Genomic DNA, 121,169 nt, shown 5'->3' with positions numbered 1-121,169 from the left:
CTAATTTCCCAATGACCTCCCGCCCGGATCCGGCCCGCGGGCCGTACAATGCCCAGGTCTGGTCTAGACGTATCACAATGCACATAACCCCCCCTGTAAGAGGCTTACTTGACTTGTTTGTGGTTGACTGATGCAAGATCAAGGGCCTCGCTCCACCTTCCTGCTCTCTTGAGGATATTTTGACTTTCCTGCAGGTTGTCGTTGACAGTGGTCGTGCTGTATCCACCTTGGGGGTGTTTGCTGCAGGAATTACAGTTTGTGTTCTATATTCGGTCAAATTTTGCAGCATGCAAGCCAGCATGCTTTCCTGACTATTCTGACCCACAATCCTTTGCACAGCAGATATTTGAGCAAGAGGGTCAAAGTTCAAGGTGCCATGTTATAAGGAAGCAGTATGTCCCAGTTGAATGCAGACTGCATGCATCAGTATGTACTTTGTAAGGAAGCTGCAGTATGTCCTAAAAGTAAAAAGAAAAAGTAAATGATTTAGAACGCAGCTTGAGACTGATACGTGGGTAAGTTGTCCCGCCCCAACAGGTTCAACCAGATCCACAAAGTGGAGTGAAGAATAAAAACACTCTCAGGTCAGACTCTGTTGTCTTAGTGAATGTATTTATTCAAGATAAACTCTACACAACATTTGCTGCAAAGGTTTCTGCTTGATCATCTGTTCCCTACTAGTCTACATACAAGAAGACAAGGTGACAAAGAGGGGCGTGCATGGATCCTCTAAACTATCTGGTCTAAACAACAGAATCCAGTCTGATGTCAAAGCAACTCTTTACAAGTTGAAATGATTTTTCTACAGATGCTGAGTTTGATCCTGAAAGACTCTTGTTTGAGCTGTGAGGAGGTTTCTGTTCACAATGACATTTGATCCTGTGAACGCAGCTCAGACTGAGACTCAGTCCAACCAGTCAGACTGCATACTGTGATGGTGACGTGAGGACACACACTCTCTCTGATGAAGGATAACAAGCTGCGTCACTTCACTTCGTCTGATGGAAGTTGAAGTTGAAGTGAAGCACGGAGCTCCTTTTCTACACAGACCTGCTGAGGACAGAAGAGAGCTGCACACTGATGAAGTTCATGCTAAAAGTTCAGTAAGTGGAGCTGTGATTGGTTGAAATGACGTCATTGATTGTTGTGAACGTGTGATTGTTTAAAGCTGCTTTCAAACACAAACGTCAGCTGGGAAACAAGATGTGTGAGCATGTAGAGAGAAGCTGCTGTTAGTTTGAATGTTGAAGTCCAGATGAAGTGTTGCTTTGAATGATGACACTGTGATGAAGAAGATGAGTTCAGTCTGATCTGGGGTCTGTCAGGACTGTTACTGATATGGAGCACTAGGACCCAGCAGGGACCAGAGAGCTCACCTGGGCCTTTGTTCCTGCACTGAAACACACCTGAGAGAATAGGCTCGTTCGAGTTGAACTGCGCCTCGCCTGGAAAGCAGACGAGAGCAGGCGGACGTAGAAAGGGGCGTTGACAAAAAACTGCGTTCAAGTCGGACCGTTTTCAGCCGCCTGCTTCTTCTTCTTATTTCTTTTGCTTTTTTTGGCGGTTGGCAAACAGCTTTCGGGTGCATTACCGCCTCCCACTAATCTGGAGTGTGGACTAAGGACTCTAATACGACAACCAAACGAAAAGAAATACATATACATATATACACACACATACATATACATATGTGTGTAAATGAATAAAGATATGTATATAAATAAATAAATATATATATATATATATATATATATATACATATAGAAAAAATTAAATAATAAAATAGAACAAATAAATAATAATACATTTCTTTCTCAAATTCTATTCATTAGTGTTGTTGACTCTAAATATTCCAGAAAAAGTTTCCAACATTTGTCACTAAAGCTTTCCTCTCCAATCTCTCTTAGACCTTTTTTTCAAAACTTCTCTCTCTGACTCGTACCTCTGACAGGACAATAAAACATGGTCCACGGTTTCTTCTTCTCCACAAAATTTACACTTTCCATTATTATGCTTTCTAATAACATAGAGGGAACTGTTCAGACCAGTATGGCCATTCCTTAGTCTTGTCATAATCAATCCACTAGATCCTGCACTCCCAACCAATGGTTTATTTTAAAGATATCTTCCTTTACTCCCTTTATTACATTCGTTCTGACATATATTTTTAATTTGTTCCTTAATCACCACTTTAGCTTCTGACTTACTTATATTTACATTAACGTTATTTTTCCCACTCTTCAAAGCCCTTGTTGCTGCTTTATCCGCCTTCTCATTGCCATCGACTCCAACATGGACCCACACTAAATCAACCGCTATCCGCATTTGATGGATTCTTAAAAATGATTGTAGAATTTCAAACAGTAAATCCTCTCTGTTTCTGGAGTGGCACAATGTCAAACTCATTAGCACTGCACATGAGTCTGATGCAATCACCACTCTCTCTGGCCTGACATCCTCTATCCACTGTAACGCAATAACTATCTGGCCATCATCTCACATGTAAACACAAATAAATCATCACTGAGTCTCTTCACACTCCAAATGGAATTCTGGGATTACTGCTGCTGCTGCTGTTCTACCAGTTTTAGGGTCTTTAGATCCATAAATCTGTATTTAATTGTGTTAACTGATGTATGACTTGAAGATCTTACAGTTTCCCCCACGTTCATGTCTCATCAGTTCAAGGAGGCCAAGATCTATTCCAGGCTGTGGCAGTAACCAAAGAGGAACAGCTAACCACAGCTGGAGAATAACTCCTATAACCTAATTCACTAGCCTTCTTCTTAACAACCCAACCAGAGCTCTTTGTTGGCCTTTTTGTCATGTTCCCAGCATGGCTCAATTGCACTTGTTGTTGGATAGTTGTTATGTCCTTGTAAACTGACCCAATATGTCATCATTATCTGTATTCTTCTCAATTCCAACGGCATTTCCCCCATTTCTACCTGCAATGCCGGCACAGATGTTGTTTTAAAGACCCCACTACATATTCTTGATGCTTGTATTACATCCAGTTTTCCCAACAATGTTTTAGACGCCGACCTTTAAGCCACACAGCCATAGTCTAGAACTGATCTTGGGCGACTGTGGCTAAGTGGAGTGCAGGGCTGTCCTTCAATCAGAGGAGCGGCGGTTCGATCCCCGGTTCCGCTGGGAGCATGTCGATGTGTCCTTGAGTAAGACACTTAACCCCAAAATTGCTGGTCTTTAAGTTTGGATGTCTTTTTATATATTTAACTATGTTATTATTATAATTGAGGATATAAGATTGGGCATATTTTAGTTCTTGGATGTCATATTTATTTAAACATTTATATAAATAAATTAGTGCTGGGCAACGATTAAAATATTTAACCGCGATTTATCGCATTGTTATGGCAAAGTTCAATAATGAATTCAAAAGTAGTGTATTGCGCACTTTTATTTTAAAAGTACTGCTATATGAACAAAAGGGCAATAACATTTAGTTCACGAGATGCAGGTAGCATGTTTTATACTTAATGTGAATATAATTCATACTTTGTTGGCATCTTATTCTGAAAACCGGATGTTCGTCTGAAGAAACCGGATGTTGTCTCACGTCAATCTTTCCGCTAACTTTCAAAGTCCTTCGCTCGCTCCCGATCTGTGCCGTTTAAATGTGTTTACCGTGAATTTCAGCATATAGGTGCACTAACATGTAAGTGTCTGCTGAGTTGACCACGGATATCTGTTTTTTTCCCATCTTAAAAAAGGCTCAAGGACATACACACACGTTCACACACACACACACGTTCACACACACACACACACACACACACACACACACACACATACACAACTGACTATAGGATGTTTGCTGCCTTTTATGCCACTGTTCTTGTCATCCTCTTGTTGTTATGTCTATGTATTGTCTCTTGTCTTTCAATTATAATAAATTAAAAGAATGCGTTAACAAGCGATAAAATAATTGTCGGCGTTAATTGATGAATGCGTTAACGCGAAATTAACGCGTTAACTTGCCCAGCACTAAAATAAATATATGTGAAGATAGCGTCATTTCTAAATCATACAACCGTAAATTTAAGAAATTTAAAAACTGAACCAACTGTCCAAACATCACAGCTACATAAACAGGCTACACACGGAGGAAAAGCAACGCTGCAAGTTTCTATCAGTGACAATTGTGCTTTTCTTTTAATACGTTTTGTGATGCTTCACAATCATTAATCGATGGACACATTCCAGAGCTCTGACTGAAAAAATGTTGACATCAAGTAGGATGTAGGCTTTCTCAATAAATATCTTTATTTACAGATGCTAAATAAATAACCTTATATATTATTATTGTTGTTGCACAAAATGAGACTAATAGCCAACAATCTAGCGTTAAGTATTACAATTAGACAGAAAATTAGGATTTACATTTTTTTATACTATATTTATCCTGTTAATTAAGGATAAATTTGTCTCTGCATTTGACCCATCCCTATATATGGGGAGCAGGGGGCTGTCTTTGACAGGAGACAGGTCAAAGGCCAAGGCTTGAACAGCCGACGTTGTGGGCACCAGACAACCCTCTTAACCCAGTGAGCCACGATCTCCCACCTTTTCCACTAAAGAAAATCTAAGAGCCAATCAGCTCTTTGATCCGAAGACAGAAAGAAGTTTCCCATCATGCACTGGGGTCACGCAGTCAGTGGAGAGCAACTGCAGCGCCTGGCTCTAAAATCTGCGCCACCCCGCTCTCGTGAGGTTATCGTTGCCCACGTTTTCATGACGTCAGAGCAAGTCGGACGCAAATCTACCCAGCATGCATTGTGCGCCGATCGCCGGTGATCGATTCTGCGCACGCCTGGTTTATGTCGAACGAGCCTACTCTCTGTTTGCTCTCACCTGCTGCTTTCAATCCTTTAAGTCCACAAAGCTTCATGTTCATTTCTTCATCTGCTTCTCAACACATTTACTCCATTTTTGATAGTGTTTGAATGTGTTTTCTTTAGTGTTCAGCTTTTCTCTCATTGATCACCAGGTTGTAGTCGACCTTTTACTAACTGATCAAATGGTGAAGTGAACAATCCATCAAATGAAAGCTTCCACATGTTCCCACAGTGCCCACAGTGTTTTCTATGAGGACACTTACATGTCATTTTACTGTTCTGTGTTTTACTGACTTCTGGACTCTGAAGGGAGATCATGAGGAGAAACAGCTCAGCTCCATTTGTTGGAGGTTGATGAACAATATTTAACTTGTAAAACACTGTAAATTTATAGGATGAGCATTTAAAATGACGTCTTTTGTCATGTTGATAAAACATTAAGTTAGTTTTATCTCCAGAAATCTAAACATTAACAGACAGATGGACATAACCAAAACATTTGGTTAAAACATAACCAAAGTTCAATTAGCTCAATTCAATTAGCAGTATTCTCTTATACCTTTAACATATTTTCTCATATCTACTTACTGGCTGTACAATTACAGAGTATGTATCCATAGCTAATATCTGTATTTAATGTTATTTTATTGCAGTAGAATATATTTATATTTTACTGTAATTTAATGGGAACTTCTGCTGCCAGACTTTTTACCATTTTATAAAGATTTGCTTTTTAAAGTGTGCACATTAATCAGCAGGTTGTAGTCGACCTTTTCTTAACTCAACTGTCTGAGACACTTTTTCGATCTAACTTTTCTCTTCAGACTTTTCTGAGTTAAAGAGGAGCTGAGCAGCAGAGAAATAATGTTTCCTCGTGTGCTTTGAGTTTTCACTGTAAAAACAACTGAAGTCACGATTAACTAAAGGTTTGTTCACTTCAGTCTTTAATGTGAGCAACAAGAAGCCAAAGGGATTCAGCTGACACTGATATGAAACAGAGAGAAGCAGCTGATACAGGAGAGATGATGTGAAGGATGAATGAGAGCTGATGTGCTGATCGATGATTGGACTGATGCTTTCAGCTCTGCTCTCATTGGTTCCTCTACACATGAAGGTACAAAGTGATGTGAATTCAGCAGCAGCTAACAAGGTCACATGACTGATTTTGGATTATTGGACGAGCTGCTTCATGCTCTGACTGGATGTAGTAGACGTGGAAACAGAGGAACATTTCAAACATTGAAGAGCTTTTCAAAGACAGTCAAAGAAAGTGAAGAGTGACGTCATCCCCAAAGAACATGAAGTGTCTTCCTCTAGTCTTCAAACAAGCCAACAGACTAAAGAACATTGTGAACGTCATTTCTTAGAGATGACTCTGCAGCTCAAAGTGACAACATGGAAACTGTCCCATGAGTGTATTTAGTATTGAGGTGAATGAGCTGTGTGTGTTTGTCATGATGAAGAGAAATAATGTTGTTGTGTTTGTGTGAAGGTGTGGACTCTGCTATGAATCAGTGTGAGGACAGAGAGGAGGGAGTCCCTCCCTCTAAAACCAGCCAGACCAAAGCTCAGAGGTGAGATGACCATCTCTAACTGTTCACACATAGTGTTCACTTTTTACTGACACCGTCACAGAGGAGTTCACTCAGTTCATTATGTTTTATCACTGAGGTCAAAGTTACTGATGGTGTTGTACCGGACTTCTTTATATTCAGAGGGGTTCCTAATATTCTGACCCTCAAACACAGCTCTCAGTATCATGTAGTCCAGTACAACAACACCTTTAACTGAGTTATTATAATGTAGTCCAGTACAACACCACCTTTAACTGTTACTTCAGTAATACACATAGAACTGATTTAACACGCTTCTGAAACAAAAACTGAACATTATCATCTTTGTAAAGGTAGAATTTAGTGCAGCACTGTTTTATTGAATTGTTTTAGACTTCACAGATGTACCTAATAAAGTGGACACATGACATGTTTTTCTTCATTTAGGACAAGGACAAAGTTTCCTCAACTTGTATCGATACTGTTTTTGTTTCAGGATCCATCAGAGACCAGAATCTCCAGAACCTGGACCTGAACCCAGCTGTGTGTCCTTGAAGAGAGATGCGTCCATGGAGAGTCCTCTTGATTTTAGAAAATCTTCTGATGGAAGGTAAGAATTTATAACTGACGATAAGGCATTTCTAACTTCTAACCATTCTAGTTATTGTCTGTGTTTAAAGATTTAACAATTATCTTCAGTTTTTCTACAACGTCCATATTTTTCTGTGCTGTTTTTGTTTCAGGGTCCATCAGCAGAGACCAGACTGTCCCGAGGCCAGCTGTCTGTCCTTCAAGAGCAACCAGTCAAAGCAACATTTAATTGACTTTAAAGGACAACCTCCATGTGCTGATCAGATGTAAGCTGTAACTGACAGTAAGAGTCGGGTTATGCTAAAAAATAAATCTAAATTGTTTCTATTTCTTGTAAAAAGCCATCCGTCTTAGAGAGCTGTGAGACAAGTTCAAACTCTGCCTACTTTCTCACCTAAAATCAGCTGACCAATCACTGAGTGAGGTGGGTGTGATGATTCATGTTTGAACTGTTGTTAACTCAGAGAAACTTTACTGGTTTAGTGTCATTTTTTTCGTACTGGGAGCTGCCCAGTACAACCAGTCTGACACTGAGACGCTCTGCTTTTACATCACATGGTTCCTCTCTTCAACCTGATTGGACAGCATTACTCTTCAGCCATCATGGTCACCTCACTGTATCATTTCCTGCCTTTGCTGCACTGAATACAGCTTCAACATCAACATTGAAACATTTCTAAATAAAACATTGATTTTATACTCAATGTCTCCTAAAACTACCAGGATACAAATACAATGAGTACAGTAGGTTTAATAAATGACTCAGATGAAGTTAACTCTTCTTCATTGAAACACATTCACACTGGGAGCTGCCCAGTACAACCAGTCTGACACTGAGACGCTCCACTGGAACAGCTGGAGGTTCTGGGTGCCTTGCTCCAGGGCACTTCAGCAGTGTACAGTGAGGGAGGGAGAGCTACATGGAGGGCTTGGTGAGAGCTGTTGGGACTAAACTAAACTGACGTTTGAAGAAAACAGTGAGCTGAAAGACTGAGCTGTTGATTCTCAGTGGGATCAGCAGGACTAGTAAACCTTTACCACTACAGGGACTCATCTGATCCACATCCACATATTACTTCATGGACCTTTACCTTATGTTTGTCTCTGTGTGGACAGACACAATGTGAGCGGATTCTTCATGATTCCTCCTTTTCTGCCTGGTCGCTATGATAAAGTCTGTTGTCAGCTGGGTCATTGAGTGATCTGTCACAAAGTCTGGAAGAACACGTCAGATCCACATGGTTCCTCTCTACATCCTGATTGGACAGCATTACTCTTCAGCCATCATGGTCACCTCACTGTATCATTTCTTGCCTTTGCTGCACTGAATACAGCTTCAACATCAACATTGAAACATTTCTAAATAAAACATTGATTTTATACTCAATGTCTCCTAAAACTACCAGGATACAAATACAATGAGTACAGTAGGTTTAATAAATGACTCAGATGAAGTTAACTCTTCTTCATTGAAACACATTCACACTTGGAGCTTTACCACTACAGGGACTCATCTGATCCACATCCAGATATCACTTCATGGACCTTTACCTTGTGTTTGTCTCTGTGTGGACAGACACAATGTGAGCTGATTCTTCATGATTGAATGATGATGATAAAATGGCAGTGTTTCTATCAGTTCACAGCAGCAGAGAGAAAAGTCTCCTATACCCAGCTGTGTGTCCATGAAGAGTGATCGGTCTAAAGGGTCTCCAATTAACTTCAAAGATGGATGCCGTTCTTATGACCCAGAGTAAGTTCTTAAAACAGATGAAACAGATGACTAGCTGTTACACAGATACCAATTTGGTCGTCTATCATTTATAGTCTTTGATCTATCATTATGATCTCATTTCTCATTATGATCATGACATGACGCAATATCTTTAACTACTTGTTGTAAATTTTACATCAGGCAGGAAGTAGCATTCTAGATATAATCCTAAATCTAGTTGCAGAGGTCTGGAGACCAGAAAGACTGACTAGGAGGAAGTCTCCCCAATGGTGCTGTGGCCAAACCAAATACCAGTGGTGGGCCATCAGGGCCTGCAAAGCCTTCTCTGCTGGCCTAAACAGAATCACAAAGCTATATCTATTTTATACTTTAATATTTTTTCTTAAATACACTACATATATTATAATTTCTAAAAATATTTTTCCATTATCTTATTTTCTCATTGCACAGCTACTGTCTTCCTCAGTTGCTCTGCTTCCAGTGCAGCTTGTTTTAAGTAGAGCTTTTATCCAATCAGATTTCACCTCTGTGTCTCTAGGTAAGAAGAGAGGCCCGAGGCCTGCAGACTCACAAGTGCATCCATGTGCAGTTTAAGTGAATGGGGACGATATTGTTGATTGTCATAGTCTTCAACCAATCAGATCTTTAGTTTGACATGTTGGGCGTATTCTTTGACGTGTCAGAGCCTTCTAGCTGGCCTACAAGTACGTCAGCATTACCTGCAGCTCAGTTTCCATGTGCAGCTCTGCAGTGAGGTACAGCGTGTGCTGTGATTGGTCAGTGGGCGAGCACGTGACTATCGTGAAACGAAACTTAACAGCAGAGGCTTAATCGGCGTTGTGGATCACATCACGTGATGCAGCTCAGCCAATTAAATATGGGCATTCTGACCTGTTTCCTGACTCGAGTGAGATGTACCACACACCGTGACACAGGGGGCTGAGACAAGGAAAAACATTGCAGAGCAGTACGTTCAATGTTCTAATTGTGAAAGTAAAATCATAAGACAATCTCTTTGAGCCGCGGCTTGTCGTTAAGGTTTGATGGTGGGTTCCACAGCCAGACCAGCTGAGATACACTGTCCTACATGAGCGTAGAAAACATATTTTCCTGAATTTAAGTTTCTGCATCGTCCAAATGCTCTAGTATTATTTAAATATATTGTAAGCCTCGTACCGTACGGTTTAATACGAATACGTACATAGTTACAGCCTTAGAAACGAATAATAGCTGTGGCGCCATCATGTGGTTATAAGGTGGTATTTCAGCCGCACGACAGCAGTGAAGGCCTAGGTATAAAATGCACGGCCTGCCACTGCCAAATACAGACCCTTTGTTTCAAGTGATGTGGCAGATCAACAGTATTAAGTCTTGGTACATCTGACTAACAACACAACGGTAGAATAGAAACTACACCAAATGTGAAAAAGTATCACATCAGATGTGATTATAGTTGTTTCTAGTTGTAGTATCTCGTGGTGGAAGGTACTGAAGGAATAGAAAGTACATCGGTATGAATTTGCCATGCGATATACATTACATTACAGTCATTTAGCAGACACTTTTATCCAAAGCGACTTACAATAAGTGTATTCAACATCGGACATCATTTTTGACTATACCTATACTATAAAATAACGTTTACTGTCCAATAAAAGCAGTAAAAGCAGAGATAACAATCTGTTTTGCATCTGGTTTTCATTATGATTAATCATGACAGAACACAACATCTTTAACTAACTGTTGTATTTGTGTTAATGGTACAAACATAATGTGAGATGATTGTTCATGATTCCTCCACAGAGAGGACCAGGAGAGCTCGGAGGTTCCCAGAGGTCAGTCTGCCCAGCAGCATCAAACACACCTGGACTTCATATTTATGGTCTGTACATGTACAACTACTTTTACATATATTCTGTTCACAATAATCTCCATGCTACACTTTGTAGACCAGTGGATTGTCAGTCTGTCCAACATGGATCTGATGTTTGGTTCCATGGTTTTAGCTTGTGTCATTCATAGAATATTCTGTTCCAGCTGCTGAAGGAGAACATCGTCACTTTTGTGAAGAATGAGCTGAAGAAGATCCAGAAGGTTGTGAGTTCAGATTACCCAGAATGCTTAGAGAGTCAGAGGGAGGATGAGGAGGTGCTGGACGGTGAAGATGAAGAGCAGAGGAGGAGCAGCAGAGAGGCATTTGTGAAGATCACACTGCACTTCCTGAGGAGAATGAAGCAGGAGGAGCTGGCTGACTGTCTGCAGAGCAGTAAGAGGATTTCTCTAAAGATTTAACATGCTGGATGAATGGGACATTTACAAATGTCTCAAGATATGGACCAAAATATATTCATAGACTCATTGATCTTCTTTGCTGTGTGTTCATTCAGGACTTCTTGCTGCAGTTTGTCAGCGTGAACTCAAATCTAACCTGAAGAAGAAGTTCCAGTGTGTGTGTGAGGGGATCGCTAAAGCAGGAAACCCAACACTTCTGAATCAGATCTACACAGAGCTCTACATCACAGAGGGAGGGACTGCAGAGGTCAATGATGAACATGAGGTCAGACACATTGAAACAGCATCCAGGAAACCACACAGACCAGAAACAACCATCAGACAAGAAGACATCTTTAAAGCCTCACCTGGAAGAGAGGAACCAATCAGAACAGTGATGACAAAGGGAGTGGCTGGCATTGGGAAAACACTCTTAACACAGAAGTTCACTCTGGACTGGGCTGAAGACAAATACAACCAGGACATACAGTTCACATTTCCATTCACTTTCAGAGAGCTGAATGTGCTGAAAGAGAAACAGTACAGCTTGGTGGAACTTGTTCATCACTTCTTCAGTGAAACCAAAAAAGCAGGAATCTGCAGGTTTGAAGAGTTCCTGGTTGTGTTCATCTTTGACGGTCTGGATGAGTGTCGACTTCCTCTGGACTTCCACAACAATGAGATCCTGACTGATGTTACCGAGTCCACCTCAGTGGGTGTACTGCTGACAAACCTCATCAGGGGGGAACTGCTTCCCTCTGCTCGCCTCTGGATAACCACACGACCTGCAGCAGCCAATCAGATCCCTCCTGAGTGTGTTGGCATGGTGACAGAGGTCAGAGGCTTCACTGACCCACAGAAGGAGGAGTACTTCAGGAAGAGATTCAGAGATGAGGAGCAGGCCAGCAGGATCATCTCCCACATCAAGACCTCACGAAGCCTCCACATCATGTGCCACATCCCAGTCTTCTGCTGGATCACTGCTACAGTTCTGGAGGATGTGTTGAAGACCAGAGAGGGAGGAGAGATGCCCAAGACCCTGACTGAGATGTACATCCACTTCCTGGTGGTTCAGTCCAAACTGAAGAAGGTCAAGTATGATGGAGGAGCTGAGACAGATCCACACTGGAGTCCAGAGAGCAGGAAGATGACTGAGTCTTTGGGAGAACTGGCTTTTGATCAGCTGCAGAAAGGCAACCTGATCTTCTATGAATCCGACCTGACAGAGTGTGGCATCGATATCAGAGCAGCCTCAGTGTACTCAGGAGTGTTCACACAGATCTTTAGAGAGGAGAGAGGACTGTACCAGGACAAGGTGTTCTGCTTTGTCCATCTGAGTGTTCAGGAGTTTTTGGCTGCTCTTCATGTCCATCTGACCTTCATCAACTCTGGAGTCAATCTGCTGTCAGAAGAACAAACAACATCCAGTTTGTCTAAAGTCATTAGAGACAAACCTAAACCAAAACATTTCTACCAGAGTGCTGTGGACAAGGCCTTACAGAGTCCGAATGGACACCTGGACTTGTTCCTCCGCTTCCTCCTGGGTCTTTCACTACAGACCAATCAGACTCTCCTACGAGGTCTGCTAACACAGACAGGAAGTAGCTCACAGACCAATCAGAGAACAGTCCAGTACATCAAGAAGAAGATCAGTGAGGATGTGTCTCCAGAGAAAAGCATCAATCTGTTCCACTGTCTGAATGAACTGAATCATTGTTCTCTAGTGGAGGAGATCCAACAGTCCCTGAGTTCAGGATGTCTCTCCACAGATAAACTGTCTCCTGCTCAGTGGTCAGCTCTGGTCTTCATCTTACTGTCATCAGAAAAAGATCTGGACGTGTTTGACCTGAAGAAATACTCTGCTTCAGAGGAGGCTCTTCTGAGGCTGCTGCCAGTGGTCAAAGCCTCCAACAAAGCTCTGTAAGTACAGAGAGAGTTAGATTCATATATCATAATGTCGTATCTTGCATGCGACAGGTCTGTTGAAGTGATGATGAAGGATGCTCCGTGGACACTGTTCTTGCTGGTATAATAAAGTTTATTACAAACAAGCAACACATGCCATTACGGACGTCTAGATCGTCCGGAGGTCTCAAGTCGAATCCGCAAGTCCCCCCTTCTAGGGCGCTCGCTTCATCTTTATATAGGGTACATGTCATGCAACATACAGGGCGGAACAATGAGAGAATGTATGTGGCCCCCCCTCATTCTGCACGTCCACCCTTCTGCCCCTGGTCTCCTGCACATCTGGTTTTCATCTAAGACAACTGCACTTGGGGTCTTCGCTGTATCGTGCAAGACCTGAAAATATACCACATATTCCCCCCTTCGAGACTTACACAAAGTCTCGAAAAAATAACAGAAGAGACATACAAGTGTATGATCATGACAAAATTAACAACCCTTTCTTAACATTAAATCAACGATACGCCTACGGAGTATATAAAAAAGTGAGAGTGAAAAACCTGTTAGGCAGCTAATTTTTCTTGAAATCCATTAAACAATGTAAACAGGAAAATTCTCTCACGGTCCCTCTGCCAAGGCAACCATAAGTAATACTCCAAAACACTGAAATGAGGAATTTAGCAATTTGTGTAAGGAAATGACTTAAGCAAATACATATGGAATACTCAGCAAATCAAAACAAAACAATGTCCAAAGTCAGGCTGGTCGACCCATCGCACCTTTCTATGGACCTTTTCCTGCCTACCCCACTGTCCCTAAACATCGAGAAAAAGAAAACATCCGAGGTCCCATTATATTTAGAAACCATCATTTCCCAAGCATTTAATATACAAAGACGAAAATTCATTTTTAATAATACTAATGTAACATTTCAGTGAAGACATAAGACTGTATAACGCTGCAGTTTTCTCAGCAGCCGTGACTCAGGTGTAGTATCGAAGATGTCTTGAATCTGGATGTTGTATCGCCAGTCCACGTTCAGAGTCCTTCAGATTTTCATGTTTTCATGTTTGAAGTGTCTGAATCCATTCAGCCCATCGGAGTCCCTGACAATCCTCCACCCTCACAGTGGTCTTCCCCCAATATGTTCTAGAATGAAAGAAAAGAAGGCCAGTATCTTTTGCATACAGAACAGATACACATTAAAACATCAAACACTGAATAATAACACTTCTATAAGTAAAATGTGAGATTATAACTCATAATGTCCATTAATCATTTTGTTCATTTGTTTCCATACCCCCCCCTTCGAGACTAAACAAAGTCTCGAAAGAGCAAAACAAAATCAACACTACAAACTACGCAAGCAATAACATAGGTAAATAATAGGATTATAATCATGAGATATTCAAAATGGATATTCCTCCACCACTTCGATCTTTATTGCGTCATCCTCATCCATGTCCGTGTCATATTAGATGTCCGCGTTATGTTTACAAATGTCGTAGGTGCCACAGATGTCGTCACTGTTGTATCATTCATCAGAACACCATTCATTCTTTCGCACATCCCTTGACTTTGCGGATGATAGACTGCACCAAGACGCTGTTTAATTCCAAGTTTTTGCTAAATCAATTTCACCGTCTTATCCACAAACTCTTTCCCATTGTCTGAGGATATTCGATCTGGAAGTCCCCACCTGCTTATGACTTCTCTTCATAAGAACTTGGCTTTTCTTTTTTTTTTTTTTTCGTTTCAAATGCCCAAAAGGCCATCGTGTAAAGGACAGATTACAGTGTAGCTTAGCATTCCCAGTATCTTTAATCTTAGCTCTCAAAGGCCCTGTCAAGCTAGCATAATCCTCAACCCATGCTGAAGAATATCCTGCAATACCAAGAAATGTCCTCCTCTCTCGAACTGTTCTGGGTTTTGGAGCCTTGCGAATAGCCTCCACATGACTCTCAGAGATGCTTCTGTGTCCCTGCGTTATTGTTTGACCCAAATAAGTTACCTTCTCCTTACAATACTGCAGTTTCTTCAGAGAGGCCTTGTGACCCTTCTCTGCCAGTATTTGTAGCAATTTAGTTGAGTCCTTATGACATGTCTCCTCGTCCGGTGAACAAATGATGATGTTGTCCACATATTGAATTACATTACTTGTCAATACCTGCTCTATTCCCTCCAAATCGTCTTTCACTATTTTATTGAAAATGTGCGGGCTATGTTTGAACCCTTGTGGCAGTCTCTCATACTCATAAGATTGTCCATTGTACGTGAACCCGAATAAGCTTTGGCTTTCCCTACTAAGTGGAACACTGAAAAACGCACCACATAAATCTAACACTGTGAAATGTGTCGCATTTGGCGGAAGTTGGGCTAACAAAGTATGTGGATCCGGTACTTCTGCTTGAAAATCAACCACCACTTCATTGACCGCTCTTAAGTCATGTGTCAGGCGATATGACTTATCTGGCTTCTTTATTGGCAACAAAGGCGTGTTGCTCTGCGGGTCCTGTGTTATTCTTAAAACACCTGCCTTCAAAAGTCCTTCAATCTGTGGTTCAATTCCTTGGATTGCCTCTTCACTCAGTGGATACTGGTTCTTCCAAGGTGGTTTGACTCCTGGTCGGAGTTCAACTCTTACTGGTTGAGCTGACTTCACAAGTCCAATATCAGTACTATGCCGAGCCCACAAACCTTCTGGAACTTGTTTTAGCATCTCTTCTCTCATTGGGTCTGAGTCCATCTTAGTACTGCAGATTGGCTCATGTGTCATTCGCACAGCATGTGGCTGTCCTTGTCCTTGAGCAGAGATCATGATCTTAATGAACCTCTGATCCTCGCTCTTCCAGATGGCAAGATTCTCTGTTACAGGTGTAAAAACAGCTTCTTCTGCCTCCGCCATCATTTCTCCCACTTGCTTCGGCGTATGTTCTTCACACACCCACAAGGTCACATGTGGCACACTCTTCTCGATATCAAACTCTTTGTCCAAATAGTCATTTCTGTGTATCTTCATAGCTGCTCCTTGTGGTCCCAAAATTATACAGCCCGAATTTAGTTGAACTTGTTTTGGTTGTTGACTCAACTTCTGCGTATCCTTGAGCATCTTTTTTGAAATACTTGAGCGTGCAGTGAAATGGATACTCTGGAAGCTTCGCGTCGGGCATCTTTACGATGATAAACTTTTCCCACAACTTAACTGGCTCAAGAAAATCTTCATTAAGATTTCCGATCCAACATACTGTAGAAGCTTCAGCCTCTGTTGTCCTCAATAATTGGTGAACACTCTCGTTTGGCATTTCATCCTTTTCCTATACACTCCCTTTCTCTCTTTTCTCTCTCTTTATCTGTTCTCTCCTTCTCCCTCTTTTTCACTTTGCTCTCTCTCCTGTATCTCTTTTTCACTTTGCTCTCTCTATCCTGTTTCTCCTTCTCTCTCTGCTCCCTCTCTTTTCTCTCTTTCTCATACTCTCTTCTCTCCCTGTCTTTTGTGCTTTCTCTCTCTTCGACTTTTCTTTCTGCTCCTTCTCTGTACGTTCCCTGCTCTCTATCCTCTCTTTTTCAAACAACTGGAGAATGCCAAGCTCCACTTGCCTCTTCTCCTTGCGTTTTCTCCTCTTTTTTTTTTTTCCTTCTTTTGCTCTGCCTTGTATGTTGATACAAGTCTAAATCAATTTTAATTACATCTGGGTTAAGAGTCCCCTCCACTGGCCATGGTTGGTCAATTTCAGGCCAGCGTTTATGCCATTTTTCCGATATCTTTGCAATGTTTGCAATGCCTCTAATTAGAGGATTATTCTTCTGTACCACTTCAACAGGAGTGATTACCTTTGGAATTTTAGTATTCTTTTTCCCCATTATGATGACTTCCTCTTATTTTCCGTTATTTGTACTTTAAGAATTAATTGCTACAAGTAAAACTACTCAAGGCTATTTAGATTACTTCCCCCTTTCAATTATCAATTAACCAATTATCCAATTATCCAATTATCCAATTATCAATGAACCAATTAACAAATGAATCAATTAACGAATTAACAAACCAATCTGTCAATCAATCAACAAATCAATAAATTATCCAATCAATCAATCAATCAGTCAATCAATTATCCAATCAATCAATCAATATTCAGCTCAAATCATCAGACAGTCACCATATTGATGTACACCACAGCACAGATGTGTAAGGACATCTGCAATTGTCATCTGCAATTGTGGACATCTGCAATTGTCAGCAGAGGTTAGACCAAACAACCATATGCCATTAATTAATTAAATGCATTAACTGGTCAATCAGTTGCCAAGTTTTCTATTTATTTATTTATTTATTTATTTATTTCTCCTATCTGCCTAGAGCATGTATTCTTTCATGTGTATAGGATCAGGTCAGTATCCTCTTAGGCTTATAAATGAAAGCAGGTTTATATGTGTACCATCAATATTACCTACGACTGAGAACACATACCACTATGGAAAATGCATAAAGAGTCTGTAGATAAATTTGTACCGGCCTTTAGTAGATTGAAACGTAAGCCTCCCCTTCTCAATTCTTATTCACCATAAATGACATAACAGACAAGAAACAGGCAATGATTTAGTCTCTTATGAAATCCTTCGGTCCCGTTAACAGCATACATAAATATTATTCCTAAGTCGACCCCTTTATCTAAACATTGTAGCATTTAGTGAACTCCCACTGAACCCAAACAGTTCAAATGGCAAAGAGGGAATTTTGAGGCGAGTGAGGGGGGGGGGAGGGGGGTGTCAAATTCTACCCTTCTTAAACGAAGTTCATTGTGCATTTAACAGCTCATTTGTTATTTTACGTCCCTTTTAAGAAGAGCTCATGTTTTATTTACTGACTCGTTCAATTCATTAGTCTTCTCAAACGAAGCTCATTGTTTTATAAAATACATGATTCAATTCAATTCATTACGTCTCCTTAAACGAAGCTCATTGTTTTATAAAATACATCGGGCCACATATCTGTCCTTTCAAATTATTAAATGTCCCGTTCTAAAATCACCACCTATGTACGTTTATTCAATCATAATATGTTTTTCTTTCTTTCAACGCATCCATTCTCATCCTATGCATTTTTATGGCCCACATCTGGAACACATCAGCAGCTAAGTTCCACACACCCATACTTTCAGCACTCAACGCACACCCATTCTCCCCTCTGCTCAATCCCCAAGTAAACCCAAAGTAAACACACACACACACATTTTTTAGCCTTCATTCACACAGCATGCTTTTTGCCGCTATATTTCCTTTTCCTTATAAAATTTATGCTACCTCTGAGGTGTAAATATTCGATGAGAGGCTGCATCAGACACCGTTCGTCAACCAATGTCAGAGTGGTAACAGTCAATCGAATTTGTGAATTTACACTCTCCAGTTCTTAAACTGACCATAAGATGTTGTTTCAGGTTTTATGCGGCCCGTACTAATGCACCTACACTTGAGGGCTCTACCTATCTGATTTGCGGCTCAATCATATGATCATTTTCTTTATTTCCTTATCACTCTTTCCTTTAACCTTTTACATTTATTTATTCAAATTACCTGGATCCAGGTTTCTCCCAATTTTGTTTTTCTACCTTAATTCCGGACTATGTCAGAGCCATCGTTACGCGGTGACTAATATGCATATGTCTTACCGTTAAGAAGTTGAGGGCCCCTCTTCATTAATCTTGCACGATACTATTTAGCACACCTTATTCGTTACCATGAAGCTATTCTAAACTATTCCTTTTCCTTTTTCCTTTTTCATCTTCCCCCCTTTTTTTTTTTTTTTTCATTAAATTTAGCACGGAGCCTCACTTTAAACAACAAATCAACAGAACATGTCCATAACAAGAAGGTTCTTAATTTACGGTGTGTCCAAGCAACTTCACCCAACAATTCCACATAACAGCCTCAATTAATGACCAGCATTCAATCGAGAGATCTCACCGTATGTGAAGTCGTCGGAAAGCTGCCAGATCACTTCCGTTCTGTTCGTGACGCCATCTATGTCGTATCTTGCATGCGACAGGTCTGTTGAAGTGATGATGAAGGATGCTCCGTGGACACTGTTCTTGCTGGTATAATAAAGTTTATTACAAACAAGCAACACATGCCATTACGGACGTCTACATCGTCCGGAGGTCTCAAGTCGAATCCGCAAGTCCCCCCTTCTAGGGCGCTCACTTCATCTTTATATAGGGTACATGTCATGCAACATACAGGGCGGAACAATGAGAGAATGTATGTGGCCCCCCCTCATTCTGCACGTCCACCCTTCTGCCCCTGGTCTCCTGCACATCTGGTTTTCATCTAAGACAACTGCACTTGGGGTCTTCGCTGTATCGTGCAAGGCCTGAAAATATACCACAATAACTTAAATACTTTATCTTTTCTACATATTGCTTATTTTTTCTTCATCATTGTCTCTTCAGACTGAGTGGCTGTAACCTCTCAGAGAGAAGCTGTGGAGCTCTGTCCTCAGTTCTCAGCCCCCAGTCCTCTAGTCTGAGAGAGCTGGACCTGAGTAACAACGACCTGCAGGATTCAGGAGTGAAGCAGCTGTCTGCTGGACTAGAGAGTCCACACTGTGAACTGGAAACTCTCAGGTCAGAATTCATCAACGTTTTCAATTAATGTCCTCTCAAGTCCTGACTTAGATTCATAGATAAACTCGTAACCTGTATAAGATGCTGCTTGTATTTTTTCAATGAATATTTTAGTCTCAGTATATTTTCATGAACATTTATATTACTGTTTTTTGTTTTTGTTTGTTGTTGATGGATATTAGTGGGTGTTTGGTTGTGACTAGAAAATAATCAATAGCAATGTTAATGTAACCCCACAGTAGCCAACATTATCTCAGTACTGCAGTAACCTTACAGCCCTCACAGTTTCCTCAGATTATGTGACATGTCTGTTGTTTTGTGTGTTTGCAGCCTGTCAAGATGTCTGATCACAGAGGAAGGCTGTGCTTCTCTGGCCACAGCTCTGAGCTCCAACCCCACCCATCTGAGAGAGCTGGACCTGAGCTACAATCATCCAGGAGACTCAGGAGTGACGCTGCTGTCTGCTGGACTGGATGATCCACAATGGAGACTGGAAACTCTCAGGTATGAAGAGGCCTGCTGCAGCCACAGAAAATCAGTCTGATAGAGGAGGTAGAGCTGGAAACGTTTTCTCTGTCTTTTCTACCTATTGCTAATTTTTTCTTTATCGTTGTCTTTTCAGACTGAGTGACTGTAACCTCTCAGAGAAAAGTTGTGAAGCTCTGTCGTCAGTTCTCTGCTCCCAGTCCTCTAGTCTGAGAGAGCTGGACCTGAGTAACAACGACCTGCAGGATTCAGGAGTGAAGCAGCTGTCTGCTGGACTGGCGAGTCCAATCTGTGAACTGGAAACTCTCAGGTCAGGATTCAATTAATGTCCTTATTTATATGAATGGATAAACTTGTAACTTTCATAAGATTGTGTCTGCTTTCATGATTTCAATCAAATATTTAATTTGAATATATTTCTGTAAACATATCTAATATTGTTTTTTTTCTCACTCTGCTTTTATAGCTTGAAATTTCAGAGAGTAATGAGAACGTTATCAGTAATGTTCAGAGTCATATTGTTGGTACACTTTAATGGGTGTTTGGTTGTGACTAGAAAACAATCAGTAACAATCTTAATGTAACCCCACAGTAGCCGACAGTATCTCAGTACTGGAGTAACCTTCCAGACCTCACAGTTCCCTCACAGTTTCCTCACATTATGAGACATGTGTGTTGTTTTGTGTGTTTGCAGCCTGTCAGGCTGTCTGATCACAGAGGAAGGCTGTGCTTCTCTGGCCTCAGCTCTGAGCTCCAACCCCTCCCATCTGAGAGAGCTGGACCTGAGCTACAATCATCCAGGAGACTCAGGAGTGAAACTGCTGTCTTCTGGACTGAATGATCCACACTGGAGACTGGAAACTCTCAGGTATGAAGAGGCCTGCTGCTGCCCCAGAAAATCAGTCTGATAGAGGAGGTAGAACTGGAAACGTTTTCTCTGTCACACTGTCAGCCTGGTTAATATGACCCTGACACACCCAGCTGATCTCAAACTACCAGAGACTCATCAAACTGTTTGTGTCCCACATCAGACCATCAATACAGACAGAAGTAGTCAGGGAACAGTAGCCAAGATGAGCCAAAACAGGGAGGGAAGGTGATGAAACAGTTGTTTTTCTGGAGCGTTGTCTTGTTTCAACATTAGAAAATAGGACAGTGGTGTATCCTGACACGATGACGGGCATCATGGTGAGTTGACATGCGCCAACGTCGTGACGCTGCAGGTTTGTGGGCTCATATCAAACAATAGATGATGTTTTGATGCTCGTGTGTGTTGCCCTTTAGTCCATTATTGTGAAAAGACAAACTGACAGAAACAATCTGTTTAAACCATCTTGATAAATCATGACAACAGGAATGTTTTGCTATTTTAAAGGAGTTTAGCTTCACCTGGTTTTGGTTTGTTTTGCACTGAGAGCCAGTTCCCTGGCTGATAAGACTCGACTTGTTGAAACTACAGGTGACAGTCGGCCACAGATGCTCAGTGAAGAACCAACAGCTGATTGTGGACATGGTGTGTCAGAGCCCAAAGAGGTTTATTTAGGACTAGACCAAAGTTATAGTGGGACACAGGCAGTGCTCTGTGGCTGCAGACGGACTTGAACTGTAATGTTTTCACCCACAGATTACAGATAATAGAAACCAGTGTTGACTGTTGCTAGGAGACGGGATGTGAACAGCAGTATCAAAGTCAGACACTTTCTACATCCAACCATCCACCCGACCTCCTTCATTAGAGGGTTTGTGGTGTTGTAGTGATTTCAGGCTACTTTCTCCTTTACTTCTGAGAGACAACAGTCATTATTACACAAACACAAGAGGTCACTAGTCAGGACCAAAACATCCAACAATCAATACTTCTATATTGACAAAAGATCAGCTGACTCTGTGTAACGGTGAAGAGTCGTGTGGTGGTGATGAACCTACAGAGAACTGTCTCCAGCTCTGCAGAGCTTTTCAGCCTCTTTTAGCTCCTAGTTTTGGTTCTGCAACATATTTTCTTTTTGGTTCAGTCTCAGTGTTTCCAGCAGCAGCTGTTTTCATCCAACAAGCTGTGATGAAGCCACTGTTCACTACCTGCTCAGCAGCAAACAGCAGACAGACTCAGTTAGAGACTAGCTGGTGAACATAGTGGAGCATTTAGCACCTAAAGAGACAGATGTTTCCCTCAGGAGGTGGTGGAGACCAAAAACAGAGCTAAAAGAGAGAGAATATTGGTCTTCCATTCATCAGGTGACACAAGCACAAAGAGTCCTGATGAATCATCATGTTGATGTGTAACTGCTGGATGTGGAAGCAGCTGGTTGATATCATGTTAGACACAACTACTTTCTTTCAATCATTTTATTTTCAGTCCGCACCACATGTTAGCCCCAAAAAGAACAGCACATAACATAACATACCTGCTAACAATACAAACAATCAGACTCAGACACAAAAAAAAAGAAATTGAGACACAAGAAACCAAAACAAACATAAATCATCACCCTCCATATTGACCCTGCAATTAAATATTAATTGCGGCTAACTATACAGACAGTCAAACTCAGCACCAAACCATGTTTGTTTTTTTTAAATCTGAGAAAACAGCACAGTTGTAGATCATCATCGTCCATATTATACCTGTCACAACAATTAAATAATATTAAATATTGTGGACTTTTCCCTTCACCAGCTCACTTGGATCCCACGTTGCAAAACCTATTCGTATGGTTTCGGCATAGTCCTCTCCAATAAAATCCATAACAGGCTTCCAAACAGAGAAGAACCCATTTATGTCTCCTTGGAGAACATGTGTGAGCCTCTCCAATGGGAGTAGTTGTAGAACATTATGAAGCCAACTTGAAACAGATGGTTGTGCGCCGTCTAGCCAATACTGTAAGATTGATAACCGTGCACAGAACGATAGAAGACTAAGAATTCTCTTATATCTGTTTAATACTGGTGAGGCAGCGTCTAGGCCTAGGATGCATTGTACAGGATTGAGCTCAATAGGACACTGTGTTATGGAGGATACTTGGTTACCAATTTCAACCCAAAATGTATGAATTTCTGGACAGAGCCACATTAAATGCACATAGGTGCCTCCATGCTGCTGACACCTTCCACATACATCTGTGTGGGGCTGAGTGAGCTCTCTCCATTACCTGCTGTAATTCTCCATTGAGTCCGCCTTCTGTTTCAGCTCACTGTTTTCTTTTTCAATGTGACTGATGCAGGTTTTTAAGTCCTCAACGTCGTCTTCGTTGCAGCTGACTCTTTGTTGTACTGCAGTGATTTGGTGTTTACCTTTTATATTATATATATATATATATACTGTGTATAAAAGATAATAATTAATATCACCACCGTATTAATGGTTTCATAGAAGCATCAAGCCGTGATATTAAGTCTGATTTACACTGGCTGATTGCGTCCATGAGCGACTGAAGGGAGACTTGACTTTGGTTTAGATGTCAGAGATTTCACAGGTAATCAGCTACTTGTTCACTAGTTTAAAGGTCGTACATCCGTTGGTTTGAACTTGTAGAGGTTATATTAACAAACTGACTCCGCCCATGCAGTGCGACTCACGCACGTGCGACCATGACCCAGAACCGACACAACTACTTTATAAGCTGATAATATGTCAGATGTTGTGTTTACAGCTTGTTTTCACTGAACCACAAGTGGACAAAGAAATCAATTGATGCAGGTTTAAACATGTGATTTACTGACTGACTGGAAGAGGAAACTGAGTATGAAATGGATGATGATTGTCAATATAATACTGATAATAATATATCATGAATAAGTGAACATAATGAGCAGTCGTCATGGGCCAATCAGAAGAAGCTCCAGTGAAGTAAAAGAGTATGAGCTGATGAATAATAAGTGCTCCATGTGAACATGAATAACAAAGCTCTGTGTGTGAGAGCGATGTAATGTCCATGTTTCATGCTGCTCTGACCCCCCTCCTCCTTTCAGGGTGGAGCCTGCTGGAGTCCGATGGTTCAGACCAGGTCTGAGGAAGTGTAAGTGTGCTTTGAGTTTGATTCATGAAAACAAAGCATCTTCAAACTGTGACATCACTCATTCACATCTCTGATGTCATCATCAAACAGATGATAGATTAATAACTGCAGCTGTATTGTGTCTTGTTCTCTCCATCAGATTCCTGTGAACTCACACTCGACACAAACACAGTACATGGAAAACTCAAACTGTCTGACAACAACAGGAAGATGACATGTGTGGAGAAGGATCAGTCATATCCTGATCATCCAGACAGGTTTGATGTCTGTCCTCAGCTGCTGTGTAGAACTGGTCTGACTGGTCGCTGTTACTGGGAGGTTGAGTGGAGAGAAAGAGTTTCTGTATCAGTGAGTTACAGAGGAATCAGAAGGAGAGGAGACAGTGAAGACTGTTTGTTTGGAATGAATGATCAGTCCTGGAGTCTGTTGTGCTCTGATGGTGGTTACTCTGTCTATCACAATAAGACAAGAACACCCATCTCCTCTTCCTCCTCCTCCTCTGGTAGAGTAGCAGTGTATGTGGACTGTCCTGCTGGCTCTCTGTCCTTCTACAGAGTCTCCTCTGACACACTGATCCACCTCCACACCTTCAACACCACATTCACTGAACCTCTTTATCCTGGGTTTGGGTTTGGGTTCTGGTTATGGTCTGGTTCCTCAGTGTCTCTGTGTTCTCTGTAGGAGGGAGAGTCTCCTCCTGCTAGAGAAACCTTCTCTCTGCTGACCAGATAGTTCAGTGTGTACAGGATCACACACAGCTGGTGTGAGTTAGGAGAATGTGATTAGGAGTTTATCCTAAGGGTGGTGTTTGTAGTGTTCTCTCTCCAGTATGCTAGAGGTTGATGAAACAATACTCTGAACAGAGTGATGTAACTTCAACAACCTTACTCTCATTCTTGAAGGTCGTACATCTTATGTGTCCAAACAGAACATCATGTATTGCTTGGATTCCCCGGAGAGGTGTTTATTCTGTTTATTATTACAGAGGATTATAAAAACAAAATAATATGTTAAAATAATCATTCGATTTTTTTATATATACTGTATTTAAACACACACACACACACACATAAAATATAGCCTATATTCCATCAGAAAAACATTGCAGCCAACAATCATCTTTTTGGAATTTATTAAATGAGCGTGTGTGTGTGTGTGTGTGTGTGTAGGTGTATATGTGTATAATAAAATGTAGTAAATAAAAGTTGTATCTGAGCTCTGTGACTTTCCAACAATACGTGTTAATAACAGTGACTCTAACATGATAAAGGTGATTGTTTGTTCACTATATGATCAGTATTTAGTACATTGTGTGTAGAATGATGGATTTGGGACACAGACTGTGGTGTTGTTCATCCAGCAGGGGGCGTCCTCTCACTGCACATCAAGTCTCAGAGTCCTGAACAACTGAACAAGTTTGGACTAAAGATTCAAACTAATTATTATCTTTAATTAAATTAAACAAGGAAATAAACTGAGACGCTTTCAGTCGTTAGATTTAATTAGAATTTAATCTTAAAAAAAGAAATAAACTGTGACCGAGTGTGTTGGAGGTTATATACACATGTAGTATACATGTGTGTGACATTTTCTTTATTAAAATCACCATTTCTTCATCCTTCTGCTCCCCGTGTCTCTGTGTTTGGGTCCATCTCCTGCTACCTTTTTGCCTTAACTTGACAGAAGGAACCAACCGAAAATATGGACTCAGCAGATGGATGGTTTAAAGAGGAGCTCTATAACCTGAGTTATTCCCTCTTTTGTTTTCATGGAGCGTGGAGGAGATCTGTGTTGAGATTGGTGAGCAGGAAGACATCAGCAATGTTATGAATGGCAGTGGTGGGCCGTCAGGGCCTAAACAGAATCACAAAGTTATAGCTATTTTATTATTTAATCATTTTTCATAAATACACTACATGTATTCTAATTATTTTTCCCATTATCTTATTTTCTCATTGCACAGCTACTGTCCTCTGTTGCTCTGCTTCCAGCCTGCAGCGCTGCTTCCAGTGCAGCTTGTTTTAAGGAGAGCTTTTATCCAATCAGATTTCACCTCGATGTCTCGAAAAGGTTCAAAGTTGCTTCATGTTAACAGAAGAATTGTTAGAATCTCATAGTTTGTTAAAAAAAAAAAGGTTCAAATATTTGTTAAATATTGTGTAAATATCAAATAATCTTATATTTCCTCTTTCTGAATTCCCTGAAAAGAAATGTTAGAATATTATTAATTTGAACAAACAACTCATATAATCAATGACTAATAAATCATAAAGCTGTGAGCTGCAGCAGCTTAACAGAAGTTAGAGAACAGGAGAGTCAGAAGGTGTTAATAGATCTCGGTCTGTTCACATCCACACAGTCCTGACAAGAGCTCTAATTAGGCCACAAGTGGAAGCAGCTGTGTGGGTGAACCAGGCTTCACTAAAGAAAACCAAAGGCTCAGATATTATCAACATATTACCAGTCGAACAAGTTCAGAATACAGAAACAAAAGGTTAAAAGGCTTTTTAAACCTCATCACACCTCAATTTAAGTGTCACAGAAACGTTGGAGAGAAAAGTAGTCCCAAACCAGACACTTTTCTCTCTTTTATTATTCAAATAAAGAAAATGTGTCCACATTGTGATCCACTTTTCAGCTGCTCAGTATGATGTATTGAGTCACCGTATATTGTTACATCCCCAGTGAAATATGTTCCATATACTGTCGTTGTTGACTGTCACAACAGGCCGAACGTTGTAGGATAAACTGGATATCTTAGAGAAATAGAGCAAAGAGGAAATCCTGCTTAAGTCATTTATTGTATTAATGACATTTCAATCAGTCAACAAAGGTCACCTTCCCTTGTTTCCCTCATTATTTGGAGAAGATACGCTCCTTCAGGATGTCGTAGCAGACCTCCACCACCTGAGGGCGCAGCAGAACAAGACGTGTTAGGGAAGACAACTGTAGTCCTGACTCTCCTCTTTCTGATGTACATGTATATCTCCAAATTTGGTGATTATTTTTAAATTAGATGGCTGCATAATATCTGAGGGATTGGCATTATTTTTATTCAAAAAGAGAAAGAAAGATTTTAGGAGAAATCTACAGAAATAAATCACAAAAGTGCATTAAAATAAACACCTTTATGTGTATTTTGGATGCTTATTTTCACTTCAAAGAAAGAAAAGGGCTGCAGGGAGTCGCAAAACAATATCAATAATTATACAACATATTTACATTTACAAATGCATAATTGATTGATACATATAAAAATGTATTATTAATGATGTGTTTACATTTATAATTACAGTTGACGGACACATTCTGCTGATGGCATATTAGAAATTGAGAAACTCAAGACCCTTTATTAATGACTTACTAACGTTTCAACAGACTGGATGACATTTTTATAGTGAGAGAAACACAAGCATTTAGTTAGCCCTTCATAAAGGGTGACTTATCAAAACGTTACAGGTAAGTAAAGGTGTCTGCTGGCAAACTAAAATAAAAAGGATTAAAAAATTTAAATAAAAGTGTGACGAGAAAATGTGATTCAAAGTTACACAAACTGATAGGATCTCTAATATCAATCTGTTTTATGTGAATTCCTGTGTACAAAACCAAGACTGATCTGATGACTGCAGACAATGATGGAATGTAATGAATAATCACCAAATCTCCACAAAATATAAAAATAAGTATTTAGATTCAGAACTTAACCAGACTTTGTAACATTTGAATCTTTCCTTTCATGAAGAATTTCCACTTCAGATATTATTCAAAATATGTCCAGTTACTCAGATAAATAAAATTCCTACTTTCACTTAATGACTAATGCAGGCTTGATCATTTCAAACATAGATTCAAAGATCATATTTCCTACAAATACATGGCTAGACACTGAGACACTAATCCATCATACTGCTATACGTCAGTATGATCAACACTACCTTTAGTTCAGACTAGTGGGAGGAAGAAGAGCTCTCTTTGGTCGATAGAGTTCAGCATCACAGTCAGTCAGCGAATGGAAATACTTTTGAGACACTTGTAAAATGTGAACAGAAGGCCAGCTTTAATTTATCAGACATGCGGTTAATACACAGCTATGTTTTTGTGTCTCCCCTCATTTGTGGCGAGGAAGAAATCGTTCTTATTCTCAAGAAAGTGTCAAAAGATACAAACGTGGCAAACTGTTACAATTATTAAGGTCTGACATGTTTGTGGTAGTTTTAAAGACAATTATATACTGTTTGTTTTGTTGTCTGTTTGTTTTAGGTGGACGGATGAGAATGGGGCTAGGGACGCTGGTGTCAGTAGGAAAACTCATGTGGATATTCACAGCACCTCACCTTGGTTACTGGATTGCAGCACCTTTGTCAGACGATGCCGTCTACAGCGGTCTCGGTCTCTTTCTGGGCGAAGCTGCTGACCTGCAGTCAGCCAGAGCATGAGGCTCCCGGCTCTCCTCTAGAGATTCAGCTTTTTATATACAGTCTATGGTTTTAAGTTCGGTGTAACCCAAGCACTATTCTTCACTAGTACAAAATATGCCTTAAAGGTATTCAAAGTTTTATTTTGAAGGGAAATTTGGTGGACAGTGTTTCAGATGACAAGAGAAAAAAAACATAGAAGTGAAAAATATAACAAAAATTTAACAAAATATAAATAAACTGTCATTTGTCATGATTTGTCATTTCTCAATGTTCATGAGAGGAGCTGCTGTCAAGCTGAATAGTTCAGCCCAGATGTGTTCATCACAGTAAACATGACTGCTGTGAGGCTGCTGTGTGGACCTGCTTTGATTTATTTAGCTGGTGATGAAAACAAACAGTTGTGTTGTTTAGGCCGATGGAGAGATGCAGTGGGAATTGGAACTTAGGTTACCAGGTTAGTGTGTGCATGAATTCATTGTCGGGACACTTGGGGACGGAACAAATCAGACTGTTATCAACAACACTCACATATGAAGTTTATAATAGGACTTGCCTCAACATTTCCTCCCAAGGACGTCACAACATGCTGTAGACAGATCAGTCAAACTGACAGACAAATGAGCTGGAAGCCTCACTGTGTGTGTGTGTGTGTGTGTGTGTGTGTGTGTGTGTGTGTGTGTGTGTGTGTGTGTGTGTGTGTGTACAAGTATATTAAAGTGAAAAGGGGGCGGGGGTTGTACAATGTCAGTGCTTCGTGCATGAGACGCAGGTCTCAGCGTGGCAGAGAGGAGGAGCTGTTGGACCACAGTGGAGTCAAGATGCGCTCGGTGCAGGTGAATCTGAGAAGGGCTCGTTTCATCATCGTTTAAGGATTCAGTAGGGGTTCAAATATTTCAAATAAAGATAGAGAAACGTTTTCAAGGTGCATCAGCCTGTCAAGTATGCCATCAATAAGCTATTTTTGTTGATATTTATATTATGTAGGAGTCAAATTTCTACATACCACTAACTATATAGAACCACTTTGTAGTTCAGCTTGTGGTTCACAGCTATAGGACTGCACCAGCGTGAAAAGTGAAACACAGGACGCACTTAGAGATGGAGGTGATCCCTCTCCGTGGACGGTTCCATCATTTTACGCACGCGAAATTAACTTGGCATGTATGAAATATTATCTTTTTTTAGAATATATATACAGTGCCTTGCATAAGTATTCACCCCCCTTGGATGTTTCATCCTTTTGTTGCTTTTATACATGAAATCATGGTCAATATAATTTGGCTTTTTTGACAAGAATTTGCAAAAAAAAACCTCTTTAATATCAAAGTGAAAACAGATTTTTACAAAATAATGGCAATTAATTAAAAATATATAAGGTAAAGTAAAGATTGCATAAGTATTCACCCCCTTCAAGTCAGTATTTAGTAGATGCACCTTTGGCTGCAATCACAGCACTGAGTGTGTGTGTGGATGTGTCTCACTCAGGCTGGCACATCTGGACACTAAGATTTTTCTCTATTCTTCTTCAAAACAGCTCAAGCTCTGTCAGGCTGCTCAGGGATCGGGCGTGATCAGCTCTTTTCAAGTCCAGCCACAGATTCTGGATTGGATTGAGGTCTGGGCTTTGACTTCCACTCCAGAACATTCACCTTGTGGTCTTTGAACCATTCTGTGGAGCTTTTGCTGTATGCTTGGGGTCGTTGTCTTGCTGGAGAATAAATATTCTCCCAAGTCGTAGTTCTCTTGCAGACTGAGTCAGATTATCCTCCAGGATTTGGTGATATTTTTCTGCATTCATGTTCCCCTCTACCTTTACAAGCCTTCCAGGGCCTGCTGCTGAGAAGCATCCCCAGAGCATGATGCTGCCACCACCATGCTTCACGGTGGAGATGGTGTGTTTGTGGTGATGTGCAGTGTTTGGTGTTCACCAAACATAGCGTCTAGTCTGGTGGCCAAAAAGCTCAATTTTTGTCTCATCAGACCAAAGAACCTTCTTCCAATTGACATTGGTGTCTCCCACATGCCTTTGAGTGAACTCCAGGCGAGATTTCATGTGAGCTTTTTTTAACAGTGGCTTTCTCTTTGCCACTCTCCCATACAGCTTCGACTGGTGAAGAACCCCGGCAACAGTTGCTGTATGTACAGTCTCTCCCATCTGAGTCACTGAGGCTTTTAACTCCTTCAGAGTGGTCCTAGGTGTCTTGGTGTTCTCCCTCATCAGTTCTCTTCTTGTCACTCAGTGTGTGAGGACGGCCAGCTCTAGGAGATTTAAACAAGTGCCACACTCCTTCCATTTCTTAATGATGAACTGAACTGAACTCTGTGGGATGTCCAGTGAGTTGGAAATCTTTTTGTAGCCATCTCCTGACTTGTACTTTTCAATGATCTTTTCTCTGAGTAGCTTGGAGTGTTCTTTTGTCTTCATGTTGCAATTGTAGCAGGAATACTGATGAACCTGAGACTGGACCTCCCAGACACAGGTGTGTTTATACTACAATCACTTGACACACATCAACTGCACTCAGGTCATCTCCATTTCACTACGTGTGACACTGCTGGCATCAACTAGCTGGACTTCTGTTGAATTAGGTCAGTCACTTTAAAGGGGGTGAATATTTATGCAAACACTTATTTTACACTATATATCTTTAATTAATTGACATTCATTTGTAAAAATCAGTTTTCACTTTGACATGAAAGAAGCTTTTTATTGATCATGATTTCATGTATAAAAGCAACAAAATGGGAAAACATCCAAGGGGGTGAATACTTTTTATAGGCATTGTATATAATATGTGACTAGATGGATACTTCATGTATCCCCGGGGGAGATTGGTACAAACACATTTACAGCTCTGGAGGTGAATTCATGTCCTCTTTTAAAGTCAATCACAGTGTTGGAGTGTTGATGTTGTCAGTGATGAGGAGCTTTATGTTCTCAGGTTTGTTCCAGTGTGGAAGATGCTGTGGGTTAAACTTTAACACGTATCATATAAAGTCATATAAACATGATGCAGCTGATCTTTGAACTGAGTGCTGCAGGTTCAGACTGGTTTATTAAAGTGTTGGAGTGTGACAGCAGCCTGAAGACACTGAGGACTGATGAAGAAGAAGAAGAGGATTTAATCCTGATGGAGCTCATCGTCTCACTCACATCAACAGAAAACTCTTTTTCTACAGACCTGGTCCAGACAGCAGAGAGCTGCAGAGTGTTGAAGTTCATGAGAAGAAACTGAGTAAGTGGAACTTGAATTCATGACAGACGAGCTGCTCTTTGTTGGTTCATGTGTTGACCTCCTGTCTTTGATAATGAGTCCACAGCACAAAGCTGATCTGACAACAGATACTTGAAACTACAGCTGGCTGTCTTTAAAGTCTACATGCAGAAACAGATCCCATTTCCTGATGAGACACAAATCAAATGAGACTGAAGACTAATGATGAACCCGTCTGTCTGTCTTCATCAGGTGGCTGCAGCTTATCAGCAACATGAAAAGGTATCACACTCAACACTTCTCATTACATTTGATCCTGTTTTACCTTCAACATATTCATTCTTACTAACTTGATGTTGACTGTTTCTCTGCTCTTTCACTTGAACATTGACTCATAATAAACCTATAAATCTATAAAACAGATACAGTTGTTAGATTGAGTTCTGATACTGGACTAAAGTCTGGACTTTGATCCTTCAGGTATTTTATGAAGCTCATATTTCATGTTTATTGAGGCCTCTGTTGGTCAAAGTGCTCTCATAGATCAAATGACCAGTTCTACTCTGTTAATTAATCACTTCATAAGCTCAATGACAATGTGTTATTACGTTGACCTTATCAGTCTATGAAGTGAGAACCAATGTACGCAGAGAGGTCTATAGACTAGTTCTAGAGGTCTAGGAACTATTGCAGAGGTCTGTTTCTCTGCTCTTTCACTTGAACATTGACTCATAATAATCCCATAAATCCATAAAACAGTTACAGTCGTTAGATTGAATTCTGATACTGGACTTCAGTTCAGACTTTGATACCTCACTGATTTTACAACCAATAACTAATAATTATTAGTTATTATAAGTTATTGATGTTGCTGTATTGATACATTGAGGTTTATCATTTAGATTTCTATGTTATCTGAAGTCAGAGTTTTTCTTCACATTGAATCCGACAGAAACAAATAGGAGCATCTGTGAGTGTGAAGAGGATCAGCTGAGGGTTTCATGTCAGACTAATATGAACTGTGTGAAGAGTTTATATATTTGTATTCTATATTTACTGTAAATTACATCATGGGTCTGTTTTACTGTCTGAAGCAGCAGACTGAACATTTTAGATAAAGTTGTTGATTCAAATGCTGACTGGAGCTCTTTAGACAAATTGTGAGATGATCTCAGGTTCAACATGACACATGTCCTGCTGTATCCATGACAACGATTGAAGTCCTTGTGTTAACCCTCTGGACCCAGCAGTGTGACTGTCTTATTAATAGAGAGCACTTGAACACATCACAGAGTGACAGGAGTCTGGGAGGGCTCAGTGTTCAGGTCCAGAGGGTGGAGCTTTATGTTTCTACCTCAGCTGCTGAGCTCCCCCTGGTGGTCAGTGAGGTTTACACTCAGTCAACATACTTCATGTTCAGCTGGGATTCATTTAGACTAATTACTTTTTTAACGTTGTTTTACAGATGAACATCTCTTCCAATGTTATGAGTTGATCTTTCTCCAATTAAACTTTTTTTCTTTATTGCATCATTGTAAACTGAATATTTTTGGGTTTTGAACTGTTTCAAGACGTTATCTAGAGCTCTGAGAAATTATCATGGATAATAATTTGTACGTTAAACTGTTAATCTACAATAATATAATAGTTTGTTGTAGATGTGCATCTCTGTGTCTGGCATTAGCTTCTTGGTGCAGTGTGAACCTTGTTGATTAAACATCATCAGCTCAAATCCCAGCTGTGCTAGAAGATGCTACGTGTCACATAATTATAGCTTCTTTATTCATAATCTTCAGATTCCCAGCACTCACACACATTCTTCAGGATTTCAAATAAAACGTTGCTGTATTGATCCTTTTCTTATTGATAGCTGCTAGTTTTTCCAACAGCTGCTGAGAATGAAGACTAAAAATTGAATTACCTTCCCTGCTGCTCTTCCTCTGTGTGCCAGGATCCATCAGAGAACAGAGTCCCCTGGACCTGAACCTGAACCCAGCTGTGTGTCCCCTGAGACCAACCAGTCACACAAACATGTCATCGATTCTAAAGGACGAAATGTCTCTGCTGCAGAGTAAGTACAAATTAAATGTAAAATGTACCTAATAGCTGTATAACTGGTCTTCTACTGCTGCTGATATACTCTGCAAAGAAATGTGAGCAGGTCATGATACTGCTATTTGTTCTGCTTTCTGAAAAGTAACGAGAAGTAGAAAAACCAGAACTACATCAGTGATCAGTCACTTCCTGGATAAAACAGGAAGTGATTTATTACCTAATATGTCTCCAAACTACAACCAGGACAGTGTGTTTGAGTTTAGACAATCAATGAGGGACAGCGTTTATTACAGTCCACTGTGATTTACAATCAGAGCAGTCAAACTGAACAAGAACTTCAGGTAGATGTCATGAAAAAATGAAGGTACATTCTTCTCAAATAAACAACTGAAAGTGTGTTAGAAAGCTACATTTTTATATTTTAACGAAATGAGATGTACGTCAGGTATGTGAAGGTGTTGTGTGACAGATGGCTCTCAGATCGTGGTGGAAGATGTTCAGTGACTCTGCTGTCCTGACTTCAGTACTTCATTCCACCACTGTGGGACCAGAACAGAAAAGAGTGATGATCGAGATGAGAGACCACAGGGTCCTCTGAGGGACAGGGCGGACAAACGTCCAGAGGTAGAGGAGGATTGTAGGGTTTGACCATGGCTCGTAAGTAGGAAGGACCAGTTCCCTTCACTTCCCTGTAGACCAGCACCAGAGTCTGGAGCTGCTGTGAGCTGAGGCTGGGAGCCAGTTTAAAGAAGCTGTGTAGGAGAACATGGATGTTTGTTTATCAGACAGGAGTGGACCAAACCACATACATGAGTGATGTGACAGTTCAACAGTCTTAAGTCTTAAGACATCTGACAAACAACACACTGGTTCAAAAAAATCTGCACGAAATGCAACAAGTATCCCATGTTGAATAAACATAAGCAAGACATGTTTCAAAAAAGGCTCACGATGTTACAGAAATGTGTGATGACTGCATCAATTTGTGGTTATTCCTGGGCAGATAACAGAAGTTATCGGTTTGAGAGAACCGTTCATTCAGTATCGTTCAGCCATCGTAGCGACCAGGCCGCCTCCACAACAGTCCATGGTGTCTTTGTTCAAGACAATGATTCCCGCTCACTCATTGGTTGTCCCGCTTCCTATGTTTTGAGCGACTGCTCCACCATAGTAGCGAGTGGGATGGGAATCTGGCATCAGGATGCCAGCGCCCCCAGTTTTCCACTCCCAGCAATCACATCAGCCAGCCTTAGCAGGGGAACTTGGACGAAGTGCCAAGCTCGGACTCGCCTTCTGACACATCACTCTTGGAATCTTTCTCACTTGAACTACGTCTCTGGCTCAACGTTCTCACTAACTGGAACTGGATCACCTTTTCTAAGATGATCAACCCTCTTACCCACATGAATATGGTCCATACAGTGAAGCCGCACCTTCTATTGGTTTTTGGGGGGTTTTCATGACGGAAGATGGATCAAAGCAGAATGGCTCCAGGAGCTTTCGAGTGAATACCAAGTTGTTTCCTCTTTGCTCTATGAAATCTATCCCATAGTAGCAGCAGCCATTCTATGGGGCCATGAATGGTCCAGCAAGTCCATCCTTCTTACACTAAAAACCTTGCAGTCATTTACTTAATCAACAAAGGACGCTGCTACGCCCCACCCATCATGCTGTTCATGCGCTGTCTAATCTGGCACTCTATTACACACCAATATGTTCTCCACACAGTCCTCATGTCCAGATCACTCCATCACTTTCTTGTTTAATGTTCCAGAAGTTCAGGAGCTGTTGCAGACACACATCCACCATTGGTTCCTCCATTTTCAACTCTTTCGTTCAACTTGTAATTCCCGCCCTAATTCCGTTGATCATTGAGTCCCAGAACTTCATCATGGATCACCTGGATCTCCCTCAACCCTACTGGTCAGCTTGGAAGAGTATCCACTACTTCCACCACATGACCAGTACATCATCAGCCCGAAATTTATAACTTCACTTCTCAAAGCTCTTCTACGCATCCCAGAACCCTCAAAACAAACATGAGACTTTGGTCCTCCTAAGCGTATCTCCACTACATTCACTCAGTTCTTGAAGATCTCAACTCCGCTCAATCTAGTTTCCAGTATCTGGGTATTTTTGCAGCTTCGTTGTGCCGGGGTGCTACAGCGGATTCCCGATCAAAACTTCCCCACAATGTATTTGACAGAGCAGATGAGCTACAAACAGTTCAAGCCTGGCAGATAAATCATGTTTTCTTTAAAATGCTTCTATATCGGTTCCTCAAATTTCCTAAAACCACTCTGTGTGGGGAACATGACAGCCAGACCAAAGCTCAGAGGTGATATGACCATCTCTAACTGTCCATGGCCCATGACTCAAAGTCTTTGATTCACTAACTCTGAACCTGAACCTGAACCCAGCTGTGTGTCCATGAAGAGTGACCGGTCTATGCATCAACCTATAGTCTTCAAAGATGGACGGCATACTGTTGATCAAAGGTGAGGATTTCAAACTAATGATGAAAACAATGTGATGAAGATGTCAGAAGGTCACTCAGGTAAAACTCTTTTCCACCACATGGTTGCTCTTTTCATCCTGATTGGACAGCATTTCTCTTCAACCATCATGGTCACCTCACTGCATCATTTCTTGTCTTTGCTGCACTGAATACAGCTTCAACATCAACATTGAAACATTTCTACATGAAACATTGATTTCATACTAAATGTCTCCTAAAACTACCAGGATACAAATACACTTATTACAGTAGGTTTATTAAATCACTGATATTCAGTAAATCTCAGTGTTTCTATCAGTTCACAGCAGCAGAGAGAAATGTTTCCTGTACCCAGCTGTGTGTCCATGAAGAGTGATCGGTCTACAGGCCATCTGATTGACTTCAAAGATGGACGCCATTCTTATGACCCAGAGTAAGTTCTTAAAACCAATGAAACCAATGATGAACTGTTCTGATTCTCAGTTCTGAAACACAGAATTGGTCTTGCATTGTTTACAGTGTTGTTTTCATGATGATCAATCATGACATAACTCAATATATTTAACTAACCGGTCTGTATGTGTTTGTGTGTAAGTCATTAACTGTAAACAGTTTCTGGTGCAAACACAATGTGAGCTAATTCCTCCACAGAGTCGACCAGGAGAGGTCATATTTTCAGATAGCTGCAGATTTCTGGAGACAGAGGAATGGGACTAGCTGCAAATGTCTTTAGAAAAGCTTCAGTGCTCTGGGGACTAGCTGAAGTTGTCTGGGAAATAGCTCCAGAGTTTTGGTTTCGAGGTATGAGGAGTAGTTTCAGAAGACTAATTACCAGGTTCAGAGGTCTGGGGACTAGCTGCAGGGGTTTGGGGACTACATTCAGAGGCCTGGGAACAAGTTATCAAGGTATGCAGACTTGTGGCAGTTCAATCAGGAGAGACAAGTTAGATGAAGAAAAGATCATTGTTTTTTATTAACCAATGATATGTGATGATAAAGTCTTGACAGAGTCTTTGGCGCTTGGACTCTACAGGGAGATTTGTAATCGAGGGGCGTCTGCCCTTAGCAGCAGCAAGATAAATCCCCCAAAAGGAAAAAATAAACCACAGCCTAATATTTCCTCCAAAAGAATGTTGACTTACCAAGCGGGAATGAAACGGGTCACAAATGATCGATGAAGATTGCATAAGCTGCTAAGAGATGAGGCATAACAAGGAGCATGACAGAAATTTGACGTTTAGAGATTAGAATCAGCGATTTACCACAAATGAGTAAACGTGAACAAAAACGTTGCAATGACTAGGTCAGCACTGACCAGAGCATTTGCGAGATCAACTTTTTTGATCTTAGCCAGCAATGGCCTGAGGACAGCAATGCCCTGATTGCAATGTAGGCTCTAGTCAGCAATGGCTAATGGCCAGCAGTGACCTGAATAGCAACAGTTTGAGCTTAGACTAGTGTACTGGAATGACTCCATTACCTGCACTTTAAATGAATCACACATCACTCATAAGACATTGAATGGATTTAACCAAAACAAGTCAGCAGTGACCTGAGAATTAGTAATGCGATGGATCTGATACCACTTCGATATACGATGTCCATGACGTCACTTATTAGAATACAATGATTGTGAGCAATTACAGAAGTAATGGAAATGTAGCAGATAGCCTATGACTAAATTATGAGAATACAAGAATATGAACCACTTGTAAAAATAGAATGAATAGGTTTCTACTTACCAGATACGACGATATAACACCACTTACCTGATATGACACCACATATCAGAACACAATTAATATGGGTATTTAGTAGAATATGATAAAAATGCAACAATTGCAGAGTAAACATAATTAGACAGCAGCAAGATGATAGGAAAATGATCCAATTGTTTCAATGTAATATTGGATAGAGACCAGCTGATCTAAACAGCTGATATCATGATTGACAGCCCCGAACAGTGACAGCAAGGAAATAATGAGTGAGAAAGAAACTTTTAGCCTAAGCATACAAGAGTATAGTCTTCCTGACTGAACTTACACTAGAGCTTCATATGTTTGGCACTACCTGCAAGGGTTCTGGTGGTAGAGTGCAGTTCGATGAAGAGTCAGTGGTTTAAAAGAGTTGCCTGTTGGATGTTTGTACTTATATGTCCCAGCCTTTGTTGGTAACTAGGCTGTTGCTTTGCAGATGACTCCAGGAATACCCTCATTAAAGCAAAAGCCCCAGATTGCTAATCGCAATTGCAATCAGGGAACATAGTGCGTGGCTCAAGTGGGGTGGCAGGTCGACAGTATTAAGTCTTAGCCTGGCATTGGTATAAAATTACAAAACTCCATGTACCACATCAGATTGTGGAGATCAGCGCCTTTAAGCATGCTCGTGCATCACACATATCTACCAGTCAGGCTCCCCGGCTCCAAGTCAAACTGCTACAAGATGTGACTCGAATAGTTTTAGTTATTGTGTGTCATTGTAATGACAACAAGTCACCATAAAGAAGCTGTGTCTTCTTCATCATTAAAGACATGTTTCAATGGCAACAACATGACTTTCACTGTCCAATAAAAACAGTGAAAGCAGAAAGAGAAATTGAGTATATTCAGTAAATCTCAGTGTTTCTATCAGTTCACAGCAGCAGAGAGAAAAGTTTCCTGTACCCAGCTGTGTGTCCATGAAGAGTGATCGGTCTACAGGTCATCTGATTGACTTCAAAGATGGACGCCATTCTTATGACCCAGAGTAAGTTCTTAAAACCAATGAAACCAATGATGAACTGTTCTGATTCTCAGTTATGAAACACAGAATTGGTCTTGCATTGTTTACAGTGTTGTTTTCATGATGATCAATCATGACATAACTCAATATATTTAACTAACCGGTCTGTATGTGTTTGTGTGTAAGTCATTAACTGTAAACAGTTTCTGGTGCAAACACAATGTGAGCTAATTCCTCCACAGAGTCGACCAGGAGAGGTCATATTTTCAGATAGCTGCAGATTTCTGGAGACAGAGGAATGGGACTAGCTGCAAATGTCTTTAGAAAAGCTTCACTGCTCTGGGGACTAGCTGAAGTTGTCTGGGAAATAGCTCCAGAGTTTTGGTTTCGAGGTATGAGAAGTAGTTTCAGAAGACTAATTACCAGGTTCAGAGGTCTGGGGACTAGCTGCAGGGGTTTGGGGACTACATTCAGGGGCCTGGGAACAAGTTATCAAGGTATGCAGACTTGTGGCAGTTCAATCAGGAGAGACAAGTTAGATGAAGAAAAGATCATTGTTTTTTATTAACCAATGATATGTGATGATAAAGTCTTGACAGAGTCTTTGGCGCTTGGACTCTACAGGGAGATTTGTAATCGAGGGGCGTCTGCCCTTAGCAGCAGCAAGATAAATCCCCCAAAAGGAAAAAATAAACCACAGCCTAATATTTCCTCCAAAAGAATGTTGACTTACCAAGCGGGAATGAAACGGGTCACAAATGATCGATGAAGATTGCATAAGCTGCTAAGAGATGAGGCATAACAAGGAGCATGACAGAAATTTGACGTTTAGAGATTAGAATCAGCGATTTACCACAAATGAGTAAACGTGAACAAAAACGTTGCAATGACTAGGTCAGCACTGACCAGAGCATTTGCGAGATCAACTTTTTTGATCTTAGCCAGCAATGGCCTGAGGACAGCAATGCCCTGATTGCAATGTAGGCTCTAGTCAGCAATGGCTAATGGCCAGCAGTGACCTGAATAGCAACAGTTTGAGCTTAGACTAGTGTACTGGAATGACTCCATTACCTGCACTTTAAATGAATCACACATCACTCATAAGACATTGAATGGATTTAACCAAAACAAGTCAGCAGTGACCTGAGAATTAGTAATGCGATGGATCTGATACCACTTCGATATACGATGTCCATGACGTCACTTATTAGAATACAATGATTGTGAGCAATTACAGAAGTAATGGAAATGTAGCAGATAGCCTATGACTAAATTATGAGAATACAAGAATATGAACCACTTGTAAAAATAGAATGAATAGGTTTCTACTTACCAGATACGACGATATAACACCACTTACCTGATATGACACCACATATCAGAACACAATTAATATGGGTATTTAGTAGAATATGATAAAAATGCAACAATTGCAGAGTAAACATAATTAGACAGCAGCAAGATGATAGGAAAATGATCCAATTGTTTCAATGTAATATTGGATAGAGACCAGCTGATCTAAACAGCTGATATCATGATTGACAGCCCCGAACAGTGACAGCAAGGAAATAATGAGTGAGAAAGAAACTTTTAGCCTAAGCATACAAGAGTATAGTCTTCCTGACTGAACTTACACTAGAGCTTCATATGTTTGGCACTACCTGCAAGGGTTCTGGTGGTAGAGTGCAGTTCGATGAAGAGTCAGTGGTTTAAAAGAGTTGCCTGTTGGATGTTTGTACTTATATGTCCCAGCCTTTGTTGGTAACTAGGCTGTTGCTTTGCAGATGACTCCAGGAATACCCTCATTAAAGCAAAAGCCCCAGATTGCTAATCGCAATTGCAATCAGGGAACATAGTGCGTGGCTCAAGTGGGGTGGCAGGTCGACAGTATTAAGTCTTAGCCTGGCATTGGTATAAAATTACAAAACTCCATGTACCACATCAGATTGTGGAGATCAGCGCCTTTAAGCATGCTCGTGCATCACACATATCTACCAGTCAGGCTCCCCGGCTCCAAGTCAAACTGCTACAAGATGTGACTCGAATAGTTTTAGTTATTGTGTGTCATTGTAATGACAACAAGTCACCATAAAGAAGCTGTGTCTTCTTCATCATTAAAGACATGTTTCAATGGCAACAACATGACTTTCACTGTCCAATAAAAACAGTGAAAGCAGAAAGAGAAATTGAGTATATTCAGTAAATCTCAGTGTTTCTATCAGTTCACAGCAGCAGAGAGAAAAGTTTCCTGTACCCAGCTGTGTGTCCATGAAGAGTGATCGGTCTACAGGTCATCTGATTGACTTCAAAGATGGACGCCATTCTTATGACCCAGAGTAAGTTCTTAAAACCAATGAAACCAATGATGAACTGTTCTGATTCTCAGTTATGAAACACAGAATTGGTCTTGCATTGTTTACAGTGTTGTTTTCATGATGATCAATCATGACATAACTCAATATATTTAACTAACCGGTCTGTATGTGTTTGTGTGTAAGTCATTAACTGTAAACAGTTTCTGGTGCAAACACAATGTGAGCTAATTCCTCCACAGAGTCGACCAGGAGAGGTCATATTTTCAGATAGCTGCAGATTTCTGGAGACAGAGGAATGGGACTAGCTGCAAATGTCTTTAGAAAAGCTTCACTGCTCTGGGGACTAGCTGAAGTTGTCTGGGAAATAGCTCCAGAGTTTTGGTTTCGAGGTATGAGAAGTAGTTTCAGAAGACTAATTACCAGGTTCAGAGGTCTGGGGACTAGCTGCAGGGGTTTGGGGACTACATTCAGGGGCCTGGGAACAAGTTATCAAGGTATGCAGACTTGTGGCAGTTCAATCAGGAGAGACAAGTTAGATGAAGAAAAGATCATTGTTTTTTATTAACCGATGATATGTGATGATAAAGTCTTGACAGAGTCTTTGGTGTTTGGACTCTACAGGGAGATTTGTAATCGAGGGGCTTCTGCCCTTAGCAGCAGCAATATACTGGTTTAGTGTCATTCTTTCATACTGGGAGCTGCCCAGTACAAACTCTGACACTGAGACTGGAGCAGCTGCAGGTTCTGGGTGCCTTGCTCCAGGGCACTTCAGCAGTGTACAGTGAGGGAGGGAGAACTACATGGAGGGCTTGGTGAGAGCTGTTGGGACTAAACCAAACTGACTGGTGAAGAAAACAGTGAGCTGAAAGACTGAGCTGTTGATTCTCAGTGGGATCAGCAGGACTAGTAAACTTTTACCACTACAGGGACTCATCTGATCCACATCCAGATATCACTTCATGGACCTTACCTTATCTCTCTGTGTGGACAGACACAATGTGAGATGATCCTTTCATGATTTCTCCACAGAGAGGACCAGGAGAGCTCAGAAGTTCCCAGAGGTCAGTCTGCCAAGCAGCATCAGACAAATCTGGACTCCATATTTATGGTCTGTACATGTACAACTACTTTTACATCTATTCTGTTCACAATCATCTCCATGCTGCACTTTGTAGACCAGTGGATTGTCAGTCTGTCCAACATGGATCTGATGTTTGGTTCCATGGTTTTAGTTTGTGTCATTCATAGAATATTCTGTTCCAGCTGCTGGAGGAGAACATCGTCACTTTTGTGAAGAACGAGCTGAAGAAGATCCAGAAGGTTGTGAGTTCAGATTACCCAGAATGCTTAGAGAGTCAAAGGGAGGATGAGGAGGTGTTGGACGGTGAGGATGAAGAGCAGAGGAGGAGCAGCAGAGAGGCATTTGTGAAGATCACACTGCACTTCCTGAGGAGAATGAAGCAGGAGGAGCTGGCTGACTGTCTGCAGAGCAGTAAGAGGATTTCTCTAAAGATTTAACATGCTGGATAAATGGGACGTTTACTAATGTCTCAAGAGATGGACTAAAATATATTCATAGACTCATTTTTGAGGAAATGACATGTTGAAATCTATTCTCTGACTCATTGATCTTCTTTGTTGTGTGTTCATTTAGGACTTCTTGCTGCAGTTTGTCAGCGTGAACTCAAATCTAACCTGAAGAAGAAGTTCCAGTGTGTGTTTGAGGGGATTGCTAAAGCAGGAAACCCAACCCTTCTGAATCAGATCTACACAGAGCTCTACATCACAGAGGGAGGGACTGCAGAGGTCAATGATGAACATGAGGTCAGACAGATTGAAACAGCATCCAGGAAATCACACAAAGCAGAAACATCCATCAGACAAGAAGACATCTTTAAAGCCTCACCTGGAAGAGAGGAACCAATCAGAACAGTGATGACAAAGGGAGTGGCTGGCATTGGGAAAACAGTCTTAACCCAGAAGTTCACTCTGGACTGGGCTGAAGACAAAGCCAACCAGGACATACAGTTCACATTTCCATTCACTTTCAGAGAGCTGAATGTGCTGAAAGAGAAAAAGTACAGCTTGGTGGAACTTGTTCATCACTTCTTCAGTGAAACCAAAGAAGCAGGAATCTGCAGGTTTGAAGAGTTCCTGGTTCTGTTCATCTTTGACGGTCTGGATGAGTGTCGACTTCCTCTGGACTTCCACAACAATGAGATCCTGACTGATGTTACAGAGTCCACCTCAGTGGATGTACTGCTGACAAACCTCATCAGGGGGAAACTGCTTCCCTTTGCTCGCCTCTGGATAACCACACGACCTGCAGCAGCCAATCAGATCCCTCCTGAGTGTGTTGGAATAGTGACAGAGGTCAGAGGGTTCACTGACCCACAGAAGGAGGAGTACTTCAGGAAGAGATTCAGAGATGAGGAGCAGGCCAGCAGGATCATCTCCCACATCAAGACCTCACGAAGCCTCCACATTATGTGCCACATCCCAGTCTTCTGCTGGATCACTGCTACAGTTCTAGAGGATGTTTTGAAGACCAGAGAAGGAGGAGAGCTGCCCAAGACCCTGACTGAGATGTACATCCACTTCCTGGTGGTTCAGTCCAAACTGAAGAAGGTCAAGTATGATGGAGGAGCTGAGACAGATCCACACTGGAGTCCAGAGAGCAGGAAGATGACTGAGTCTCTGGGAAAACTGGCTTTTGATCAGCTGCAGAAAGGCAACCTGATCTTCTATGAATCCGACCTGACAGAGTGTGGCATCGATATCAGAGCAGCCTCAGTGTACTCAGGAGTGTTCACACAGATCTTTAGAGAGGAGAGAGGACTGTACCAGGACAAGGTGTTCTGCTTCGTCCATCTGAGTGTTCAGGAGTTTCTGGCTGCTCTTCATGTCCATCTGACCTTCATCAACTCTGGTGTCAATCTGCTGTCAGAAGAACAAACAACCTCCTGGTGGTCTGAAGTGTTCAGTGGCAAATCAACACGTCTCTACCAGAGTGCTGTTGACAAGGCCTTACAGAGTCCAAATGGACACCTGGACTTGTTCCTCCGCTTCCTCCTGGGTCTTTCACTGCAGACCAATCAGACTCTCCTACAAGGTCTGCTGACACAAACAGGAAGTAGCTCACAGACCAATCAGAGAACAGTCCAGTACATCAACAAGAAGATCAGTGAGAATGTGTCTCCAGAGAAAAGCATCAATCTGTTCCACTGTCTGAATGAACTGAATGATGGTTCTCTAGTGGAGGAGATTCAACAGTCCCTGAGTTCAGGACGTCTCTCCACAGATAAACTGTCTCCTGCTCAGTGGTCAGCTCTGGTCTTCATCTTACTGTCATCAGGAAAATATCTGGACGTGTTTGACCTGGAGAAATACTCTGCTTCAGAGGAGGCTCTTCTGAGGCTGCTGCCAGTGGTCGAAGCCTCCAACAAAGCTCTGTAAGTACAGAGAGAGTTAGATTCATATATCATAACTTAAATATGCTGCTATCTTTTCTACTTCTTGCTCATTTTTTCTTCATCATTGTCTCTTCAGATTGAGTGGCTGTAACCTCTCAGAGAGAAGCTGTGAAGCTCTGTCCTCAGTTCTCAGCTCCCCGTCCTCTAGTCTGAGAGAGCTGGACCTGAGTCACAACGACCTGCAGGATTCAGGAGTGAAGTTGCTCTTTGCTGGACTAGAGAGTCCACACTGTGAACTGGAAACTCTCAGGTAAGATCAAGTTATTTTGTTTGAAATGATTTAAATGTTTCTCTGAACTATCAGATCCATGCTTTGTAAACAGCCTCTCTCTTTCTCAATCTTTGAATTTGTTCATCAGGATTTCAGATTTCAAGAACCCCTTTTTCACCAGGAAATTAACCAGAACTATGGAACCAGGGGAAATAATCTCAGAGCCTAAACTAGGGTCCAAAAGTCCTCTTTTGAATTTCCGTTTGTGTTTCCATCACATCATAAGAACTTTACAATAAATCACCTCTGGCCAAATCAATCACACAACTTTAACACTGTTTCACCGTTATACTGTTGTTGTTGTTTGTTTGTTTGCTAAATCTTTGCACTATTGTTCAGTTAATTAATTTAATATTATTCTATTTTATTGAATATATTGTGTACTTTTTAAAAATGTTATTTGTATTGCTTTTCTTTACCTGTACCTATAAATGCTGCTGTAGCAACAAAAAAAAATTCCCCTTGCGAGATTAATGAAGTACCTATCTAATCTAATCTAATCTAATCTAAATCTTGTAGAACAGATCAATTTGATCCACAGTGGATTAAAAAACGCTGACAGAGTTTGAAACCCAGTTTTCATTCACAGTAAAACATCACAGGGCCATCCTGTTGTTCCTCTTCTTTATGCTTTGTGATATTATGTTTGATATAATTAATGAATGAAAAGGAGAAAAGCAGAGGTGGAAAAGAGACTGAAAACTTAAATGTCTGACTCTACAGTGACGATCTGCTGAGAGTTTGATGGTTATTTATTTCTACTTTAGAACGTAACTCACATGAAATCAGAATATGAAGTTTAATTTCTCATTTTCCTTCACTTTGTTCTCTCTCTCTCTCTCTCAAATGAGTCTTGAAGGCGACAGAAAAGCCTAACTTTGTATTTAACATGAATGAAAAACATTAAATATCTAACCCTCATCCTGATCTTGATAGTACTACAGTAGAGAACAATGAACTGAATCTGTTATCGTGTTTAGAGTAGAACAGCAAGAGTTTTATCCACTTTCACTGAAGAAATTATCTTTGTTCTTTCTGATTGTACTTTAGTCCAGACTCATTATCAAAGAGGATTTATTTTTAACACAAATGTTATTTTTCTTCTTGTTGATTGTTGTCTCTTCAGACTGAATGACTGTAACCTCTCAGAGAGAAGCTGTGAAGATCTTTCCTCAGTTCTCAGCTCCCAGTCCTCTAGTCTGAGAGAGCTGGACCTGAGTAACAACGACCTGCAGGATTCAGGAGTGAATCTGCTGTCTGCTGGACTGGATAGTCCACACTGTGAACTGGAAACTCTCAGGTAGTTTGATTGTTGTTTATTTCTTCTTTAGAACGTAACCGACATGAAATCAGAATATGAACATGAATTTCTCTTTTTCTCTTTTTCTCTTTCTCTCTCTCTCTCTCAAATGAGTCTTGAAGGCGACAGAAAAGCCTAACTTTGTATTTAACACAAATGAAAAACATTAAATATCTAACCCTCATCCTGATATTGATAGTACTACAGTAGAGAACAATTAACTGAATCTTTTATCGTGTTTAGAGTAGAACAGTAAGAATTTTATCCACTTTCACTGAACAAATTAGCTTTGTTCTTTCTGATTGTACTTTAGTCCAGACTCATTATCAAAGAGGATTTCTTTTTAACACAAATGTTATTTTTCTTCTTGTTGATTGTTGTCTCTTCAGACTGAGTGACTGTCACCTCTCAGAGAGAAGCTGTGAAGATCTTTCCTCAGTTCTCAGCTCTCAGTCCTCTAGTCTGAGAGAGCTGGACCTGAGTAACAACGACCTGCAGGATTCAGGAGTGAAGTTGCTGTCTGCTGGACTGAAGAGTCCACACTGGACACTGGGAACTCTCAGGTCAGATCAAGTTATTTTGTCTTCAATGATTTAAATGTCTCTAAACTATCAGCTCCATGCAGTGTAAACAGCCTCTCTCTTTCTGAATCTTCGAATTTGTTCATCAGCATTTCAGATTTCATGAACCCCTTTTTCACCAGGAAATTAACCAGAACTATGGAACCAGAGGAACTAATCTCAGAGACTAAACTAGGGTCCACAAGTCATTTTTGTGAATTGCTGTTTGTGTTTCCACTCTATTGTAAGAACCTTGGAGAATAGAAAAATGTGATCCATAGTGGATTAAATAACAATGGTGGTGTTTGAAACCGTTTACATTCACAATAAAAAGAGAAAGAAAGAGAGAGACAGTTCTCTTTCTCTCTCTTTCTTTCGTGTCAAACAATAGTTGGATGTTTTGATGCTCGTCATCTGCCACCAGTGTGTGTTGCCTGATGTGGTTGATTTTTGATGTCGATGCTCAGCTTCATAGACACAAAAAAAATCGAGACATAAGAAACCAAAACAACAAATTTAGGACTGGACCAAAGTTATAGGGGGACACAGGCAGTGCTCTGTGGCTGCAGACGGACTTGAACTGTAATGTTTTCACCCACAGATTACAGATAATAGAAACCAGTGTTGACTGTTGCTATGAGACGGGATGTGAACAGCAGTATCAAAGTCAGACACTTTGTACATCCAACCATCCACCCGACCTCCTTCATTAGAGGGTTTGTGGCGCTGTAGTGATTTCAGGCTACTTTCTCCTTTACTTCTGAGAGACAACAGTCAGACCAAAACATCCAACAATCAATACTTCTATATTGACAAAAGATCAGCTGACTCTGTGTAACGGTGAAGAGTCGTATGGTGGTGATGAACCTACAGAGAATTGTCTCTGTCTCTGCAGCTCTGCAGAGCTTTTCAGCCTCTTTTAGCTCCTAGTTTTGGTTCTGCAGCACATTTCCTGTTTGGTTCAGTCTCAGTGTTTCCAGCAGCAGCTGTTTTCATCCAACAAGCTGTGATGAAGCCACTGTTCACTACCTGCTCAGCAGCAAACAGCAGACAGACTCAGTTAGAGACTAGCTGGTGAACATAGTGGAGCATTTAGCAGCTAAAGAGACAGATGTTTCTCTCAGGAGGTGGTGGAGACCAAAAACAGAGCTAAAAGAGAGAGAATATTGGACTTCCATTCATCAGGTGACAGAAGCACAAAGAGTCCTGATGAATCATCATGTTGATGTGTAACTGCTGGATGTGGAAGCAGCTGTTGATATCATGTTAGACACAACTTTCTTTCAATCATTTTATTGTCAGTCCACACCACGTTACCCCCAAAAAGAACAGCACATAACATAACATACCTGCTAACTATACAAACAATCAGACTCAGACACAAAAAAAAAATCGAGACACAAGAAACCAAAACAAACATAAATCATCACCCTCCATATTGACCCTGCAATAACAATTAAATATTAATTGCGGCTAACTATACAGACAGTCAAACTCAGCAACAAACCATGTTATTTTTTTTTTTATCTGAGAAAACAGCACAGTTGTAGATCATCATCGTCCATATTATACCTGTCACAACAATTAAATAACATTAAATATTGTGGACTTTTCCCTTCACCAGCTCACTTGGATCCCACGTTGCAAAATCTATTCGTATGGTTTCGGCATAGTCCTCTCCAATAAAATACATAACAGGGTTCCAAACAGAGAAGAACCCATTTATGTCTCCTTGGAGAACATGTGTGAGCCTCTCCAATGGGAGTAGTTGTAGAACATCATAAAGCCAACTTGAAACAGATGGTTGTGCGCCGTCTAGCCAATACTGTAAGATTGATAACCGTGCACAGAATGATAGAAGACTAAGAATTCTCTTATAGCTGTTCAATACTGGTGAGGCAGCGTCTAGGCCTAGGATGCATTGTACAGGATTGAGCGCAATAGGACACTGTGTTATGGAGGATATTTGGTTACCAATTTTAACCCAAAATGTATGAATTTCTGGACAGAGCCACATTAAATGCACATAGGTGGCTACATGCTGCTGACACCTTCCACATACATCTGTGTGGGGCTGAGTGAGCTCTCTCCATTACCTGCTGTAATTCTCCATTGAGTCCGCCTTCTGTTTCAGCTCACTGTTTTCTTTTTCAATGTGACTGATGCAGGTTTTTAAGTCCTCAATGTCGTCTTCGTTGCAGCTGACTCTTTGTTGTACTGCAGTGATTTGGTGTTTACCTCTTATATTATATATACTGTATATAAAAGATCATAATTAATATCACCACCGTATTAATGGTTTCAGTAGAAGCATCAAGCCGTGATATTAAGTCTGGTTTACACTGGCTGATTGCGTCCATGAGCGACTGAAGGGAGACTTGACTTTGGTTTAGATGTCAGAGATTTCACAGGTAATCAGCTACTTGTTCACTAGTTTAAAGGTCGTACATCCGTTGGTTTGAACTTGTAGAGGTTCTATTAACAAACTGACTCCGCCCATGCAGTGCGACTCACGCACGTGCGACCACGACCCAGAACCGACACAACTACTTTATAAGCTGATAATATGTCAGATGTTGTGTTTACAGCTTGTTTTCACTGAACCACAAGTGGATAAAGAAATCAATTGATGCAGGTTTAAACATTTGATTTACTGACTGACTGGTAGAGGAAACTGAGTGTGAAATGGATGATTGTCAATATAATACTGATAATAATATATCATGAATAAGTGAACATAATGAGCTGTCGTCATCGGCCAATCAGAAGAAGCTCCAGTGAAGTAAAAGAGTATGAGCTGATTAATAATAAGTGCTCCATGTGAACATGAATAACAAAGCTCTGTGTGTGAGAGCGATGTAATGTCCATGTTTCATGCTGCTCTGACCCCCCTCCTCCTTTCAGGGTGGAGCCTGCTGGAGTCCGATGGTTCAGACCAGGTCTGAGGAAGTGTAAGTGTGCTTTGACTTTGATTCATGAAAACAAAGCATCTTCAAACTGTGACATCATTCATTCACATCTCTGATGTCATCATCAAACAGATGATAGATAACTGCAGCTGTATTGTGTCTTGTTCTCTCCATCAGATTCCTGTGAACTCACACTCGACACAAACACAGTGAACAGAGAACTCAAACTGTCTGACAACAACAGGAAGGTGACACGTGTGAAGGAGGATCAGTCATATCCTGATCATCCAGACAGGTTTGATGTCTGGCCTCAGCTGCTGTGTAGAACTGGTCTGACTGGTCGCTGTTACTGGGAGGTCGAGTGGAGAGAAAGAGTTTCTGTATCAGTGAGTTACAGAGGAATCAGAAGGAGAGGAGACAGTGAAGACTGTTTGTTTGGAGGGAATGATCAGTCCTGGAGTCTGGAGTGCTCTGATGGTGGTTACTCTGTCTATCACAATAAGGCAAGAACATACATCACCACCTCCTCCTCCTCCTCCTCCTCCTCCTCCTCCTCTGGTAGAGTAGCAGTGTATGTGGACTGTCCTGCTGGCTCTCTGTCCTTCTACAGAGTCTCCTCTGACACACTGATCCACCTCCACACCTTCAACACCACATTCACTGAACCTCTTTATCCTGGCTTTGGGTTCTTGTTCTGGTCCAGGTCTGGTTCCTCAGTGTCTCTGTGTTCTCTGTAGGAGGGAGAGTCTCCTCCTGCTAGAGAAACCTTCTCTCTGCTCACCAGATAGTTCAGTGTGTACAGGATCACACACAGCTGATGTGAGTTAGAGAATGTGATTAGGAGTTTATCCTCAGGGTGGTGTTTGTAGTGTTCTCTCTCCAGTATGCTAGAGGTTGATGAAACAATACTCTGAACAGAGTGATGTAACTTCAACAACCTTACTCTGATTCTTGAAGGTCGTACATCTTATGTGTCCAAACAGAACATCATGTATTCCTTGGATTCCCCGGAGAGAGCAAGTCTCACTATATTACAACCCTCTCTGATCTCTAACTGAACATAGATGTGTTATTAGCAATACTATAAATGAACTGAAATAAAATATTCTCCTTATTTTAAACTGAAAGTGTCCATGAGTCTTTTCTTCTTCTACTAACAATGTGCTACTTTGCAGTGATATTTCATCAACAATCTCTTGATTTCTCCAGAAGTCACAAAGTACCTGCTGAACATGGTGCATCCAGATAAATGTTCTTCTCTTGGTGATGAAGACCTTCATCATAATATTAAAGTAATCATTAGACTTTTTTTATATATATACTGTATATATACACACACACACACACACACACACACACACACACATAAAATAAAATAAAATATTCCATCAGAAAAACATTGCAGCCAACAATCACCTTTTTGGAATTCATTAAATGAGCGAGTGTGTGTCTCTGTGTGTGTATATGTGTGTGTGTGTGTGCATATGTATGTGTGTAGGTGTATATGTGTATAATAAAATGTAGTAAATAAAAGTTGTGTCTGATGAACTTTAACTGAGCTCTGTGACTTTCCAACAATACGTGTTAATAACAGTGACTCTAACATGATAAAGGTGATTGTTTGTTCACTATATGATCAGTATTTAGTACATTGTGTGTAGAATGATGGATTTGGGACACAGACTGTGGTGTTGTTCATCCAGCAGGGGGCGTCCTCTCCCTGCACATCAAGTCTCAGAGTCCTGAACAACTGAACAAGTTTGGACTAAAGATTCAAACAAATTATAATCTTTAATTAAATTAAACAAGGAAATAAACTGACGCATTCAGTCGTTAGATTTAATTCGATTTGAATCTTAAAGAAAGAAATAAACTGTGACTGAGTGTGTGTTGGAGGTTATATACACATGTAGTATACATGTGTGTGACATTTTCTTTATTAAAATCACCATTTCTTCATCCTTCTGCTCCCCGTGTCTCTGTGTTTGGGTCCATCTCCTGCTACCTTTTTGCCTTAACTTGACAGAAGGAACCAACCGAAAATATGGACTCAGCAGATGGATGGTTTAAAGAGGAGCTCTATAACCTGAGTTAGCCTGAATTAACCTGAATTGTTAGAATCTCATAGTTTGTTAAAAAAAAAAAGGTTCAAATAGTTGTTAAATATTGTGTAAATATCAAATAATCTTATATTTCCTCTTTCTGAATTCCCTGAAAAGAAATGTTAGAATATTATTAATTTGAACAAACAACTCATATAATCAATGACTAATAAATCATAAAGCTGTGAGCTGCAGCAGCTTAACAGAAGTTAGAGAACAGGAGAGTCAGAAGGTGTTAATAGATCTCGGTCTGTTCACATCCACACAGTCCTGACAAGAGCTCTAATTAGGCCACAAGTGGAAGCAGCTGTGTGGGTGAACCAGGCTTCACTAAAGAAAACCAAAGGCTCAGATATTATCAACATATTACCAGTCGAACAAGTTCAGAATACAGAAACAAAAGGTTAAAGGGCTTTTTAAACCTCATCACACCTCAATTTAAGTGTCACAGAAACGTTGGAGAGAAAAGTAGTCCCAAACCAGACACTTTTCTCTCTTTTATTATTCAAATAAAGAAAATGTGTCCACATTGTGATCCGCTTTTCAGCTGCTCAGTATGATGTATTGAGTCACCGTATATTGTTACATCCCCAGTGAAATATGTTCCATATACTGTCGTTGTTGACTGTCACAACAGGCCGAACGTTGTAGGATAAACTGGATATCTTAGAGAAATAGAGCAAAGAGGAAATCCTGCTTAAGTCATTTATTGTATTAATGACATTTCAATCAGTCAACAAAGGTCACCTTCCCTTGTTTCCCTCATTATTTGGAGAAGATACGCTCCTTCAGGACGTCGTAGCAGACCTCCACCACCTGAGGGCGCAGCAGAACAAGACGTGTTAGGGAAGACAACTGTAGTCCTGACTCTCCTCTTTCTGATGTACATGTACAGTGCCTTGCATAAGTATTCACCCCCCTTGGATGTTTCATCCTTTTGTTGCTTTTATACATGAAGCAGCTAGCAGAAGTTAGTAGTAGTAAGAGTTCAAGTTGAAAGATATGTAAGAAGTTATGACATTGACATGACATTTTCAGCGTTTTGCTTGGTGTCGATTCTTTTATTTACCGAGCTTTGTTTTTTTAACACTCAATGGCTGAAGGAGGAGGAGAAACGGATTTCTTGAGAAGGACATTTCAAGAAAAGCTGGAGATCAGCCCTAACCCAGCCAGGAAAAGGATTTGTGCGCCACTTTCAGTCCAGCAACTACGAACGGTATTTCTGGCTGACAGCGTCGGAGAAGCGTTGCACATTTTATGGCTATGAATGCGTTTTATTTGCGACTGAGCGTCTTGGTGTTTGGAGCTCCGCTGGATTTGCTCACCTGAGGTGGCTAACCAAGGCAGCAACACGACACCATAGCACGGCAGGACACTTACAAGCTACGGTGCTTTTGAAAACCTTTTCAACCCGAGTGCATCTACAACTCAACGAACACGTTCGCAAGACGACCTCTGGCTAGAACTGAACCGCACTGATGTTCTGTACAACCGCGGTATTAAACTCTTTGTAATCAAAGGAAGGAGGATGGACTTTGTATTTAAATAGTGAACAGCAGCTTTGATAAGTGAACTGCTTTTGTTGTTTTACATCTGCAGTAGCGTTACTACTGAGTTCATTTGTCTATGGTGTCATTTTTATGATATGGTTAATATTGTTCCCTCTGATGTGAATACTTTTTGAATGGCCCGTGCTCTTCAGTGTGCGGTGGAATATACGTGTTTTAGCGCCGCAGGTTTGCTGGATTGATTTGTTGCTTTGTTGTCATATTATATATGTGACTGGTTCTTGTGAGTTTGTTCTTGTCATTGTGTTAATTACATTGATTTTGACTATAACCATCCCGTCATGCGCGTATTCATGTTTCTGCAATCTGCAGCTAGTGTATTTGTAGGTGTTGAGCTTCATGTAACATTTTATTTCACTTGTCAAATGTTGGAGTGTTATGTGAATATGCTTTGCACTCAAGGTACTGTTATCAGTGTAATGCACAATATGAGCTGTTTCAATAGCTGTTCGTGTATATTTAGTTCATCTGATTTTAAATGATTAAACCTGTTTTCATTAAGTTGAAACCGGATGTTATATAAAATAATTGTAATATAACATCTGAGAATAATATTTGAGGAATAAACTCAGAAAAAAAGGGATGTAATGCAAGGCTACTAGAAATGTTCTTGATACAATAAGAGACAAGTTCTGGCCAATGAAATGACATAGCAATGCTTGATTCCAAAGCACGTTCACTTATTTCAAGAATTTTCGAGCAAAACATGTCAAAACAAGAGAGATTAAGGCCCCCAACACTACTTTGGCTCCCTGTAAGAGCTCACATCCAGCTTAAGACTCTGGTGCAGCCTACAGGGCAGTGAAAGGAACAGCTCCTTCCTATCTCCAGGCCATGGTCAAGCCCTACACCCCCGCCCGACCACTTCGCTCTGCTGCCTCGGGGCGATTGGTTGCCCCGTCGCTCAGAGGTCCCTGCGGCCGATCGACCCGGTCACGGCTGTTTTCTGTCCTGGCCCCTCAGTGGTGGAATGAACTCCCCACTGACGTCAGGACAGCAGAGTCGCTGCCAATCTTTCGGCGCAGGCTGAAAACTCACCTCTTCAAGAAGTACTACCCTGAGCCTTCCACTCAGCACTTATTGTATTATACCGACCGTCTCCTCACCTGCAGCTCATCCTCTCATTAGTCCCTCAGTATTGTTACAAGTCTACTTTCACTCTGTCCTTGCCATATTGACTTGTATGTTTCTGTCAAACTCTCCAGTGTTTCCTAGTCCGTGTTATCTGATCTGCCTGTTCTGACCCTGCTTGTCTACTTCTTGGACTTTGGATTTTCTACCTGAACCTTTTCAGATTTGGTATCCTGAGTGACTGATCTCCCTGTTTTGATCTCACCGGACCTGATAAGTAAACTGAACTTTCCTTCAACTGTCTCATTGTGAGGCTTTTTGATCCAAGTCTGCCTGAACCAGTGAAAGTTACACAAAACAACTACAAATAGACTCAAAACAACTGTATAAGAGACTGAAAGTGACTAGAAAGAGATAAAAGCTACAAAAGGAGGCTAAACTAAAGTCGTTGTGTCTTGCTCCTATGAAGGAGAGGTGGTGAGGTATTTTAGGTGCCGATTGTCTCATAATCCAACTATGATTATATTTACTGTTCAACCAAGTTTGGTACTAAAAAAAGATCTATGACCCTTAGCTTTTGAGGTCAACAGTGGTCTGACCTCGACCTTGATCAAGTGATCTTTTCTAAAAGCTGCAGTCATTCTGGGGTCCTATAGTATCAGAGTTCCTCATATTATTAAGGAAGTTTGTTTTGTTCACTCTGCCTGCTTCTGAAATAAAATAAACACCGTATAACAATATGAGACTCCAGTGAAATGAAACAAAATACCTTTCTATCTCAAACATTTGTGTTTCATTTTGATTATGTTATTTATAAAATATATATTTACTGATATTTTGTGAACTTTGAAGCTTAAGATTTCAGGAAAATTTAACCTGAAATTAACACTGAAACCCAATTTGTGACAAATATCTTTTAAAATAATATGTTGTGTATTTGTGATTACTATTATTTATATATATATATATATGTATATATTATAATATTAGACCCGTCCTTCTAACTTGGCCTTTAGTTATAGTTAACTTAAACGGTATCCTTGTTCATGTTTTGTTGTAAAGCACCCTGCAGGGCGGGACCATCAAGAAGCCAGGGTGGGAGGCACATGGCTGGACTCCTCCCATCACATCAACCTGCTGCAGCTTGTTGCTGTCGAGAAGGTTCTGAACCATTTCGCTCCACAAATGAGGGGGAAGCGCGTCATGTTGAGGTTGGACAACACCACTGTGGAGGTGAACCTCAACAGACAGGAGGTTGTCAGATCCCCGGCCCTTCACAGGGCAGCAGTGTCTGTTCTGATGTGGACAGATCATCACCTTTACTCTCTTATTCACAAATAGAGAAAACACCCAATGGCCCCCGTTGGGAGTGGACACTTCAACAGGATTCAAAGCAGCACCTGTCCATGTTACTGGTAAGCAGCACCTGTCCATGTTACTGGTAGCTCTGGAGAGTCCGGGCACCAGGTGGTTCCTGCACCTTGCATCACGAGCGGTTACCAGACCTGCCCATGGCTCTGCATCAAGCAGAGGACTCCATCCTCTCATGCCCGATTCTGGGGCAACACCTCATGGTCTGGAGGTTTCAGGGATGATATTGAGCGACCTGGGTCTACCACCCCCTATTGTCTAGACCAGGGGTGGGCAATTATTTTTCCCAAGGGGCCACATGAGAAACAGGGACTGTTGTGGAGGGCCGGACGAATAGACTGAACTCAATCCTGCTCAATATTATTCCACCTCTTTATAAAAAGCAGTACATTGTATGGTTTTGATGAGCTGTGAGTGGTAAGAGTAAATGTTATGATCAGTGGTGGAATGTAACTAAGTATATTTTCTTAAGTACTATACTTATGTACAAATTCAAGGTACTTTACTTGAGTATTTCTATTTTATTCAACTTTGTACTTCCACTCCACTACATCTCAGAGGGAAATATTGTACTTTTTACTCCACTACATTTGTCTGCCAGCTTTAGCAACTAGTTACTTTGCACATTATAATTTGTCAAACCTTTCCTAACTACCCAAACTGAACAACAGAGTATAAAGGAGTTAAAATGAGCTCCACCTTAAACATCTGCAGCAGGAATAATCCAAACCACATATACATTTGTAATATCCATATATAATAGTAGAACACTGACGGGGATCATGTTTTTGCATAATTATGGGAGCATTATCCACACTGCACGTGAAGGGAGAAGAAATCATGTGCATTTCACTCTCAACTGTTTTGAAGTCTTGAAAACTCACCATGCAGTGGCCCTAACATGGATGATACCTGTGGAGATGTTCAACTGATGGTGTGGCTTCTTTCAGGGTGTGCATGTGGGTGAGAGTGTTACCTGCATCTGGCTTGAAAGAAACTGCAACTTTGTCATGGAAGCCTTCACCAGGCTGCACATGTGATGTGCAAAGAGGCCCTTGCCTTGCAGTTTGGTATTCAGATCATTCATTAGTGCAGTCACATCAACAGCAAATGCAAAATCTCTCATCCAGTTTACATCAGAGAGCTCTGGGATGTCCTCGCCTTTCTTCTCACAAAACTCTTGAATCTCTGCTCTCAGGTCCCGAACTCTTAACTCTTTGAAGCACTTTGCCCAGGCTGAGCCACCTGCCAGCTGTGTGTTAGCCTATGTCACTGTGTTCAGTCTCATGCTCCTCCAAGAGTGCAACAAACTGTCTGTGATTCAATGCTCTTGCCCTGATGACGTTAACTATTTTAGTTACAACATCAATAACGTGGTTAAGTTTGAGCACATTCTGATGTTTAATGCAATGCAAAAATACACATTTCAGTTCTGGGTTTATTTCAGTCACTTTATCTTGCATCCGCTTTAAAAGTCCGACATTTCTCCCCGTCAGATTTGGACAACCATCAGTTGTGACACGTGCCAGTTTGTCCCATTTCAGTCCCAGCTTGTGGAAGCATGCATCTACCTCCGTGAACAAATCACTCCCCGTCGTCGTCCCTTTCATTGACTGCATTGCTGCCAGCTCCTCTGTAATCTCATACAAAGATGAGTAACTGGGCTGTGTCGCGGACATCGCAGCTCTCGTCCAGAGCCAAGGCGAAAAATACGGTGCACTTGGAGTCAATTTTGTGGGATATCACAAAGCTGGTCTTGGCGGCTGCATCCCTGATGTGTGAAGCTGGATGTGTAAAAAGGCCTTGTTGCTTTTGCAGCTTAGCTAGCAAAGCCTCAGACGTCCGTTCCCGCTCTGCATCCGTCAATCTTTCGTATTTCTCCGCGTGTTTCCTCTCGTAATGACGATTCAAATTGTAATGCTTAAACACTGCGACTTGTTCTCCACAAACTAAGCACACGGCTTTACCTTTGACTTCAGTAAAGAAATACTTTAAAGTCCATGTTTTGTTAAAAACTCTACACTCTGTGTCAGTCTTTCTTTTTTTAACACAGGCTGGCATTTTTGAGGGCTAACAGCTAACTCACATCTCCCGTAAACTCAGTTCGCCAACACATTGCAGTGACGCTGCTGCTCACACACATTCACTAACGTACTTAAATTGAGAAGAAAAAAAACAACAAAAGTCGCCTTCAAAATAAAATCAATGCAGCTCTATTCTGTGCATGATGTACACTTATTTACGTTTTATTCCTAATTTCCCAATGACCTCCCGCCCGGATCCGGCCCGCGGGCCGTACAATGCCCAGGTCTGGTCTAGACTATCACAATGCACATAACCCCCCCTGTAAGAGGCTTACTTGACTTGTTTGTGGTTGACTGATGCAAGATGAAGGGCCTCGCTCCACCTTCCTGCTCTCTTGAGGATATTTTGACTTTCCTGCAGGTTGTTGTTGACAGTGGTCGTGTTGTTTCCACCTTGGGGGTGTTTGCTGCAGGAATTACAGTTTGTGTTCTATATTCGGTCACATTTTGCAGCATGCAAGCCAGCATGCTTTCCTGACTATTCTGACCCACAATCCTTTGCACAGCAGATATTTGAGCAAGAGGGTCAAAGTTCAAGGTGCCATGTTATAAGGAAGCAGTATGTCCCAGTTGAATGCAGACTGCATGCATCAGTATGTACTTTGTAGGGAAGCTGCAGTATGTCCTCAAAGTAAAAAGAAAAAGTAAATGATTTAGAACGCAGCTTCAGACTGATACGTGGGTAAGTTGTCCCGCCCCAACAGGTTCAACCAGATCCACAAAGTGGAGTGAAGAATAAAAACACTCTCAGGTCAGACTCTGTTGTCTTAGTGAATGTATTTATTCAAGATAAACTCGACACAACATTTGCTGCAAAGGTTTCTGCTTGATCATCTGTTCCCTACTAGTCTACATACAAGAAGACAAGGTGACAGAGGGGCATGCATGGATCCTCTAAACTATCTGGTCTAAGCAACAGAATCCAGTCTGATGTCAAAGCAACTCTTTACAAGTTGAAATTATTTTATCACAGATGCTGAGTTTGATCCTGAAAGACTCTTGTTTGAGCTGTGAGGAGGTTTCTGTTCACAATGACATTTGATCCTGTGAACGCAGCTCAGACTGAGACTCAGTCCAACCAGTCAGACTGCATACTGTGATGGTGACGTGAGGACATACCCTCTCTCTGATGAAGGATAACAAGCTGCGTCACTTCACTTCGTCTGATGGAAGTTGAAGTTGAAGTGAAGCACGGAGCTCCTTTTCTACACAGACCTGCTGAGGACAGAAGAGAGCTGCACACTGATGAAGTTCATGCTAAAAGTTCAGTAAGTGGAGCTGTGGTTGGTTGAAATGACGTCATTGATTGTTGTGAACGTGTGATTGTTTAAAGCTGCTTATAAACACAAACGTCAGCTGGGAAACAAGATGGCTGCCTGTGTGAGCAGGCAGAGAGAAGCTGCTGTTAGTTTGAATGTTGAAGTCCAGATGAAGTGTTGCTTTGAATGATGACACTGTGATGAAGAAGATGAGTTCAGTCTGATCTGGGGTCTGTCAGGACTGTTACTGATATGGAGCACTAGGACCCAGCAGGGACCAGAGAGCTCACCTGGGCCTTTGTTCCTGCACTGAAACACACCTGAGAGAATAGGCTCGTTCGAGTTGAACTGCGCCTCGCCTGGAAAGCAGACGGACGTAGAAAGGGGCGTTGACAAAAAACTGCGTTCAAGTCGGACCGTTTTCAGCCGCCTGCTTCTTCTTCTTCTTTCTTTTGCTTTTTTTGGCGGTTGGCAAACAGCTTTCGGGTGCATTACCGCCTCCCACTAATCTGGAGTGTGGACTAAGGACTCTAATACGACAACCAAACGAAAAGAAAACATATACATATATACACACACATACATACATATGTGTGTAAATGAATAAAGATATGTATATAAATAAATATATATATATATATATATATATATATATATATATATATATATATATATATATACATATAGAAAAAATAAAATAATAAAATAGAACAAATAAATAATAATACATTTCTTTCTCACATTCTATTCATTAGTGTTGTTGACTCTAAATATTCCAGAAAAAGTTTCCAACATTTGTCACTAAAGCTTTCCTCTCTAATCTCTCTTAGACCTTTTTTTCAAAACTTCTCTCTCTGACTCGTACCTCTGACAGGACAATAAAACATGGTCCACGGTTTCTTCTTCTCCACAAAATTTACACTTTCCATTATTATGCTTTCTAATAACATAGAGGGAACTGTTCAGACCAGTATGGCCATTCCTTAGTCTTGTCATAATCAATCCACTAGAACCTGCTCCCAACCAATGGTTTATTTTAAACAGATATCTTCCTTTACTCCCTTTATTACATTCGTTCTGACATATATTTTTAATTTGTTCCTTAATCACCACTTTAGCTTCTGACTTACTTATATTTACATTAACGTTATTTTTCCCACTCTTCAAAGCCCTTTTTGCTGCTTTATCCGCCTTCTCATTGCCATCGACTCCAACATGGACCCACACTAAATCAACCGATTCTTTAAAATGATTGTAGAATTTCAAACAGTAAATCCTCTCTGTTTCTGGAGTGGCACAATGTCAAACTCGTTAGCACTGCACATGAGTCTGATGCAATCACCACTCTCTCTGGCCTGACATCCTCTACCCACTGTAACGCAATAACTATGGCCATCATCTCACATGTAAACACAAATAAATCATCACTGAGTCTCTTCACACTCCAAATGGAATTCTGGGATTACTGCTGCTGCTGCTGTTCTACCAGTTTTAGGGTCTTTAGATCCATAAATCTGTATTTAATTGTGTTAACTGATGTATGACTTGAAGATCTTACAGTTTCCCCCACGTTCATGTCTCATCAGTTCAAGGAGGCCAAGATCTATTCCAGGCTGTGGCAGTAACCAAAGAGGAACAGCTAACCACAGCTGGAGAATAACTCCTATAACCTAATTCACTAGCCTTCTTCTTAACAACCCAACCAGAGCTCTTTGTTGGCCTTTTTGTCATGTTCCCAGCATGGCTCAATTGCACTTATTGTTGGATAGTTGTTATGTCCTTGTAAACTGACCCAATATGTCATCATTATCTGTATTCTTCTCAATTCCAACAGCATTTCCCCCATTTCTACCTGCAATGCCGGCACAGATGTTGTTTTAAAGACCCCACTACATATTCTTGATGCTTGTATTACATCCAGTTTTCCCAACAAGGTTTTAGACGCCGACCTTTAAGCCACACAGCCATAGTCTAGAACTGATCTTGGGCGACTGTGGCTAAGTGGAGTGCAGGGCTGTCCTTCAATCAGAGGAGCGGCGGTTCGATCCCCGGTTCCGCTGGGAGCATGTCGATGTGTCCTTGAGCAAGACACTTAACCCCAAAATTGCTGGTCTTTAAGTTTGGATGTCTTTTTATATATTTAACTATGTTATTATTATAATTGAGGATATAAGATTGGGCATATTTTAGTTCTTGGATGTCATATTTATTTAAACATTTATATAAATAAATTAGTGCTGGGCAACGATTAAAATATTTAACCGCGATTAATCGCATTGTTATGGCAAAGTTCAATAATGAATTCAAAAGTAGTGTATTGCGCACTTTTATTTTAAAAGTACTGCTATATGAACAAAAGGGCAATAACATTTGGTTCACGAGATGCAGGTAGCATGTTTTATACTTAATGTGAATATAATTCATACTTTGTTGGCATCTTATTCTGAAAACCGGATGTTCGTCTGCAGAAACCGGATGTTGTCTCACGTTAATCTTTCCGCTAACTTTCAAAGTCCTTCGCTCGCTCCCGATCTGTGCCGTTTAAATGTGTTTACCGTGAATTTCAGCATATAGGTGCACTAACATGTAAGTGTCTGCTGAGTTGACCACGGAGATCTTTTTTTTTCCCATCTTAAAAAAGGCTCAAGGACATACACACACGTTCACACACACACACGTTCACACACACACACACGTTCACACACACACACGTTCACACACACACACACACACATACACACACATACACAACTGACTATAGGATGTTTGCTGCCTTTTATGCCACTGTTCTTGTCATCCTCTTGTTGTTATGTCTATGTATTGTCTCTTGTCTTTCAATTATAATAAATTAAAAGAATGCGTTAACGAGCGATAAAATAATTGTTGGCGTTAATTGATGAATGCGTTAACGCGAAATTAACGCGTTAACTTGCCCAGCACTAAAATAAATATATGTGAAGATAGCGTCATTTCTAAATCATACAACCGTAAATTTAAGAAATTTAAAAACTGAACCAACTGTCCAAACATCACAGCTACATAAACAGGCTACACACGGAGGAAAAGCAACGCTGCAAGTTTCTATCAGTGACAATTGTGCTTTTCTTTTAATACGTTTTGTGATGCTTCACAATCATTAGTCGATGGACACATTCCAGCGCTCTGACTGAAAAAATGTTGACATCAAGTAGGATGTAGGCTTTCTCAATAAATATCTTTATTTACAGATGCTAAATAAATAACCTTATATATTATTATTGTTATTGCACAAAATGAGACTAATAGCCAACAATCTAGCGTTAAGTATTACAATTAGACAGAAAATTAGGATTTACATTTTTTTATACTATATTTATCCTGTTAATTAAGGATAAATTTGTCTCTGCATTTGACCCATCCCTATATATGGGGAGCAGTGGGCTGTCTTTGACAGGAGACAGGTCAAAGGCCAAGGCTTGAACAGCTGATGTTGTGGGCACCAGACAACCCTCTTAACCCAGTGAGCCACGATCGCCCACCTTTTCCACTAAAGAAAATCTAAGAGCCAATCAGCTCTTTGATCCGAAGACAGAAAGAAGTTTCCCATCATGCACTGGGGTCACGCAGTCAGTGGAGAGCAACTGCAGCGCCTGGCTCTAAAATCTGCGGCCACCCCGCTCTCGTGAGGTTATCGTTGCCCACGTTTTCATGACGTCAGAGCAAATCGGACGCAAATCTACCCAGCATGCATTGTGCGCCGATCGCCGGTGATCGATTCTGCGCACGCCTGGCTTATGTCGAACGAGCCTACTCTCTGTTTGCTCTCACCTGCTGCTTTCAATCCTTTAAGTCCACAAAGCTTCATGTTCATTTCTTCATCTGCTTCTCAACACATTTACTCCATTTTTGATAGTGTTTGAATGTGTTTTCTTTAGTGTTCACTTTTTCTCTCATTGATCACCAGGTTGTAGTCGACCTTTTACTAACTGATCAAATGGTGAAGTGAACAATCCATCAAATGAAAGCTTCCACATGTTCCCACAGTGCCCACAGTGTTTTCTATGAGGACACTTACATGTCATTTTACTGTTCTGTGTTTTACTGACTTCTGGACTCTGAAGCTAGATCATGAGGAGAAACAGCACAGCTCCATTTGTTGGAGGTTGATGAACAATATTTAACTTGTAAAACACTGTAAATTTATAGGATGAGCATTTAAAATGACGTCTTTTGTCATGTTGATAAAACATTAAGTTAGTTTTATCTCCAGAAATCTAAACATTAACAGACAGATGGACATAACCAAAACATTTGGTTAAAACATAACCAAAGTTCAATTAGTTCAATTCTATTAGCAGTATTCTCTTATACCTTTAACATATTTTCTCATATCTACTTACTGGCTGTACAATTACAGAGTAGGTATCCATAGCTAATATCTGTATTTAATGGTATTTTATTGCAGTAGAATATATTTATATTTTACTGTAATTTAATGGGAACTTCTGCTGCCAGACTTTTTACCATTTTATAAAGATTTGTTTTTTAAAGTGTGCACATTAATCAGCAGGTTGTAGTCGACCTTTTCTTAACTCAACTGTCTGAGACACTTTTTCTATTTAACTTTTCTCTTCAGACTTTTCTGAGTTAAAGAGGAGCTGAGCAGCAGAGAGAGAATGTTTCCTCGTGTGCTTTGAGTTTTCACTGTAAAAACAACTGAAGTCACAATTAACTAAAGGTTTGTTCACTTCAGTCTTTAGTGTGAGCAACAAGAAGCCAAAGGGATTCAGCTGACACTGATAGGAAACAGAGAGAAGCAGCTGATACAGGAGAGATGATGTAAAGGATGAATGAGAGCTGATGTGCTGATCGATGATTGGACTGATGCTTTCAGCTCTGCTCTCACTGGTTCCTCTACACATGAAGGTACAAAGTGATGTGAATTCAGCAGCAGCTAACAAGGTCACATGACTGATTTTGGATTATTGGACTAGCTGCTTCATGCTCTGACTGGATGTAGTAGACGTGGAAACAGAGGAACATTTCAAACGTTGAAGAGCTTTTCAAAGTCAGTCAAAGAAAGTGAAGAGTGACGTCATCCCCAAAGAATATGAAGTGTCTTCCTCTCTTCAAACAAGCCAACAGACTAAAGAGCATTGTGAACGTCATTTCTTAGAGATGACTCTGCAGCTCAAAGTGACAACAACATGGAAACTGTCCCATGAGTGTCTTTAGTATTGAGGTGAATGAGCTGTGTGTGTTTGTCATGATGAAGAGAAATAATGTTGTTGTGTTTGTGTGAAGGTGTGGACTCTGCCATGAATCAGTGTGAGGACAGAGAGGAGGGAGTCCCTCCCTCTAAAACCAGCCGGACCAAAGCTCAGAGGTGAGATGACCATCTCTAACTGTTCACACAGTGTTCACTTTTTACTGACACCGTCACAGAGGAGTTCATTCAGTTCATTATGTTTTATCACTGAGGTCAAAGTTACTGATGGTGTTGTACCAGACTTCATTATATTCAGAGGGTTCCTAATATTCTGACCATCAAACACAGCTCTCACTATCATGTAGTCCAGCACAACACCACCTTTAACTGAGTCAGTCTAATGTAGTCCAATACAACACCACCTTTAACTGTTACTTCAGTAATAGACATAGAACTGATTTAACACACTTCTGACACAAAAACTGAACATTATCATCTTTGTAAAGGTAGAATTTAGTGCAGCACTGTTTTATTGAATTGTTTTAGACTTCACAGATGTACCTAATAAAGTGGACACATGACATGTTTTTCTTCATTTAGGACAAGGACAAAGTTTCCTCAACTTGTATCAATACTGTTTTTGTTTCAGGATCCATCAGAGACCAGAATCTCCAGAACCTGGACCTGAACCCAGCTGTGTGTCCTTGAAGAGTGATGCGTCCATGGAGAGTCCTCTTGATTTTAGAAAATCTTCTGATGGAAGGTAAGAATTTATAACTGACGATAAGGCATTTCTAACTTCTAACCATTCCAGTTATTTTCTGTGTTTAAAGATTTAACATTCATCATCAGTTTTTCTACAACGTCCACATTTTTCTGTGCTGTTTTTGTTTCAGGGTCCAGCAGCAGAGACCAGACTGTCCCGAGGCCAGCTGTCTGTCCTTCAAGAGCAACCAGTCAAAGCAACGTTTAATTGACTTTAAAGGACAACCTCCATGTGCTGATCAGATGTAAGCTGTAACTGACAGTAAGAGTCGGGTTATGCTTAAAAATAAATCTAAATTGTTTCTATTTCTTGTAAAAAGCCATCCGTCTTAGAGAGCTGTGAGACAAGTTCAAACTCTGCCTACTTTCTCACCTAAAATCAGCTGACCAATCACTGAGTGAGGTGGGTGTGATGATTCATGTTTGAACTGTTATTAACTCAGAGAAACTTTACTGGTTTAGTGTCATTCTTTCATACTGGGAGCTGCCCAGTACAACCAGTCTGACACTGAGACGCTCCACTGGAGCAGCTGGAGGTTCTGGGTGCCTTGCTCCAGGGCACTTCAGCAGTGTACAGTGAGGGAGGGAGAGCTACATGGAGGGCTTGGTGAGAGCTGTTGGGACTAAACCAAACTGACTGGTGAAGAAAACAGTGAGCTGAAAGACTGAGCTGTTGATTCTCAGTGGGATCAGCAGGACTAGTAAACCTTTACCACTACAGGGACTCATCTGATCCACATCCAGATATCACTTCATGGACCTTTACCTTGTGTTGGTCTCTGTGTGGACAGACACAATGTGAGCTGATTCTTCATGATTCCTCCACAGAGAGGACCAGGAGAGCTCAGAGGTTCCCAGAGGTCAGTCTGCCCAGCAGCATCAAACACACCTGGACTCCATATTTATGGTCTGTACATGTACAACTACTTTTACATCTATTCTATTCACAATCATCTCCATGCTGCACTTTGTAGACTAGTGGATTGTCAGTCTGTCCAACATGGATCTGATGTTTGGTTCCATGGTTTTAGTTTGTGTCATTCAAAGAATATTCTGTTCCAGCTGCTGGAGGAGAACATTGTCACTTTTGTGAAGAATGAGCTGAAGAAGATCCAGAAGGTTGTGAGTTCAGATTACCCAGAATGCTTAGAGAGTCAGAGGGAGGATGAGGAGGTGTTGGACGGTGAGGATGAAGAGCAGAGGAGGAGCAGCAGAGAGGCATTTGAGAAGATCACACTGCACTTCCTGAGGAGAATGAAGCAGGAGGAGCTGGCTGACTGTCTGCAGAGCAGTAAGAGGATTTCTCTAAAGATTTAACATGCTGGATAAATGGGACGTTTACAAATGTCTCAAGAGATGGACCAAAATATATTCATAGACTCATTCTTTGAGGAAATGACATGTTGAAATCTATTCTTTGACTCATTGATCTTCTTTGTTGTGTGTTCATTCAGGACTTCTTGCTGCAGTTTGTCAGCGTGAACTCAAATCCAACCTGAAGAAGAAGTTCCAGTGTGTGTTTGAGGGGATCGCTAAAGCAGGAAACCCAACCCTTCTGAATCAGATCTACACAGAGCTCTACATCACAGAGGGAGGGACTGCAGAGGTCAATGATGAACATGAGGTCAGACAGATTGAAACAGCATCCAGGAAACCACACAGACCAGAAACAACCATCAGACAAGAAGACATCTTTAAAGCCTCACCTGGAAGAGAGGAACCAATCAGAACAGTGATGACAAAGGGAGTGGCTGGCATTGGGAAAACAGTCTTAACACAGAAGTTCGCTCTGGACTGGGCTGAAGACAAAGCCAACCAGGACATACAGTTCACATTTCCATTCACTTTCAGAGAGCTGAATGTGCTGAAAGAGAAACAGTACAGCTTGGTGGAACTTGTTCATCACTTCTTCAGTGAAACCAAAGAAGCAGGAATCTGCAGGTTTGAAGAGTTCCTGGTTCTGTTCATCTTTGACGGTCTGGATGAGTGTCGACTTCCTCTGGACTTCCACAACAATGAGATCCTGACTGATGTTACAGAGTCCACCTCAGTGGATGTGCTGCTGACAAACCTCTTCATGGGGAAACTGCTCGCCTCTGGATAACCACACGACCTGCAGCAGCCAATCAGATCCCTCCTGAGTGTGTTGACATGATGACAGAGGTCAGAGGGTTCACTGACCCACAGAAGGAGGAGTACTTCAGGAAGAGATTCAGAGATAAGAATCAGGCCAGCAGGATCATCTCCCACATCAAGACCTCACGAAGCCTCCACATCATGTGCCACATCCCAGTCTTCTGCTGGATCACTGCTACAGTTCTGGAGGATGTGTTGAAGACCAGAGAGGGAGGAGAGCTGCCCAAGACCCTGACTGAGATGTACATCCACTTCCTGGTGGTTCAGTCCAAACTGAAGAAGGTCAAGTATGATGGAGGAGCTGAGACAGATCCACACTGGAGTCCAGAGAGCAGGAAGATGACTGAGTCTTTGGGAAAACTGGCTTTTGATCAGCTGCAGAAAGGCAACCTGATCTTCTATGAATCCGACCTGACAGAGTGTGGCATCGATATCAGAGCAGCCTCAGTGTACTCAGGAGTGTTCACACAGATCTTTAGAGAGGAGAGAGGACTGTACCAGGACAAGGTGTTCTGCTTCGTACATCTGAGTGTTCAGGAGTTTCTGGCTGCTCTTCATGTCCATCTGACCTTCTTCAACTCTGGTTTCAATCTGCTGTCAGAAGAACAAACAACCTACCGGTTGTCTAAAGTCATTAGAGACAAACCTAAACCAAAACGTCTCTACCACAGTGCTGTGGACAAGGCCTTACAGAGTCCAAATGGACACCTGGACTTGTTCCTCCGCTTCCTCCTGGGTCTTTCACTGCAGACCAATCAGACTCTCCTACGAGGTCTGCTGACACAGACAGGAAGTAGCTCACAGACCAATCAGAGAACAGTCCAGTACATCAAGGAGAAGATCAGTGAGAATGTGTCTCCAGAGAAAAGCATCAATCTGTTCCACTGTCTGAATGAACTGAATGATCGTTCTCTAGTGGAGGAGATCCAACAGTCACTGAGTTCAGGACGTCTCTCCACAGATGAACTGTCTCCTGCTCAGTGGTCAGCTCTGGTCTTCATCTTACTGTCATCAGAAAAAGATCTGGACGTGTTTGACCTGAAGAAATACTCTGCTTCAGAGGAGGCTCTTCTGAGGCTGCTGCCAGTGGTCAAAGCCTCCAACAAAGCTCTGTAAGTACAGAGATAGTTAGATTCATATATCATAACTTAAATATGCTGTTATCTTTTCAACTTATTGCTCATTTTTTCTTCATCATTGTCTCTTCAGACTGAGTGACTGTAACCTCTCAGAGAGAAGCTGTGAAGCTCTGTCCTCAGTTCTCAGCTCCCAGTCCTCTAGTCTGAGAGAGCTGGACCTGAGTAGCAACGACCTGCAGGATTCAGGAGTGAATCTGCTGTCTGCTGGACTAGAGAGTCCACACTGTGAACTGGAAACTCTCAGGTCAGGATTCATCAATTTGTTCCACTGATGACCACCTTAATCCTGATTTACATTAATGGATACATTCTTAACCTGCATAAGATTGTGTCTGTGCTTGCATGGTTTTAAACCAATTGTGTTTAATTTGTTTCTATTTTAAAAATATCAATTAAACATGTTTTATGATCTTTTTTTTCTCACTCTGCTGTTATAACTTGAAATTTCAGAGAAGAATCAAAGAATTAGCAGTAATGTTGTCAGATTGTTGATAATTAGTGAGTGTTTGGTTGTGACTAGAAAACAATCAGTAACAATGTTAATGTAACCCCACAGTAACCGACAGTATCTCAGTACTGCAGTAACCTTCCAGCCCTCAGTTCCCTCAGATTATGTGACGTGTGTTGTTTTGTGTGTTTGCAGCCTGTCAGGCTGTCTGGTCACAGAGGAAGGCTGTGCTTCTCTGGCCTCAGCTCTGAGCTCCAACCCCTCCCATCTGAGAGAGCTGGACCTGAGCTACAATCATCCCGGAGACTCAGGAGTGAAGCTGCTGTCTTCTGGACTGAATGATCCACACTGGAGACTGGAAACTCTCAGGTATGAAGAGGCATGCTGCATCTATAGCTCAGTGAAGAACCAACAGCTGATTGTGGACATGGTGTGTCAGAGCCCAGAGAGGTTTATTTAGGACTGGACCAAAGTTATAGTGGGACACAGGCAGTGCTCTGTGGCTGCAGACGGACTTGAACTGTAATATTTTCACCCTCAGATTACAGATAATAGAAACCAGTGTTGACTGTTGCTAGGAGACGGGATGTGAACAGCAGTGTCAAAGTCAGACACTTTGTACATCCAACCATCCCCCCCGACCTCCTCCATCAGAGGGTTTGTGGCGCTGTAGTGATTTCAGGCTACTTTCTCCTTTACTTCTGAGAGACAACAGTCATTATTACACAAACACAAGAGGTCACTTGTCAGGACCAAAACATCCAACAATCAATACTTCTATATTGACAACGGATCAGCTGACTCTGTGTAATGGTGAAGAGTCGTGTGGTGGTGATGAACCCACAGAGAATTGTCTCCATCTCTGCAGCTCTACAGAGCTTTTCAGCCTCTTTTAGCTCCTAGTTTTCTCAGTGTTTCCAGCAGCAGCTGTTTTCATCCAACAAGCTGTGATGAAGCCACTGTTCACTACCTGAACAGCAGACAGACTCAGTTAGAGACTAGCTGGTGAACATAGTGGAGCATTTAGCAGCTAAAGAGACATGTTTCCCTCAGGAGGTGGTGGAGACCAAAAACAGAGCTAAACAAGAGAGAATATTGGACTTCCATTCATCAGGTGACACAAACACAAAGACTCCTGATGAATCATCATGTTGATGTGTAACTGCTGGATGTGGAAGCAGCTGGTTGATATCATGTTAGACACAACTACTTTCTTTCAATCATTTTATTTTCAGTTTATATAGTTTACACACCACATGTTACCCCCAAAAAGAACAGCACATAACATAACATACCTGCTAACTATACAAACAATCAGACTCAGACACAAAAAAAATCGAGACACAAGAAACCAAAACAAACATAAATCATCACCCTCCATATTGACCCTGCAATAACAATTAAATATTAATTGAGGCTAACTATACAGACAGTCAAACTCAGCAACAAACCATATATATTTTTTTTTAAATCTGAGAAAACACCACAGTTGTAGATCATCATCGTCCATATTATACCTGTTACAACAATTAAATAATATTAAATATTGTGGACTTTTCCCTTCACCAGCTCACTTGGATCTCATGTTGCAAAACCTATTCGTATGGTTTCGGCATAGTCCTCTCCAATAAAATCCATAACAGGCTTCCAAACAGAGAAGAACCCATTTATGTCTCCTTGGAGAACATGTGTGAGCCTCTCCAATGGGAGTAGTTGTAGAACATTATAAAGCCAACTTGAAACAGATGGTTGTGCGTCGTCTAGCCAATACTGTAAGATTGATAACCGTGCACAGAACCATAGAAGACTAAGAATTCTCTTATATCTGTTTAATTCTGGTGAGGCAGCGTCTAGGCCTAGGATGCATTGTACAGGATTGAGCTCAATAGGACACTGTGTTATGGAGGATACTTGGTTACCAATTTCAACCCAAAATGTATGAATTTCTGGACAGAGCCACATTAAATGCACATAGGTGCCTCCATGCTGCTGACACCTTCCACATACATCTGTGTGGGGCTGAGTGAGCTCTCTCCATTACCTGCTGTAATTCTCCATTGAGTCCGCCTTCTGTTTCAGCTCACTGTTTTCTTTTTCAATGTGACTGATGCAGGTTTTTAAGTCCTCAACGTCGTCTTCGTTGCAGCTGACTCTTTGTTGTACTGCAGTGATTTGGTGTTTACCTCTTATATTATATATACTGTATATAAAAGATCATAATTAATATCACCACCGTATTCATGGTTTCAGTAGAAGCATCAAGCCGTGATATTAAGTCTGTTCTACACTGGCTGATTGCGTCCATGAGCGACTGAAGGGAGACTTGACTTTGGTTTAGATGTCAGAGATTTCACAGGTAATCAGCTACTTGTTCACTAGTTTAAAGGTCGTACATCCGTTGGTTTGAACTTGTAGAGGTTCTATTAACAAACTGACTCCGCCCATGCAGTGCGACTCACGCACGTGCGACCATGACCCAGAACCGACACAACTACTTTATAAGCTGATAATATGTCAGATGTTGTGTTTACAGCTTGTTTTCACTGAACCACAAGTGGACAAAGAAATTATTTGATGCAGGTTTAAACATTTGATTTACTGACTGACTGGAAGAGGAAACTGAGTCTGAAATGGATGATGATTGTCAATATAATACTGATAATAATATATCATGAATAAGTGAACATAATGAGCTGTCGTCATGGGCCAATCAGAAGAAGCTCCAGTGAAGTAAAAGAGTATGAGCTGATGAATAATAAGTGCTCCATGTGAACATGAATAACAAAGCTCTGTGTGTGAGAGCGATGTAATGTCCATGTTTCATGCTGCTCTGACCCCCCTCCTCCTTTCAGGGTGGAGCCTGCTGGAGTCCGATGGTTCAGACCAGGTCTGAGGAAGTGTAAGTGTGCTTTGAGTTTGATTCATGAAAACAAAGCATCTTCAAACTGTGACATCACTCATTCACATCTCTGATGTCATCAAACAGATGATAGATTAATAACTGCAGCTGTATTGTGTCTTGTTCTCTCCATCAGATTCCTGTGAACTCACACTCGACATAAACACAGTACACAGAAACCTCAAACTGTCTGACAACAACAGGAAGGTGACACGTGTGAAGGAGGTTCAGTCATATCCTGATCATCCAGACAGGTTTGATGTCTGGCCTCAGCTGCTGTGTAGAACTGGTCTGACTGGTCGCTGTTACTGGGAGGTTGAGTGGAGAGGAAGAGTTGATGTATCAGTGAGTTACAGAGGAATCAGAAGGAGAGGAAACAGTAGAGACTGTTTGTTTGGAATGAATGATAAGTCCTGGAGTCTGTTGTGCTCTGATGATGGTTACTATGTCTATCACAATAAGACAAGAACACCCATCACCTCCTCCTCCTCCTCCTCCTCCTCTGGTAGAGTAGCAGTGTATGTGGACTGTCCTGCTGGCTCTCTGTCCTTCTACAGAGTCTCCTCTGACACACTGATCCACCTCCACACCTTCAACACCACATTCACTGAACCTCTTTATCCTGGGTTCAGGTTCTGGTTCAGTTCTGGTTCCTCAGTGTCTCTGTGTTCTCTGTAGGAGGGAGAGTCTCCTCCTGCTAGAGAAACCTTCTCTCTGCTGACCAGATAGTTCAGTGTGTACAGGATCACACACAGCTGATGTTAGTTAGGAGGATGTGATTAGGAGTTTATCCTCAGGGTGGTGTTTGTAGTGTTCTCTCTCCAGTATGCTAGAGGTTGATGAAACAATACTCTGAACAGAGTGATGTAACTTCAACAACCTTACTCTCATTCTTGAAGGTCGTACATCTTATGTGTCCAAACAGAACATCATGTGTTCCTTGGATTCCCCGGAGAGAGCAAGTCTCACTATATTACAACCCTCTCTGATCTCTAAATGAACATAGATGTGTTATTAGCAATACTATAAATAAACTGAAATAAAAAAGTCTCCTTATTTTAACTCAAAGTGTCCATGAGTCTTTTCTTCTTCTACTAACAATGTGCTACTTTGCAGTGATATTTGATCAACAATCTCTTGATTTCTCCAGAAGTCACAAAGTACCTGCTGAACATGGTGCATCCAGATAAATGTTCTTCTCTTGGTGATGAAGACCTTCATCATCTGGAGGGTCTGGAGTTTATGGTCAGATAATGAGCTATGTTGAAATATTAATCAGACAAGTTTTAATATTTATTTTGGGTAAAATATTAATTACATGAGCTTACTTAAATGTGTGCATATGTATGTGTGTAGGTGTATATGTGTATAATAAAATGTAGTAAATAAAAGTTGTATCTGATGAACTTTAACTGAGCTCTGTGACTTTCCAACAATACGTGTTAATAACAGTGACTCTAACATGATAAAGGTGATTGTTTGTTTACTATATGATCAGTATTTAGTACATTGTGTGTAGAATGATGGATTTGGGACACAGACTGTGGTGTTGTTCATCCAGCAGGGGGCGTCCTCTCCCTGCACATCAAGTCTCAGAGTCCTGAACAACTGAACAAGTTTGGACTAAAGATTCAAACTAATTATTAACTTTAATTCAATTTAACAAGGAAATAAACTGACGCATTCAGTCGTTAGATTTAATTAGATTTTAATCTTAAAGAAAGAAATAAACTGTGACTGAGTGTGTGTTGGAGGTTATATACACATGTAGTATACATGTGTGTGACATTTTCTTTATCAAAATCACCATTTCTTCATCCTTCTGCTCCCCGTGTCTCTGTGTTTGGGTCCATCTCCTGCTACCTTTTTGCCTTAACTTGACAGAAGGAACCAACCGAAAATATGGACTCAGCAGATGGATGGTTTAAAGAGGAGCTCTATAACCTGAGTTATTCCCTCTTTTGTTTTCATGGAGCGTGGAGGAGATCTGTGTTGAGATTGGTGAGCAGGAAGACATCAGCAATGTTATGAATGGCAGTGGTGGGCCGTCAGGGCCTAAACAGAATCACAAAGTTATAGCTATTTTATTATTTAATATTTTTTCATAAATACACTACATGTATTCTAATTATTTTTCCCATTATCTTATTTTCTCATTGCACAGCTACTGTCCTCCTCTGTTGCTCTGCTTCCAGCCTGCAGCGCTGCTTCCAGTGCAGCTTGTTTTAAGGAGAGCTTTTATCCAATCAGATTTCACCTCGATGTCTCCAAAAGGTTCAAAGTTGCTTCATGTTAACAGATGAAGTTAGAATCTCATGGTTTGTTAATAATCACGACGCCCCCGAATTCGGGGGCTCTCGGGCTCAGCACCCCTGAAAATATTGTTCGAAAAATAGCCTTATTCTTCGGTAATATTGTGGATTTGTACATTTTTTTTACCGGATTAAACAGCAACGTATGGGCAACACTATCATATAAGTCACTTTTTACACACTCCAAACACAATTATAGACTACTAATATAAGCATCTAGAAAATGTGGCATAAAAGCATGAAATCCTGGGCAGAAATCGTCGTTATGTGTACTGCAAATCAATATTTGCACCACGAAGCTAGCGGCTACCGAGCTAACCAATGCATTTTTTAGCATTAGCATTCGTCGCCGAACGCATAAAGACCTTCGGTTTTTCTCTCCGTTTAACCAGTAGAAAGCTGTGAGTGGACAACTGTACAATGGCACTGCCCTTCGCCGAAAAAAATCGTTGGTTATTGGTCACGTTTTATGAAAAATGAGTAGAATAACGTCGCAGATTATCCGGTTCAAAGCTACCATCATTGTTGCCAACTGCATCCTGTTTACTGCCGAGCTGTTTCCAGTATAAGAGCGGTCAATCCCGCTTGGGCGAGCGGTCAGACTTCCGGCGAACGGAAATTTACGCTCGGGGAGACGCAGCACTTTACTGGCTGAAACTTCCGTCAATCAACACCAAATTCGACACACGCCTTCCTGAGACTCTGACGCGTCGAAGGCGGGCTCATTGACTGAAATCGACCGATGATAGGCTGAGCTACAGCCACATACACACACATGAACTGAGAAAATCCTATGGATGAGAGCCAGAGACAGGCTCTGAGACCACCCTGGCTCTCAAAATTATTCTAAACAGCTGTATTTGGATGTATTGAATAATATGAGTGATACAAAAAGTGAAATATATAGTTATATAGTATATAAAAGTACAATGTAAGAGCTGCAACAGCTGGTTCGAAAATGATGACCTCGCGTGACCTCTCTGTACTAAAGCCTCTTATTCTTCACTTTATCCCAGCCAACCTTTATTCAGCAACTACTGATCGGTTGTGCTATGATTTGGGAGTTTTTAGGGAGCCAGCTGCATTATTTCAAAAACATAATATCAATAAAAGTGCTTTTTTTTTCAGGCGAACCTGATTATTTTCAATTTGAGCTGTGTAATGTCTTCATGCACTATATTAACCAGCAACATATACACAATATTTACCCATCTGAATAAATCTCACAAGTGTTATCTGATTATAGCATCAAAAATTATTGAAATAGACCTTGTAGTAACAGAACTGTGGTCTCCTTAGTATGGGTATGCCATTTTCGAGCAGAGGCCTACAAATAGGGCTCGAGCTTAAGAGGTATACCTCATCACAACTCAATTTAAGTGTCACAGAAACGTTGGAGAAACAAGTAGTCCCAAACCAGACACTTTTCTCTCTTTTATTATTCAAATAAAGAAAATGTGTCCACATTGTGATCCACTTTTCAGCTGCTCAGTATGATGTATTGAGTCACCGTATATTGTTACATCCCCAGTGAAATATGTTCCATATACTGTCGTTGTTGACTGTCACAACAGGCCGAACGTTGTAGGATAAACTGGATATCTTAGAGAAATAGAGCAAAGAGGAAATCCTGCTTAAGTCATTTATTGTATTAATGACATTTCAATCAGTCAACAAAGGTCACCTTCCCTTGTTTCCCTCGTTATTTGGAGAAGATACGCTCCTTCAGGACGTCGTAGCAGACCTCCACCACCTGAGGGCGCAGCAGAACAAGACGTGTTAGGGAAGACAACTGTAGTCCTGACTCTCCTCTTTCTGATGTACATGTATATCTTTAAATTTGGTGATTATTTTTAAATTAGATGGCTGCATAATATCTGAGAGATTGGCATTATTTTTATTCAAAAAGAGAAAGAAAGATTTTAGGAGAAATCTACAGAAATAAATCACAAAAGTGCATTAAAATAAACACCTTTATGTGTATTTTGGATGCTTTTTTTTCAATTCAAAGAAAGAAAAGGGCTGCAGGGAGTCGCAAAACAATATCAATTATACAACATATTTACATTTACAAATGCATAATTGATTGATACATATAAAAATGTATTATTAATGATGTGTTTACATTTATAATTACAGTTGACGGACACATTCTGCTGATGGCATATTAGAAATTGAGAAACTCAAGACCCTTTATTAATGACTTACTAACATTTCAACAGACTGGATGACTTTTTTATAGTGAGAGAAACACAAGCATTTAGTTAGCCCTTCATAAAGGGTGACTTATCAAAACGTTACAGGTAAGTAAAGGTGTCTGCTGGCAAACTAAAATAAAAAGGATTAAAACATTTAATTAAAAGTGTGATGAGAAAATGTGATTCAAAGTTACACAAACTGATAGGATCTCTAATATCAATCTGTTTTATGTGAATTCCTGTGTACAAAACCAAGACTGATCTGATGACTGCAGACAATGATGGAATGTAATGAATAATCACCAAATCTCCACAAAATATAAAAATAAGTATTTAGATTCAGAACTTAACCAGACTTTGTAACATTTGAATCTTTCCTTTCATGAAGAATTTCCACTTCAGATATTATTCAAAATATGTCCAGTTACTCAGATAAATAAAATTCCTACTTTCACTTAATGACTAATGCAGGCTTGATCATTTCAAACATAGATTCAAAGATCATATTTCCTACAAATACATGGCTAGACACTGAGACACTAATCCATCATACTGCTATACGTCAGTATGATCAACACTACCTTTAGTTCAGACTAGTGGGAGGAAGAAGAGCTCTCTTTGGTCGATAGAGTTCAGCATCACAGTCAGTCAGCGAATGGAAATACTTTTGAGACACTTGTAAAATGTGAACAGAAGGCCAGCTTTAATTTATCAGACATGCGGTTAATACACAGCTATGTTTTTGTGTCTCCCCTCATTTGTGGCGAGGAAGAAATCGTTCTTATTCTCAAGAAAGTGTCAAAAGATACAAACGTGGCAAACTGTTACAATTATTAAGGTCTGACATGTTTGTGGTAGTTTTCAAGACAATTATATACTGTTTGTTTTGTTGTCTGTTTGTTTTAGGTGGACGGATGAGAATGGGGCTAGGGACGCTGGTGTCAGTAGGAAAACTCATGTGGATATTCACAGCACCTCACCTTGGTTACTGGATTGCAGCACCTTTGTCAGACGATGCCGTCTACAGCGGTCTCGGTCTCTTTCTGGGCGAAGCTGCTGACCTGCAGTCAGCCAGAGCATGAGGCTCCCGGCTCTCCTCTAGAGATTCAGCTTTTTATATACAGTCTATGGTTTTAAGTTCGGTGTAACCCAAGCACTATTCTTCACTAGTACAAAATATGCCTTAAAGGTATTCAAAGTTTTATTTTGAAGGGAAATTTGGTGGACAGTGTTTCAGATGACAAGAGAAAAAAAACATAGAAGTGAAAAATATAACAAAAATTTAACAAAATATAAATAAACTGTCATTTGTCATGATTTGTCATTTCTCAATGTTCATGAGAGGAGCTGCTGTCAAGCTGAATAGTTCAGCCCAGATGTGTTCATCACAGTAAACATGACTGCTGTGAGGCTGCTGTGTGGACCTGCTTTGATTTATTTAGCTGGTGATGAAAACAAACAGTTGTGTTGTTTAGGCCGATGGAGAGATGCAGTGGGAATTGGCACTTAGGTTACCAGGTTAGTGTGTGCATGAATTCATTGTCGGGACACTTGGGGACGGAACAAATCAGACTGTTATCAACAACACTCACATATGAAGTTTATAATAGGACTTGCCTCACCGTTTCCTCCCAAGGACGTCACAACATGCTGTAGACAGATCAGTCAAACTGACAGACAAATGAGCTGGAAGCCTCACTGTGTGTGTGTGTGTGTGTGTGTGTGTGTGTGTGTGTGTGTGTGTGTGTGTGTGTACAAGTATATTAAAGTGAAAAGGGGGCGGGGGTTGTACAATGTCCGTGCTTCGTGCATGAGACGCAGGTCTCAGCGTGGCAGAGAGGAGGAGCTGTTGGACCACAGTGGAGTCAAGATGCGCTCGGTGCAGGTGAATCTGAGAAGGGCTCGTTTCATCATCATTTAAGGATTCAGTAGGGGTTCAAATATTTCAAATAAAGATAGAGAAACGTTTTCAAGGTGCATCAGCCTGTCAAGTATGCCATCAATAAGCTATTTTTGTTGATATTTATATTATTTGGAAGTCAAATTTCCACATAACACTAACTATATAGAACCACTTTGTAGTTCAGCTTGTGGTTCACAGCTATAGGACTGCACCAGCGTGAAAAGTGAAACACAGGACGCACGTAGAGATGGCGGTGATCCCTCTCCGTGGACGGTTCCATCATTTTACACACACGAAATGAACTTGGCATGTATGAAATATTATCTTTTTTTAGAATATATATACAGTGCCTTGCATAAGTATTCACCCCTCTTGGATGTTTCATCCTTTTGTTGCCTTTATACATGAAATCATGGTCAGTATAATTTGGCTTTTTTGACAAGAATTTGCGAAAAAAAACCTCTTTAATATCAAAGTGAAAACAGATTTTTACAAAATAATGGCAATTAATTAAAAATATATAAGTTAAAGTAAATGATTGCATAAATATTCACCCCCTTCAGGTCAGTATTTAGTAGATGCACCTTTGGCTGCAATCACAGCACTGAGTGTGTGTGTGGATGTGTCTCACTCAGGCTGGCACATCTGGACACTAAGATTTTTCTCTATTCTTCTTCAAAACAGCTCAAGCTCTGTCATGTTGCTCAGGGATCGGGCGTGAACAGCTCTTTTCAAGTCCAGCCACAGATTCTGGATTGGATTGAGGTCTGGGCTTTGACTTCCACTCCAGAACATTCACCTTGTGGTCTTTGAACCATTTCTGTGGAGCTTTTGCTGTATGCTTGGGGTCGTTGTCTTGCAGGAGAATAAATCTTCTCCCAAGTCGTAGTTCTCTTGCAGACTGAGTCAGATTATCCTCCAGGATTTAGCGATATTTTTCTGCATTCATGTTCCCGTCTACCTTTACAAGCCTTCCAGGGCCTGCTGCTGAGAAGCATCCCCAGAGCATGATGCTGCCACCACCATGCTTCACGGTGGAGATGGTGTTTGTGGTGATGTGCAGTGTTTGGTGTTAACCAAACATAGCGTCTAGTCTGATGGCCAAAAAGCTCAATTTTTGTCTCATCAGATCAAAGAACCTTCTTCCAATTGACATTGGAGTCTCCCACATGCCTTTGAGTGAACTCCAGGTGAGATTTCATATGAGCTTTTTTTAACAGTGGCTTTCTCTTTGCCACTCTCCCATACAGCTTCGACTGGTGACGAACCCCGGCAACAGTTGCTGTATGTACAGTCTCTCCCATCTGAGTCACTGAAGCTTTGAACTCCTTCAGAGTGGTCCTAGGTGTCTTGGTGTTCTCCCTCATCAGTCCTCTTCTTGCCCGGTCACTCAGTGTGTGAGGACGGCCAGCTCTAGGAGATTTAAACAAGTGCCATACTCCTTCCATTTCTTAATGATGAACTGAACTGAACTCTGTGGGATGTCCAGTGAGTAGGAAATCTTTTTGTAGCCATCTCCTGACTTGTACTTTTCAATGATCTTTTCTCTGAGTAGCTTGGAGTGTTCTTTTGTCTTCATGTTGCAATTGTAGCAGGAATACTGATGAACCAGAGACTGGACCTCCCAGACACAGGTGTGTTTATACTACAATCACTTGACACACATCAACTGCACTCAGGTCATCTCCATTTCACTACGTGTGACAGTGTTGGAGTGTTGATGTTGTCAGTGATAAGGAGCTTTATGTTCTCAGGTTTGTTCCAGTGTGGAAGATGCTGTGGGTTAAATTTTAACACGTATCATATAAAGTCATATAAACATGATGCAGCTGATCTTTGAACTGAGTGCTGCAGGTTCACACTGGTTTAATAATGTGTTGGAGTGTGACAGCAGCCTGAAGACACTGAGGACTAATGAAGAAGAAGAGGATTTAGTCCTGATGGAGCTCATCGTCTCACTCACATCAACAGAAAACTTTTTTCTACAGACCTGGTCCAGACAGCAGAGAGCTGCAGAGTGTTGAAGTTCATGAGAAGAAACTGAGTAAGTGAAACTTTAATTCATGACAGACGAGCTGCTCTTTGTTGGTTCATGTGTTGACCTCCTGTCTTTGATAATGAGTCCACTGCACAAAGCTGATCTGACAACAGATACTTGAAACTACAGCTGGCTGTCTTTAAAGTCTACATGCAGAAACAGATCCCATTTCCTGCTGAGACACACATCAAATGAGACTGAAGACTAATGATGAACCCGTCTGTCTTCATCAGGTGGCTGCAGCTTATCAGCAACATGAAAAGGTATCACACTCAACACTTCTCATTACATTTGATCCTGTTTTACCTTCAACATATTCATTCTTACTAACTTGATGTTGACTGTTTCTCTGCTCTTTCACTTGAACATTGACTCATAATAAACCTATAAATCTATAAAACAGATACAGTCGTTAGATTGAATTCTGATACTGGACTAAAGTCTGGACTTTGATCCTTCAGGTATTTTATGAAGCTCATATTTCATGTTTATTGAGGCCTCTGTTGGTCAAAGTGCTCTCATAGATCAAATGACCATTTCTACTCTGTTAATGAATCACTTCATAAGCTCAATGACAATGTATTATTATGTTGAACTTATCAGTATATGAAGTGAGAACCAATGTATGCAGAGAGGTCTATAGACTAGTTCTAGAGGTCTAGGAACTAGTTGAAGAGGACTAGGGACTAGTTCTAGAGGACATTGTTGATGTTGTTCTCCAGAAGGATTCAAATATATGAGGGTTACAGAATATAAATACCTCCGTATTTGGAGATGGAAAACTCACATTCACATATCCTTTCAACAATCTTGTCAATACATTACAACAAATAATTTCCCTATGTTTTATGGTAAAAGGATTATTGGTAAGTAACCTTCAAACATGGACTATGGACAGTTCAGGGCCATGATCATGGGCCACAGTCCGTCAGTGTGTACTGGTTTTAGCTAATTTTGTTTTTTTTTCTTTGTTTTTTAATCCTTAAATCCTCATTGACAACTCTGATATATATGAATAAATTAATTAATGAATAGCAGCAGAGATCTGGGGACTAGTTGCAACAATCTGGGGATTGATAGCAAATGTCTACTGACTTTTTGCAGATAGGGACAAGTTGCAGGAGTCTAGGGACTACTTTCAGAGGTCTAGTGACTAGTCTTTAACTAACTGCCATGCACATCTGTATGCAGATTATACAATATTGTGTTGTATTGCCCACACTAAACCTGCAAAATTGCTTTAACGCTCTCCAAGTTGCACTCAGTGATCTAAAACTCATATTGAAAGCACTACTTCAGTGTTCGGATAGATGACAAATTCTCATACTCAAAGGAACTTTATATGGTAAAAACAGAAAGAATAAAAGCAATTACAATATGAACAAAAGAGATGACATAACAGTAAGGAACAAAAACAAAAACATATATAACTAGCTTCACGGGTTAACAGCAGATTTAAATAGGTGAGTTTTAAGTGACGGAGAATGTCTGAGGTGCCGGGGGAGAGAGTTCCAGAGGGAGGGGGCAGCTATGGAGAAGACCCTGTCCCCCCAGGTCTGATGCTTGCAAGGAGGTTGGCGTCAGTGGATCTGAGGTGACGGGTGGAGCATGTCAATGCAGGAGGTCTAAAGGTATGAAGAGGTTCAGGGTTATGAAGGGCTTTGTACTGTATGTGATGAGGAGAACCTTGAACTGGATTCTTTGCTGTATGGGGAACGAGTGGAGGTCTTGAGGGACTGGGGGATTGCCTCTGCCTCTTCTCTTAAACCCTTGGATGAGGTTTATTTTTCAGCACTTAGGTTTTTTACTGGTGGTGTTTATAGCACTCATCCCTCCTTCCTGTACGAAAAGTTGGTAGAACTTCCCTGCAGAGAGAAGTAATACAAAATAGTATTAGTTTGTCTATGAAACCCAAATTGGTAAACTACCAGCTTACATCACGATGAATCTGGATCAGAACTTTGGATCTAATGTAACACGCTCCAATGAACAACTTCTGCTCTTGGGAAGTCAGCCTTTCCAGTCAGTGCTCCCATATCATGGAAACAGCTCCAACACACATTGAGGATCAGTACTCTTCCAACCTGTTCAGAGCCACAATCATGAGCCACTGTGGGTTAGTGTGTACTTGTTCTAGCTGATTTTGTTGCCCTTAAATCCTCAATGATCACTCTAAGGGACTAGTTACAGAGGTTTAGGGACTAGTTGCAGAGATCTGGAGACTACTTGATGTTTAGGGCCTATAGTTGCAGAGGTCTGTTTCTCTGCTCTTTCACTTGAACATTGACTCATAATAATCCCATAAATCCATAAAACAGATTCAGTCATTAGATTAAATTCTGAGACTGAACTTCAGTTAAGACTTTGATACCTCACTGATTTTACAACCAATAACTAATACTTATTAGTCATTATAAGTTATTGATGTTGCTGTATTGATACATTGAGGTTTATCATTTAGATTTCTATGTTATCTGCAGTCAGTGAGTTTTCTTTCACATTGAATCCAACAGAAACAAATAGGAGCATCTGTGAGTGTGAAGAGGATCAGCTGAGGGTTTCATATCAGACTAATATGAACTGTGTGAAGAGTTTATATATTTGTATTCTATCTTTAGTTACTGTAAATTACATCATGGGTCTGTTTTACTGTCTGAAGCAGCAGACTGAACATTTTAGATAAAGTTGTTGATTCAAATGCTGACTGGAGCTCTTTAGACAAACTGTGAGATGATCTCAGGTTCAACATGACACATGTCCTGCTGTATCCATGGCAACGATTGAAGTCCTTGTGTTAACCCTCTGGACCCAGCAGTGTGACGGTCTTATTACCAGAGAGCACTTGAACACATCACAGAGTGACAGGAGTCTGGGAGGGCTCAGTGTTCAGGTCCAGAGGGTGGAGGTTTATGTTTCTACATCAGCTGCTGAGCTCCCCCTGGTGGTCAGTGAGGTTTACACTCAGTCAACAGACTTCACGTTCAGCTGGGATTCATTTAGAGAAATTACTTTTTTAACATTGTTTTACAGATGAACATCTCTTCCAATGTTATGAGTTGATCTTTCTCCAATTAAACTTTTTTTCTTGTTTGAATCACTGTAAACTGAATATTTTTAGGTTTTGAACTGTTTCAAGACGTTATCTTGAGCTCTGAGAAATTACCATGGATAATCATTTGTACGTTCAACTGTTAATCTACAATAATATAATAGTTTGTTGTAGATGTGCATCTCTGTGTCTGGCATTAGCTTCTTGGTGCAGTGTGAACCCTGTTGATTAAACATCATCAGCTCAAATCCCAGCCGTGCTAGAAGATGCTACGTGTCACATAATTATAGCTTCTTTATTCATAATCTTCAGATTCCCAGCACTCGCACACATTCTTCAGGATTTCAAATAAAACGTTCCTGTATTGATCCTTTTCTTATTGATAGCTGCTAGTTTTCCAACAGCTGCTGAGAATGAAGACTAAAAACTGAATTACCTTCCCTGCTGGTCTTCCTCTATGTGCCAGGATCCATCAGAGACCAGAGTCCCCTGGACCTGAACCTGAACTCAGCTGTGTGTCCCCTGAGACCAACCAGTCACACAAACATGGCATCGATTTTAAAGGACGAAAAGTCTCTGCTGCAGAGTAAGTACAAATTAAATGTAAAATGTACCTAATAGCTGTATAACTGGTCTTCTACTGCTGCTGATATACTCTGCAAAGAAATGTGAGCAGGTCATGATACTGCTATTTGTTCTGAAAAGTAACGAGAAGTAGAAAAACTAGAACTACATCAGTGATCAGTCACTTCCTGGATAAAACAGGAAGTGATTTATTACCTAATATGTCTCCAAACTACAACCACGACAGTGTGTTTGAGTTTAGACAATCAATGAGGGACAGAGTTTATTACAGTCCACAGTGATTTACAATCAGAGCAGTCAAACTGAACAAGAACATCAGGTAGATGTCATGAAAAAATGAAGGCACATCCTTTTCAAATAAACAACTGAAACTGTGTTAGAAAGCTACATTTTTATATTTTAAAGAAATGAGATGTGTGTCAGGTGTGTGAAGGTGTTGTGTGACAGATGGCTCTCAGATCGTGGTGGAAGATGTTCAGTGACTCTGGTGTCCCGACTTCAATAGTTCATTCCACCACTGTTGGACCAAAACAGAAAAGAGTGATGATCGAGATGAGAGACCACAGGGTCCTCTGAGGGACAGGGCGACCAAACGTCCAGAGGTAGTAAGTTGGAAGGACCAGTTCCCTTCACTTCCCTGTAGACCAGCACCAGAGTCTGGAGCTGATGTGAGCTGAGGCTGGGAGCCAGTTTAAAGAAGCTGTGTAGGAGAACATGGATGTTTGTTTATCAGACAGGAGTGGACCAAACCACATACATGAGTGATGTGACAGGTCAACAGTCTTAAGTCTTAAGACATCTGACTAACAACACACTGGTTCAAAAAATCTGCACGAAATACAACAAGTATCCCATGTTGAATAAACATAAGCAAGACATGTTTCAAAAAAGGCTCACAATGTTACAGAAATGTGTGATGACTGCATCAATTTGTGGTTATTCCTGGGCAGATAACAGAAGTCCCAGTTTGAGAGAACCGTTCATTCAGTATCGTTCAGCCATCGTAGCGACCAGGCCGCCTCGACTACACTCAATGTTGTCTTTGTTCAAGACAATGATTCCCGCTCACTCATTGGTTGTCCCTCTTCCTATGTTTTGAGCGACTGCTCCACCGTATCAGCGAGTGGGATGGGAATCTGGCATCAGGATGCCAGCGCCCCCAGTTTTCCACTCCCAGCAATCGCATCAGCCAGCCTTAGCAGGGTAACTTGGACAAAGTGCCAAGATCGGACTCGTCTTCTGGCACATCACTCTTGGAATATTTCTCACTTGAACTAAGTCTCTGGCTCAACGTTCTCACTAACTGGAACAGGATCACCTTTTCTAAGATGATCAACCCACTTACCCACATGAATATGGTCCGTACAGTGAAGCCGCACCTTCTGTCGGTTTTTGGGGGGTTTTCATGACGGAAGATGGATCAAAGCAGAACGGCTCCAGGAGCTTTCGAGTGAATACCAAGTCGTTTCCTCTTTGCTCTATGAAATCTATCCCATAGTAGCAGCAGCCATTCTATGGGGCCATGAATGGTCCAGCAAGTCCATCCTTCTTACACTGAAAACCTTGCAGTCATTTACTTAATCAACAAAGGACGCTGCTACGCCCCACTCATCATGCTGTTCATGCGCTGTCTAATCTGGCACTCTATTACACACCAATATGTTCTCCACACAGTCCTCACGTCCAGGTCACTCCATCACTTTCTCGTTTAACGTTCCAGAAGTTCAGGAGCTCTTGCAGACACACATCCACCATTGGTTCCTCCATTTTCAACTCTGTCATTCAACTTGTAATTCCTGCCCTAATTCTGTTGATCATTGAGTCCCAGAACTTCATCATGGATACCCTGGATCTCCCTCAACCCTTTCTTTTTACTGGTCAGCTTGGAAGAGTGTCCACTACTTCCACCACATGACCAGTACATCATCAGCCCGAGCTTGTAACTTCACTTCTCAAAGCTCTTCTACGCATCCCAGAACCCTCAAAACAAACATGAGACTTTGGTCCTCCTAAGCGTATCTCCACTACATTCACTCAGTTCTTGGAGATCTCAACTCCGCTCAATCTAGTTTCCAGTATCTGGGTATTTTTGTGGCTTCGTTGTGCAAGGGTGCTACAGCGGATTCCCGATCAAAACTTCCCCACAATGTATTTGACAGAGCAGATGAGCTACAAACAGTTCAAGCCTGGCAGATAAATCATGTTTTCTTTAAAATGCTTCAATATCGGTTCCTCAAATTTCCTAAAACCATTCTGTGTGGGGAACATGACAGCCAGACCAAAGCTCAGAGGTGAGATGACCATCTCTAACTGTCCATGGCCCATGACTCAAAGTCTTTGATTCACTAACTCTGAACCTGAACCCAGCTGTGTGTCCATGAAGAGTGACTGGTCTATGCGTCAACCTATAGTCTTCAAAGATGGACGGCATACTGTTGATCAAAGGTGAGGATTTCAAACTAATGATGAAAACAACGTGATGATGATGTCAGAAGGTCACTCAGGTAAAACTCTTTTACACCACATGGTTGCTCTCTTCATCCTGATTGGACAGCATTTCTCTTCAACCATTATGGTCACCTCACTGCATCATTTCTTGTCTTTGCTGCACCGAATACAGCTTCAACATCAACATTTCTACATGAAACATTGATTTCATACTAAATGTATCCTAAAACTACCAGGATACAAACACACTTATTACAGTAGGTTTATTAAATCACTGATAGGTTTTGTCTCAGTGCAGAATTTATTTGGTGTTTCTATCAGGAGGAAGCTGGAACAACCTGGACCTGGACCTGAACCCAGCTGTCTGTCCATAAAGAGTGACCAGTCTATGGGTATTCCTATAGTCTTCAAAGATGGACGCCACTCTGTTGATCAAAGGTGAGGATTTCAAACTGATGATGAAAACAAAGCGATGATGTGTTTCTATCAGACTCTCTGTTGTGAGATCTCCAGTTTTTAAACCTCAGATGAAGTTCTCTGAGCACCAACACTCTTCTTCATTGAAACACATTCACACTGGGAGCTGCCCAGTACAACCAGTCGGACACTGAGACGTTCCACTGGAGCAGCTGGAGGTTCTGGGTGCCTTGCTCCAGGGCACTTCAGCAGTGTACAGTGAGTCAGGGAGAACTACATGGAGGGCTTGGTCAGAGCGGATGGGACTAAACCAAACTGACTGGTGAAGAAAACAGTAAGCTGAAAGACTGAGCTGTTGATTCTCAGTGGGATCAGCAGGACTAGTAAACCTTTACCACTACAGGGACTCATCTGATCCACATCCAGATATCACTTCATGGACCTTTACCTTGTGTTTATCTCTGTGTGGACAGACACAATGTGAGCTGATTCTTCATGATTCCTCCACAGAGAGGACCAGGAGAGCTCAGAAGTTCCCAGAGGTCAGTCTGCCAAGCAGCATCAGGCAAATCTGGACTCCATATTTATGGTCTGTACATGTACAACTACTTTTACATCTATTCTGTTCACAATGCTGCACTTTTTAGACCAGTGACTTGTCAGTTTGTCCAACATGGATCTGATGTTTGGTTCCATGTTTTTAGTTTGTGTCATTCATAGAATATTCTGTTCCAGCTGCTGGAGGAGAACATCGTCACTTTTGTGAAGAACGAGCTGAAGAAAGTCCAGAAGGTTGTGAGTTCAGATTACCCAGAATGCTTAGAGAGTCAAAGGGAGGATGAGGAGGTGTTGGACGGTGAGGATGAAGAGCAGAGGAGGAGCAGCAGAGAGGCATTTGTGAAGATCACACTGCACTTCCTGAGGACAATGAAGCAGGAGGAGCTGGCTGACTGTCTGCAGAGCAGTAAGAGGATTTCTCTAAAGATTTAACATGCTGAATAAATGGGACGTTTACTAATGTCTCAAGAGATGGACCAACATATATTCATAGACTCATTCTTTGAGGAAAGGACATGTTGAAATCTATTCTTTGACTCATTGATCTTCTTTGTTGTGTGTTCATTCAGGACTTCTTGTTCCAGTTTGTCAGCATGAACTCAAATCTAACCTGAAGAAGAAGTTCCAGTGTGTGTTTGAGGGGATCGCTAAAGCAGGAAACCCAACCCTTCTGAATCAGATCTACACAGAGCTCTACATCACAGAGGGAGGGACTGCAGAGGTCAATGATGAACATGAGGTCAGACAGATTGAAACAGCATCCAGGAAACCACACAGACCAGAAACAACCATCAGACAAGAAGACATCTTTAAAGCCTCACCTGGAAGAGAGGAACCAATCAGAACAGTGATGACAAAGGGAGTGGCTGGCATTGGGAAAACAGTCTTAACACAGAAGTTCACTCTGGACTGGGCTGAAGACAAAGACCACCAGGATATACAGTTCACATTTCCATTCACTTTCAGAGAGCTGAATGTGCTGAAAGAGAAACAGTACAGCTTGGTGGAACTTGTTAATCACTTCTTCAGTGAAACCAAAGAAGCAGGAATCTGCAGGTTTAAAGAGTTCCTGGTTCTGTTCATCTTTGACGGTCTGGATGAGTGTCGACTTCCTCTGGACTTTCACAACAATGAGATCCTGACTGATGTTACAGAGTCCACCTCGGTGGATGTGCTGCTGACAAACCTCATCAGGGGGAAACTGCTTCCCTCTGCTCGCCTCTGGATAACCACACGACCTGCAGCAGCCAATCAGATCCCTCCTGAGTGTGTCGACATGGTGACAGACGTCAGAGGGTTCACCGACCCACAGAAGGAGGAGTACTTCAGGAAGAGATTCCGAGATGAGGAGCAGGCCAGCAGGATCATCTCCCACATCAAGACCTCACGAAGCCTCCACATCATGTGCCACATCCCAGTCTTCTGCTGGATCACTGCTACAGTTCTGGAGGATGTGTTGAAGACCAGAGAGGGAGGAGAGCTGCCCAAGACCCTGACTGAGATGTACATCCACTTCCTGGTGGTTCAGTCCAAACTGAAGAAGGTCAAGTATGATGGAGGAGCTGAGACAGATCCACACTGGAGTCCAGAGAGCAGGGAGATGACTCAGTCTCTGGGAAAACTGGCTTTTGATCAGCTGCAGAAAGGCAACCTGATCTTCTATGAATCCGACCTGACAGAGTGTAGCATCGATATCAGTGCAGCCTCAGTGTACTCAGGAGTGTTCACACAGATCTTTAGAGAGGAGAGAGGACTGTACCAGGACAAGGTGTTCTGCTTCGTCCATCTGAGTGTTCAGGAGTTTCTGGCTGCTCTTCATGTCCATCTGACCTTCTTCAACTCTGGAGTCAATCTGCTGTCAGAAGAACAAACAACCTCCTGGTGGTCTGAAGTGATCAGTGGCAAATCAACACGTCTCTACCAGAGTGCTGTTGACAAGGCCTTACAGAGTACAAATGGACACCTGGACTTGTTCCTCCGCTTCCTCCTGGGTCTTTCACTGGAGTCCAATCAGACTCTCCTACAAGGTCTGCTGACACAGACAGGAAGTAGCTCACAGACCAATCAGAAAACAGTCCAGTACATCAAGGAGAAGATCAGTGAGAATGTGTCTCCAGAGAAAAGCATCAATCTGTTCCACTGTCTGAATGAACTGAATGATGGTTCTCTCGTGGAGGAGATGCAACAGTCCCTGAGTTCAGGACGTCTCTCCACAGATGAACTGTCTCCTGCTCAGTGGTCAGCTCTGGTCTTCATCTTACTGTCATCAGAAAAAGATCTGGATGTGTTTGACCTGAAGAAATACTCTGCTTCAGAGGAGGCTCTTCTGAGGCTGCTATCAGTGGTCAAAGCCTCCAACAAAGCTCTGTAAGTACAGAGAGAGTTGGATTCATAGATCATAACTTCAATACTTTATCTTTTCTACTTATTGCTTATTTTTTCTTCATCATTGTCTCTTCAGACTGAGTGACTGTAACCTCTCAGAGATAAGTTGTGAAGCTCTGTCGTCAGTACTCAGCTCCCAGTCCTCTAATCTGAGAGAGCTGGACCTGAGTAAAAACAACCTGCATGATTCAGGAGTTAAGCTGATGTCTGCTGGACTGGAGAGTCCACACTGTGAACTGGAAACTCTCAGGTCAGGATTCAGTTAATGTCCTTATTTTTATTAATGGATAAACTTGTAACCTTCATAAGATTGTCTCTGCTTTCATGATTTCAATCAAATATTTAATTTGAATATATTTCTATCAACATATCTAATATTGTTTTTTTTCTCACTCTGCTTTTATAACTTGAAATTTCAGAGAGTAAGGAGAAAGTTATCAGTAATGTTCAGAGTCATATTGTTGATAGACTTTAATGGGTGTTTGGTTGTGACTAGAAAACAATCAGTAACAATGTTAATGTAACCCCACAGTAGCCGACAGTATCTCAGTACTGGAGTAACTTTCCAGACCTCACAGTTCCCTCACATTATGAGACATGTATGTTGTTTTGTGTGTTTGCAGCCTGTCAAGCTGTCTGATCACAGAGGAAGGCTGTGCTTCTCTGGCCTCAGCTCTGAGCTCCAACCCCTCCCATCTGAGAGAGCTGGACCTGAGCTACAATCATCCAGGAGACTCAGGAGTGAAGCTGCTGTCTGCTGGACTGGATGATCCACACTGGAGACTGGAAACTCTCAGGTATGAGGAGACCTGCTGCAGCCACAGACAATCAGTCAGATAGAGGCAGAGCTGGAAACTTTTTTTCTGTCACACTGTCAGCCTGGTTAATATGACCCTGACACACCAAGCTGACCTCAAACTACCAGAGACTCATCAAACTGTTTGTGTCCCACAAATCAGACCATCAATACAGACAGAAGTAGTCAGGGAACAGTAGCCAAGATGAGCCAAAACAGGGAGGGAAGGTGAAGAAACTGTTGTTTTGCTGGAGCGTTGTCTTGTTTCAACATTAGAAAATAGGACAGTGGTGTATCCTGACACGTTGGGTTGACATGCATCAACGTCGTCCCGCTGCAGGTTTGTGGGCTTATATCAAACAATAGATTGTTTTGATGCTCGTCATCTGCCACCAGTGTTTGTTGCCCTTTAGTCCAGAAATGATTGTGAAAAGACAAACATACAGAAACAATCTGTTTAAACAGATTGATAAATCATCACAATAGGAATGTTTTTCTGTTTTAAAGGAGTTCAGCTTTACCTGGTTTTGTTTTGTTTTGCACTGAAAGCCAGTTCCCTGGCTGATCAGAGTCGACTTGTTGAAACTACAGGCGACAGTCAGCCACAAACGCTCAGTGAAGAACCAACAGCTGATTGTGGACATGGTGTATCAGAGCCCAAAGAGGTTTATTTAGGACTGGACCAAAGTTATAGGGGGACACAGGCAGTGCTCTGTGGCTGCAGACGGACTTGAACTGTAATATTTTCACCCCCAGATTACAGATAATAGAAACCAGTGTTGACTGCTGCTAGGAGACAGGATGTGAACAGCTTTGTACATCCAACCATCCCCCCCGACCTCCTCCATCAGAGGGTTTGTGGCGCTGTAGTGATTTCAGGCTACTTCCTCCTTAAATTCTGAGAGACAACAGTCATTGTAGTGACCGTTGCTTCCCAATAAAAAAGTCACTACGGTTGCTGTAATGCTTGTTCTGACGCGTGCCATAAATAACAAAGTCCAGTTTCGAATATAGGCATTTTATTTCTCACGTAATCAGAGTTCACCACTTTCTCTTCAGTTATCCATTTCTCCTCATACCAATAAATCATAACATTTGCATTCGTTAAATCTTCACGTTAAATCTTCACGGTCAAAAACTGTTTGCTTCCACCTATTAGCAACAACCTGTGTCCAATGAACCCACTGACACTGTTGCCAACTATTTTTCCGGGGAAGTTGCTAGAGGCAGGTCGATTAGTTGCTAAAAGTTGCTAAATGACGTTGTGACGTCATTACGTGACGACGCAGATTTTAGAGCCAGGCTATGCAGAATTGCTCTCCACCGACTGCATGACCCCAGGGCATGATGGGACTTGCGCTGACGTCATGATCACGTGGGCAACGATAACCTCACGAGAGCGGGGTGGCCGCAGATTTTAGAGCCAGGCGCTGCAGTTGCTCTCCACTGACTGTGTGACCCCAGGGCATGATGGGAAACTTCTTGCTGTCTTCGGATCAAAGAGCTGATTGGCTCTTAGATTTTCTTTAGTGGAAAAGGTGGGCGATCGTGGCTCACTGGGTTAAGAGGGTTAAGAGGGTTGGCTGGTGACCACAAGGTCAGCTGTTCGAGCCTTGGCCTTTGACGTGTCGCCTGTCAAAGACATCCCCATATATAGGGATGGGTCAAATGCAGAGACAAAATTATCCTTAATTAACAGGATAAATATAGTATAAACAAATTTTAATACTAATTTTCTGTCTAATTGTAATACTTAACGCTAGATTGTTGGCTATTAGTCTCATTTTGTGCAATAACAATAATAATATATAAGGTTATTTATTTAGCATCTGTAAATAAAGATATTTATTGAGAAAGCCTACATCCTACTTGATGTCAACATTTTTTCAGTCACAGCACTGGAATGTGTCCATTGATTAATGATTGTGAAGCATCACAAAACGTATTAAAAGAAAAGCACAATTGTCACTGATGGAAACTTGCAGCGTTGCTTTTCCTCCGTGTGTAGCCTGTTTATGTAGCCGTGATGTTTGGACAGTTGGTTCAGTTTTTTTATTTCTTAAATTTACGGTTGTATGATTTAGAAATGACACTATCTTCACATATATTTATTTATATAAATGTTTAAATAAATATGACATCCAAGAACTAAAATATGCCCAATCTTATATCCGCAATTATAATAATAACATAGTTAAATATATGAAAAGACATCCAAACTTAAAGACCAGCAATTTTGGGGTTAAGTGTCTTGCTCAAGGACACATCGACACACTCCTAGAGGAGCCGGGGATCGAACCTCCGATCCTCTGATTGAAGGACGGCCCTGCACTCCACTTAGCCACAGTCGCCCAAGATCAGTTCTAGACTATGGCTGTGTGGCTTATAGGTCGGCGTCTAAAACCTTGTTGGGAAAACTGGATGTAATACAAGCGTCAAGAATATGTAGTGGGGTCTTTAAAACAACATCTGTGCCGGCATTGCAGGTAGAAATGGGGGAAATGCCGTTGGAGTTGAGAAGAATCCAGATCATGATGACATATTGGGTCAGTTTACAAGGACATAACAACCATCCAACAATAAGTGCAATTGAGCTAACTGGGAACATGACAACAGGCCAACAAAGAGCTCTGGTTGGGTTGTTAAGAAGAAGGCTAGTGAATTAGGTTATAGGAGTTATTCTCCAGCTGTGGTTAGCTGTTCCTCTTTGGTTAGTGCCACAGCCTGGAATAGATCTTGGCCTCCTTGAACTGATGATAGATGAACGTGGGGGAAACTGTAAGATCTTCAAGTCATACATCAGTTACCACAATTAAATACAGATTTATGGATCTAAAGACCCTAAAACTGGTAGAACAGCAGCAGCAGCAGTGATCCCAGAATTCCATTATGAGTGTGGGAAGAGACTGAGTGATGATTTATCTGTGTTTACATGTGAGATGATGGCCATATAGTTATTGCCTTACAGTGGATAGAGGAGGTCAGGCCAGAGAGAGTGGTGATTGCATCAGACTCATGTGCAGTGCTAACAAGTTTGACATTGTGCCACTCCAGAAACAGAGAGGATTTACTGTTTGAAATTCTACAATCATTTTTAAGAATCCATCAAATGCGGATAGCGGTTAATTTTGTGTGGGTCCATGTTGGAGTCGATGGCAATGAGAAGGCGGATAAAGCAGCAAAAAGGGCTTTGAAGAGTGGGAGAAATAACGTTAATGTAAATATAAGTAAGTCAGAAGCTAAAGTGGTGATTAAGGGACAAATCAAAAAGATATGTCAGAACGAATGTAATAAAGGGAGGAAAGGAAGATATCTGTTTAAAGAGGAACCATTGGTTGGGAGTGCAGGATCTAGTGGACGAACTAGAAAAGAGGAGACGATTATGACAAGACTAAGGAATGGCCATACTGGTCTGAACAGTTCCCTCTATGTTATTAGAAAGCATAATAATGGAAAGTGTACATTTTGTGGAGAAGAAGAAACCGTGGACCATGTTTTATTGTCCTGTCAGAGGTACGAGTCAGAGAGAGAAGTTTTGAAAAAAGGTCTAAGAGAGATTGGAGAAGAAAGCTTTAGTGACAAATGTTGGAAACGTTTTCTGGAATATTTAGAGTCAACAACACTAATGAATAGAATTTGAGAAAGAAATGTATTATTATTTATTTTTTCTATTTTATTATTAAATTTTTTCTATATGTGTATATATATATTTATTTATTTATATACATATCTTTATTCATTTACACACATATGTATATGTATGTGTGTGTATATATGTATATGTTTTCTTTTCGTTTGGTTGTGGTATTAGAGTCCTTAGTCCACTCCAGATTAGTGGGAGGCGGTAATGCACCCGAAAGCTGTTTGCCAACCGCCAAAAAAGCAAAAGAAAGAAGAAGAAGAAGCAGGCGGCTGAAAACGGTCCGACATGAACGCAGTTTTATGTCAACGCCCCTTTCTACGTCCGCCTGCTCTCGTCTGCTTTCCAGGCGAGGCGCAGTTCAACTCGAACGAGCCTAATAACGTTACTCAAATTGACTGTCCATTTCGACAAATAATATGATTTGACATCTGTTAATTAAGATTTTTTGTTTATTATCACATTTTTATTTGTAGAAGTAATTTAAACACAACACATTTTATATGATCAGATAGTTTTAAACACAACACATTGAATTATTGAACAATTACACATTATTGAACAATTACTTTTTTTTCTTTTCTTATTAACTAGTAAACCTACACATTCTGAACAATTTAAGCAGTGTACTGGTAGTTAGTTAACATGCAACCAAACTGATCAATAATTATAGGTACAAGCTAATAACAAGGTATATATGATATCTTGAACAAGCAACTTAACTCAAATAATGATGTGTGCACTGGGCATCTCTTTCCAGCTGTCTCCAGGCTGTTGTGCTGCTTGGCTGGCTAGCTGCTCAATGGTTTCCTCCAGATATTGCCACTGTTCTCGTTCACACGGCAGTGCACACTGCCACCATCAGCTGTGTGTCTCCGCCAGTTCCAGAAAGTCCACTCCTTGCATACATACTGTAAATATGATGAATCAAAAAGTGGAAAAGAAAACCTCTTCATCTTCACTGTCCAACTGCATTGTCACGGAGCTGAAACCAGCAGAAGAGGATGGAGTGGCCTTAAAGCCGTATGCTGTTTTGGTGCCAAACTGCTCCAGAACTTCACTTGGTAGTTTGTGCTGGTAACAGGTATCTCCAGCCAGCTTCAGTCCATACCGCACCAGGAGTATGGAGTTGAGAGTGTGCAGTAACATCCTATTTCTCAGCTTTGACTTGACCACACTCATTTGGCTGAACAGCCGTTCAACCTCCGCATTTGAGTGTGGCAAGGAGAGGGCAGCGAGTGCAGCTTTGCACAGTTCTTCAAATGGATTTGACCCGGAAGAGTCCCTGTAGTTTTTCACTTCACTCCAAAACTCAACTGTATTTTCAGCTGAGTCCCACCTAAACAGATGGATGATTCTCCATTGGGAAACAATTTTGTCAATTGTTTGGGGATGGTACCCCAGTAGCTCAGCTACTTTAATAATTTCAGTGGTGCCTTTATTGTGGTTTAGCGTGTCCTTAACACTGAACAAGGCCATGTTTCGCAAGGCTTCTAGGTTGTCTGGGAGCCTTCCTTGCAGCTCCTTGCTTAAAGCAACAATGTAGTTGATGCACCGTCTACGAATGACCTTTTCGTCGTCTGGCGCAAGACTGAGTCGGGACACTGTGCTCTCGAAAAGGTACCCAAGGTATGGTGATAGACTGATATGTCCATCAATGGCATCCTTCAGGACATCAATTTTTGCCATAGGGTGGACTAATCTGCTGCAAATTGATGTTAAGAGGTCTACCAGATTGTCCAAAAGCTTGACAGGATCTGTTTGCTCTCCCTCAAATGACTTCAATGCAACTTGTACGTCAGACAGGATTGATTTCAAGAATGTCAGGTAGACATAGTTGGTCTTGTCCACGTACATGTAGCAATGCTCACTGGCCTTGGTCAACTCAAAGTGGAGTTTCAATTCATCCCACTGGCTCAATATACGAGTTACCGCAGGCTCAATCGATAGCCAACGTGTGGCACACACTTTGGTGATCTGCAAGGGTTTCTGGCCACAATTAATTGTGGCATACACTGCTTTGTATGCCTCGCGCCTTTTTGGGGAAATCGAAAACCAGTTGTAGGTTTCCCTGATTAGGTACTCAACACTCCTAGGGATGGTTTCTTTGGATGCTGCACTGACAGCCAATTGTAAAGAATGGCACACACAGCGGATGAGTACCAAATTGGGCAATGCACATTCTGCCTTTAAAATCTTGTGTACCCCGTTGTGCACCCCAGTCATCACGGACGCATTATCAGTGCCAATACCGTGAAGATTCTCTTTTTTAAGGTTACACTTCTTAAGTAACTCAACTACTGCCTTTGCTATTGATTTGGCATCGCTCCCCTCCAATTCAACCAGCCTGAGAAATGTGGACACAACGGTTCTTTTTATAGCACTGAAATACCGAATCACCACACCCAAGTATTTCGAGACACTGACATCAGTGGACTCATCCAAAAGGAGACTGAACTTCTCATCCCCCACATCTGATGTTACTCTTTTGAGAAAATAAGGAGCCAATACTCCCCTAATCATTTCTGTGCACTTAGTGCGGTGCATTTGGAAGTTTGTTGCTGCCACAGAATCTGAAAAGGCAGCTTTGCAAGCCATACCTAAATGGTCACATGCTAGCAGCGAACAATGCTCTGCAATGGCCATTGCCATAGTAGCTTCTGCGCTTTTGCATTTATCCACTTTCTTAACCAACTGTGGTAATGTAGATTGCGTTGCAGGGTTGTGCAGTTTTGATTTATTTATATGCTTTGCTGTAGCACAATGTTTTCTGATGTCATCGATTTTTGCAAGCATATCTGATTTGCAGTACGCACAGTATGCCCGACAATCATCCCCAATTACTGGCTTTAGCCACCCTTTAAATTCAGGTACAGACTCCCACTCTTTTCTGTACTTCTGGCTGTACAATTTTGACTGAGACATACTGCTGCTGCTGCAGTCAGCCAACAATGATTTGCTGCGTGTGACTGTCGGGCTGTCGGCTGACTCGGCTCGGCTCACTCGGCTGCTGCCCCCTCCTGTGCACGAGCTGAGCACATGCTGTTGACGTCACCCACAATGCACTTTTGCAGCCAGGAACGTGTGTTGTGGGTGTGGCTGTGTGTGACGGAGAAAATCTTTTTTGTGTCATTTAGAGGGAAAATGCCTGCGTGCATTTTAGCATTTGAGTCACTTTAAAAAAGTTGCTAAAAGTGCCAAATATATTTTCATAAGTTGCTAAATTTGTTGCTAGGTGCTGTTTGAAAAACAGTTGCTAGGGTAGCCTGAAAAGTTGCTGAATCTAGCAACTAAGTTGCTAAGTTGGCAACAGTGCCCACTGATTATATTACCTGTGGCCAGGATCACACCGGCACTACGCCCCCATGTGGTGGGAGGTTGTACAAAAACAAAAACAACAAAATGGCTCTTACAGTCATTATTACACAAACACAAGAGGTCGCTTGTCAGGACCAAAACATCCAACAATCAATACTTCTATATTGACAATAGATCAGCTGACTCTGTGTAATGGTGAAGAGTCGTGTGGTGGTGATGAACCCAAAGAGAATTGTCTCCGTCTCTGCAGCTCTACAGAGCTTTTCAGCCTCTTTTAGCTCCTAGTTTTGGTTCTGCAGCACATTTCCTGTTTGGTTCAGTCTCAGTGTTTCCAGCAGCAGCTGTTTTCATCCAACAAGCTGTGATGAAGCCACTGTTCTGTTCCACTACCTGCTCAGCAGCAAACAGCAGACAGACTCAGTTAAAGACTAGCTGGTGAACATAGTGGAGCATTTAGCAGCTACAGAGACAGATGTTTCCCTCAGGAGGTGGTGGAGACCAAAAACAGAGCTAAAAGAGAGAGAATATTGGACTTCCATTCATCAGGTGACACAAGCACAAAGAGTCCTGATGAATCATCATGTTGATGTGTAACTGCTGGATGTGGAAGCAGCTGGTTGATATCATGTTAGACACAACTACTTTCTTTCAATCATTTTATTTTCAGTTTATATAGTTTACACACCACATGTTACCCCCAAAAAGAACAGCACATAACATAACATACCTGCTAACTATACAAACAATCAGACTCAGACACACAAACATAAAATCGAGACACAAGAAACCAAAACAAACATAAATCATCACCCTCCATATTGACCCTGCAATAACAATTAAATATTAATTGCGGCTAACTATACAGACAGTCAAACTCAGCAACAAACCATGTTTTGTTTTTAAATCTGAGAAAACAGCACAGTTGTAGATCATCATCATCCATATTATACCTGTCACAACAATTAAATAATATTAAATATTGTGGACTTTTCCCTTCACCAGCTCACTTGGATCCCACGTTGCAAAACCTATTCGTATGGTTTCGGCATAGTCCTCTCCAATAAAATCCATAACAGGGTTCCAAACAGAGAAGAACCCATTTATGTCTCCTTGGAGAACATGTGTGAGCCTCTCCAATGGGAGTAGTTGTAGAACATCATAAAGCCAACTTGAAACAGATGGTTGTGCGCCGTCTAGCCAATACTGTAAGATTGATAACCGTGCACAGAATGATAGAAGACTAAGAATTCTCTTATATCTGTTTAATTCTGGTGAGGCAGCGTCTAGGCCTAGGATGCATTGTACAGGATTGAGCTCAATAGGACACTGTGTTATGGAGGATACTTGGTTACCAATTTCAACCCAAAATGTATGAATTCCTGGACAGAGCCACATTAAATGCACATAGGTGCCTACATGCTGGTGACACCTTCCACATACATCTGTGTGGGGCTGAGTGAGCTCTCTCCATTACCTGCTGTAATTCTCCATTGAGTCCGCCTTCTGTTTCAGCTCACTGTTTTCTTTTTCAATGTGACTGATGCAGGTTTTTAAGTCCTCAATGTCGTCTTCGTTGCAGCTGACTCTTTGTTGTACTGCAGTGATTTGGTGTTTACCTCTTATATTATATATATATATATATACTGTATATAAAAGATAATAATTAATAACACCACCGTATTAATGGTTTCAGTAGAAGCATCAAGCCGTGATATTAAGTCTGGTTTACACTGGCTGATTGCGTCCATGAGCGACTGAAGGGAGACTTGACTTTGGTTTAGATGTCAGAGATTTCTTCTTTTTTTTTTCTTTTTTTTTCTTTTTTTTAAACATACCACAATTTGTTTTTATTTTATAGTAAGTACCAGACGGTTGCAGTGTGACTGCCCCCAGGGTTAATATGTCTAGATATTAGCTGCAAATGCATTCTTTAAATACAGAAGTGATCCTATAGAACAATGTACTCAAAGAAATGTTCAGCCAAAGCAACAACAAACACTCTTTATGATGAGATATTTTCTGGGGCAAATTGATCAGTTCCTGCACTTTAAAAAGCATTTTCTTTTTTCTTTTTTTAATATATACTTTATTGATGAGAATGCACCATATGACATAATAATCAAAGAGCAAGTATTTTCATTTTCTGTGCACGTGTTACTCAGTTTACAGTAGTAAAGGAGAAAATAACAAGAATGAAAAGCAAGAAACAGAAAAAAACAAAAACAGAAAACAAAGAGCTACTTAAATCAAAACATCCACCCACAAACCCACCCACAGACAAGGCCTTCACATTTATTTACGTAAAATGTATGTAGTATAGTATTGTAAAACTATAGTTCAGTAGTTAGGTTAAATTGCAATTAATCAGACAGATAAGGGAAGGACAGAGGACCAGATGAATCAGTACACATTACCAGACATATCTCATTCGGTGGGCAACACTAATAGATTCTGAAAATATGAAATGAAAGGTTGCCATTTCTTAGCAAAATTGTCAATACATCCTCTAAGTGCATATTTCATTTTTTCAAGACTTAAGAAAAACATCACATCCTTACTGAGATGGTGAACTGATGTCAGAGATTTCACAGGTAATCAGCTACTTGTTCACTAGTTTAAAGGTCGTACATCCGTTGGTTTCAACTTGTAGAGGTTCTATTAACAAACTGACTCCGCCCATGCAGTGCGACTCACGCACGTGCGACCACGACCCAGAACCGACACAACTACTTTATAAGCTGATAATATGTCAGATGTTGTGTTTACAGCTTGTTTTCACTGAACCACAAGTGGACAAAGAAATCAATTGATGCAGGTTTAAACATGTGATTTACTGACTGACTGGAAGAGGAACCTGAGTCTGAAATGGGTGATTGTAAATATAATACTGATAATAATATATCATGAATAAGTGAACATAATGAGCTGTCATCATGGGCCAATCAGAAGAAGCTCCAGTGAAGTAAAAGAGTATGAGCTGATGAATAATAAGTGCTCCATGTGAACATGAATAACAAAGCTCTGTGTGTGAGAGCGATGTAATGTCCATGTTTCATGCTGCTCTGACCCCCCTCCTCCTTTCAGGGTGGAGCCTGCTGGAGTCCGATGGTTCAGACCAGGTCTGAGGAAGTGTAAGTGTGCTTTGAATTTGATTCATGAAAACAAAGCATCTTCAAACTGTGACATCACTCATTCACATCTCTGATGTCATCATCAAACAGATGATAGATTAATAACTGCAGCTGTATTGTGTCTTGTTCTCTCCATCAGATTCCTGTGAACTCACACTCGACACAAACACAGTGAACAGAAACCTCAAACTGTCTGATAACAACAGGAAGGTGACACGTGTGAAGAAGGTTCAGTCATATCCTGATCATCCAGACAGGTTTGATGTCTGGGAGCAGCTGCTGTGTAGAACTGGTCTGACTGGTCGCTGTTACTGGGAGGTCGAGTGGAGAGGAAGAGTTGATATATCAGTGAGTTACAGAGGAATCAGAAGGAAAGGAGACAGTAGAGACTGTTTGTTTGGAAGGAATGATCAGTCCTGGAGTCTGGAGTGCTCTGATGGTGGTTACTATGTCTATCACAATAAGACAAGAACATCCATCACCACCTCCTCCTCCTCCTCCTCTGGTAGAGTAGCAGTGTATGTGGACTGTCCTGCTGGCTCTCTGTTCTTCTACAGAGTCTCCTCTGACACACTGATCCACCTCCACACCTTCAACACCACATTCACTGAACCTCTTTGTCCTGGCCTTGGGTTCTGGTTCGGTTCTGGTTCTGGTTCCTCAGCGTCTCTGTGTTCTCGGTAGGAGGGAGAGTCTCCTCCTGCTAGAGAAACCTTCTCTCTGCTGACCAGATAGTTCAGTGTGTACAGGATCACACACAGCTGGTGTGAGTTAGAGAATGTGATTAGGAGTTTATCCTCAGGGTGGTGTTTGTAGTGTTCTCTCTCCAGTATGCTAGAGGTTGATGAAACAATACTCTGAACAGAGTGATGTAACTTCAACAAGCTTACTCTCATTCTTGAAGGTCGTACATCTTATGTGTCCAAACAGAACATCATGTGTTCCTTGGATTCCCCGGAGAGAGCAAGTCTCACTATATTACAACCCTCTCTGATCTCTAAATGAACATAGATGTGTTATTAGCAATGCTATATATGAACTGAAATAAAATATTCTCCTTATTTTAAACTGAAAGTGTCCATGAGTCTTTTCTTCTTCTACTAACAATGTGCTACTTTGCAGTGATATTTGATCAACAATCTCTTGATTTCTCCAGAAGTCACAAAGTACCTGCTGAACATGGTGCATCCAGATAAATGTTCTTCTCTTGGTAATGAAGACCTTCATCATCTGGAGGGTCTGGAGTTCATGGTCAGATAATGCGTTATGTTGAAATATTAATCAGACAAGTTTTAATATTTATTTTGGGTAAATTATTAATTACATATGATATAAATCAGGACATAAAAATATGATAATTACCATAGTTGATCAATTACTTAACAATCATTAAATTAAGCGATAAAGAAATAATCATTAGGTGTTTATTCTGTTTATTATTACAGAGGATTATAAAAACAAAATAATATAATATTAAAATAATCATTCGATTTTTTTAATATATACACACACACACACACACACACATAAAATATAGCCTACATTCCATCAGAAAAACATTGCAGCCAACAATCATCTTTTTGGAATTTATTAACTGAGCGTGTGTGCGTGTATATATATGTGTGTAAGTGTGTGTGTGTGTGTGTGTGTGTGTGTGTGTGTGCGTGTGCGTGTGTATATGTGGCTGTGTGTTTATGCATGTGTTTGTGTGTCTTTTGTGTGTCTTTTTGGAATTTATTAACTGAGCGTGTGTGTGTGTGTGTGTGTATATATGTGTGTGTAAGTGTGTGTGTGTTTGTGCATATGTATGTGTGTAGGTGTATATGTGTATAATAAAATGTAGTAAATAAAAGTTGTATCTGATGAACTTTAACTGAGCTCTGTGACTTTCCAACAATACGTGTTAATAACAGTGACTCTAAAATGATAAAGGTGATTGATTGTTCACTATATGATCAGTATTTAGTACATTGTGTGTAGAATGATGGATTTTGGACACAGACTGTGGTGTTGTTCATCCAGCAGGGGGCGTCCTCTCCCTGCACATCAAGTCTCAGTCCTGAACAAGTTTGGACTAAAGATTCAAACTAATTATAAACTTTAATTAAATTTAACAAGGAAATAAACTGACGCATTCAGTCGTTAGATTTAATTAGATTTTAATCTTAAAGAAAGAAATAAACTGTGACTGAGTGTGTGTTGGAGGTTATATACACATGTAGTATACATGTGTGTGACATTTTCTTTATTAAAATCACCATTTCTTCATCCTTCTGCTCCCCGTGTCTCTGTGTTTGGGTCCATCTCCTGCTACCTTTTTGCCTTAACTTGACAGAAGGAACCAACCGAAAATATGGACTCAGCAGATGGATGGTTTAAAGAGGAGCTCTATAACCTGAGTTATTCCCTCTTTTGTTTTCATGGAGCGTGGAGGAGATCTGTGTTGAGATTGGTGAGCAGGAAGACATCAGCAATGTTATGAATGGCAGTGGTGGGCCGTCAGGGCCTAAACAGAATCACAAAGTTATAGCTATTTTATTATTTAATCATTTTTCATAAATACACCACATGTATTCTAATTATTTTTCCCATTAGCTTATTTTCTCATTGCACAGCTACTGTCCTCCTCTGTTGCTCTGCTTCCAGCCTGCAGCGCTGCTTCCAGTGCAGCTTGTTTTAAGGAGAGCTTTTATCCAATCAGATTTCACCTCGATGTCTCGAAAAGGTTCAAAGTTGCTTCATGTTAACAGAAGAATTGTTAGAATCTCATAGTTTGTTAAAAAAAAAGGTTCAAATAGTTGTTAAACATTGTGTAAATATCAAATAATCTTATATTTGCTCTTTCTGAATTCCCTGAAAAGAAATGTTAGAATATTATTCATTTGAACAAACAACTCATATAATCAATGACTAATAAATCATAAAGCTGTGAGCTGCAGCAGCTTAACAGAAGTTAGAGAACAGGAGAGTCAGAAGGTGTTAATAGATCTCGGTCTGTTCACATCCACACAGTCCTGACAAGAGCTCTAATTAGGCCACAAGTGGAAGCAGCTGTGTGGGTGAACCAGGCTTCACTAAAGAAAACCAAAGGCTCAGATATTATCAACATATTACCAGTCGAACAAGTTCAGAATACAGAAACAAAAGGTTAAAGGGCTTTTTAAACCTCATCACACCTCAATTTAAGTGTCACAGAAACGTTGGAGAGAAAAGTAGTCCCAAACCAGACACTTTTCTCTCTTTTATTATTCAAATAAAGAAAATGTGTCCACATTGTGATCCGCTTTTCAGCTGCTCAGTATGATGTATTGAGTCACCGTATATTGTTCCATCCCCAGTGAAATATGTTCCATATACTGTCGTTGTTGACTGTCACAACAGGCCGAACGTTGTAGGATAAACTGGATATCTTAGAGAAATAGAGCAAAGAGGAAATCCTGCTTAAGTCATTTATTGTATTAATGACATTTCAATCAGTCAACAAAGGTCACCTTCCCTTGTTTCCCTCGTTATTTGGAGAAGATGCGCTCCTTCAGGATGTCGTAGCAGACCTCCACCACCTGAGGGCGCAGCAGAACAAGACGTGTTAGGGAAGACAACTGTAGTCCTGACTCCTCTTTCTGATGTACATGTACAGTGCCTTGCATAAGTATTCACCCCCCTTGGATGTTTCATCCTTTTGTTGCTTTTATACATGAAGCAGCTAGCAGAAGTTAGTAGTAGTAAGAGTTCAAGTTGAAAGATATGTAAGAAGTTATGACATTGACATGACATTTTCAGCGTTTTGCTTGGTGTAGATTCTTTTATTTACCTAGCTTTGTTTTTTTAACACTCAATGGCTGAAGGAGGAGGAGAAACGGATTTCTTGAGAAGGACATTTCAAGAAAAGCTGGAGATCAGCCCTAACCCAGCCAGGAAAAGGATTTGTGCGCCACTTTCAGTCCAGCAACTACGAACGGTATTTCTGGCTGACAGCGTCGGAGAAGCGTTGCACATTTTATGGCTATGAATGCGTTTTATTTGCGACTGAGCGTCTTGGTGTTTGGAGCTACGCTGGATTTGCTCACCTGAGGTGGCTAACCAAGGCAGCAACACGACACCATAGCACGGCAGGACACTTACAAGCTACGGTGCTTTTGAAAACCTTTTCAACCCGAGTGCATCTACAACTCAACGAACACGTTCGCAAGACGACCTCTGGCTAGAACTGTACCGCACTGATGTTCTGTACAACCGCGGTATTAAACTCTTTGTAATCAAAGAAAGGAGGATGGACTTTGTATTTAAATAGTGAACAGCAGCTTTGATAAGTGAACTGCTTTTGTTGTTTTACATCTGCAGTAGCGTTACTACTGAGTTCATTTGTCTATGGTGTCGTTTTTATGATATGGTTAATATTGTTCCCTCTGATGTGAATACTTTTTGAATGGCCCGTGCTCTTCAGTGTGCGGTGGAATATACGTGTTTTAGCGCCGCAGGTTTGCTGGATTGATTTGTTGCTTTGTTGTCATATTATATATGTGACTGGTTCTTGTGAGTTTGTTCTTGTCATTGTGTTAATTACATTGATTTTGACTATAACCATCCCGTCATGCGCATATTCATGTTTCTGCAATCTGCAGCTAGTGTATTTGTGTTGAGCTTCATGTAACATTTTATTTCACTTGTCAAATGTTGCAGTGTTATGTGAATATGCTTTGCACTCAAGGTACTGTTATCAGTGTAATGCACAATATGAGCTGTTTCAATGGCTGTTCATGTATATTTAGTTCATCTGATTTTAAATGCATGTTAGAAATGATTAAACCTGTTTTCATTAAGTTGAAACCGGATGTTTTATAAAATAATTGTAATATAACATCTGAGAATAATATTTGAGGAATAAACTCAAATGTTTTGATTTTTAATGGAGGTCTGGAGCTGTATGATATATTCACACAACACATTATCTTTGTTTACCTAAACTCATCAAACTAACTTGTTTAGAGAAGTTGTAAGCACACTTCCCAGCATGCATTGTGTGTGGCTTAAAATTCTCCACAGAACCTCGTTCACACGAATTGGGGAAAGTTATGATGAGTTTTTTATGGATCTTTTTCTACAAGTGTCTCAGATGAGTCACATGGCCCTCTCTATGATTAGAATTAAAACAGTAAAAACCATTACCCACTGATCCAGGTGTGGATGTGCTGGATTAAATAGCTATGGTTCATTATATTGTAATACCAATTGCTTACATAAAATAATTGTCACTGAAATCTGAACATAACTGTTAAATGAGTCTCAAAACTCACCTGAAATTCACAAAAGAATGATTAACTGACAGAATATTTGATATATTCGTAGAAGTTAGAACGAAATCTAGAACTTCTTAAACAGATTTCAAACAATGTTAGTTTACTAAAATACCTCGTTGTGTTCACCTTGAAAACTAATATTTCTCTTACAGTTTGTGACATTTGGTTTCACTGTTGATATTTAGAGCTGCCTTTAAGAAATGTAGGATTATCTATGAGAGGTGAAAATTGTCAAAATACCATGAATTATAAAAAAAGAAAGCAGAAAAAAAGAAATCAAATCAAATGATATATAAACTATATTATTATTATTATTATTATTACCATTTCTTCTATCTGAATACTCTGACAAGACAAAATAAAATATTACTAATCTGAACTTGTTTGTGAGTGTTAATAAACAGTGTCGGGCATTTTGACACATAACATAATGGGTGTTATTTTTTCCACAATAAAAAGAGAGTTAATAAATCATTAAGATGTGAATCGTACCACCTTAACAGAAGTAACACACCAGGAGAGTCAGAAGGTGTAAAGAGAGCTCAGTCAGTACACATCTACAAAGTCCTGACAAGAGGCCTAATTAGACAGCAAATGAAAGTAGCTGTGTGGTTGAACCAGACTTCACTAAATAAACCAAATAAATAAATAAATAGTAACAATACTAAAATACCCTATTCATAAGCTATTCACAACCTACTAGAACATAAAGAGTCGATTCGCTTCATTATAAACAGAAAGTACGACAGGAGCCAGAAAAATAAAGGGATGTAATGCAAGGCTACTAGAAATGTTCTTGATACAATAAGAGACAAGTTCTGGCCAATGAAATGACATAGCAATGCTTGATTCTAAAGCACGTTCACTTATTTCAAGACTTTTCGAGCAAAACATGTCAAAACAAGAGAGATTAAGGCCCCCAACACTACTTTGGCTCCCTGTAAGAGCTCACATCCAGTGTAAGACTCTGGTGCAGCCTACAGGGCAGTGAAAGGAACAGCTCCTTCCTATCTCCAGGCCATGGTCAAGCCCTACACCCCCGCCCGACCTCTTCGCTCTGCTGCCTCGGGGCGATTGGTTGCCCCGTCGCTCAGAGGTCCCTGCGGCCGATCGACCCGGTCACGGCTGTTTTCTAATTGTATTCGTATTAGTTTGTTTCTGTACTGTACTTTAGCTCAAACAGAGCTTGATGATTGGGCAAAAAAAAACGTGATTTGACAATCAGTTGACGCTATGAAAATACTTGGTATTTTTCGAGGACACCCCTTCTTTAAAGTCAGGATGACAGGAAGTAAAGGGGAAATAGAGGCCAAATGACACTCGACACTTGACTCAGGCCGATGCTATCCAACATTTAAGTCAAGATCTCGAGCCAGGACCAGGCACATTTCAGATCTGTCTCATTTTAGAATTCCCAACTTTAAACAGACCCATGGGTCCCCTTCATGTCCCAATACGAGCTGCTGTCCCGGGCCCATTGTTGTATCATTGTCATTGAGTGAAACTGTGTGTATGATAGGTGATAATGAACAGACTTTTACGGGGCTGACGTATAAAGACAGACAGCTGTCCATATTGTCTTCAGAGTTTTCAGTTAGCCTAACCTTCTTGTCTTTCGACTGTGGGGCACCCAGCATAACCTTTCCTTCTGTCTTGCGAAACACAATTTCCGTTTAGCAAGCACTCGACAGTCAGTCTTAAAACAACACTCATGTAGCTACCAAACAACTACATGAAACACTAAATAATCTATAAAAATGTTCAGTACACATTGGTCCCCACTTCATATGTCATATTTGGTGCACTTTACATGTCACTAACCTGAGAAAAACAGGAAATGACTAAACGTGTGGCTTCCCTCATGTAACGTATTCTCCAGCTATGAGAATACGCTGCATGCGTACATACAAGTCCCTTGTCGCGAGCTGAAACCACAGCGCTGAACTGCTACCTGGGCATAGATAGGAATACACTTCTGAGGACGTTTTATTATGATTAGCAAAATCACAGAAATTCGTTCTGTCAAATAAACAAAAAATGTGACGATACATTTTGTGTGCGTCACAAGGATGGAACTAGTGTTCAGGGATCACCTCATCCACATGAACCTTAATTTAGAATTTATTTTCTTGGTCTTCCTCTTGGTCCGTGATTCACTGTAAAGACTCATTGATCAGCAGCTCATTTCTATACATCAACATTCATAAGGTGCTTTGCATTGACCATTAATGGTTGAGTGTGGGCGTGTAGAGGGAGGGATGTGAGGCTGAACCAGCTGCTCACATTTACAGCTTGATTTGAGATTTAAAACAGGAAATAGCTCACTAACAGGAGTACACTAGGTTTTATAAATCATAATATTTTTTAGCGTATGTACAATTCAACGTATGCAAACATTCAGTGTGGATCCTACACTCTGGTTCATAAATGAGACCTCTGGTCTTCCCCGACCGTCTCCTCACCTGCAGCTCATCCTCTCATTAGTCCCTCAGTATTGTTACAAGTCTACTTTCACTCTGTCCTTGTCAGATTGACTTGTATGTTTCTGTCAAACTCTCCAGTGTTTCCTAGTCCGTGTTATCTGATCTGCCTGTTCTGACTCTGCTTGTCTGCTTCTTGGACTTTGGATTTTCTACCTGAACCTTTTCAGATTTGGTATCCTGAGTGACTGATCTCCCTGTTTTGATCTCACCCGACCTGATAAGTAAACTGAACTTTCCTTCAACTGTCTCATTGTGAGGCTTTTTGATTCAAGTCTGCCTGAACCAGTGAAAGTTACACAAAACAACTACAAATAGACTCAAAACAACTGTATAAGAGACTGAAAGTGACTACAAAGAGATAAAAGCTACAAAAGGAGGCTAAACTAAAGTCGTTGTATCTTGCTCCTATGAAGGAGAGGTGGTGAGGTATTTTAGGTGCCGATTGTCTCATAATCCAACTATGATTATATTTACTGTTCAACCAAGTTTGGTACTAAAAAAAGATCTATGACCCTTAGCTTTTGAGGTCAACCTCGGCCTTGATCAAGTGATCTTTTCTAAAAGCTGCAGTCATTCTGGGGTCCTATAGTATCAGAGTTCCTCATATTATTAAGGAAGTTTGTTTTGTTCACTCTGCCTGACTCTGAAATAAAATAAACACCGTATAACAATATGAGACTCCAGTGAAATGAAACCAAAATACCTTTCTATCACAAACATTTGTGTTTCATTTTGATTATGTTATTTATAAAATATATATTTACTGATATTTTGTGAACTTTGAAGCATAAGATTTCTATTCAGGAAAATTTAACCTGAAATTAACACTGAAGCACAATTTGTGACAAATATCTTTTAAAATAATATGTTGTGTATTTGTGATTACTATTATTTGTATATATATATATATATATATATATATATATATATATATATATATATATATATATATATATATATATATATATATTATAATATTAGACCCGTCCTTCTAACTTGTCCTTTAATCATGGTTAACTTAAACGGTATCCTTGTTCATGTTTTGTTGTAAAGCACCCTGCAGGGCGGGACCATCAAGAAGTCAGGGTGGGAGGCACATGACTGGACTCCTCATCACATCAACCTGCTGCAGCTTGTTGCTGTCGAGAAGATTCTGAACCATTTCGCTCCACAAATGAGGGGGAAGCAGGTCATGTTGAGGTCGGACAACACCACTGTGGAGGTGAACCTCAACAGACAGGAGGTTGTCAGATCCCCGGCCCTTCACAGGGCAGCAGTGTCTGTTCTGATGTGGACAGATCATCACCTTTTCTCTCTTATTCACAAATAGAGAAAACACCCAATGTCCCCCGTTGGGAGTGGACACTTCAACAGGATTCAAAGCAGCACCTGTCCATGTTACTGGTAAGCAGGACCTGTCCATGTTACTGGTAGCTCTGGAGAGTCCGGGCACCAGGTGGTTCCTGCACCTTGCATCACGAGCGGTTACCAGACCTGCCCATGGCTCTGCATCAAGCAGAGGGCTCCATCCTCTCATGCCCGATTCTGGGGCAACACCTCATGGTCTGGAGGTTTCAGGGATGATATTGAGCGACCTGGGTCTACCACCCCCTATTGTCTAGACCAGGGGTGGGCAATTATTTTTCCCAAGGGGCCACATGAGAAACAGGGACTGTTGTGGAGGGCCGGACCAATAGACTGAACTCAATCCTGCTCAATATTATTCCACCTCTTTATAACAAGCAGTACATTGTATGGTGTTGATGAGCTGTGAGTGGTAAGAGTAAATGTTGTGATCAGTGGTGGAATGTAACTAAGTATATTTGCTTAAGTACTATACTTATGTACAAATTCAAGGTACTTTACTTGAGTATTTCTATTTTATTCAACTTTGTACTTCCACTCCACTACATCTCAGAGGGAAATATTGTACTTTTTACTCCACTACATTTGTCTGCCAGCTTTAGTTACTAGTTACTTTGCACATTATAATTTGTCAAACCTTTCCTAACTACCCAAACTGAACAACAGAGTATAAAGGAGTTAAAATGAGCTCCACCTTAAACATCTGCAGCAGGATTAATCCAAACCACATATACATTTGTAATATCCATATATAATAGTAGAACACTGACGGGGATCATGTTTTTGCAAAGTTTTGGGAGCATTATCCACACTGCACGTGAAGGGAGAAGAAATCATGTGCATTTCACTCTCAACTGTTTTGAAGTCTTGAAAACTCACCATGCAGTGGCCCTAACATGGATGATACCTGTGGAGATGTTCAACTGATGGTGTGGCTTCTTTCAGGGTGTGCAGGTGGGTGAGAGTGTTACCTGCATCTGGCTTGAAAGAAACTGCAACTTTGTCATGAAAGCCTTCACCAGGCTGCACATGTGATGTGCAAAGAGGCCCTTGCCTTGCAGTTTGGTATTCAGATCATTCATTAGTGCAGTCACATCAACAGCAAATGCAAAATCTCTCATCCAGTTTACATCAGAGAGCTCTGGGATGTCCTCGCCTTTCTTCTCACAAAACTCTTGAATCTCTGCTCTCAGGTCCCGAACTCTTAACTCTTTGAAGCACTTTGCCCAGGCTGAGCCACCTGCCAGCTGTGTGTTAGCCTATGTCACTGTGTTCAGTCTCATGCTCCTCCAAGAGTGCAACAAACTGTCTGTGATTCAATGCTCTTGCCCTGATGACGTTAACTATTTTAGTTACAACATCAATAACATGGTTAAGTTTGAGCACATTCTGATGTTTAATGCAATGCAAAAATACACATTTCAGTTCTGGGTTTATTTCAGTCACTTTATCTTGCATCCGCTTTAAAAGTCCGACATTTCTCCACGTCAGATTTGGACAACCATCAGTTGTGACACGTGCCAGTTTGTCCCATTTCAGTCCCAGCTTGAGGAAGCATGCATCTACCTCCGTGAACAAATCACTCCCCGTCGTCGTCCCTTTCATTGACTGCATTGCTGCCAGCTCCTCTGTAATCTCGTACAAAGGTGAGTAACTGGGCTGTGTCGCGGACATCGCAGCTCTCGTCCAGAGCCAAGGCGAACAATTCGAAATGATCTGCTTTTTTTTGCAGCTGAAGCTCCAGATTTCCCGCGATGCCCTCGATCCTCCTCGTTACGGTGCACTTGGAGTCCATTTTGTGGGATATCACAAAGCTGGTCTTGGCGGCTGCATCCCTGATGTGTGAAGCTGGATGTGTAAAAAGGCCTTGTTGCTTTTGCAGCTTAGCTAGCAAAGCCTCAGACGTCCGTTCCCGCTCTGCATCCGTCAATCTTTCGTATTTCTCCGCGTGTTTCCTCTCGTAATGACGATTCAAATTGTAATCCTTAAACACTGCGACTTGTTCTCCACAAACTAAGCACACGGCTTTACCTTTGACTTCAGTAAAGAAACACTTTAAAGTCCATGTTTTGTTAAAAACTCTACACTCTGTGTCAGTCTTTCTTTTTTTAACACAGGCTGGCATTTTTGAGGGCTAACAGCTAACTCACATCTCCGGTAAACTCAGTTCGCCAACACATTGCAGTGACGCTGCTGCTCACACACATTCACTAACGTACTTAAATTGAGAAGAAAAAAAACAACAAAAGTCGCCTTCAAAATAAAAGCAATGCAGCTCTATTCTGTGCATGATGTACACTTATTTACGTTTTATTCCTAATTTCCCAATGACCTCCCGCCCGGATCCGGCCCGCGGGCCGTACAATGCCCAGGTCTGGTCTAGACGTATCACAATGCACATAACCCCCCCTGTAAGAGGCTTACTTGACTTGTTTGTGGTTGACTGATGCAAGATCAAGGGCCTCGCTCCACCTTCCTGCTCTCTTGAGGATATTTTGACTTTCCTGCAGGTTGTTGTTGACAGTGGTCGTGCTGTATCCACCTTGGGGGTGTTTGCTGCAGGAATTACAGTTTGTGTTCTATATTCGGTCAAATTTTGCAGCATGCAAGCCAGCATGCTTTCCTGACTATTCTGACCCACAATCCTTTGCACAGCAGATATTTGAGCAAGAGGGTCAAAGTTCAAGGTGCCATGTTATAAGGAAGCAGTATGTCCCAGTTGAATGCAGACTGCATGCATCAGTATGTACTTTGTAAGGAAGCTGCAGTATGTCCTAAAAGTAAAAAGAAAAAGTAAATGATTTAGAACGCAGCTTGAGACTGATAGGTGGGTAAGTTGTCCCGCCCCAACAGGTTCAACCAGATCCACAAAGTGGAGTGAAGAATAAAAACACTCTCAGGTCAGACTCTGTTGTCTTAGTGAATGTATTTATTCAAGATAAACTCTACACAACATTTGCTGCAAAGGTTTCTGCTTGATCATCTGTTCCCTACTAGTCTACATACAAGAAGACAAGGTGACAAAGAGGGGCGTGCATGGATCCTCTAAACTATCTGGTCTAAACAACAGAATCCAGTCTGATGTCAAAGCAACTCTTTACAAGTTGAAATGATTTTTCTACAGATGCTGAGTTTGATCCTGAAAGACTCTTGTTTGAGCTGTGAGGAGGTTTCTGTTCACAATGACATTTGATCCTGTGAACGCAGCTCAGACTGAGACTCAGTCCAACCAGTCAGACTGCATACTGTGATGGTGACGTGAGGACACACCCTCTCTCTGATGAAGCATAACAAGCTGCGTCACTTCACTTCGTCTGATGGAAGTTGAAGTTGAAGTGAAGCACGGAGCTCCTTTTCTACACAGACCTGCTGAGGACAGAAGAGAGCTGCACACTGATGAAGTTCATGCTAAAAGTTCAGTAAGTGGAGCTGTGATTGGTTGAAATGACGTCATTGATTGTTGTGAATGTGTGATTGTTTAAAGCTGCTTTCAAACACAAACGTCAGCTGGGAAACAAGATGTGTGAGCAGGCAGAGAGAAGCTGCTGTTAGTTTGAATGTTGAAGTCCAGATGAAGTGTTGCTTTGAATGATGACACTGTGATGAAGAAGATGAGTTCAGTCTGATCTGGGGTCTGTCAGTACTGTTACTGATATGGAGCACTAGGACCCAGCAGGGACCAGAGAGCTCACCTGGGCCTTTGTTCCTGCACTGAAACACACCTGAGAGAATAGGCTCGTTCGAGTTGAACTGCGCCTCGCCTGGAAAGCAGACGAGAGCAGGCGGACGTAGAAAGGGGCGTTGACAAAAAACTGCGTTCAAGTCGGACCGTTTTCAGCCGCCTGCTTCTTCTTCTTCTTCTTTCTTTTGCTTTTTTTGGCGGTTGGCAAACAGCTTTCGGGTGCATTACCGCCTCCCACTAATCTGGAGTGTGGACTAAGGACTCTAATACGACAACCAAACAAAAAGAAATACATATACATATATACACACACATACATACATATGTGTGTAAATGAATAAAGATATGTATATAAATAAATAAATAAATATATATATATATATATATATATATATATATATATATATATATATATATATATAGAAAAAATAAAATAATAAAATAGAACAAATAAATTAATAAAATAGAACAAATAAATAATAATACATTTCTTTCTCAAATTCTATTCATTAGTGTTGTTGACTCTAAATATTCCAGAAAAAGTTTCCAACATTTGTCACTAAAGCTTTCCTCTCCAATCTCTCTTAGACCTTTTTTTCAAAACTTCTCTCTCTGACTCGTACCTCTGACAGGACAATAAAACATGGTCCACGGTTTCTTCTTCTCCACAAAATTTACACTTTCCATTATTATGCTTTCTAATAACATAGAGGGAACTGTTCAGACCAGTATGGCCATTCCTTAGTCTTGTCATAATCAATCCACCAGAACCTGCACTCCCAACCAATGGTTTATTTTAAAGATATCTTCCTTTACTCCCTTTATTACATTCGTTCTGACATATATTTTTAATTTGTTCCTTAATCACCACTTTAGCTTCTGACTTACTTATATTTACATTAACGTTATTTTTCCCACTCTTCAAAGCCCTTTTTGCTGCTTTATCCGCCTTCTCATTGCCATCGACTCCAACATGGACCCACACTAAATCAACCGATTCTTAAAAATGATTGTAGAATTTCAAACAGTAAATCCTCTCTGTTTCTGGAGTGGCACAATGTCAAACTCGTTAGCACTGCACATGAGTCTGATGCAATCACCACTCTCTCTGGCCTGACATCCTCTACCCACTGTAACGCAATAACTATATGGCCATCATCTCACATGTAAACACAAATAAATCATCACTGAGTCTCTTCCCACACTACAAATGGAATTCTGGGATTACTGCTGCTGCTGCTGTTCTACCAGTTTTAGGGTCTTTAGATCCATAAATCTGTATTTAATTGTGTTAACTGATGTATGACTTGAAGATCTTACAGTTTCCCCCACGTTCATGTCTCATCAGTTCAAGGAGGCCAAGATCTATTCCAGGCTGTGGCAGTAACCAAAGAGGAACAGCTGGACCACAGCTGGAGAATAACTCCTATAACCTAATTCACGAGCCTTCTTCTTAACAACCCAACCAAAGCTCTTTGTTGGCCTTTTTTGTCATGTTCCCAGCAGATGTTGTTTTAAAGACCCCACTACATATTCTTGATGCTTGTATTACATCCAGTTTTCCCAACAATGTTTTAGACGCCGACCTTTAAGCCACACAGCCATAGTCTAGAACTGATCTTGGGCGACTGTGGCTAAGTGGAGCGCAGGGCCGTCCTTCAATCAGAGGAGCGGCGGTTCGATCCCCGGCTCCGCTAGGAGCATGTCGATATGTCCTTGAGCAAGACACTTAACCCCAAAATTGCTGGTCTTTAAGTTTGGATGTCTTTTTATATATTTAACTATGTTATTATTATAATTGAGGATATAAGATTGGGCATATTTTAGTTCTTGGATGTCATATTTATTTAAACATTTATATAAATAAATTAGTGCTGGGCAACGATTAAAATATTTAATCGCGATTAATCGCATGGATTTTTTGCGATTAATCGCGATTAATCGCATTGTTATTGCAAAGTTCAATAATGAATTCAAAAGTAGTGTATTGCGCACTTTTATTTTAAAAGTACTGCTATATGAACAAAAGGGCAATAACATTTGGTTCACGAGATGCAGGTAGCATGTTTTATACTTAATGTGAATATAATTCATACTTTGTTGGCATCTTATTCTGAAAACCGGATGTTCGTCTGCAGAAACCGGATGTTGTCTCACGTTAATCTTTCCGCTAACTTTCAAAGTCCTTCGCTCGCTCCCGATCTGTGCCGTTTAAATGTGTTTACCGTGAATTTCAGCATATAGGTGCACTAACATGTAAGTGTCTGCTGAGCTGACCACGGAGATCATTTTTTTTTTCCCCATCTTAAAAAAGGCTCAAAGACATACACACACACACACACACACACACACACACACACACACATACACACACAACTGACTATAGGATGTTTGCTGCCTTTTATGCCACTGTTCTTGTCATCCTCTTGTTGTTATGTCTATGTATTGTCTCTTGTCTTTCAATTATAATACATTTAAATAATGCGTTAACGAGCGATAAAATAATTGTTGGCGTTAATTGATGAAGGCGTTAACGCGAAATTAACGCGTTAACTTGCCCAGCACTAAAATAAATATATGTGAAGATAGCGTCATTTCTAAATCATACAACCGTAAATTTAAGAAATAAAAAAACTGAACCAACTGTCCAAACATCACAGCTACATAAACAGGCTACACACGGAGGAAAAGCAACGCTGCAAGTTTCTATCAGTGACAATTGTGCTTTTCTTTTAATACGTTTTGTGATGCTTCACAATCATTAGTCGATGGACACATTCCAGAGCTCTGACTGAAAAAATGTTGACATCAAGTAGGATGTAGGCTTTCTCAATAAATATCTTTATTTACAGATGCTAAATAAATAACCTTATATATTATTATTGTTATTGCACAAAATGAGACTAATAGCCAACAATCTAGCGTTAAGTATTACAATTAGACAGAAATTTAGGATTTACATTTTTTTATACTATATTTATCCTGTTAATTAAGGATAAATTTGTCTCTGCATTTGACCCATCCCTATATATGGGGAGCAGTGGGCTGTCTTTGACAGGAGACAGGTCAAAGGCCAAGGCTTGAACAGCCGACGTTGTGGGCACCAGACAACCCTCTTAACCCAGTGAGCCACGATCTCCCACCTTTTCCACGAAAGAAAATCTAAGAGCCAATCAGCTCTTTGATCCGAAGACAGAAAGAAGTTTCCCATCATGCACTGGGGTCACGCAGTCAGTGGAGAGCAACTGCAGCGCCTGGCTCTAAAATCTGCGGCCACCCCGCTCTCGTGAGGTTATCGTTGCCCACGTTTTCATGACGTCAGAGCAAGTCGGACGCAAATCTACCCAGCATGCATTGTGCGCCGATCGCCGGTGATCGATTCTGCGCACGCCTGGCTTATGTCGAACGAGCCTACTCTCTGTTTGCTCTCACCTGCTGCTTTCAATCCTTTAAGTCCACAAAGCTTCATGTTCATTTCTTCATCTGCTTCTCAACACATTTACTCCATTTTTGATAGTGTTTGAATGTGTTTTCTTTAGTGTTCACTTTTTCTCTCATTGATCACCAGGTTGTAGTCGACCTTTTACTAACTGATTAAATGGTGAAGTGAACAATCTATCAAATGAAAGCTTCCACATGTTCCCACAGTGCCCACAGTGTTTTCTATGAGGACACTTACATGTCATTTTACTGTTCTGTGTTTTACTGACTTCTGGACTCTGAAGGGAGATCATGAGGAGAAACAGCTCAGCTCCATTTGTTGGAGGTTGATGAACAATATTTAACTTGTAAAACACTGTAAATTTATAGGATGAGCATTTAAAATGACGTCTTTTGTCATGTTGATAAAACATTAAGTTAGTTTTATCTCCAGAAATCTAAACATTAACAGACAGATGGACATAACCAAAACATTTGGTTACAACATAACCAAAGTTCAATTAGTTCAATTCAATTAGCAGTATTCTCTTATACCTTTAACATATTTTCTCATATCTACTTACTGGCTGTACAATTACAGAGTATGTATCCATAGCTAATATCTGTATTTAATGGTATTTTATTGCAGTAGAATATATTTATATTTTACTGTAATTTAATGGGAACTTCTGCTGCCAGACTTTTTACCATTTTATAAAGATTTGTTTTTTAAAGTGTGCACATTAATCAGCAGGTTGTAGTCGACCTTTTCTTAACTCAACTGTCTGAGACACTTTTTCGATCTAACTTTTCTCTTCAGACTTTTCTGAGTTAAAGAGGAGCTGAGCAGCAGAGAGAGAATGTTTCCTCGTGTGCTTTGAGTTTTCACTGTAAAAACAACTGAAGTCACAATTAACTAAAGGTTTGTTCACTTCAGTCTTTAGTGTGAGCAACAAGAAGCCAAAGGGATTCAGCTGACACTGATAGGAAACAGAGAGAAGCAGCTGATACAGGAGAGATGATGTAAAGGATGAATGAGAGCTGATGTGCTGATCGATGATTGGACTGATGCTTTCAGCTCTGCTCTCACTGGTTCCTCTACACATGAAGGTACAAAGTGATGTGAATTCAGCAGCAGCTAACAAGGTCACATGACTGATTTTGGATTATTGGACTAGCTGCTTCATGCTCTGACTGGATGTAGTAGACGTGGAAACAGAGGAACATTTCAAACGTTGAAGAGGTTTTCAAAGTCAGTCAAAGAAAGTGAAGAGTGACGTCATCCCCAAAGAACATAAAGTGTCTTCCTCTAGTCTTCAAACAAGCCAACAGACTAAAGAGCATTGTGAACGTCATTTCTTAGAGATGACTGCAGCTCAAAGTGACAACATGGAAACTGTCCCATGAGTGTATTTAGTATTGAGGTGAATGAGCTGTGTGTGTTTGTCATGATGAAGAGAAATAATGTTGTTGTGTTTGTGTGAAGGTGTGGACTCTGCTATGAATCAGTGTGAGGACAGAGAGGAGGGAGTCCCTCCCTCTAAAACCAGCCGGACCAAAGCTCAGAGGTGAGATGACCATCTCTCACTGTTCACACATAGTGTTCACTTTTTACTGACACCGTCACAGAGGAGTTCACTCAGTTCATTATGTTTTATCACTGAGGTCAAAGTTACTGATGGTGTTGTACCAGACTTCATTATATTCAGAGGGGTTCCTAATATTCTGACCATCAAACACAGCTCTCACTATCATGTAGTCCAGTACAACACCACCTTTAACTGAGTTATTATAATGTAGTCCAGTACAACACCACCTTTAACTGTTACTTCAGTAATACACATAGAACTGATTTAACACACTTCTGAAACAAAAACTGAACATTATCATCTTTGTAAAGGTAGAATTTAGTGCAGCACTGTTTTATTGAATTGTTTTAGACTTCACAGATGTACCTAATAAAGTGGACACATGACATGTTTTTCTTCATTTAGGACAAGGACAAAGTTTCCTCAACTTGTATCAATACTGTTTTTGTTTCAGGATCCATCAGAGACCAGAATCTCCAGAACCTGGACCTGAACCCAGCTGTGTGTCCTTGAAGAGTGATGCGTCCATGGAGAGTCCTCTTGATTTTAGAAAATCTTCTGATGGAAGGTAAGAATTTATAACTGACGATAAGGCATTTCTAACTTCTAACCATTCTAGTTATTTTCTGTGTTTAAAGATTTAACATTCATCATCAGTTTTTCTACAACGTCCACATTTTTCTGTGCTGTTTTTGTTTCAGGGTCCAGCAGCAGAGACCAGACTGTCCCGAGGCCAGCTGTCTGTCCTTCAAGAGCAACCAGTCAACACAACATTTAATTGACTTTAAAGGACAACCTCCATGTGCTGATCAGATGTAAGCTGTAACTGACAGTAAGAGTCGGGTTATGCTAAACAATAAATCGAAATTGTTTCTATTTCTTGTAAAAAGCCATCCGTCTTAGAGAGCTGTGAGACAAGTTCAAACTCCGCCTACTTTCTCACATAAAATCAGCTGACCAATCACTGAGTGAGGTGGGTGTGATGATTCATGTTTGAACTGTTGTTAACTCAGAGAAACTTTACTGGTTTAGTGTCATTCTTTCACACTGGGAGCTGCCCAGTACAACCAGTCTGACACTGAGACGCTCCACTGGAGCAGCTGGAGGTTCTGGGTGCCTTGCTCCAGGGCACTTCAGCAGTGTACAGTGAGGGAGGGAGAGCTACATGGAGGGCTTGGTGAGAGCTGTTGGGACTAAACCAAACTGACTGGTGAAGAAAACAGTGAGCTGAAAGACTGAGCTGTTGATTCTCAGTGGGATCAGCAGGACTAGTAAACCTTTACCACTACAGGGACTCATCTGATCCACATCCAGATATCACTTCATGGACCTTTACCTTGTTTGTCTCTGTGTGGACAGACACAATGTGAGCTGATTCTTCATGATTGAATGATGATGATGATGTAATGTCAGTGTTTCTATCAGTTCACAGCAGCAGAGAGAAAAGTCTCCTGTACCCAGCTGTGTGTCCATGAAGAGTGATCGGTCTAAAGGTCGTCTGATTGATTTCAAAGATGGACGCCATTCTTATGACCCAGAGTAAGTTCTTAAAACCAATGAAACCAATGATGAACTGTTCTGATTCTCAGTTATGAAACACAGAATTGGTCTTGCATTGTTTACAGTGTTGTTTTCATGATGATCAATCATGACATAACTCAATATATTTAACTAACCGGTCTGTATGTGTTTGTGTGTAAGTCATTAACTGTAAACAGTTTCTGGTGCAAACACAATGTGAGCTAATTCCTCCACAGAGTCGACCAGGAGAGGTCATATGTTCAGATAGCTGCAGATTTCTGGAGACAGAGGAATGGGACTAGCTGCAAATGTCTTTAGAAAAGCTTCACTGCTCTGGGGACTAGCTGAAGTTGTCTGGGAAATAGCTCCAGAGTTTTGGTTTCGAGGTATGAGGAGTAGTTTCAGAAGACTAATTACCAGGTTCAGAGGTCTGGGGACTAGCTGCAGGGGTTTGGGGACTACATTCAGAGGCCTGGGAACAAGTTATCAAGGTATGCAGACTTGTGGCAGTTCAATCAGGAGAGACAAGTTAGATGAAGAAAAGATAATTGTTTTTTATTAACCGATGATATGTGATGATAAAGTCTTGACAGAGTCTTTGGCGCTTGGACTCTACAGGGAGATTTGTAATCGCGGGGCGTCTGTCCTTAGCAGCAGCAAGATAAATCCCCCAAAAGGAAAAAAAATAAACCACAGCCTAATATTTCCCCCAAAAGAATGTTGACTTACCAAGCGGGAATGAAACGGGTCACAAATGATGGATGAAGATTGCATAAGCTGCTAAGAGATGAGGCATAACAAGGAGCATGACAGAAATTTGACGTTTAGATTAGAATCAGCGATTTACCACAAATGAGTAAACATGAACAAAAACGCTGCAATGACTAGGTCAGCACTGACCTGAGTATTTGCGAGATCAACTTTTTTGATCTTAGCCAGCAATGGCCTGAGGACAGCAATGCCCTGATTGCAATGTAGGCTCTAGTCAGCAATGGCTAATGGCCAGCAGTGACCTGAATAGCAACAGTTTGAGCTTAGACTAGTGTACTGGAATGACTCCATTACCTGCACTTTAAATGAATCACACATCACTCATAAGACATTGAATGGATTTAACCAAACAAGTCAGCAGGGACCTGAGAATTAGTAATGCGATGGGTCTGACACCACTTCGATATACGATGTCCATGACGTCACTTATTAGAATACAATGATTGTGAGCAATTACAGAAGT

At 40.9% G+C, this 121,169-nt stretch overlaps 5 protein-coding genes and 2 pseudogenes across 5 annotated transcripts in view; 5 read left to right on the top strand and 2 right to left on the bottom strand.

Moving 5' to 3' along the window:
* The first annotated feature begins 6,214 nt into the window (after positions 1–6,214).
* Positions 6,215–72,862, top strand: LOC142932587 (uncharacterized). Its single transcript, XM_076076506.1, has 15 exons — positions 6,215–6,436; positions 6,924–7,025; positions 7,159–7,272; positions 8,646–8,759; positions 10,545–10,623; positions 10,779–11,007; positions 11,129–12,932; positions 20,160–20,333; positions 44,807–44,980; positions 46,128–46,301; positions 46,691–46,864; positions 68,524–68,697; positions 69,097–69,270; positions 71,754–71,800; positions 71,937–72,862. Exons 1-15 carry the CDS (start codon positions 6,333–6,335, stop codon positions 72,476–72,478), a joined length of 4,179 nt encoding a protein of 1,392 aa, XP_075932621.1. The 5' UTR covers positions 6,215–6,332; the 3' UTR covers positions 72,479–72,862.
* Positions 21,197–44,713, top strand: LOC142933108 (protein NLRC3-like). Its single transcript, XM_076077257.1, has 4 exons — positions 21,197–21,211; positions 42,506–42,580; positions 42,611–42,749; positions 42,912–44,713. Exons 1-4 carry the CDS (start codon positions 21,197–21,199, stop codon positions 44,711–44,713), a joined length of 2,031 nt encoding a protein of 676 aa, XP_075933372.1.
* On the bottom strand, positions 52,638–57,561 carry LOC142933107 (general transcription factor II-I repeat domain-containing protein 2A-like; annotated as a pseudogene).
* Positions 58,998–67,282, top strand: LOC142933105 (NACHT, LRR and PYD domains-containing protein 3). Its single transcript, XM_076077256.1, has 6 exons — positions 58,998–59,047; positions 65,063–65,176; positions 65,310–65,423; positions 65,970–65,976; positions 66,241–66,469; positions 66,633–67,282. The coding sequence occupies exons 1-6, from the start codon at positions 58,998–59,000 to the stop codon at positions 67,280–67,282; spliced, it is 1,164 nt and encodes a 387-aa protein (XP_075933371.1).
* A 13,289-nt stretch (positions 72,863–86,151) lies between the features above and the next one.
* On the top strand, positions 86,152–109,980 carry LOC142933144 (protein NLRC3-like). Its single transcript, XM_076077288.1, has 9 exons — positions 86,152–86,176; positions 86,297–86,330; positions 87,261–87,339; positions 87,486–87,714; positions 87,878–89,675; positions 89,770–89,943; positions 90,317–90,490; positions 109,412–109,558; positions 109,689–109,980. Exons 1-9 carry the CDS (start codon positions 86,152–86,154, stop codon positions 109,978–109,980), a joined length of 2,952 nt encoding a protein of 983 aa, XP_075933403.1.
* A 634-nt stretch (positions 109,981–110,614) lies between these two features.
* Positions 110,615–111,397, bottom strand: LOC142933143 (general transcription factor II-I repeat domain-containing protein 2A-like; annotated as a pseudogene).
* A 6,735-nt stretch (positions 111,398–118,132) lies between these two features.
* LOC142932586 (uncharacterized) overlaps positions 118,133–121,169 on the top strand; it is a 136,391-nt gene continuing 133,354 nt past the window's right edge. Inside the window, exons 1-3 of the mRNA XM_076076505.1 lie at positions 118,133–118,393; positions 118,881–118,982; positions 119,840–119,934. Coding sequence (XP_075932620.1) covers positions 118,290–118,393; positions 118,881–118,982; positions 119,840–119,934 — 301 coding nt within the window. The 5' untranslated portion in view covers positions 118,133–118,289. The remainder of the gene's footprint in view (positions 118,394–118,880; positions 118,983–119,839; positions 119,935–121,169) is intronic.

Source organism: Anarhichas minor, unplaced genomic scaffold (assembly GCF_050575085.1).
Source record: "Anarhichas minor isolate MPS153535 unplaced genomic scaffold, ASM5057508v1 ptg000058l, whole genome shotgun sequence".
Taxonomy (NCBI): domain Eukaryota; kingdom Metazoa; phylum Chordata; class Actinopteri; order Perciformes; family Anarhichadidae; genus Anarhichas; species Anarhichas minor.
The sequence above is the reverse complement of the archived record's forward strand: the minus strand, read 5'-3'. Positions and strand labels throughout refer to the sequence as shown.

Bases quoted from the DNA above. Each gene is read 5' to 3' on its own strand.
- LOC142932587 (XM_076076506.1), top strand. From the start codon at position 6,333: ATGTTGTTGTGTTTGTGTGAAGGTGTGGACTCTGCTATGAATCAGTGT. The intron at 6,437-6,923 runs GTGAGATGACCA...GATCCATCAGAG, and splicing joins AGCCAGACCAAAGCTCAGAG to ACCAGAATCTCCAGAACCTG. The intron at 10,624-10,778 runs GTCTGTACATGT...ATTCTGTTCCAG, and splicing joins ACCTGGACTTCATATTTATG to CTGCTGAAGGAGAACATCGT.
- LOC142933108 (XM_076077257.1), top strand. The intron at 42,581-42,610 runs GTGAGTTCAGAT...GAATGCTTAGAG, and splicing joins TGAAGAAGATCCAGAAGGTT to AGTCAAAGGGAGGATGAGGA. The intron at 42,750-42,911 runs GTAAGAGGATTT...GTGTTCATTTAG, and splicing joins GGCTGACTGTCTGCAGAGCA to GACTTCTTGCTGCAGTTTGT.
- LOC142933105 (XM_076077256.1), top strand. From the start codon at position 58,998: ATGACATTTGATCCTGTGAACGCAGCTCAGACTGAGACTCAGTCCAAC. The intron at 65,177-65,309 runs GTAAGAATTTAT...TTTTTGTTTCAG, and splicing joins AGAAAATCTTCTGATGGAAG to GGTCCAGCAGCAGAGACCAG. The intron at 66,470-66,632 runs GTAAGAGGATTT...GTGTTCATTCAG, and splicing joins GGCTGACTGTCTGCAGAGCA to GACTTCTTGCTGCAGTTTGT.
- LOC142933144 (XM_076077288.1), top strand. From the start codon at position 86,152: ATGACAGCCAGACCAAAGCTCAGAG. The intron at 86,331-87,260 runs GTGAGGATTTCA...ATTCCTCCACAG, and splicing joins CGGCATACTGTTGATCAAAG to AGAGGACCAGGAGAGCTCAG. The intron at 109,559-109,688 runs GTCGGACAACAC...ATTCACAAATAG, and splicing joins GGGAAGCAGGTCATGTTGAG to AGAAAACACCCAATGTCCCC.